The sequence below is a fragment of the Borostomias antarcticus genome, assembly GCF_949987555.1.
Source record: "Borostomias antarcticus genome assembly, contig: scaffold_69, whole genome shotgun sequence".
NCBI classification, from domain to species: domain Eukaryota; kingdom Metazoa; phylum Chordata; class Actinopteri; order Stomiiformes; family Stomiidae; genus Borostomias; species Borostomias antarcticus.
The window spans coordinates 1,011,735-1,153,985 of record NW_028176120.1 but is presented as its reverse complement, the minus strand read 5'-3'; positions in this window follow the sequence as shown (position 1 = coordinate 1,153,985).

Genomic DNA, 142,251 nt, shown 5'->3' with positions numbered 1-142,251 from the left:
ATATGGAGTCAGATGTTGTTGTTGGTATTCTAGTGTACCAGTAGATATGGAGTCAGATGTTATTGTTGGTATTCTAGTGTACCAGTAGATATGGAGTCAGATGTTGTTGTTGGTATTCTAGTGTACCAGTAGATATGGAGTCAGATGTTGTTGTTGGTATTCTAGTGTACCAGTAGAGATGGAGTCAGATGTTGTTGTTGGTGTTCTAGTGTACCAGTAGAGATGGAGTCAGATGTTGTTGTTGGTGGTGTTCTAGTGTACCCGTAGAGATGGAGGCAGATGTTGTTGTTGTTGGTGTTCTAGTGTACCAGTAGAGATGGAGTCAGATGTTGTTGTTGGTGGTGTTCTAGTGTACCAGTAGAGATGGAGTCAGATGGTGTTGTTGTTGGTATTCTAGTGTACCAGTAGAGATGGATTCAGATGTTGTTGTTGTTGTTGGTATTCTAGTGTACCAGTAGAGATGGAGAGTCGGATGTTGTTGTTGGTATTCTAGTGTACCAGTAGAGATAGAGTCAGATGTTGTTGTTGTTGGTGTTCTAGTGTACCAGTAGAGATGGAGTCAGATGTTGTTGTTGTTGGTGTTCTAGTGTACCAGTAGAGATGGAGAGTCAGATGTTGTTGTTGTTGTTGTTGTTCTAGTGTACCAGTAGATATGGAGTCAGATGTTGTTGTTGTTGTTGGTGTTCTAGTGTACCAGTAGAGATGGAGTCAGATGTTGTTGTTGTTGGTGGTGTTCAAGTGTACCAGTAGAGATGGAGAGTCAGATGTTGTTGTTATTGTTGGTGTTCTAGTGTACCAGTAGAGATGGAGTCAGATGTTGTTGTTGGTATTCTAGTGTACCAGTAGAGATGGAGTCAGATGTTGTTGTTGGTATTCTAGTGTACCAGTAGAGATGGAGAGTCAGATGTTGGTGTTGGTGTTCTAGTGTACCAGTAGAGATGGAGTCAGATGTTGTTGTTGCTGTTGGTATTCTAGTGTACCAGTAGAGATGGAGTCAGATGTTGTTGTTGTTGGTATTCTAGTGTACCAGTAGAGATGGAGTCAGATGTTGTTGTTGTTGGTGTTCTAGTGTACCAGTAGAGATGGGGTCAGATGTTGTTATTGTTGGTATTCTAGTGTACCAGTAGATATGGAGTCAGATGTTGTTGTTGGTATTCTAGTGTACCAGTAGATATGGAGTCAGATGTTGTTGTTGGTATTCTAGTGTACCAGTAGAGATGGAGTCAGATGTTGTTGTTGTTGGTGTTCTAGTGTACCAGTATAGATTGAGTCAGATGTTGTTGTTGTTGGTGTTCTAGTGTACCAGTAGAGATGGAGTCAGATGTTGTTGTTGTTGGTGTTCTAGTGTACCAGTAGAGATGGAGTCAGATGTTGTTGTTGGTGGTGGTCTAGTGTACCAGTAGAGATGGAGTCAGATGTTGTTGTTGTTGTTGGTATTCTAGTGTACCAGTAGAGATGGAGAGTCAGATGTTGTTGTTGGTATTCTATTGTACGAGTAGAGATGGGGTCAGATGTTGTTACTGTTGGTATTCTAGTGTACCAGTAGATATGGAGTCAGATGTTATTGTTGGTATTCTAGTGTACCAGTAGATATGGAGTCAGATGTTGTTGTTGGTATTCTAGTGTACCAGTAGATATGGAGTCAGATGTTGTTGTTGGTATTCTAGTGTACCAGTAGAGATGGAGTCAGATGTTGTTGTTGGTGTTCTAGTGTACCAGTAGAGATGGAGTCAGATGTTGTTGTTGGTGGTGTTCTAGTGTACCCGTAGAGATGGAGGCAGATGTTGTTGTTGTTGGTGTTCTAGTGTACCAGTAGAGATGGAGTCAGATGTTGTTGTTGGTGGTGTTCTAGTGTACCAGTAGAGATGGAGTCAGATGTTGTTGTTGTTGGTATTCTAGTGTACCAGTAGAGATGGATTCAGATGTTGTTGTTGTTGTTGGTATTCTAGTGTACCAGTAGAGATGGAGAGTCGGATGTTGTTGTTGGTATTCTAGTGTACCAGTAGAGATAGAGTCAGATGTTGTTGTTGTTGGTGTTCTAGTGTACCAGTAGAGATGGAGTCAGATGTTGTTGTTGTTGGTGTTCTAGTGTACCAGTAGAGATGGAGAGTCAGATGTTGTTGTTGTTGTTGTTGTTCTAGTGTACCAGTAGATATGGAGTCAGATGTTGTTGTTGTTGTTGGTGTTCTAGTGTACCAGTAGAGATGGAGTCAGATGTTGTTGTTGTTGGTGGTGTTCAAGTGTACCAGTAGAGATGGAGAGTCAGATGTTGTTGTTATTGTTGGTGTTCTAGTGTACCAGTAGAGATGGAGTCAGATGTTGTTGTTGGTATTCTAGTGTACCAGTAGAGATGGAGTCAGATGTTGTTGTTGGTATTCTAGTGTACCAGTAGAGATGGAGAGTCAGATGTTGGTGTTGGTGTTCTAGTGTACCAGTAGAGATGGAGTCAGATGTTGTTGTTGCTGTTGGTATTCTAGTGTACCAGTAGAGATGGAGTCAGATGTTGTTGTTGTTGGTATTCTAGTGTACCAGTAGAGATGGAGTCAGATGTTGTTGTTGTTGGTGTTCTAGTGTACCAGTAGAGATGGGGTCAGATGTTGTTATTGTTGGTATTCTAGTGTACCAGTAGATATGGAGTCAGATGTTGTTGTTGGTATTCTAGTGTACCAGTAGATATGGAGTCAGATGTTGTTGTTGGTATTCTAGTGTACCAGTAGAGATGGAGTCAGATGTTGTTGTTGTTGGTGTTCTAGTGTACCAGTATAGATTGAGTCAGATGTTGTTGTTGTTGGTGTTCTAGTGTACCAGTAGAGATGGAGTCAGATGTTGTTGTTGTTGGTGTTCTAGTGTACCAGTAGAGATGGAGTCAGATGTTGTTGTTGGTGGTGGTCTAGTGTACCAGTAGAGATGGAGTCAGATGTTGTTGTTGTTGTTGGTATTCTAGTGTACCAGTAGAGATGGAGAGTCAGATGTTGTTGTTGGTATTCTATTGTACGAGTAGAGATGGGGTCAGATGTTGTTACTGTTGGTATTCTAGTGTACCAGTAGATATGGAGTCAGATGTTGTTGTTGGTATTCTAGTGTACCAGTAGATATGGAGTCAGATGTTGTTGTTGGTATTCTAGTGTACCAGTAGATATGGAGTCAGATGTTGTTGTTGGTATTCTAGTGTACCAGTAGATATGGAGTCAGATGTTGTTGTTGGTATTCTAGTGTACCAGTAGATATGGAGTCAGATGTTATTGTTGGTATTCTAGTGTACCAGTAGAGATGGAGTCAGATGTTGTTGTTGGTGTTCTAGTGTACCAGTAGAGATGGAGTCAGATGTTGTTGTTGTTGGTGTTCTAGTGTACCAGTAGAGATGGAGTCAGATGTTGTTGTTGTTGGTGTTCTAGTGTACCAGTAGAGATGGACACAGATGTTGTTGTTGTTGGTGTTCTAGTGTACCAGTAGAGATGGAGTCAGATGTTGTTGTTGGTGGTGTTCTAGTGTACCAGTAGAGATGGAGTCAGATGTTGTTGTTGTTGGTATTCTAGTGTACCAGTAGAGATGGATTCAGATGTTGTTGTTGTTGTTGGTATTCTAGTGTACCAGTAGAGATGGAGAGTCAGATGTTGTTGTTGGTATTCTAGTGTACCAGTAGAGATGGAGAGTCAGATGTTGTTGTTGGTATTCTAGTGTACCAGTAGATATGGAGTCAGATGTTGTTGTTGGTATTCTAGTGTACCAGTAGATATGGAGTCAGATGTTGTTTTTTGGTATTCTAGTGTACCAGTAGATATGGAGTCAGATGTTGTTGTTGGTATTCTAGTGTACCAGTAGAGATGGAGTCAGATGTTGTTGTTGGTGTTCTAGTGTACCAGTAGAGATGGAGTCAGATGTTGTTGTTGTTGGTGTTTTAGTGTACCAGTAGAGATGGAGTCAGATGTTGTTGTTGTTGGTGTTCTAGTGTACCAGTAGAGATGGAGTCAGATGTTGTTGTTGTTGGTGTTCTAGTGTACCAGTAGAGATGGAGTCAGATGTTGTTGTTGTTGGTATTCTAGTGTACCAGTAGAGATGGATTCAGATGTTGTTGTTGTTGTTGGTATTCTAGTGTACCAGTAGAGATGGAGAGTCAGATGTTGTTGTTGGTATTCTAGTGTACCAGTAGAGATGGAGAGTCAGATGTTGTTGTTGGTGTTCTAGTGTACCAGTAGAGATGGAGTCAGATGTTGTTGTTGGTATTCTAGTGTACCAGTAGAGATGGGGTCAGATGTTGTTACTGTTGGTATTCTAGTGTACCAGTAGATATGGAGTCAGATGTTGTTGTTGGTATTCTAGTGTACCAGTAGATATGGAGTCAGATGTTGTTGTTGGTATTCTAGTGTACCAGTAGAGATGGAGTCAGATGTTATTGTTGGTATTCTAGTGTACCAGTAGATATGGAGTCAGATGTTGTTGTTGGTATTCTAGTGTACCAGTAGAGATGGAGTCAGATGTTGTTGTTGGTGTTCTAGTGTACCAGTAGAGATGGAGTCAGATGTTGTTGTTGGTGGTGTTCTAGTGTACCAGTAGAGATGGAGGCAGATGTTGTTGTTGTTGGTGTTCTAGTGTACCAGTAGAGATGGAGTCAGATGTTGTTGTTGGTGGTGTTCTAGTGTACCAGTAGAGATGGAGTCAGATGTTGTTGTTGTTGGTATTCTAGTGTACCAGTAGAGATGGATTCAGATGTTGTTGTTGTTGTTGGTATTCTAGTGTACCAGTAGAGATGGAGAGTCAGATGTTGTTGTTGGTATTCTAGTGTACCAGTAGAGATAGAGTCAGATGTTGTTGTTGTTGGTGTTCTAGTGTACCAGTAGAGATGGAGTCAGATGTTGTTGTTGTTGGTGTTCTAGTGTACCAGTAGAGATGGAGAGTCAGATGTTGTTGTTGTTGTTGTTCTAGTGTACCAGTAGATATGGAGTCAGATGTTGTTGTTGTTGTTGGTGTTCTAGTGTACCAGTAGAGATGGAGTCAGATGTTGTTGTTGTTGGTGGTGTTCAAGTGTACCAGTAGAGATGGAGAGTCAGATGTTGGTGTTATTGTTGGTGTTCTAGTGTACCAGTAGAGATGGAGTCAGATGTTGTTGTTGGTATTCTAGTGTACCAGTAGAGATGGAGTCAGATGTTGTTGTTGGTATTCTAGTGTACCAGTAGATATGGAGTCAGATGTTATTGTTGGTATTCTAGTGTACCAGTAGATATGGAGTCAGATGTTATTGTTGGTATTCTAGTGTACCAGTAGATATGGAGTCAGATGTTGTTGTTGGTATTCTAGTGTACCAGTAGAGATGGAGTCAGATGTCGTTTTTGGTGTTCTAGTGTACCAGTAGAGATGGAGTCAGATGTTGTTGTTGGTGTTCTAGTGTACCAGTAGAGATGGAGTCAGATGTTGTTGTTGTTGGTGTTCTAGTGTACCAGTAGAGATGGGGTCAGATGTTGTTGTTGTTGGTATTCTAGTGTACCAGTAGAGATGGAGTCAGATGTTGTTGTTGTTGGTGTTCTAGTGTACCAGTAGAGATGGGGTCAGATGTTGTTACTGTTGGTATTCTAGTGTACCAGTAGATATGGAGTCAGATGTTGTTGTTGGTATTCTAGTTTACCAGTAGATATGGAGTCAGATGTTGTTGTTGGTATTCTAGTGTACCAGTAGATATGGAGTCAGATGTTATTGTTGGTATTCTAGTGTACCAGTAGATATGGAGTCAGATGTTGTTGTTGGTATTCTAGTGTACCAGTAGAGATGGAGTCAGATGTTGTTGTTGGTGTTCTAGTGTACCAGTAGAGATGGAGTCAGATGTTGTTGTTGTTGGTGTTCTAGTGTACCAGTAGAGATGGAGTCAGATGTTGTTGTTGTTGGTGTTCTAGTGTACCAGTAGAGATGGAGTCAGATGTTGTTGTTGTTGGTGTTCTAGTGTACCAGTAGAGATGGAGTCAGATGTTGTTGTTGGTGGTGTTCTAGTGTACCAGTAGAGATGGAGTCAGATGTTGTTGTTGTTGGTATTCTAGTGTACCAGTAGAGATGGATTCAGATGTTGTTGTTGTTGTTGGTATTCTAGTGTACCAGTAGAGATGGAGAGTCAGATGTTGTTGTTGGTATTCTAGTGTACCAGTAGAGATGGAGAGTCAGATGTTGTTGTTGGTGTTCTAGTGTACCAGTAGATATGGAGTCAGATGTTGTTGTTGGTATTCTAGTGTACCAGTAGATATGGAGTCAGATGTTGTTGTTGGTATTCTAGTGTACCAGTAGAGATGGAGAGTCAGATGTTGTTGTTGGTGTTCTAGTGTACCAGTAGAGATGGAGTCAGATGTTGTTGTTGGTATTCTAGTGTACCAGTAGAGATGGGGTCAGATGTTGTTACTGTTGGTATTCTAGTGTACCAGTAGATATGGAGTCAGATGTTGTTGTTGGTATTCTAGTGTACCAGTAGATATGGAGTCAGATGTTGTTGTTGGTATTCTAGTGTACCAGTAGAGATGGAGTCAGATGTTATTGTTGGTATTCTAGTGTACCAGTAGATATGGAGTCAGATGTTGTTGTTGGTATTCTAGTGTACCAGTAGAGATGGAGTCAGATGTTGTTGTTGGTGTTCTAGTGTACCAGTAGAGATGGAGTCAGATGTTGTTGTTGGTGGTGTTCTAGTGTACCAGTAGAGATGGAGGCAGATATTGTTGTTGTTGGTGTTCTAGTGTACCAGTAGAGATGGAGTCAGATGTTGTTGTTGGTGGTGTTCTAGTGTACCAGTAGAGATGGAGTCAGATGTTGTTGTTGTTGGTATTCTAGTGTACCAGTAGAGATGGATTCAGATGTTGTTGTTGTTGTTGGTATTCTAGTGTACCAGTAGAGATGGAGAGTCGGATGTTGTTGTTGGTATTCTAGTGTACCAGTAGAGATAGAGTCAGATGTTGTTGTTGTTGGTGTTCTAGTGTACCAGTAGAGATGGAGTCAGATGTTGTTGTTGTTGGTGTTCTAGTGTACCAGTAGAGATGGAGAGTCAGATGTTGTTGTTGTTGTTGTTCTAGTGTACCAGTAGATATGGAGTCAGATGTTGTTGTTGTTGTTAGTGTTCTAGTGTACCAGTAGAGATGGAGTCAGATGTTGTTGTTGTTGGTGGTGTTCAAGTGTACCAGTAGAGATGGAGAGTCAGATGTTGTTGTTATTGTTGGTGTTCTAGTGTACCAGTAGAGATGGAGTCAGATGTTGTTGTTGGTATTCTAGTGTACCAGTAGAGATGGAGTCAGATGTTGTTGTTGGTATTCTAGTGTACCAGTAGATATGGAGTCAGATGTTATTGTTGGTATTCTAGTGTACCAGTAGATATGGAGTCAGATGTTATTGTTGGTATTCTAGTGTACCAGTAGATATGGAGTCAGATGTTGTTGTTGGTATTCTAGTGTACCAGTAGAGATGGAGTCAGATGTCGTTGTTGGTGTTCTAGTGTACCAGTAGAGATGGAGTCAGATGTTGTTGTTGGTGTTCTAGTGTACCAGTAGAGATGGGGTCAGATGTTGTTGTTGTTGGTGTTCTAGTGTACCAGTAGAGATGGGGTCAGATGTTGTTGTTGTTGGTATTCTAGTGTACCAGTAGAGATGGAGTCAGATGTTGTTGTTGTTGGTGTTCTAGTGTACCAGTAGAGATGGGGTCAGATGTTGTTACTGTTGGTATTCTAGTGTACCAGTAGATATGGAGTCAGATGTTGTTGTTGGTATTCTAGTTTACCAGTAGATATGGAGTCAGATGTTGTTGTTGGTATTCTAGTGTACCAGTAGATATGGAGTCAGATGTTATTGTTGGTATTCTAGTGTACCAGTAGATATGGAGTCAGATGTTGTTGTTGGTATTCTAGTGTACCAGTAGAGATGGAGTCAGATGTTGTTGTTGGTGTTCTAGTGTACCAGTAGAGATGGAGTCAGATGTTGTTGTTGTTGGTGTTCTAGTGTACCAGTAGAGATGGAGTCAGATGTTGTTGTTGTTGGTGTTCTAGTGTACCAGTAGAGATGGAGTCAGATGTTGTTGTTGTTGGTGTTCTAGTGTACCAGTAGAGATGGAGTCAGATGTTGTTGTTGGTGGTGTTCTAGTGTACCAGTAGAGATGGAGTCAGATGTTGTTGTTGTTGGTATTCTAGTGTACCAGTAGAGATGGATTCAGATGTTGTTGTTGTTGTTGGTATTCTAGTGTACCAGTAGAGATGGAGAGTCAGATGTTGTTGTTGGTATTCTAGTGTACCAGTAGAGATGGAGAGTCAGATGTTGTTGTTGGTGTTCTAGTGTACCAGTAGATATGGAGTCAGATGTTGTTGTTGGTATTCTAGTGTACCAGTAGATATGGAGTCAGATGTTGTTGTTGGTATTCTAGTGTACCAGTAGATATGGAGTCAGATGTTGTTGTTGGTATTCTAGTGTACCAGTAGATATGGAGTCAGATGTTGTTGTTGGTATTCTAGTGTACCAGTAGAGATGGAGTCAGATGTTGTTGTTGGTGTTCTAGTGTACCAGTAGAGATGGAGTCAGATGTTGTTGTTGTTGGTGTTCTAGTGTACCAGTAGATATGGAGTCAGATGTTATTGTTGGTATTCTAGTGTACCAGTAGATATGGAGTCAGATGTTGTTGTTGGTATTCTAGTGTACCAGTAGAGATGGAGTCAGATGTTGTTGTTGTTGGTGTTCTAGTGTACCAGTAGAGATGGAGTCAGATGTTGTTGTTGTTGGTATTCTAGTGTACCAGTAGAGATGGATTCAGATGTTGTTGTTGTTGTTGGTATTCTAGTGTACCAGTAGAGATGGAGAGTCAGATGTTGTTGTTGGTATTCTAGTGTACCAGTAGAGATGGAGAGTCAGATGTTGTTGTTGGTTTTCTAGTGTACCAGTAGATATGGAGTCAGATGTTGTTGTTGGTATTCTAGTGTACCAGTAGAGATGGAGTCAGATGTTGTTGTTGGTGTTCTAGTGTACCAGTAGAGATGGAGTCAGATGTTGTTGTTGTTGGTGTTCTAGTGTACCAGTAGAGATGGAGTCAGATGTTGTTGTTGTTGGGGTTCTAGTGTACCAGTAGAGATGGAGTCAGATGTTGTTGTTGTTGGTGTTCTAGTGTACCAGTAGAGATGGAGTCAGATGTTGTTGTTGTTGGTATTCTAGTGTACCAGTAGAGATGGATTCAGATGTTGTTGTTGTTGTTGGTATTCTAGTGTACCAGTAGAGATGGAGAGTCAGATGTTGTTGTTGGTATTCTAGTGTACCAGTAGAGATGGAGAGTCAGATGTTGTTGTTGGTGTTCTAGTGTACCAGTAGAGATGGAGTCAGATGTTGTTGTTGGTATTCTAGTGTACCAATAGAGATGGGGTCAGATGTTGTTACTGTTGGTATTCTAGTGTACCAGTAGATATGGAGTCAGATGTTGTTGTTGGTATTCTAGTGTACCAGTAGATATGGAGTCAGATGTTGTTGTTGGTATTCTAGTGTACCAGTAGAGATGGAGTCAGATGTTATTGTTGGTATTCTAGTGTACCAGTAGATATGGAGTCAGATGTTGTTGTTGGTATTCTAGTGTACCAGTAGAGATGGAGTCAGATGTTGTTGTTGGTGTTCTAGTGTACCAGTAGAGATGGAGTCAGATGTTGTTGTTGGTGGTGTTCTAGTGTACCAGTAGAGATGGAGGCAGATGTTGTTGTTGTTGGTGTTCTAGTGTACCAGTAGAGATGGAGTCAGATGTTGTTGTTGGTGGTGTTCTAGTGTACCAGTAGAGATGGAGTCAGATGTTGTTGTTGTTGGTATTCTAGTGTACCAGTAGAGATGGATTCAGATGTTGTTGTTGTTGTTGGTATTCTAGTGTACCAGTAGAGATGGAGAGTCGGATGTTGTTGTTGGTATTCTAGTGTACCAGTAGAGATAGAGTCAGATGTTGTTGTTGTTGGTGTTCTAGTGTACCAGTAGAGATGGAGTCAGATGTTGTTGTTGTTGGTGTTCTAGTGTACCAGTAGAGATGGAGAGTCAGATGTTGTTGTTGTTGTTGTTCTAGTGTACCAGTAGATATGGAGTCAGATGTTGTTGTTGTTGTTGGTGTTCTAGTGTACCAGTAGAGATGGAGTCAGATGTTGTTGTTGTTGGTGGTGTTCAAGTGTACCAGTAGAGATGGAGAGTCAGATGTTGTTGTTATTGTTGGTGTTCTAGTGTACCAGTAGAGATGGAGTCAGATGTTGTTGTTGGTATTCTAGTGTACCAGTAGAGATGGAGTCAGATGTTGTTGTTGGTATTCTAGTGTACCAGTAGATATGGAGTCAGATGTTGTTGTTGGTATTCTAGTGTACCAGTAGAGATGGATTCAGATGTTGTTGTTGTTGTTGGTATTCTAGTGTACCAGTAGAGATGGAGAGTCAGATGTTGTTGTTGGTATTCTAGTGTACCAGTAGAGATGGAGAGTCAGATGTTGTTGTTGGTGTTCTAGTGTACCAGTAGATATGGAGTCAGATGTTGTTGTTGGTATTCTAGTGTACCAGTAGATATGGAGTCAGATGTTGTTGTTGGTATTCTAGTGTACCAGTAGATATGGAGTCAGATGTTGTTGTTGGTATTCTAGTGTACCAGTAGAGATGGAGTCAGATGTTGTTGTTGGTGTTGTAGTGTACCAGTAGAGATGGAGTCAGATGTTGTTGTTGTTGGTGTTCTAGTGTACCAGTAGAGATGGAGTCAGATGTTGTTGTTGTTGGTGTTCTAGTGTACCAGTAGAGATGGAGTCAGATGTTGTTGTTGTTGGTGTTCTAGTGTACCAGTAGAGATGGAGTCAGATGTTGTTGTTGTTGGTATTCTAGTGTACCAGTAGAGATGGATTCAGATGTTGTTGTTGTTGTTGGTATTCTAGTGTACCAGTAGAGATGGAGAGTCAGATGTTGTTGTTGGTATTCTAGTGTACCAGTAGAGATGGAGAGTCAGATGTTGTTGTTGGTGTTCTAGTGTACCAGTAGAGATGGAGTCAGATGTTGTTGTTGGTATTCTAGTGTACCAGTAGAGATGGGGTCAGATGTTGTTACTGTTGGTATTCTAGTGTACCAGTAGATATGGACTCAGATGTTGTTGTTGGTATTCTAGTGTACCAGTAGATATGGAGTCAGATGTTGTTGTTGGTATTCTAGTGTATCAGTAGATATGGAGTCAGATGTTATTGTTGGTATTCTAGTGTACCAGTAGATATGGAGTCAGATGTTGTTGTTGGTATTCTAGTGTACCAGTAGAGATGGAGTCAGATGTTGTTGTTGGTGTTCTAGTGTACCAGTAGAGATGGAGTCAGATGTTGTTGTTGGTGGTGTTCTAGTGTACCAGTAGAGATGGAGGCAGATGTTGTTGTTGTTGGTGTACTAGTGTACCAGTAGAGATGGAGTCAGATGTTGTTGTTGGTGGTGTTCTAGTGTACCAGTAGAGATGGAGTCAGATGTTGTTGTTGTTGGTATTCTAGTGTACCAGTAGAGATGGATTCAGATGTTGTTGTTGTTGTTGGTATTCTAGTGTACCAGTAGAGATGGAGAGTCGGATGTTGTTGTTGGTATTCTAGTGTACCAGTAGAGATAGAGTCAGATGTTGTTGTTGTTGGTGTTCTAGTGTACCAGTAGAGATGGAGTCAGATGTTGTTGTTGTTGGTGTTCTAGTGTACCAGTAGAGATGGAGAGTCAGATGTTGTTGTTGTTGTTGTTGTTCTAGTGTACCAGTAGATATGGAGTCAGATGTTGTTGTTGTTGTTGGTGTTCTAGTGTACCAGTAGAGATGGAGTCAGATGTTGTTGTTGTTGGTGGTGTTCAAGTGTACCAGTAGAGATGGAGAGTCTGATGTTGTTGTTATTGTTGGTGTTCTAGTGTACCAGTAGAGATGGAGTCAGATGTTGTTGTTGGTATTCTAGTGTACCAGTAGAGATGGAGTCAGATGTTGTTGTTGGTATTCTAGTGTACCAGTAGAGATGGAGAGTCAGATGTTGGTGTTGGTGTTCTAGTGTACCAGTAGAGATGGAGTCAGATGTTGTTGTTGCTGTTGGTATTCTAGTGTACCAGTAGAGATGGAGTCAGATGTTGTTGTTGTTGGTATTCTAGTGTACCAGTAGAGATGGAGTCAGATGTTGTTGTTGTTGGTGTTCTAGTGTACCAGTAGATATGGGGTCAGATGTTGTTATTGTTGGTATTCTAGTGTACCAGTAGATATGGAGTCAGATGTTGTTGTTGGTATTCTAGTGTACCAGTAGAGATGGAGAGTCAGATGTTGTTGTTGGTATTCTAGTGTACCAGTAGAGATGGAGAGTCAGATGTTGTTGTTGGTGTTCTAGTGTACCAGTAGATATGGAGTCAGATGTTGTTGTTGGTATTCTAGTGTACCAGTAGATATGGAGTCAGATGTTGTTGTTGGTATTCTAGTGTACCAGTAGATATGGAGTCAGATGTTGTTGTTGGTATTCTAGTGTACCAGTAGAGATGGAGTCAGATGTTGTTGTTGGTGTTGTAGTGTACCAGTAGAGATGGAGTCAGATGTTGTTGTTGTTGGTGTTCTAGTGTACCAGTAGAGATGGAGTCAGATGTTGTTGTTGTTGGTGTTCTAGTGTACCAGTAGAGATGGAGTCAGATGTTGTTGTTGGTATTCTAGTGTACCAGTAGAGATGGAGTCAGATGTTGTTGTTGGTATTCTAGTGTACCAGTAGAGATGGAGAGTCAGATGTTGGTGTTGGTGTTCTAGTGTACCAGTAGAGATGGAGTCAGATGTTGTTGTTGCTGTTGGTATTCTAGTGTACCAGTAGAGATGGAGTCAGATGTTGTTGTTGTTGGTATTCTAGTGTACCAGTAGAGATGGAGTCAGATGTTGTTGTTGTTGGTGTTCTAGTGTACCAGTAGAGATGGGGTCAGATGTTGTTATTGTTGGTATTCTAGTGTACCAGTAGATATGGAGTCAGATGTTGTTGTTGGTATTCTAGTGTACCAGTAGATATGGAGTCAGATGTTGTTGTTGGTATTCTAGTGTACCAGTAGATATGGAGTCAGATGTTGTTGTTGGTATTCTAGTGTACCAGTAGATATGGAGTCAGATGTTGTTGTTGGTATTCTAGTGTACCAGTAGAGATGGAGTCAGATGTTGTTGTTGGTGTTCTAGTGTACCAGTAGAGATGGAGTCAGATGTTGTTGTTGTTGGTGTTCTAGTGTACCAGTAGAGATGGAGTCAGATGTTGTTGTTGTTGGTGTTCTAGTGTACCAGTAGAGATGGAGTCAGATGTTGTTGTTGTTGGTGTTCTAGTGTACCAGTAGAGATGGAGTCAGATGTTGTTGTTGTTGGTATTCTAGTGTACCAGTAGAGATGGATTCAGATGTTGTTGTTGTTGTTGGTATTCTAGTGTACCAGTAGAGATGGAGAGTCAGATGTTGTTGTTGGTATTCTAGTGTACCAGTAGAGATGGAGAGTCAGATGTTGTTGTTGGTGTTCTAGTGTACCAGTAGAGATGGGGTCAGATGTTGTTACTGTTGGTATTCTAGTGTACCAGTAGATATGGAGTCAGATGTTGTTGTTGGTATTCTAGTGTACCAGTAGATATGGAGTCAGATGTTGTTGTTGGTATTCTAGTGTACCAGTAGATATGGAGTCAGATGTTATTGTTGGTATTCTAGTGTACCAGTAGATATGGAGTCAGATGTTGTTGTTGGTATTCTAGTGTACCAGTAGAGATGGAGTCAGATGTTGTTGTTGGTGTTCTAGTGTACCAGTAGAGATGGAGTCAGATGTTGTTGTTGGTGGTGTTCTAGTGTACCAGTAGAGATGGAGGCAGATGTTGTTGTTGTTGGTGTACTAGTGTACCAGTAGAGATGGAGTCAGATGTTGTTGTTGGTGGTGTTCTAGTGTACCAGTAGAGATGGAGTCAGATGTTGTTGTTGTTGGTATTGTAGCGACCTAGAGGATGGGAGTAGTTAATGTGTGAGTTGATGGACGTTTGTGGTTCTCACGTTTGGGTTTGTGATTGGTGGACTGGGGGGGAGGCGGGACCTGGGGGTTTTGGCTTGCTTGTCTCTTCCCTGGTGTTCGCAGTTCGTGGGTATGCGCGCTAACCAGCCTGTTACTGTTCTCCTGTCTAGTTTGATTGCCAGTTGCTATACAGTGGAATAAACATTCGAGTATTGAACTGTCTCCTCCTTATTCAAGACATTACACTGGTGTCAGAAGTAAAAAAAAATAATAAAAAAAAAAGAGGAAAAGAAGAAGGAAAAGTTGGGTTAGAAGTTGTCGTTAGCCAGCCTAGCGCTGGGACAGTGAGATAGCTAGCAAGCTAGTCAACGTTAACGTGCGTGCGGCGCCATGGATGGGAACGGAGCGAGGAGAAAAGTAAAGAAGGAGGAGATGAGCGACGATGAGCTGCAGGGAGCCCACGGGTCAGTGGACTTGGATAAAAAAACAAAGAAGTTGAGGGAGAGGAGCAACGTTAACTTGAGAGAGTTTGTGTCTGGGCTAGCAGCTGACGCAGGGTTCGCGCCTTCAGCAGCCCGTATGGCTTCCTCTCCCGCGCACGGTATAACTCAGAGCGCTCTTGATGTAAACAACAATGGCGCCGCCTGTCGCCCAGCTGCTGCAAGAGTGAAGACACCCAAATTCTCTGGTAAGACAGACTGGGAGGCTTTTCATGCACAGTTTGAGCTGTTGGCCAAAGCAGAGGGGTGGTCGACAGATGAAAAAGCTCTACAGCTAGCCTTGTGCCTCACAGAGGATGCTCTCCCCTGCCTGCTGCTCCTGTGCCCAGAGGACAGGGGCAGTTATGGGGCATTAGTTGGGGCTCTGCAGAGGAGGTTTGGACATTGTCTGGAGTCCGGGGTGTTGCGCAACGAACTGAGCAATCGCTCCCGTATGCCTGGGGAGTCCCTGCGAGTGCTGGCCAATGACATCGAGAGCCTGACACGCCGGGCGTACGGCCACATGCCCCCTGAAGTGCAGAGCGAGCTGGCACGGGACCAATTCATCAGAGCCCTTCTACCCGCTGACCTCCGGGCTCAGGTACAGTTGCAGCATCCACGCACCCTGCAGTCAGCCTTTGAGATGGCTGTGGAGAGAGAGATGGTGTGGGCGTCGACCAGCACTGTGAGGAGCTGTCAGCCGGAGAGCTCACCAGCTGTGAGGGCCGCAGTCGGCGGCCTACAAGGAGAAGAGAAGCCGGCATGGGTGGGTGAAATGACTGAACTGTTGAGGGCTGCGTCGCTGCAGACTGCACGCATGCCTCGCCCGGGACCCAGGGTCTGCTGGGGGTGTGGCGAGGAGGGGCATGTGCTCAGAAAATGCCCCAAAATAGCTCGGGGAAACGGATCGGGTCTCGCTTAGAGGGGGCTGAGCGGACCCAAACCCCATCACCCCCACCATCCCTCTTCCCATCCCAATCTCCACCGCCATCCGCGACCTTTCCCTCACAGACACCGCTGCCGACAGGAGGAGCCCAACAGCACAGCCGGGGGGGCCTGGCTCCACCTCCCCCAGAGGCAGATGACATCACAGACTCCAAGCCCACTGTGGTGGTGGGGCGTGCAGGTGAGGGGGACTCGTGTTATGTCCCTGTCACGGTAGAAGGAGTACCCTGCTCAGCCTTAGTGGACACGGGGTCAACGGTGACTTTGGTACGGCCAGATGTGGTGCCTGGCTGGACTCGGGTTGAGCCCACCACTGTGCAGTTGCGCACGGTCACGGGTGAGCTCGCACCTCTGGTAGGCAAGGGCATGATGACTGTGACTGTGGGGGGGAGGGCTGTGCGTCATCCAGTGTGGATAGCTGCTGTCCAGGAGCCGTGTATCCTGGGTTTGGACTTCCTGAAGGCTACAGGCTGTCAGCTGGACCTGGAGAGGGGCACAGTGAGGTTACTGGAGGGGCCTGCTGTCAAGATGACTCCAGTCGTGACCTCCACCGCGCCTCCTGCCAGGCTCGTCTCCCCAGCAGTAAGTACAGCCGTAACTGTCCTCAACGACCCTCCCCCTTCCTCCCACGTGACTCTCCCCACCCCCTTCCTGTTGTCCACCCCTCATCCGGAGGCGACCCCCCCTTCTGGTACCTCTCAGGCGTGTTCCCATACCGGCGAGAGCCAGTCAGCGCCAGCCCAGCTTCCCCAGGCGGTGCCGGAGGGGACGCTGTCTGCAGTGAGAGAGGTATGGAGGAAGAACTGCGACGGACTAGACCCTCAGCAGCAGGGGCAATTGTGGCAGTTGTTGCTGGACTTCCAAGACAGTTTTGCCATGAGTGAGGAGGAGGTGGGGAGAACGGATCTTGTGCAGCACGACATCAACACGGGGAATGCCCCGCCCATCAGGTGCCGTCCTCGCCGCCTCCCTCTGGCTCGTCAGGAGGCGTGTGACAGAGCTGTGTGGAGCATGCAGCAGGCAGGTATCATCGAGCCCTCCGACAGCCCCTGGGCGGCAGCCGTCGTCATGGTTCCCAAGAAGAACGGGGACTGGCGGCTCTGCGCTGACTACAGGCCGCTGAATAACGTCACCAGGAAGGACTCATACCCCCTGCCGCGCATCGATGAGTCCCTGGACCTAGTCTCCGGGTCCTTTTGGTTCTCATCCCTGGACCTTCGCAGCGGGTACTACCAGGTGCCTCTCGCCCCAGCGGCCAGGCCCAAGACCGCGTTCTGCACGGGGCGGGGGCTGTGGCAGTTCCGAGTTCTCAGCTTCGGGCTCTGTAATGCCCCGGCCACCTTCGAGAGGCTGATGGACAGGGTGCTGGCTGGTGTCCCCCGTGAGCAGTGCCTGATCTACTTGGACGATATCCTGGTCCACGGCAGCTCTTTCGAGGCAGCCCTGGGGTCTCTGCGTCAGGTCCTGGAGAGGATTAGAGCAGCGGGCCTGAAGCTGCACCCGGACAAGTGCCGTTTTATGCAGAGGGAGGTGAATTTCTTGGGACACCGGGTGGGGGGTGAGGGCATAGGCACCTTGGAGGAGAAGGTGCAGGCAATCACCAGCTGGCCCACCCCCACCAGCCAGGCGCAGCTGAAGAGCTTTGTCGGTCTGGCCAGCTACTACAGGAGGTTTGTGCGAGGGTTCTCCAGCGTGGCTGCACCCCTGTATCAGCTGTTCCAGAAGGACAGGGACTTTGTGTGGACCAAGGAGTGTCAAGAGGCGTTCAGCAGCCTGCAGCGTGCCTTGAGTGAGGCCCCGGTGCTCTCCCCGCCTGACCCCACCCTGCCCTTCATCCTGGACACAGACGCGAGCGGTGTGGGTGCGGGCGGAGTCCTGTCTCAGGTGGGTCCAAGCGGAGAGAGGGTGGTGGCGTACTTCAGCAGGAGATTCAACAAAGCTGAACGGCGCTACTGTGTCACCCGAAGAGAGCTCCTGGCGGTTGTGCTGTCCATCAAGCACTTCAGGTACTACCTGTGCGGCCTGCCCTTCACTGTGAGGACTGACCACTCTGCTCTCCAGTGGCTCCTGACGTTCAGGGAGCCAGAGGGGCAGATGGCCAGGTGGCTGGAGGAGCTCCAGGCGTACAACTTTACAGTGATGCACAGGGCCGAAGCACGCCACACCAATGCAGATGCTCTCTCCCGCCGCCCATGTGCTGAAGATGGGTGCCGCTACTGTGTGCGGAGGGACACACGAGAGAGAGAGCTGCGTGCCGAGGAGGAGTGCTGTGCTGCAGTACGTCAGGGGCAGGTGATCGTCTGCCGAGAGCTGCAGACAGTGGAAGCAGCTGAGTGGAGGAGGCAGCAAGAGCAGGACACAGACCTACAGCCCGTGCTGCAGTGGGTGGAGGTGCAGCGGCGACCCCTAGTGGATGAAGTGGCTGCGCTCTCCAAGGCGACCAAGGGGCTGTGGGCTGCATTTGAGTCCCTGCGGCTGTGTGACGGTGTGCTGCAGCGGGCGTGGAAAGAGCCGGCGACAGGGGAAGAGAGGTGGCAGGTGGTGGTCCCCAAGGGCCTGCAGGAGACTGTACTCAAGGCAATGCATGGAGCAGTGGGGAGTGGGCACTTCGGGGTCAGTAAGACACTCTGCCGTCTCCGCCAGAGTTTCTACTGGGGGCAAGCCAGGAGAGATGTGGAGGACTTTTGCCGCCGCTGTGACCCCTGTACGGCTCGCAAAGGTCCCACTGGACGCTCCCACGCCCCACTGCAGCAGTTTCCAGCTGGGGCACCAATGGAGAGAGTGGCGGTGGACGTAGTGGGCCCGTTTCCCCGCTCAGACAGGGGGAATCGCTATGTCCTCACCGTTATGGACTATTTCACTAAGTGGCCCGAGGCCTACGCCCTCCCGGACCAGGAGGCAGAGACCATAGCGGACGCACTGGTGGAGGGCATGTTCTGCCGCCTGGGGGTGCCCGAGTGTATCCACAGCGACCAGGGGAGGAACTTTGAATCCCGGGTTTTCGCCTGCATGTGTGACCGACTGGGGATGCACAAGACCCGCACCACCCCCTTGCACCCCCAGAGCGACGGTTTGGTGGAGAGGTTTCACCGGACCCTGGGCCAGCAGCTGGCCATCCTCACGTCGAGGCATCAGCGAGACTGGGACACGCACCTGCCCCTGGTGCTTATGGCGTGTCGCTCAGCAGTCCAAGCGTCTACCTCCTGCACCCCAGCCCTTCTCATGCTGGGGAGAGAGCTCCGCACCCCGGCAGAGCTGGCGTTTGGGCGTCCTCCTGACTCCCTAGCCATTTCCCCGGGCCCAGAGTATGCCAGGAGGCTTCAGGACCGCCTGGAGTCAGCCCATAGTTTTGCCCGCGAACAGCAGCAGCGCGCTGGCATCAGACAGAAACGGAACTATGATGTGGGGACCCGGGGAAGGCACTTTCTGCCAGGAGAGCTGGTCTGGGTCTACAGCCCCCAACGGAAGAAGGGCCGGTGTCCCAAGCTGGACAGCCAGTGGTCGGGGCCCTGCAGAGTGCTGGAGAGGGTGGGGGCGGTTGTCTACAGGGTGCAGCTGCCCCCCCGCGGGAGGAAGGTGGTGCTCCACAGAGACAGACTAGCTCCCTACAGGGGGGGCTCCCTCCCTCAGGGCTCAGGGAGGGCGTCGACCCCTCCTCCTCCAGCGTCCCCCCCGGCTGCCCCCTCCTCGCCCACTCCGGGTTCCTCAGTGATGGTCCCCCCAGCCCTTTCCCCGTCACCCCAGTCTCCTTTCCCTGTCCCTCGGAACAGCAGCCCCCTGCCGGGGACTGGTCTCCCCGGGCACTCGTTCCCTGCTTCCCCGGCTGCATTCCCTGTCCCCCTTCCCCCAGCAGCACGCCAGCCCTCGCAGAGGCAGAGGAGACCTCCAGGTCGCTTTGGAGACTTTGTTTGTTCCCTCGGGGGCGAGGAACGTATTGGTGGGGGGGCAATGTAGCGACCTAGGATGGGAGTAGTTAATGTGTGAGTTGATGGACGTTTGTGGTTCTCACGTTTGGGTTTGTGATTGGTGGACTGGGGGGGAGGCGGGACCTGGGGGTTTTGGCTTGCTTGTCTCTTCCCTGGTGTTCGCAGTTCGGGGGTATGCGCGCTAACCAGCCTGTTACTGTTCTCCTGTCTAGTTTGATTGCCAGTTGCTATACAGTGGAATAAACATTCGAGTATTGAACTGTCTCCTCCTTATTCAAGACATTACAGTATTCTAGTGTACCAGTAGAGATGGATTCAGATGTTGTTGTTGTTGTTGGTATTCTAGTGTACCAGTAGAGATGGATTCAGATGTTGTTGTTGTTGTTGGTATTCTAGTGTACCAGTAGAGATGGAGAGTCGGATGTTGTTGTTGGTATTCTAGTGTACCAGTAGAGATAGAGTCAGATGTTGTTGTTGTTGGTGTTCTAGTGTACCAGTAGAGATGGAGTCAGATGTTGTTGTTGTTGGTGTTCTAGTGTACCAGTAGAGATGGAGAGTCAGATGTTGTTGTTGTTGTTGTTGTTCTAGTGTACCAGTAGATATGGAGTCAGATGTTGTTGTTGTTGTTGGTGTTCTAGTGTACCAGTAGAGATGGAGTCAGATGTTGTTGTTGTTGGTGGTGTTCAAGTGTACCAGTAGAGATGGAGAGTCAGATCTTGTTTTTATTGTTGGTGTTCTAGTGTACCAGTAGAGATGGAGTCAGATGTTGTTGTTGGTATTCTAGTGTACCAGTAGAGATGGAGTCAGATGTTGTTGTTGGTATTCTAGTGTACCAGTAGAGATGGAGAGTCAGATGTTGGTGTTGGTGTTCTAGTGTACCAGTAGAGATGGAGTCAGATGTTGTTGTTGCTGTTGGTATTCTAGTGTACCAGTAGAGATGGAGTCAGATGTTGTTGTTGTTGGTGTTCTAGTGTACCAGTAGAGATGGGGTCAGATGTTGTTATTGTTGGTATTCTAGTGTACCAGTAGATATGGAGTCAGATGTTGTTGTTGGTATTCTAGTGTACCAGTAGATATGGAGTCAGATGTTGTTGTTGGCATTCTAGTGTACCAGTAGAGATGGAGTCAGATTTTGTTGTTGTTGGTGTTCTAGTGTACCAGTATAGATTGAGTCAGATGTTGTTGTTGTTGGTGTTCTAGTGTACCAGTAGAGATGGAGTCAGATGTTGTTGTTGTTGGTGTTCTAGTGTACCAGTAGAGATGGAGTCAGATGTTGTTGTTGGTGGTGTTCTAGTGTACCAGTAGAGATGGAGTCAGATGTTGTTGTTGTTGGTATTCTAGTGTCCAGTAGAGATGGATTCAGATGTTGTTGTTGTTGTTGGTATTCTAGTGTACCAGTAGAGATGGAGAGTCAGATGTTGTTGTTGGTATTCTAGTGTACCAGTAGAGATGGAGAGTCAGATGTTGTTGTTGGTGTTCTAGTGTACCAGTAGAGATGGAGTCAGATGTTGTTGTTGGTATTCTAGTGTACCAGTAGAGATGGGGTCAGATGTTGTTACTGTTGGTATTCTAGTGTACCAGTAGATATGGAGTCAGATGTTGTTGTTGGTATTCTAGTGTACCAGTAGATATGGAGTCAGATGTTGTTGTTGGTATTCTAGTGTACCAGTAGATATGGAGTCAGATGTTATTGTTGGTATTCTAGTGTACCAGTAGATATGGAGTCAGATGTTGCTGTTGGTATTCTAGTGTACCAGTAGAGATGGAGTCAGATGTCGTTGTTGGTGTTCTAGTGTACCAGTAGAGATGGAGTCAGATGTTGTTGTTGGTGTTCTAGTGTACCAGTAGAGATGGAGTCAGATGTTGTTGTTGTTGGTGTTCTAGTGTACCAGTAGAGATGGGGTCAGATGTTGTTGTTGTTGGTATTCTAGTGTACCAGTAGAGATGGGGTCAGATGTTGTTACTGTTGGTATTCTAGTGTACCAGTAGATATGGAGTCAGATGTTGTTGTTGGTATTCTAGTGTACCAGTAGATATGGAGTCAGATGTTGTTGTTGGTATTCTAGTGTACCAGTAGATATGGAGTCAGATGTTATTGTTGGTATTCTAGTGTACCAGTAGATATGGAGTCAGATGTTGTTGTTGGTATTCTAGTGTACCAGTAGAGATGGAGTCAGATGTTGTTGTTGGTGTTCTAGTGTACCAGTAGAGATGGAGTCAGATGTTGTTGTTGTTGGTGTTCTAGTGTACCAGTAGAGATGGAGTCAGATGTTGTTGTTGTTGGTGTTCTAGTGTACCAGTAGAGATGGAGTCAGATGTTGTTGTTGTTGGTGTTCTAGTGTACCAGTAGAGATGGAGTCAGATGTTGTTGTTGGTGTTCTAGTGTACCAGTAGAGATGGAGTCAGATGTTGTTGTTGTTGGTATTCTAGTGTACCAGTAGAGATGGATTCAGATGTTGTTGTTGTTGTTGGTATTCTAGTGTACCAGTAGATATGGAGTCAGATGTTGTTGTTGGTATTCTAGTGTACCAGTAGAGATGGAGTCAGATGTTGTTGTTGGTGTTGTAGTGTACCAGTAGAGATGGAGTCAGATGTTGTTGTTGTTGGTGTTCTAGTGTACCAGTAGAGATGGAGTCAGATGTTGTTGTTGTTGGTGTTCTAGTGTACCAGTAGAGATGGAGTCAGATGTTGTTGTTGGTATTCTAGTGTACCAGTAGAGATGGAGTCAGATGTTGTTGTTGGTATTCTAGTGTACCAGTAGAGATGGAGAGTCAGATGTTGGTGTTGGTGTTCTAGTGTACCAGTAGAGATGGAGTCAGATGTTGTTGTTGCTGTTGGTATTCTAGTGTACCAGTAGAGATGGAGTCAGATGTTGTTGTTGTTGGTATTCTAGTGTACCAGTAGAGATGGAGTCAGATGTTGTTGTTGTTGGTGTTCTAGTGTACCAGTAGAGATGGGGTCAGATGTTGTTATTGTTGGTATTCTAGTGTACCAGTAGATATGGAGTCAGATGTTGTTGTTGGTATTCTAGTGTACCAGTAGATATGGAGTCAGATGTTGTTGTTGGTATTCTAGTGTACCAGTAGATATGGAGTCAGATGTTGTTGTTGGTATTCTAGTGTACCAGTAGATATGGAGTCAGATGTTGTTGTTGGTATTCTAGTGTACCAGTAGAGATGGAGTCAGATGTTGTTGTTGGTGTTCTAGTGTACCAGTAGAGATGGAGTCAGATGTTGTTGTTGTTGGTGTTCTAGTGTACCAGTAGAGATGGAGTCAGATGTTGTTGTTGTTGGTGTTCTAGTGTACCAGTAGAGATGGAGTCAGATGTTGTTGTTGTTGGTATTCTAGTGTACCAGTAGAGATGGATTCAGATGTTGTTGTTGTTGTTGGTATTCTAGTGTACCAGTAGAGATGGAGTCAGATGTTGTTGTTGTTGGTATTCTAGTGTACCAGTAGAGATGGATTCAGATGTTGTTGTTGTTGTTGGTATTCTAGTGTACCAGTAGAGATGGAGAGTCAGATGTTGTTGTTGGTATTCTAGTGTACCAGTAGAGATGGAGAGTCAGATGTTGTTGTTGGTGTTCTAGTGTACCAGTAGAGATGGGGTCAGATGTTGTTACTGTTGGTATTCTAGTGTACCAGTAGATATGGAGTCAGATGTTGTTGTTGGTATTCTAGTGTACCAGTAGATATGGAGTCAGATGTTGTTGTTGGTATTCTAGTGTACCAGTAGATATGGAGTCAGATGTTATTGTTGGTATTCTAGTGTACCAGTAGATATGGAGTCAGATGTTGTTGTTGGTATTCTAGTGTACCAGTAGAGATGGAGTCAGATGTTGTTGTTGGTGTTCTAGTGTACCAGTAGAGATGGAGTCAGATGTTGTTGTTGGTGGTGTTCTAGTGTACCAGTAGAGATGGAGGCAGATGTTGTTGTTGTTGGTGTACTAGTGTACCAGTAGAGATGGAGTCAGATGTTGTTGTTGGTGGTGTTCTAGTGTACCAGTAGAGATGGAGTCAGATGTTGTTGTTGTTGGTATTCTAGTGTACCAGTAGAGATGGATTCAGATGTTGTTGTTGTTGTTGGTATTCTAGTGTACCAGTAGAGATGGAGAGTCGGATGTTGTTGTTGGTATTCTAGTGTACCAGTAGAGATAGAGTCAGATGTTGTTGTTGTTGGTGTTCTAGTGTACCAGTAGAGATGGAGTCAGATGTTGTTGTTGTTGGTGTTCTAGTGTACCAGTAGAGATGGAGAGTCAGATGTTGTTGTTGTTGTTGTTGTTCTAGTGTACCAGTAGATATGGAGTCAGATGTTGTTGTTGTTGTTGTTGGTGTTCTAGTGTACCAGTAGAGATGGAGTCAGATGTTGTTGTTGTTGGTGGTGTTCAAGTGTACCAGTAGAGATGGAGAGTCAGATCTTGTTTTTATTGTTGGTGTTCTAGTGTACCAGTAGAGATGGAGTCAGATGTTGTTGTTGGTATTCTAGTGTACCAGTAGAGATGGAGTCAGATGTTGTTGTTGGTATTCTAGTGTACCAGTAGAGATGGAGAGTCAGATGTTGGTGTTGGTGTTCTAGTGTACCAGTAGAGATGGAGTCAGATGTTGTTGTTGCTGTTGGTATTCTAGTGTACCAGTAGAGATGGAGTCAGATGTTGTTGTTGTTGGTGTTCTAGTGTACCAGTAGAGATGGGGTCAGATGTTGTTATTGTTGGTATTCTAGTGTACCAGTAGATATGGAGTCAGATGTTGTTGTTGGTATTCTAGTGTACCAGTAGATATGGAGTCAGATGTTGTTGTTGGCATTCTAGTGTACCAGTAGAGATGGAGTCAGATGTTGTTGTTGTTGGTGTTCTAGTGTACCAGTATAGATTGAGTCAGATGTTGTTGTTGTTGGTGTTCTAGTGTACCAGTAGAGATGGAGTCAGATGTTGTTGTTGTTGGTGTTCTAGTGTACCAGTAGAGATGGAGTCAGATGTTGTTGTTGGTGGTGTTCTAGTGTACCAGTAGAGATGGAGTCAGATGTTGTTGTTGTTGGTATTCTAGTGTCCAGTAGAGATGGATTCAGATGTTGTTGTTGTTGTTGGTATTCTAGTGTACCAGTAGAGATGGAGAGTCAGATGTTGTTGTTGGTATTCTAGTGTACCAGTAGAGATGGAGAGTCAGATGTTGTTGTTGGTGTTCTAGTGTACCAGTAGAGATGGAGTCAGATGTTGTTGTTGGTATTCTAGTGTACCAGTAGAGATGGGGTCAGATGTTGTTACTGTTGGTATTCTAGTGTACCAGTAGATATGGAGTCAGATGTTGTTGTTGGTATTCTAGTGTACCAGTAGATATGGAGTCAGATGTTGTTGTTGGTATTCTAGTGTACCAGTAGATATGGAGTCAGATGTTATTGTTGGTATTCTAGTGTACCAGTAGATATGGAGTCAGATGTTGCTGTTGGTATTCTAGTGTACCAGTAGAGATGGAGTCAGATGTCGTTGTTGGTGTTCTAGTGTACCAGTAGATATGGAGTCAGATGTTATTGTTGGTATTCTAGTGTACCAGTAGATATGGAGTCAGATGTTGTTGTTGGTATTCTAGTGTACCAGTAGAGATGGAGTCAGATGTTGTTGTTGGTGTTCTAGTGTACCAGTAGAGATGGAGTCAGATGTTGTTGTTGTTGGTGTTCTAGTGTACCAGTAGAGATGGAGTCAGATGTTGTTGTTGTTGGTGTTCTAGTGTACCAGTAGAGATGGAGTCAGATGTTGTTGTTGTTGGTGTTCTAGTGTACCAGTAGAGATGGAGTCAGATGTTGTTGTTGGTGTTCTAGTGTACCAGTAGAGATGGAGTCAGATGTTGTTGTTGTTGGTATTCTAGTGTACCAGTAGAGATGGATTCAGATGTTGTTGTTGTTGTTGGTATTCTAGTGTACCAGTAGATATGGAGTCAGATGTTGTTGTTGGTATTCTAGTGTACCAGTAGAGATGGAGTCAGATGTTGTTGTTGGTGTTGTAGTGTACCAGTAGAGATGGAGTCAGATGTTGTTGTTGTTGGTGTTCTAGTGTACCAGTAGAGATGGAGTCAGATGTTGTTGTTGTTGGTGTTCTAGTGTACCAGTAGAGATGGAGTCAGATGTTGTTGTTGGTATTCTAGTGTACCAGTAGAGATGGAGTCAGATGTTGTTGTTGGTATTCTAGTGTACCAGTAGAGATGGAGAGTCAGATGTTGGTGTTGGTGTTCTAGTGTACCAGTAGAGATGGAGTCAGATGTTGTTGTTGCTGTTGGTATTCTAGTGTACCAGTAGAGATGGAGTCAGATGTTGTTGTTGTTGGTATTCTAGTGTACCAGTAGAGATGGAGTCAGATGTTGTTGTTGTTGGTGTTCTAGTGTACCAGTAGAGATGGGGTCAGATGTTGTTATTGTTGGTATTCTAGTGTACCAGTAGATATGGAGTCAGATGTTGTTGTTGGTATTCTAGTGTACCAGTAGATATGGAGTCAGATGTTGTTGTTGGTATTCTAGTGTACCAGTAGATATGGAGTCAGATGTTGTTGTTGGTATTCTAGTGTACCAGTAGATATGGAGTCAGATGTTGTTGTTGGTATTCTAGTGTACCAGTAGAGATGGAGTCAGATGTTGTTGTTGGTGTTCTAGTGTACCAGTAGAGATGGAGTCAGATGTTGTTGTTGTTGGTGTTCTAGTGTACCAGTAGAGATGGAGTCAGATGTTGTTGTTGTTGGTGTTCTAGTGTACCAGTAGAGATGGAGTCAGATGTTGTTGTTGTTGGTGTTCTAGTGTACCAGTAGAGATGGAGTCAGATGTTGTTGTTGGTATTCTAGTGTACCAGTAGAGATGGAGTCAGATGTTGTTGTTGGTATTCTAGTGTACCAGTAGAGATGGAGAGTCAGATGTTGGTGTTGGTGTTCTAGTGTACCAGTAGAGATGGAGTCAGATGTTGTTGTTGCTGTTGGTATTCTAGTGTACCAGTAGAGATGGAGTCAGATGTTGTTATTGTTGGTGTTCTAGTGTACCAGTAGAGATGGGGTCAGATGTTGTTATTGTTGGTATTCTAGTGTACCAGTAGATATGGAGTCAGATGTTGTTGTTGGTATTCTAGTGTACCAGTAGATATGGAGTCAGATGTTGTTGTTGGCATTCTAGTGTACCAGTAGAGATGGAGTCAGATGTTGTTGTTGTTGGTGTTCTAGTGTACCAGTATAGATTGAGTCAGATGTTGTTGTTGTTGGTGTTCTAGTGTACCAGTAGAGATGGAGTCAGATGTTGTTGTTGGTGTTCTAGTGTACCAGTAGAGATGGAGTCAGATGTTGTTGTTGGTGGTGTTCTAGTGTACCAGTAGAGATGGAGTCAGATGTTGTTGTTGTTGGTATTCTAGTGTCCAGTAGAGATGGATTCAGATGTTGTTGTTGTTGTTGGTATTCTAGTGTACCAGTAGAGATGGAGAGTCAGATGTTGTTGTTGGTATTCTAGTGTACCAGTAGAGATGGAGAGTCAGATGTTGTTGTTGGTGTTCTAGTGTACCAGTAGAGATGGAGTCAGATGTTGTTGTTGGTATTCTAGTGTACCAGTAGAGATGGGGTCAGATGTTGTTACTGTTGGTATTCTAGTGTACCAGTAGATATGGAGTCAGATGTTGTTGTTGGTATTCTAGTGTACCAGTAGATATGGAGTCAGATGTTGTTGTTGGTATTCTAGTGTACCAGTAGATATGGAGTCAGATGTTATTGTTGGTATTCTAGTGTACCAGTAGATATGGAGTCAGATGTTGCTGTTGGTATTCTAGTGTACCAGTAGAGATGGAGTCAGATGTCGTTGTTGGTGTTCTAGTGTACCAGTAGATATGGAGTCAGATGTTATTGTTGGTATTCTAGTGTACCAGTAGATATGGAGTCAGATGTTGTTGTTGGTATTCTAGTGTACCAGTAGAGATGGAGTCAGATGTTGTTGTTGGTGTTCTAGTGTACCAGTAGAGATGGAGTCAGATGTTGTTGTTGTTGGTGTTCTAGTGTACCAGTAGAGATGGAGTCAGATGTTGTTGTTGTTGGTGTTCTAGTGTACCAGTAGAGATGGAGTCAGATGTTGTTGTTGTTGGTGTTCTAGTGTACCAGTAGAGATGGAGTCAGATGTTGTTGTTGGTGTTCTAGTGTACCAGTAGAGATGGAGTCAGATGTTGTTGTTGTTGGTATTCTAGTGTACCAGTAGAGATGGATTCAGATGTTGTTGTTGTTGTTGGTATTCTAGTGTACCAGTAGATATGGAGTCAGATGTTGTTGTTGGTATTCTAGTGTACCAGTAGAGATGGAGTCAGATGTTGTTGTTGGTGTTGTAGTGTACCAGTAGAGATGGAGTCAGATGTTGTTGTTGTTGGTGTTCTAGTGTACCAGTAGAGATGGAGTCAGATGTTGTTGTTGTTGGTGTTCTAGTGTACCAGTAGAGATGGAGTCAGATGTTGTTGTTGGTATTCTAGTGTACCAGTAGAGATGGAGTCAGATGTTGTTGTTGGTATTCTAGTGTACCAGTAGAGATGGAGAGTCAGATGTTGGTGTTGGTGTTCTAGTGTACCAGTAGAGATGGAGTCAGATGTTGTTGTTGCTGTTGGTATTCTAGTGTACCAGTAGAGATGGAGTCAGATGTTGTTGTTGTTGGTATTCTAGTGTACCAGTAGAGATGGAGTCAGATGTTGTTGTTGTTGGTGTTCTAGTGTACCAGTAGAGATGGGGTCAGATGTTGTTATTGTTGGTATTCTAGTGTACCAGTAGATATGGAGTCAGATGTTGTTGTTGGTATTCTAGTGTACCAGTAGATATGGAGTCAGATGTTGTTGTTGGTATTCTAGTGTACCAGTAGATATGGAGTCAGATGTTGTTGTTGGTATTCTAGTGTACCAGTAGAGATGGCGTCAGATGTTGTTGTTGGTATTCTAGTGTACCAGTAGAGATGGAGTCAGATGTTGTTGTTGGTGTTCTAGTGTACCAGTAGAGATGGAGTCAGATGTTGTTGTTGTTGGTGTTCTAGTGTACCAGTAGAGATGGAGTCAGATGTTGTTGTTGTTGGTGTTCTAGTGTACCAGTAGAGATGGAGTCAGATGTTGTTGTTGTTGGTGTTCTAGTGTACCAGTAGAGATGGAGTCAGATGTTGTTGTTGTTGGTATTCTAGTGTACCAGTAGAGATGGATTCAGATGTTGTTGTTGTTGTTGGTATTCTAGTGTACCAGTAGAGATGGAGAGTCAGATGTTGTTGTTGGTATTCTAGTGTACCAGTAGAGATGGAGAGTCAGATGTTGTTGTTGGTGTTCTAGTGTACCAGTAGAGATGGGGTCAGATGTTGTTACTGTTGGTATTCTAGTGTACCAGTAGATATGGAGTCAGATGTTGTTGTTGGTATTCTAGTGTACCAGTAGATATGGAGTCAGATGTTGTTGTTGGTATTCTAGTGTACCAGTAGATATGGAGTCAGATGTTATTGTTGGTATTCTAGTGTACCAGTAGATATGGAGTCAGATGTTGTTGTTGGTATTCTAGTGTACCAGTAGAGATGGAGTCAGATGTTGTTGTTGGTGTTCTAGTGTACCAGTAGAGATGGAGTCAGATGTTGTTGTTGGTGGTGTTCTAGTGTACCAGTAGAGATGGAGGCAGATGTTGTTGTTGTTGGTGTACTAGTGTACCAGTAGAGATGGAGTCAGATGTTGTTGTTGGTGGTGTTCTAGTGTACCAGTAGAGATGGAGTCAGATGTTGTTGTTGTTGGTATTCTAGTGTACCAGTAGAGATGGATTCAGATGTTGTTGTTGTTGTTGGTATTCTAGTGTACCAGTAGAGATGGAGAGTCGGATGTTGTTGTTGGTATTCTAGTGTACCAGTAGAGATAGAGTCAGATGTTGTTGTTGTTGGTGTTCTAGTGTACCAGTAGAGATGGAGTCAGATGTTGTTGTTGTTGGTGTTCTAGTGTACCAGTAGAGATGGAGAGTCAGATGTTGTTGTTGTTGTTGTTGTTCTAGTGTACCAGTAGATATGGAGTCAGATGTTGTTGTTGTTGTTGGTGTTCTAGTGTACCAGTAGAGATGGAGTCAGATGTTGTTGTTGTTGGTGGTGTTCAAGTGTACCAGTAGAGATGGAGAGTCAGATCTTGTTTTTATTGTTGGTGTTCTAGTGTACCAGTAGAGATGGAGTCAGATGTTGTTGTTGGTATTCTAGTGTACCAGTAGAGATGGAGTCAGATGTTGTTGTTGGTATTCTAGTGTACCAGTAGAGATGGAGAGTCAGATGTTGGTGTTGGTGTTCTAGTGTACCAGTAGAGATGGAGTCAGATGTTGTTGTTGCTGTTGGTATTCTAGTGTACCAGTAGAGATGGAGTCAGATGTTGTTGTTGTTGGTGTTCTAGTGTACCAGTAGAGATGGGGTCAGATGTTGTTATTGTTGGTATTCTAGTGTACCAGTAGATATGGAGTCAGATGTTGTTGTTGGTATTCTAGTGTACCAGTAGATATGGAGTCAGATGTTGTTGTTGGCATTCTAGTGTACCAGTAGAGATGGAGTCAGATGTTGTTGTTGTTGGTGTTCTAGTGTACCAGTATAGATTGAGTCAGATGTTGTTGTTGTTGGTGTTCTAGTGTACCAGTAGAGATGGAGTCAGATGTTGTTGTTGTTGGTGTTCTAGTGTACCAGTAGAGATGGAGTCAGATGTTGTTGTTGGTGGTGTTCTAGTGTACCAGTAGAGATGGAGTCAGATGTTGTTGTTGTTGGTATTCTAGTGTCCAGTAGAGATGGATTCAGATGTTGTTGTTGTTGTTGGTATTCTAGTGTACCAGTAGAGATGGAGAGTCAGATGTTGTTGTTGGTATTCTAGTGTACCAGTAGAGATGGAGAGGCAGATGTTGTTGTTGGTGTTCTAGTGTACCAGTAGAGATGGAGTCAGATGTTGTTGTTGGTATTCTAGTGTACCAGTAGAGATGGGGTCAGATGTTGTTACTGTTGGTATTCTAGTGTACCAGTAGATATGGAGTCAGATGTTGTTGTTGGTATTCTAGTGTACCAGTAGATATGGAGTCAGATGTTGTTGTTGGTATTCTAGTGTACCAGTAGATATGGAGTCAGATGTTATTGTTGGTATTCTAGTGTACCAGTAGATATGGAGTCAGATGTTGCTGTTGGTATTCTAGTGTACCAGTAGAGATGGAGTCAGATGTCGTTGTTGGTGTTCTAGTGTACCAGTAGAGATGGAGTCAGATGTTGTTGTTGGTGTTCTAGTGTACCAGTAGAGATGGAGTCAGATGTTGTTGTTGTTGGTGTTCTAGTGTACCAGTAGAGATGGGGTCAGATGTTGTTGTTGTTGGTATTCTAGTGTACCAGTAGAGATGGGGTCAGATGTTGTTACTGTTGGTATTCTAGTGTACCAGTAGATATGGAGTCAGATGTTGTTGTTGGTATTCTAGTGTACCAGTAGATATGGAGTCAGATGTTGTTGTTGGTATTCTAGTGTACCAGTAGATATGGAGTCAGATGTTATTGTTGGTATTCTAGTGTACCAGTAGATATGGAGTCAGATGTTGTTGTTGGTATTCTAGTGTACCAGTAGAGATGGAGTCAGATGTTGTTGTTGGTGTTCTAGTGTACCAGTAGAGATGGAGTCAGATGTTGTTGTTGTTGGTGTTCTAGTGTACCAGTAGAGATGGAGTCAGATGTTGTTGTTGTTGGTGTTCTAGTGTACCAGTAGAGATGGAGTCAGATGTTGTTGTTGTTGGTATTCTAGTGTACCAGTAGAGATGGAGAGTCAGATGTTGTTGTTGGTGTTCTAGTGTACCAGTAGAGATGGAGTCAGATGTTGTTGTTGTTGGTGTTCTAGTGTACCAGTAGAGATGGAGTCAGATGTTGTTGTTGTTGGTGTTCTAGTGTACCAGTAGAGATGGAGTCAGATGTTGTTGTTGGTGGTGTTCTAGTGTACCAGTAGAGATGGAGTCAGATGTTGTTGTTGTTGGTATTCTAGTGTACCAGTAGAGATGGATTCAGATGTTGTTGTTGTTGTTGGTATTCTAGTGTACCAGTAGAGATGGAGAGTCAGATGTTGTTGTTGGTATTCTAGTGTACCAGTAGAGATGGAGTCAGATGTTGTTGTTGGTGTTCTAGTGTACCAGTAGAGATGGAGTCAGATGTTGTTGTTGTTGGTGTTCTAGTGTACCAGTAGAGATGGGGTCAGATGTTGTTGTTGTTGGTATTCTAGTGTACCAGTAGAGATGGAGTCAGATGTTGTTGTTGTTGGTGTTCTAGTGTACCAGTAGATATGGAGTCAGATGTTGTTGGTGGTATTCTAGTGTACCAGTAGATATGGAGTCAGATGTTGTTGTTGGTATTCTAGTGTACCAGTAGATATGGAGTCAGATGTTATTGTTGGTATTCTAGTGTACCAGTAGATATGGAGTCAGATGTTGTTGTTGGTATTCTAGTGTACCAGTAGATATGGAGTCAGATGTTGTTGTTGGTATTCTAGTGTACCAGTAGAGATGGAGTCAGATGTTGTTGTTGGTGTTCTAGTGTACCAGTAGAGATGGAGTCAGATGTTGTTGTTGGTGGTGTTCTAGTGTACCCGTAGAGATGGAGGCAGATGTTGTTGTTGTTGGTGTTCTAGTGTACCAGTAGAGATGGAGTCAGATGTTGTTGTTGGTGGTGTTCTAGTGTACCAGTAGAGATGGAGTCAGATGTTGTTGTTGTTGGTATTCTAGTGTACCAGTAGAGATGGATTCAGATGTTGTTGTTGTTGTTGGTATTCTAGTGTACCAGTAGAGATGGAGAGTCGGATGTTGTTGTTGGTATTCTAGTGTACCAGTAGAGATAGAGTCAGATGTTGTTGTTGTTGGTGTTCTAGTGTACCAGTAGAGATGGAGTCAGATGTTGTTGTTGTTGGTGTTCTAGTGTACCAGTAGAGATGGAGAGTCAGATGTTGTTGTTGTTGTTGTTGTTCTAGTGTACCAGTAGATATGGAGTCAGATGTTGTTGTTGTTGTTGGTGTTCTAGTGTACCAGTAGAGATGGAGTCAGATGTTGTTGTTGTTGGTGGTGTTCAAGTGTACCAGTAGAGATGGAGAGTCAGATGTTGTTGTTATTGTTGGTGTTCTAGTGTACCAGTAGAGATGGAGTCAGATGTTGTTGTTGGTATTCTAGTGTACCAGTAGAGATGGAGTCAGATGTTGTTGTTGGTATTCTAGTGTACCAGTAGAGATGGAGAGTCAGATGTTGGTGTTGGTGTTCTAGTGTACCAGTAGAGATGGAGTCAGATGTTGTTGTTGCTGTTGGTATTCTAGTGTACCAGTAGAGATGGAGTCAGATGTTGTTGGTGTTGGTATTCTAGTGTACCAGTAGAGATGGAGTCAGATGTTGTTGTTGTTGGTGTTCTAGTGTACCAGTAGAGATGGGGTCAGATGTTGTTATTGTTGGTATTCTAGTGTACCAGTAGATATGGAGTCAGATGTTGTTGTTGGTATTCTAGTGTACCAGTAGATATGGAGTCAGATGTTGTTGTTTGTATTCTAGTGTACCAGTAGAGATGGAGTCAGATGTTGTTGTTGTTGGTGTTCTAGTGTACCAGTATAGATTGAGTCAGATGTTGTTGTTGTTGGTGTTCTAGTGTACCAGTAGAGATGGAGTCAGATGTTGTTGTTGTTGGTGTTCTAGTGTACCAGTAGAGATGGAGTCAGATGTTGTTGTTGGTGGTTGTCTAGTGTACCAGTAGAGATGGAGTCAGATGTTGTTGTTGTTGGTATTCTAGTGTACCAGTAGAGATGGATTCAGATGTTGTTGTTGTTGTTGGTATTCTAGTGTACCAGTAGATATGGAGTCAGATGTTGTTGTTGGTATTCTAGTGTACCAGTAGATATGGAGTCAGATGTTGTTGTTGGTATTCTAGTGTACCAGTAGATATGGAGTCAGATGTTATTGTTGGTATTCTAGTGTACCAGTAGATATGGAGTCAGATGTTGTTGTTGGTATTCTAGTGTACCAGTAGAGATGGAGTCAGATGTCGTTGTTGGTGTTCTAGTGTACCAGTAGAGATGGAGTCAGATGTTGTTGTTGGTGTTCTAGTGTACCAGTAGAGATGGAGTCAGATGTTGTTGTTGTTGGTGTTCTAGTGTACCAGTAGAGATGGGGTCAGATGTTGTTGTTGTTGGTATTCTAGTGTACCAGTAGAGATGGAGTCAGATGTTGTTGTTGTTGGTGTTCTAGTGTACCAGTAGAGATGGGGTCAGATGTTGTTACTGTTGGTATTCTAGTGTACCAGTAGATATGGAGTCAGATGTTGTTGTTGGTATTCTAGTGTACCAGTAGATATGGAGTCAGATGTTGTTGTTGGTATTCTAGTGTACCAGTAGATATGGAGTCAGATGTTATTGTTGGTATTCTAGTGTACCAGTAGAGATGGATGCAGATGTTGTTGTTGTTGTTGGTATTCTAGTGTACCAGTAGAGATGGAGAGTCAGATGTTGTTGTTGGTATTCTAGTGTACCAGTAGAGATGGAGAGTCAGATGTTGTTGTTGGTGTTCTAGTGTACCAGTAGATATGGAGTCAGATGTTGTTGTTGGTATTCTAGTGTACCAGTAGATATGGAGTCAGATGTTGTTTTTTGGTATTCTAGTGTACCAGTAGATATGGAGTCAGATGTTGTTGTTGGTATTCTAGTGTACCAGTAGAGATGGAGTCAGATGTTGTTGTTGGTGTTCTAGTGTACCAGTAGAGATGGAGTCAGATGTTGTTGTTGTTGGTGTTCTAGTGTACCAGTAGAGATGGAGTCAGATGTTGTTGTTGTTGGTGTTCTAGTGTACCAGTAGAGATGGAGTCAGATGTTGTTGTTGTTGGTGTTCTAGTGTACCAGTAGAGATGGAGTCAGATGTTGTTGTTGTTGGTATTCTAGTGTACCAGTAGAGATGGATTCAGATGTTGTTGTTGTTGTTGGTATTCTAGTGTACCAGTAGAGATGGAGAGTCAGATGTTGTTGTTGGTATTCTAGTGTACCAGAAGAGATGGAGAGTCAGATGTTGTTGTTGGTGTTCTAGTGTACCAGTAGAGATGGAGTCAGATGTTGTTGTTGGTATTCTAGTGTACCAGTAGAGATGGGGTCAGATGTTGTCACTGTTGGTATTCTAGTGTACCAGTAGATATGGAGTCAGATGTTGTTGTTGGTATTCTAGTGTACCAGTAGATATGGAGTCAGATGTTGTTGTTGGTATTCTAGTGTACCAGTAGATATGGAGTCAGATGTTGTTGTTGGTATTCTAGTGTACCAGTAGAGATGGAGTCAGATGTTATTGTTGGTATTCTAGTGTACCAGTAGATATGGAGTCAGATGTTGTTGTTGGTATTCTAGTGTACCAGTAGAGATGGAGTCAGATGTTGTTGTTGGTGTTCTAGTGTACCAGTAGAGATGGAGTCAGATGTTGTTGTTGGTGGTGTTCTAGTGTACCAGTAGAGATGGAGGCAGATGTTGTTGTTGTTGGTGTTCTAGTGTACCAGTAGAGATGGAGTCAGATGTTGTTGTTGGTGGTGTTCTAGTGTACCAGTAGAGATGGAGTCAGATGTTGTTGTTGTTGGTATTCTAGTGTACCAGTAGAGATGGATTCAGATGTTGTTGTTGTTGTTGGTATTCTAGTGTACCAGTAGAGATGGAGAGTCGGATGTTGTTGTTGGTATTCTAGTGTACCAGTAGAGATAGAGTCAGATGTTGTTGTTGTTGGTGTTCTAGTGTACCAGTAGAGATGGAGTCAGATGTTGTTGTTGTTGGTGTTCTAGTGTACCAGTAGAGATGGAGAGTCAGATGTTGTTGTTGTTGTTGTTCTAGTGTACCCGTAGATATGGAGTCAGATGTTGTTGTTGTTGTTGGTGTTCTAGTGTACCAGTAGAGATGGAGTCAGATGTTGTTGTTGTTGGTGGTGTTCAAGTGTACCAGTAGAGATGGAGAGTCAGATGTTGTTGTTATTGTTGGTGTTCTAGTGTACCAGTAGAGATGGAGTCAGATGTTGTTGTTGGTATTCTAGTGTACCAGTAGAGATGGAGTCAGATGTTGTTGTTGGTATTCTAGTGTACCAGTAGATATGGAGTCAGATGTTGTTGTTGGTATTCTAGTGTACCAGTAGATATGGAGTCAGATGTTATTGTTGGTATTCTAGTGTACCAGTAGATATGGAGTCAGATGTTGTTGTTGGTATTCTAGTGTACCAGTAGAGATGGAGTCAGATGTCGTTGCTGGTGTTCTAGTGTACCAGTAGAGATGGAGTCAGATGTTGTTGTTGGTGTTCTAGTGTACCAGTAGAGATGGAGTCAGATGTTGTTGTTGTTGGTGTTCTAGTGTACCAGTAGAGATGGGGTCAGATGTTGTTGTTGTTGGTATTCTAGTGTACCAGTAGAGATGGAGTCAGATGTTGTTGTTGTTGGTGTTCTAGTGTACCAGTAGAGATGGGGTCAGATGTTGTTACTGTTGGTATTCTAGTGTACCAGTAGATATGGAGTCAGATGTTGTTGTTGGTATTCTAGTGTACCAGTAGATATGGAGTCAGATGTTGTTGTTGGTATTCTAGTGTACCAGTAGATATGGAGTCAGATGTTATTGTTGGTATTCTAGTGTACCAGTAGATATGGAGTCAGATGTTGTTGTTGGTATTCTAGTGTACCAGTAGAGATGGAGTCAGCTGTTGTTGTTGGTGTTCTAGTGTACCAGTAGAGATGGAGTCAGATGTTGTTGTTGTTGGTGTTCTAGTGTACCAGTAGAGATGGAGTCAGATGTTGTTGTTGTTGGTGTTCTAGTGTACCAGTAGAGATGGAGTCAGATGTTGTTGTTGTTGGTGTTCTAGTGTACCAGTAGAGATGGAGTCAGATGTTGTTGTTGGTGGTGTTCTAGTGTACCAGTAGAGATGGAGTCAGATGTTGTTGTTGTTGGTATTCTAGTGTACCAGTAGAGATGGATTCAGATGTTGTTGTTGTTGTTGGTATTCTAGTGTACCAGTAGAGATGGAGAGTCAGATGTTGTTGTTGGTATTCTAGTGTACCAGTAGAGATGGAGAGTCAGATGTTGTTGTTGGTGTTCTAGTGTACCAGTAGATATGGAGTCAGATGTTGTTGTTGGTATTCTAGTGTACCAGTAGATATGGAGTCAGATGTTGTTGTTGGTATTCTAGTGTACCAGTAGATATGGAGTCAGATGTTGTTGTTGGTATTCTAGTGTACCAGTAGATATGGAGTCAGATGTTGTTGTTGGTATTCTAGTGTACCAGTAGAGATGGAGTCAGATGTTGTTGTTGGTGTTCTAGTGTACCAGTAGAGATGGAGTCAGATGTTGTTGTTGTTGGTGTTCTAGTGTACCAGTAGATATGGAGTCAGATGTTATTGTTGGTATTCTAGTGTACCAGTAGATATGGAGTCAGATGTTGTTGTTGGTATTCTAGTGTACCAGTAGAGATGGAGTCAGATGTTGTTGTTGTTGGTGTTCTAGTGTACCAGTAGAGATGGAGTCAGATGTTGTTGTTGTTGGTATTCTAGTGTACCAGTAGAGATGGATTCAGATGTTGTTGTTGTTGTTGGTATTCTAGTGTACCAGTAGAGATGGAGAGTCAGATGTTGTTGTTGGTATTCTAGTGTACCAGTAGAGATGGAGAGTCAGATGTTGTTGTTGGTGTTCTAGTGTACCAGTAGATATGGAGTCAGATGTTGTTGTTGGTATTCTAGTGTACCAGTAGATATGGAGTCAGATGTTGTTGTTGGTATTCTAGTGTACCAGTAGAGATGGAGTCAGATGTTGTTGTTGGTGTTCTAGTGTACCAGTAGAGATGGAGTCAGATGTTGTTGTTGTTGGTGTTCTAGTGTACCAGTAGAGATGGAGTCAGATGTTGTTGTTGTTGGTGTTCTAGTGTACCAGTAGAGATGGAGTCAGATGTTGTTGTTGTTGGTGTTCTAGTGTACCAGTAGAGATGGAGTCAGATGTTGTTGTTGTTGGTATTCTAGTGTACCAGTAGAGATGGATTCAGATGTTGTTGTTGTTGTTGGTATTCTAGTGTACCAGTAGAGATGGAGAGTCAGATGTTGTTGTTGGTATTCTAGTGTACCAGTAGAGATGGAGAGTCAGATGTTGTTTTTGGTGTTCTAGTGTACCAGTAGAGATGGAGTCAGATGTTGTTGTTGGTATTCTAGTGTACCAATAGAGATGGGGTCAGATGTTGTTACTGTTGGTATTCTAGTGTACCAGTAGATATGGAGTCAGATGTTGTTGTTGGTATTCTAGTGTACCAGTAGATATGGAGTCAGATGTTGTTGTTGGTATTCTAGTGTACCAGTAGAGATGGAGTCAGATGTTATTGTTGGTATTCTAGTGTACCAGTAGATATGGAGTCAGATGTTGTTGTTGGTATTCTAGTGTACTAGTAGAGATGGAGTCAGATGTTGTTGTTGGTGTTCTAGTGTACCAGTAGAGATGGAGTCAGATGTTGTTGTTGGTGGTGTTCTAGTGTACCAGTAGAGATGGAGGCAGATGTTGTTGTTGTTGGTGTTCTAGTGTACCAGTAGAGATGGAGTCAGATGTTGTTGTTGGTGGTGTTCTAGTGTACCAGTAGAGATGGAGTCAGATGTTGTTGTTGTTGGTATTCTAGTGTACCAGTAGAGATGGATTCAGATGTTGTTGTTGTTGTTGGTATTCTAGTGTACCAGTAGAGATGGAGAGTCGGATGTTGTTGTTGGTATTCTAGTGTACCAGTAGAGATAGAGTCAGATGTTGTTGTTGGTGGTGTTCTAGTGTACCAGTAGAGATGGAGTCAGATGTTGTTGTTGTTGGTGTTCTAGTGTACCAGTAGAGATGGAGAGTCAGATGTTGTTGTTGTTGTTGTTCTAGTGTACCAGTAGATATGGAGTCAGATGTTTTTGTTGTTGTTGGTGTTCTAGTGTACCAGTAGAGATGGAGTCAGATGTTGTTGTTGTTGGTGGTGTTCAAGTGTACCAGTAGAGATGGAGAGTCAGATGTTGTTGTTATTGTTGGTGTTCTAGTGTACCAGTAGAGATGGAGTCAGATGTTGTTGTTGGTATTCTAGTGTACCAGTAGAGATGGAGTCAGATGTTGTTGTTGGTATTCTAGTGTACCAGTAGATATGGAGTCAGATGTTGTTGTTGGTATTCTAGTGTACCAGTAGAGATGGATTCAGATGTTGTTGTTGTTGTTGGTATTCTAGTGTACCAGTAGAGATGGAGAGTCAGATGTTGTTGTTGGTATTCTAGTGTACCAGTAGAGATGGAGAGTCAGATGTTGTTGTTGGTGTTCTAGTGTACCAGTAGATATGGAGTCAGATGTTGTTGTTGGTATTCTAGTGTACCAGTAGATATGGAGTCAGATGTTGTTGTTGGTATTCTAGTGTACCAGTAGAGATGGAGTCAGATGTTGTTGTTGGTGTTGTAGTGTACCAGTAGAGATGGAGTCAGATGTTGTTGTTGGTGTTCTAGTGTACCAGTAGAGATGGAGTCAGATGTTGTTGTTGTTGGTGTTCTAGTGTACCAGTAGAGATGGAGTCAGATGTTGTTGTTGTTGGTGTTCTAGTGTACCAGTAGAGATGGAGTCAGATGTTGTTGTTGTTGGTATTCTAGTGTACCAGTAGAGATGGATTCAGATGTTGTTGTTGTTGTTGGTATTCTAGTGTACCAGTAGAGATGGAGAGTCAGATGTTGTTGTTGGTATTCTAGTGTACCAGTAGAGATGGAGAGTCAGATGTTTTTGTTGGTGTTCTAGTGTACCAGTAGAGATGGAGTCAGATGTTGTTGTTGGTATTCTAGTGTACCATTAGAGATGGGGTCAGATGTTGTTACTGTTGGTATTCTAGTGTACCAGTAGATATGGACTCAGATGTTGTTGTTGGTATTCTAGTGTACCAGTAGATATGGAGTCAGATGTTGTTGTTGGTATTCTAGTGTACCAGTAGATATGGAGTCAGATGTTATTGTTGGTATTCTAGTGTACCAGTAGATATGGAGTCAGATGTTGTTGTTGGTATTCTAGTGTACCAGTAGAGATGGAGTCAGCTGTTGTTGTTGGTGTTCTAGTGTACCAGTAGAGATGGAGTCAGATGTTGTTGTTGTTGTTGGTGTTCTAGTGTACCAGTAGAGATGGAGTCAGATGTTGTTGTTGTTGGTGTTCTAGTGTACCAGTAGAGATGGAGTCAGATGTTGTTGTTGTTGGTGTTCTAGTGTACCAGTAGAGATGGAGTCAGATGTTGTTGTTGGTGGTGTTCTAGTGTACCAGTAGAGATGGAGTCAGATGTTGTTGTTGTTGGTATTCTAGTGTACCAGTAGAGATGGATTCAGATGTTGTTGTTGTTGTTGGTATTCTAGTGTACCAGTAGAGATGGAGAGTCAGATGTTGTTGTTGGTATTCTAGTGTACCAGTAGAGATGGAGAGTCAGATGTTGTTGTTGGTGTTCTAGTGTACCAGTAGATATGGAGTCAGATGTTGTTGTTGGTATTCTAGTGTACCAGTAGATATGGAGTCAGATGTTGTTGTTGGTATTCTAGTGTACCAGTAGATATGGAGTCAGATGTTGTTGTTGGTATTCTAGTGTACCAGTAGATATGGAGTCAGATGTTGTTGTTGGTATTCTAGTGTACCAGTAGAGATGGAGTCAGATGTTGTTGTTGGTATTCTAGTGTACCAGTAGAGATGGAGAGTCAGATGTTGTTGTTGTTGGTGTTCTAGTGTACCAGTAGAGATGGAGTCAGATGTTGTTGTTGGTATTCTAGTGTACCAGTAGAGATGGGGTCAGATGTTGTTACTGTTGGTATTCTAGTGTACCAGTAGATATGGAGTCAGATGTTGTTGTTGGTATTCTAGTGTACCAGTAGATATGGAGTCAGATGTTGTTGTTGGTATTCTAGTGTACCAGTAGATATGGAGTCAGATGTTATTGTTGGTATTCTAGTGTACCAGTAGATATGGAGTCAGATGTTGCTGTTGGTATTCTAGTGTACCAGTAGAGATGGAGTCAGATGTCGTTGTTGGTGTTCTTGTGTACCAGTAGAGATGGAGTCAGATGTTGTTGTTGGTGTTCTAGTGTACCAGTAGAGATGGAGTCAGATGTTGTTGTTGTTGGTGTTCTAGTGTACCAGTAGAGATGGGGTCAGATGTTGTTGTTGTTGGTATTCTAGTGTACCAGTAGAGATGGGGTCAGATGTTGTTACTGTTGGTATTCTAGTGTACCAGTAGATATGGAGTCAGATGTTGTTGTTGGTATTCTAGTGTACCAGTAGATATGGAGTCAGATGTTGTTGTTGGTATTCTAGTGTACCAGTAGATATGGAGTCAGATGTTATTGTTGGTATTCTAGTGTACCAGTAGATATGGAGTCAGATGTTGTTGTTGTTGGTATTCTAGTGTACCAGTAGATATGGAGTCAGATGTTGTTGTTGGTATTCTAGTGTACCAGTAGAGATGGAGTCAGATGTTGTTGTTGGTATTCTAGTGTACCAGTAGAGATGGAGTCAGATGTTGTTGTTGGTATTCTAGTGTACCAGTAGAGATGGAGTCAGATGTTGTTGTTGTTGGTGTTCTAGTGTACCAGTAGAGATGGAGTCAGATGTTGTTGTTGTTGGTGTTCTAGTGTACCAGTAGAGATGGAGTCAGATGTTGTTGTTGGTGGTGTTCTAGTGTACCAGTAGAGATGGAGTCAGATGTTGTTGTTGTTGGTATTCTAGTGTACCAGTAGAGATGGATTCAGATGTTGTTGTTGTTGGTATTCTAGTGTACCAGTAGAGATGGAGAGTCAGATGTTGTTGTTGGTATTCTAGTGTACCAGTAGAGATGGAGAGTCAGATGTTGTTGTTGGTGTTCTAGTGTACCAGTAGATATGGAGTCAGATGTTGTTGTTGGTATTCTAGTGTACCAGTAGATATGGAGTCAGATGTTGTTGTTGGTATTCTAGTGTACCAGTAGATATGGAGTCAGATGTTGTTGTTGGTATTCTAGTGTACCAGTAGAGATGGAGTCAGATGTTGTTGTTGGTGATCTAATGTACCAGTAGAGATGGAGTCAGATGTTGTTGTTGTTGGTGTTCTAGTGTACCAGTAGAGATGGAGTCAGATGTTGTTGTTGTTGGTGTTCTAGTGTACCAGTAGAGATGGAGTCAGATGTTGTTGTTGTTGGTGTTCTAGTGTACCAGTAGAGATGGAGTCAGATGTTGTTGTTGTTGGTATTCTAGTGTACCAGTAGAGATGGATTCAGATGTTGTTGTTGTTGTTGGTATTCTAGTGTACCAGTAGAGATGGAGAGTCAGATGTTGTTGTTGGTATTCTAGTGTACCAGTAGAGATGGAGAGTCAGATGTTGTTGTTGGTGTTCTAGTGTACCAGTAGAGATGGAGTCAGATGTTGTTGTTGGTATTCTAGTGTACCAGTAGAGATGGGGTCAGATGTTGTTACTGTTGGTATTCTAGTGTACCAGTAGATATGGAGTCAGATGTTGTTGTTGGTGTTCTAGTGTACCAGTAGATATGGAGTCAGATGTTGTTGTTGGTATTCTAGTGTACCAGTAGAGATGGAGTCAGATGTTATTGTTGGTATTCTAGTGTACCAGTAGATATGGAGTCAGATGTTGTTGTTGGTATTCTAGGGTACCAGTAGAGATGGAGTCAGATGTTGTTGTTGGTGTTCTAGTGTACCAGTAGAGATGGAGTCAGATGTTGTTGTTGGTATTCTAGTGTACCAGTAGATATGGAGTCAGATGTTGTTGTTGGTATTCTAGTGTACCAGTAGAGATGGAGTCAGATGTTGTTGTTGGTGTTCTAGTGTACCAGTAGAGATGGAGTCAGATGTTGTTGTTGTTGGTGTTCTAGTGTACCAGTAGAGATGGAGTCAGATGTTGTTGTTGTTGTTGGTGTTCTAGTGTACCAGTAGAGATGGAGTCAGATGGTGTTGTTGTTGGTGTTCTAGTGTACCAGTAGAGATGGAGTCAGATGTTGTTGTTGTTGGTATTCTAGTGTACCAGTAGAGATGGATTCAGATGTTGTTGTTGTTGTTGGTATTCTAGTGTACCAGTAGAGATGGAGAGTCAGATGTTGTTGTTGGTATTCTAGTGTACCAGTAGAGATGGAGAGTCAGATGTTGTTGTTGGTGTTCTAGTGTACCAGTAGAGATGGAGTCAGATGTTGTTGTTGGTATTCTAGTGTACCAGTAGAGATGGGGTCAGATGTTGTTACTGTTGGTATTCTAGTGTACCAGTAGATATGGAGTCAGATGTTGTTTTTGGTATTCTAGTGTACCAGTAGATATGGATTCAGATGTTGTTGTTGGTATTCTAGTGTACCAGTAGATATGGAGTCAGATGTTGTTGTTGGTATTCTAGTGTACCAGTAGAGATGGAGAGTCAGATGTTGGTGTTGGTGTTCTAGTGTACCAGTAGAGATGGAGTCAGATGTTGTTGTTGCTGTTGGTATTCTAGTGTACCAGTAGAGATGGAGTCAGATGTTGTTGTTGTTGGTGTTCTAGTGTACCAGTAGAGATGGGGTCAGATGTTGTTATTGTTGGTATTCTAGTGTACCAGTAGATATGGAGTCAGATGTTGTTGTTGGTATTCTAGTGTACCAGTAGATATGGAGTCAGATGTTGTTGTTGGTATTCTAGTGTACCAGTAGAGATGGAGTCAGATGTTGTTGTTGTTGGTGTTCTAGTGTACCAGTATAGATTGAGTCAGATGTTGTTGTTGTTGGTGTTCTAGTGTACCAGTAGAGATGGAGTCAGATGTTGTTGTTGTTGGTGTTCTAGTGTACCAGTATAGATTGAGTCAGATGTTGTTGTTGTTGGTGTTCTTGTGTACCAGTAGAGATGGAGTCAGATGTTGTTGTTGTTGGTGTTCTAGTGTACCAGTAGAGATGGAGTCAGATGTTGTTGTTGGTGGTGTTCTAGTGTACCAGTAGAGATGGAGAGTCAGATGTTGTTGTTGTTGTTGTTGTTCTAGTGTACCAGTAGATATGGAGTCAGATGTTGTTGTTGTTGTTGGTGTTCTAGTGTACCAGTAGAGATGGGGTCAGATGTTGTTGTTGTTGGTATTCTAGTGTACCAGTAGAGATGGGGTCAGATGTTGTCACTGTTGGTATTCTAGTGTACCAGTAGATATGGAGTCAGATGTTGTTGTTGGTATTCTAGTGTACCAGTAGATATGGAGTCAGATGTTGTTGTTGGTATTCTAGTGTACCAGTAGATATGGAGTCAGATGTTATTGTTGGTATTCTAGTGTACCAGTAGATATGGAGTCAGATGTTGTTGTTGGTATTCTAGTGTACCAGTAGAGATGGAGTCAGATGTTGTTGTTGTTGGTGTTCTAGTGTACCAGTAGAGATGGAGTCAGATGTTGTTGTTGTTGGTGTTCTAGTGTACCAGTAGAGATGGAGTCAGATGTTGTTGTTGTTGGTGTTCTAGTGTACCAGTAGAGATGGAGTCAGATGTTGTTGTTGGTGGTGTTCTACTGTACCAGTAGAGATGGATTCAGATGTTGTTGTTGTTGTTGGTATTCTAGTGTACCAGTAGAGATGGAGAGTCAGATGTTGTTGTTGGTATTCTAGTGTACCAGTAGAGATGGAGAGTCAGATGTTGTTGTTGGTGTTCTAGTGTACCAGTAGATATGGAGTCAGATGTTGTTGTTGGTATTCTAGTGTACCAGTAGATATGGAGTCAGATGTTGTTGTTGGTATTCTAGTGTACCAGTAGATATGGAGTCAGATGTTGTTGTTGGTATTCTAGTGTACCAGTAGAGATGGAGTCAGATGTTGTTGTTGGTGTTCTAGTGTACCAGTAGAGATGGAGTCAGATGTTGTTGTTGTTGGTGTTCTAGTGTACCAGTAGAGATGGAGTCAGATGTTGTTGTTGTTGGTGTTCTAGTGTACCAGTAGAGATGGAGTCAGATGTTGTTGTTGTTGGTGTTCTAGTGTACCAGTAGAGATGGAGTCAGATGTTGTTGTTGTTGGTATTCTAGTGTACCAGTAGAGATGGATTCAGATGTTGTTGTTGTTGTTGGTATTCTAGTGTACCAGTAGAGATGGAGAGTCAGATGTTGTTGTTGGTATTCTAGTGTACCAGTAGAGATGGAGAGTCAGATGTTGTTGTTGGTGTTCTAGTGTACCAGTAGAGATGGAGTCAGATGTTGTTGTTGGTATTCTAGTGTACCAGTAGAGATGGGGTCAGATGTTGTTACTGTTGGTATTCTAGTGTACCAGTAGATATGGAGTCAGATGTTGTTGTTGGTATTCTAGTGTACCAGTAGATATGGAGTCAGATGTTGTTGTTGGTATTCTAGTGTACCAGTAGAGATGGAGTCAGATGTTATTGTTGGTATTCTAGTGTACCAGTAGATATGGAGTCAGATGTTGTTGTTGGTATTCTAGGGTACCAGTAGAGATGGAGTCAGATGTTGTTGTTGGTGTTCTAGTGTACCAGTAGAGATGGAGTCAGATGTTGTTGTTGGTATTCTAGTGTACCAGTAGATATGGAGTCAGATGTTGTTGTTGGTATTCTAGTGTACCAGTAGAGATGGAGTCAGATGTTGTTGTTGGTGTTCTAGTGTACCAGTAGAGATGGAGTCAGATGTTGTTGTTGTTGGTGTTCTAGTGTACCAGTAGAGATGGAGTCAGATGTTGTTGTTGTTGTTGGTGTTCTAGTGTACCAGTAGAGATGGAGTCAGATGTTGTTGTTGTTGGTGTTCTAGTGTACCAGTAGAGATGGAGTCAGATGTTGTTGTTGTTGGTATTCTAGTGTACCAGTAGAGATGGATTCAGATGTTGTTGTTGTTGTTGGTATTCTAGTGTACCAGTAGAGATGGAGAGTCAGATGTTGTTGTTGGTATTCTAGTGTACCAGTAGAGATGGAGAGTCAGATGTTGTTGTTGGTGTTCTAGTGTACCAGTAGAGATGGAGTCAGATGTTGTTGTTGGTATTCTAGTGTACCAGTAGAGATGGGGTCAGATGTTGTTACTGTTGGTATTCTAGTGTACCAGTAGATATGGAGTCAGATGTTGTTTTTGGTATTCTAGTGTACCAGTAGATATGGATTCAGATGTTGTTGTTGGTATTCTAGTGTACCAGTAGATATGGAGTCAGATGTTATTGTTGGTATTCTAGTGTACCAGTAGATATGGAGTCAGATGTTGTTGTTGGTATTCTAGTGTACCAGTAGAGATGGAGTCAGATGTTGTTGTTGGTGTTCTAGTGTACCAGTAGAGATGGAGTCAGATGTTGTTGTTGGTGGTGTTCTAGTGTACCAGTAGAGATGGAGGCAGATGTTGTTGTTGTTGGTGTTCTAGTGTACCAGTAGAGATGGAGTCAGATGTTGTTGTTGGTGGTGTTCTAGTGTACCAGTAGAGATGGAGTCAGATGTTGTTGTTGTTGGTATTCTAGTGTACCAGTAGAGATGGATTCAGATGTTGTTGTTGTTGTTGGTATTCTAGTGTACCAGTAGAGATGGAGAGTCGGATGTTGTTGTTGGTATTCTAGTGTACCAGTAGAGATAGATTCAGATGTTGTTGTTGTTGGTGTTCTAGTGTACCAGTAGAGATGGAGTCAGATGTTGTTGTTGTTGGTGTTCTAGTGTACCAGTAGAGATGGAGAGTCAGATGTTGTTGTTGTTGTTGTTGTTGTTCTAGTGTACCAGTAGATATGGAGTCAGATGTTGTTGTTGTTGTTGGTGTTCTAGTGTACCAGTAGAGATGGAGTCAGATTTTGTTGTTGGTATTCTAGTGTACGAGTAGAGATTGAGTCAGATGTTGTTGTTGGTATTCTAGTGTACCAGTAGAGATGGAGAGTCAGATGTTGGTGTTGGTGTTCTAGTGTACCAGTAGAGATGGAGTCAGATGTTGTTGTTGCTGTTGGTATTCTAGTGTACCAGTAGAGATGGAGTCAGATGTTGTTGTTGTTGGTATTCTAGTGTACCAGTAGAGATGGAGTCAGATGTTGTTGTTGGTGTTCTAGTGTATCAGTAGAGATGGGGTCAGATGTTGTTATTGTTGGTATTCTAGTGTACCAGTAGATATGGAGTCAGATGTTGTTGTTGGTATTCTAGTGTACCAGTAGATATGGAGTCAGATGTTGCTGTTGGTATTCTAGTGTACCAGTAGAGATGGAGTCAGATGTTGTTGTTGTTGGTGTTCTAGTGTACCAGTATAGATTGAGTCAGATGTTGTTGTTGTTGGTGTTCTAGTGTACCAGTAGAGATGGAGTCAGATGTTGTTGTTGTTGGTGTTCTAGTGTACCAGTAGAGATGGAGTCAGATGTTGTTGTTGGTGGTGTTCTAGTGTACCAGTAGAGATGGAGTCAGATGTTGTTGTTGTTGGTATTCTAGTGTACCAGTAGAGATGGATTCAGATGTTGTTGTTGTTGTTGGTATTCTAGTGTACCAGTAGAGATGGAGAGTCAGATGTTGTTGTTGGTATTCTAGTGTACCAGTAGAGATGGAGAGTCAGATGTTGTTGTTGGTGTTCTAGTGTACCAGTAGAGATGGAGTCAGGTGTTGTTGTTGGTATTCTAGTGTACCAGTAGAGATGGGGTCAGATGTTGTTACTGTTGGTATTCTAGTGTACCAGTAGATATGGAGTCAGATGTTGTTGTTGGTATTCTAGTGTACCAGTAGATATGGAGTCAGATGTTGTTGTTGGTATTCTAATGTACCAGTAGATATGGAGTCATATGTTATTGTTGGTATTCTAGTGTACCAGTAGATATGGAGTCAGATGTTGTTGTTGGTATTCTAGTGTACCAGTAGAGATGGAGTCAGATGTCGTTGTTGGTGTTGGTATTCTAGTGTACCAGTAGAGATGGAGTCAGATGTTGTTGTTGGTATTCTAGTGTACCAGTAGAGATGGGGTCAGATGTTGTTATTGTTGGTATTCTAGTGTAACAGTAGATATGGAGTCAGATGTTGTTGTTGGTATTCTAGTGTACCAGTAGATATGGAGTCAGATGTTGTTGTTGGTATTCTAGTGTACCAGTAGAGATGGAGTCAGATGTTGTTGTTGGTGTTCTAGTGTACCAGTAGAGATGGAGTCAGATGTTGTTGTTGTTGGTGTTCTAGTGTACCAGTAGAGATGGAGTCAGATGTTGTTGTTGTTGGTGTTCTAGTGTACCAGTAGAGATGGAGTCAGATGTTGTTGTTGTTGGTGTTCTAGTGTACCAGTAGAGATGGAGTCAGATGTTGTTGTTGTTGGTATTCTAGTGTACCAGTAGAGATGGATTCAGATGTTGTTGTTGTTGTTGGTATTCTAGTGTACCAGTAGAGATGGAGAGTCAGATGTTGTTGTTGGTATTCTAGTGTACCAGTAGAGATGGAGAGTCAGATGTTGTTGTTGGTGTTCTAGTGTACCAGTAGAGATGTAGTCAGATGTTGTTGTTGGTATTCTAGTGTACCAGTAGAGATGGGGTCAGATGTTGTTACTGTTGGTATTCTAGTGTACCAGTAGATATGGAGTCAGATGTTGTTGTTGGTATTCTAGTGTACCAGTAGATATGGAGTCAGATGTTGTTGTTGGTATTCTAGTGTACCAGTAGAGATGGAGTCAGATGTTATTGTTGGTATTCTAGTGTACCAGTAGATATGGAGTCAGATGTTGTTGTTGGTATTCTAGGGTACCAGTAGAGATGGAGTCAGATGTTGTTGTTGGTGTTCTAGTGTACCAGTAGAGATGGAGTCAGATGTTGTTGTTGGTATTCTAGTGTACCAGTAGATATGGAGTCAGATGTTGTTGTTGGTATTCTAGTGTACCAGTAGAGATGGAGTCAGATGTTGTTGTTGGTGTTCTAGTGTACCAGTAGAGATGGAGTCAGATGTTGTTGTTGTTGGTGTTCTAGTGTACCAGTAGAGATGGAGTCAGATGTTGTTGTTGTTGTTGGTGTTCTAGTGTACCACTAGAGATGGAGTCAGATGGTGTTGTTGTTGGTGTTCTAGTGTACCAGTAGAGATGGAGTCAGATGTTGTTGTTGTTGGTATTCTAGTGTACCAGTAGAGATGGATTCAGATGTTGTTGTTGTTGTTGGTATTCTAGTGTACCAGTAGAGATGGAGAGTCAGATGTTGTTGTTGGTATTCTAGTGTACCAGTAGAGATGGAGAGTCAGATGTTGTTGTTGGTGTTCTAGTGTACCAGTAGAGATGGAGTCAGATGTTGTTGTTGGTATTCTAGTGTACCAGTAGAGATGGGGTCAGATGTTGTTACTGTTGGTATTCTAGTGTACCAGTAGATATGGAGTCAGATGTTGTTTTTGGTATTCTAGTGTACCAGTAGATATGGATTCAGATGTTGTTGTTGGTATTCTAGTGTACCAGTAGATATGGAGTCAGATGTTGTTGTTGGTATTCTAGTGTACCAGTAGAGATGGAGTCAGATGTTGTTGTTGGTATTCTAGTGTACCAGTAGAGATGGAGAGTCAGATGTTGGTGTTGGTGTTCTAGTGTACCAGTAGAGATGGAGTCAGATGTTGTTGTTGCTGTTGGTATTCTAGTGTACCAGTAGAGATGGAGTCAGATGTTGTTGTTGTTGGTGTTCTAGTGTACCAGTAGAGATGGGGTCAGATGTTGTTATTGTTGGTATTCTAGTGTACCAGTAGATATGGAGTCAGATGTTGTTGTTGGTATTCTAGTGTACCAGTAGATATGGAGTCAGATGTTGTTGTTGGTATTCTAGTGTACCAGTAGAGATGGAGTCAGATGTTGTTGTTGTTGGTGTTCTAGTGTACCAGTATAGATTGAGTCAGATGTTGTTGTTGTTGGTGTTCTAGTGTACCAGTAGAGATGGAGTCAGATGTTGTTGTTGTTGGTGTTCTAGTGTACCAGTATAGATTGAGTCAGATGTTGTTGTTGTTGGTGTTCTTGTGTACCAGTAGAGATGGAGTCAGATGTTGTTGTTGTTGGTGTTCTAGTGTACCAGTAGAGATGGAGTCAGATGTTGTTGTTGGTGGTGTTCTAGTGTACCAGTAGAGATGGAGTCAGATGTTGTTGTTGTTGGTATTCTAGTGTACCAGTAGAGATGGATTCAGATGTTGTTGTTGTTGTTGGTATTCTAGTGTACCAGTAGAGATGGAGAGTCAGATGTTGTTGTTGGTATTCTAGTGTACCAGTAGAGATGGAGAGTCAGATGTTGTTGTTGGTGTTCTAGTGTACCAGTAGAGATGGAGTCAGATGTTGTTGTTGGTATTCTAGTGTACCAGTAGAGATGGGGTCAGATGTTGTTACTGTTGGTATTCTAGTGTACCAGTAGATATGGAGTCAGATGTTGTTGTTGGTATTCTAGTGTACCAGTAGATATGGAGTCAGATGTTGTTGTTGGTATTCTAGTGTACCAGTAGATATGGAGTCAGATGTTATTGTTGGTATTCTAGTGTACCAGTAGATATGGAGTCAGATGTTGCTGTTGGTATTCTAGTGTACCAGTAGAGATGGAGTCAGATGTCGTTGTTGGTGTTCTTGTGTACCAGTAGAGATGGAGTCAGATGTTGTTGTTGGTGTTCTAGTGTACCAGTAGAGATGGAGTCAGATGTTGTTGTTGTTGGTGTTCTAGTGTACCAGTAGAGATGGGGTCAGATGTTGTTGTTGTTGGTATTCTAGTGTACCAGTAGAGATGGGGTCAGATGTTGTCACTGTTGGTATTCTAGTGTACCAGTAGATATGGAGTCAGATGTTGTTGTTGGTATTCTAGTGTACCAGTAGATATGGAGTCAGATGTTGTTGTTGGTATTCTAGTGTACCAGTAGATATGGAGTCAGATGTTATTGTTGGTATTCTAGTGTACCAGTAGATATGGAGTCAGATGTTGTTGTTGGTATTCTAGTGTACCAGTAGAGATGGAGTCAGATGTTGTTGTTGTTGGTGTTCTAGTGTACCAGTAGAGATGGAGTCAGATGTTGTTGTTGTTGGTGTTCTAGTGTACCAGTAGAGATGGAGTCAGATGTTGTTGTTGTTGGTGTTCTAGTGTACCAGTAGAGATGGAGTCAGATGTTGTTGTTGGTGGTGTTCTAGTGTACCAGTAGAGATGGAGTCAGATGTTGTTGTTGTTGGTATTCTAGTGTACCAGTAGAGATGGATTCAGATGTTGTTGTTGTTGTTGGTATTCTAGTGTACCAGTAGAGATGGAGAGTCAGATGTTGTTGTTGGTATTCTAGTGTACCAGTAGAGATGGAGAGTCAGATGTTGTTGTTGGTGTTCTAGTGTACCAGTAGATATGGAGTCAGATGTTGTTGTTGGTATTCTAGTGTACCAGTAGATATGGAGTCAGATGTTGTTGTTGGTATTCTAGTGTACCAGTAGATATGGAGTCAGATGTTGTTGTTGGTATTCTAGTGTACCAGTAGAGATGGAGTCAGATGTTGTTGTTGGTGTTCTAGTGTACCAGTAGAGATGGAGTCAGATGTTGTTGTTGTTGGTGTTCTAGTGTACCAGTAGAGATGGAGTCAGATGTTGTTGTTGTTGGTGTTCTAGTGTACCAGTAGAGATGGAGTCAGATGTTGTTGTTGTTGGTGTTCTAGTGTACCAGTAGAGATGGAGTCAGATGTTGTTGTTGTTGGTATTCTAGTGTACCAGTAGAGATGGATTCAGATGTTGTTGTTGTTGTTGGTATTCTAGTGTACCAGTAGAGATGGAGAGTCAGATGTTGTTGTTGGTATTCTAGTGTACCAGTAGAGATGGAGAGTCAGATGTTGTTGTTGGTGTTCTAGTGTACCAGTAGAGATGGAGTCAGATGTTGTTGTTGGTATTCTAGTGTACCAGTAGAGATGGGGTCAGATGTTGTTACTGTTGGTATTCTAGTGTACCAGTAGATATGGAGTCAGATGTTGTTGTTGGTATTCTAGTGTACCAGTAGATATGGAGTCAGATGTTGTTGTTGGTATTCTAGTGTACCAGTAGAGATGGGGTCAGATGTTGTTGTTGTTGGTATTCTAGTGTACCAGTAGAGATAGAGTCAGATGTTATTGTTGGTATTCTAGTGTACCAGTAGATATGGAGTCAGATGTTGTTGTTGGTATTCTAGGGTACCAGTAGAGATGGAGTCAGATGTTGTTGTTGGTGTTCTAGTGTACCAGTAGAGATGGAGTCAGATGTTGTTGTTGGTATTCTAGTGTACCAGTAGATATGGAGTCAGATGTTGTTGTTGGTATTCTAGTGTACCAGTAGAGATGGAGTCAGATGTTGTTGTTGGTGTTCTAGTGTACCAGTAGAGATGGAGTCAGATGTTGTTGTTGTTGGTGTTCTAGTGTACCAGTAGAGATGGAGTCAGATGTTGTTGTTGTTGTTGGTGTTCTAGTGTACCAGTAGAGATGGAGTCAGATGTTGTTGTTGTTGGTGTTCTAGTGTACCAGTAGAGATGGAGTCAGATGTTGTTGGTGGTGTTCTAGTGTACCAGTAGAGATGGAGTCAGATGTTGTTGTTGTTGGTATTCTAGTGTACCAGTAGAGATGGATTCAGATGTTGTTGTTGTTGTTGGTATTCTAGTGTACCAGTAGAGATGGAGAGTCAGATGTTGTTGTTGGTATTCTAGTGTACCAGTAGAGATGGAGAGTCAGATGTTGTTGTTGGTGTTCTAGTGTACCAGTAGAGATGGAGTCAGATGTTGTTGTTGGTATTCTAGTGTACCAGTAGAGATGGGGTCAGATGTTGTTACTGTTGGTATTCTAGTGTACCAGTAGATATGGAGTCAGATGTTGTTTTTGGTATTCTAGTGTACCAGTAGATATGGATTCAGATGTTGTTGTTGGTATTCTAGTGTACCAGTAGATATGGAGTCAGATGTTATTGTTGGTATTCTAGTGTACCAGTAGATATGGAGTCAGATGTTGTTGTTGGTATTCTAGTGTACCAGTAGAGATGGAGTCAGATGTTGTTGTTGGTGTTCTAGTGTACCAGTAGAGATGGAGTCAGATGTTGTTGTTGGTGGTGTTCTAGTGTACCAGTAGAGATGGAGTCAGATGTTGTTGTTGGTGGTGTTCTAGTGTACCAGTAGAGATGGAGTCAGATGTTGTTGTTGTTGGTATTCTAGTGTACCAGTAGAGATGGATTCAGATGTTGTTGTTGTTGTTGGTATTCTAGTGTACCAGTAGAGATGGAGAGTCGGATGTTGTTGTTGGTATTCTAGTGTACCAGTAGAGATAGATTCAGATGTTGTTGTTGTTGGTGTTCTAGTGTACCAGTAGAGATGGAGTCAGATGTTGTTGTTGTTGGTGTTCTAGTGTACCAGTAGAGATGGAGAGTCAGATGTTGTTGTTGTTGTTGTTGTTGTTCTAGTGTACCAGTAGATATGGAGTCAGATGTTGTTGTTGTTGTTGGTGTTCTAGTGTACCAGTAGAGATGGAGTCAGATTTTGTTGTTGGTATTCTAGTGTACGAGTAGAGATTGAGTCAGATGTTGTTGTTGGTATTCTAGTGTACCAGTAGAGATGGAGAGTCAGATGTTGGTGTTGGTGTTCTAGTGTACCAGTAGAGATGGAGTCAGATGTTGTTGTTGCTGTTGGTATTCTAGTGTACCAGTAGAGATGGAGTCAGATGTTGTTGTTGTTGGTATTCTAGTGTACCAGTAGAGATGGAGTCAGATGTTGTTGTTGGTGTTCTAGTGTATCAGTAGAGATGGGGTCAGATGTTGTTATTGTTGGTATTCTAGTGTACCAGTAGATATGGAGTCAGATGTTGTTGTTGGTATTCTAGTGTACCAGTAGATATGGAGTCAGATGTTGCTGTTGGTATTCTAGTGTACCAGTAGAGATGGAGTCAGATGTTGTTGTTGTTGGTGTTCTAGTGTACCAGTATAGATTGAGTCAGATGTTGTTGTTGTTGGTGTTCTAGTGTACCAGTAGAGATGGAGTCAGATGTTGTTGTTGTTGGTGTTCTAGTGTACCAGTAGAGATGGAGTCAGATGTTGTTGTTGGTGGTGTTCTAGTGTACCAGTAGAGATGGAGTCAGATGTTGTTGTTGTTGGTATTCTAGAGTACCAGTAGAGATGGATTCAGATGTTGTTGTTGTTGTTGGTATTCTAGTGTACCAGTAGAGATGGAGAGTCAGATGTTGTTGTTGGTATTCTAGTGTACCAGTAGAGATGGAGAGTCAGATGTTGTTGTTGGTGTTCTAGTGTACCAGTAGAGATGGAGTCAGGTGTTGTTGTTGGTATTCTAGTGTACCAGTAGAGATGGGGTCAGATGTTGTTACTGTTGGTATTCTAGTGTACCAGTAGATATGGAGTCAGATGTTGTTGTTGGTATTCTAGTGTACCAGTAGATATGGAGTCAGATGTTGTTGTTGGTATTCTAATGTACCAGTAGATATGGAGTCAGATGTTATTGTTGGTATTCTAGTGTACCAGTAGATATGGAGTCAGATGTTGTTGTTGGTATTCTAGTGTACCAGTAGAGATGGAGTCAGATGTCGTTGTTGGTGTTCTAGTGTACCAGTAGAGATGGAGTCAGATGTTGTTGTTGGTGTTCTAGTGTACCAGTAGAGATGGAGTCAGATGTTGTTGTTGTTGGTGTTCTAGTGTACCAGTAGAGATGGGGTCAGATGTTGTTGTTGTTGGTATTCTAGTGTACCAGTAGAGATGGGGTCAGATGTTGTTACTGTTGGTATTCTAGTGTACCAGTAGATATGGAGTCAGATGTTGTTGTTGGTATTCTAGTGTACCAGTAGATATGGAGTCAGATGTTGTTGTTGGTATTCTTGTGTACCAGTAGATATGGAGTCAGATGTTATTGTTGGTATTCTAGTGTACCAGTAGATATGGAGTCAGATGTTGTTGTTGGTATTCTAGTGTACCAGTAGAGATGGAGTCAGATGTTGTTGTTGGTGTTCTAGTGTACCAGTAGAGATGGAGTCAGATGTTGTTGTTGTTGGTGTTCTAGTGTACCAGTAGAGATGGAGTCAGATGTTGTTGTTGTTGGTGTTCTAGTGTACCAGTAGAGATGGAGTCAGATGTTGTTGTTGGTGGTGTTCTAGTGTACCAGTAGAGATGGAGTCAGATGTTGTTGTTGTTGGTATTCTAGTGTACCAGTAGAGATGGATTCAGATGTTGTTGTTGTTGTTGGTATTCTAGTGTACCAGTAGAGATGGAGAGTCAGATGTTGTTGTTGGTATTCTAGTGTACCAGTAGAGATGGAGAGTCAGATGTTGTTGTTGGTGTTCTAGTGTACCAGTAGATATGGTGTCAGATGTTGTTGTTGGTATTCTAGTGTACCAGTAGAGATGGAGTCAGATGTTGTTGTTGTTGGTGTTCTAGTGTACCAGTAGAGATGGAGTCAGATGTTGTTGTTGGTATTCTAGTGTACCAGTAGAGATGGGGTCAGATGTTGTTACTGTTGGTATTCTAGTGTACCAGTAGATATGGAGTCAGATGTTGTTGTTGGTATTCTAGTTTACCAGTAGATATGGAGTCAGATGTTGTTGTTGGTATTCTAGTGTACTAGTAGATATGGAGTCAGATGTTGTTGTTGGTATTCTAGTGTACCAGTAGAGATGGAGTCAGATGTTGTTGTTGGTATTCTAGTGTACCAGTAGAGATGTAGTCAGATCTTGTTGTTGTTGGTGTTCTAGTGTACCAGTAGAGATGGAGTCAGATGTTGTTGTTGTTGGTATTCTAGTGTACCAGTAGAGATGGATTCAGATGTTGTTGTTGTTGTTGGTATTCTAGTGTACCAGTAGAGATGGAGAGTCAGATGTTGTTGTTGGTATTCTAGTGTACCAGTAGAGATGGAGTCAGATGTTGTTGTTGTTGGTGTTCTAGTGTACCAGTAGAGATGGAGTCAGATGTTGTTGTTGGTATTCTAGTGTACCAGTAGAGATGGAGTCAGATGTTGTTGTTGTTGGTGTTCTAGTGTACCAGTAGAGATGGAGAGTCAGATGTTGTTGTTGTTGTTGGTGTTCTAGTGTACCAGTAGAGATGGAGTCAGATGTTGTTGTTGTTGTTGGTGTTCTAGTGTACCAGTAGAGATGGAGTCAGATGTTGTTGTTGGTGTTCTAGTGTACCAGTAGAGATGGAGTCAGATGTTGTTGTTGGTATTCTAGTGTACCAGTAGAGATGGAGTCAGATGTTGTTGTTGTTGGTATTCTAGTGTACCAGTAGAGATGGAGTCAGATGTTGTTGTTGTTGGTGTTCTAGTGTACCAGTAGAGATGGAGTCAGATGTTGTTGTTGTTGGTATTCTAGTGTACCAGTAGAGATGGATTCAGATGTTGTTGTTGTTGTTGGTATTCTAGTGTACCAGTAGAGATGGAGAGTCAGATGTTGTTGTTGGTATTCTAGTGTACCAGTAGAGATGGAGAGTCAGATGTTGTTGTTGGTATTCTAGTGTACCAGTAGAGATGGAGAGTCAGATGTTGTTGTTGGTGTTCTAGTGTACCAGTAGATATGGAGTCAGATGTTGTTGTTGGTATTCTAGTGTACCAGTAGAGATGGAGTCAGATGTTGTTGTTGTTGGTGTTCTAGTGTACCAGTAGAGATGGAGTCAGATGTTGTTGTTGGTATTCTAGTGTACCAGTAGAGATGGGGTCAGATGTTGTTACTGTTGGTATTCTAGTGTACCAGTAGATATGGAGTCAGATGTTGTTGTTGGTATTCTAGTTTACCAGTAGATATGGAGTCAGATGTTGTTGTTGGTATTCTAGTGTACCAGTAGATATGGAGTCAGATGTTGTTGTTGGTATTCTAGTGTACCAGTAGATATGGAGTCAGATGTTGTTGTTGGTATTCTAGTTTACCAGTAGATATGGAGTCAGATGTTGTTGTTGGTATTCTAGTGTACCAGTAGATATGGAGTCAGATGTTGTTGTTGGTATTCTAGTGTACCAGTAGAGATGGAGTCAGATGTTGGTGTTGGTGTTCTAGTGTACCAGTAGAGATGGAGTCAGATGTTGTTGTTGGTGGTGTTCTAGTGTACCAGTAGAGATGGAGGCAGATGTTGTTGTTGTTGGTGTTCTAGTGTACCAGTAGAGATGGAGTCAGATGTTGTTGTTGGTGGTGTTCTAGTGTACCAGTAGAGATGGAGAGTCAGATGTTGTTGTTGTTGTTGTTGTTCTAGTGTACCAGTAGATATGGAGTCAGATGTTGTTGTTGTTGTTGGTGTTCTAGTGTACCAGTAGAGATGGAGTCAGATGTTGTTGTTGTTGGTGGTGTTCAAGTGTACCAGTAGAGATGGAGAGTCAGATGTTGTTGTTATTGTTGGTGTTCTAGTGTACCAGTAGAGATGGAGTCAGATGTTGTTGTTGGTATTCTAGTGTACCAGTAGAGATGGAGTCAGATGTTGTTGTTGGTATTCTAGTGTACCAGTAGAGATGGAGAGTCAGATGTTGGTGTTGGTGTTCTAGTGTACCAGTAGAGATGGAGTCAGATGTTGTTGTTGCTGTTGGTATTCTAGTGTACCAGTAGAGATGGAGAGTCAGATGTTGTTGTTGTTGGTATTCTAGTGTACCAGTAGAGATGGAGTCAGATGTTGTTGTTGTTGGTGTTCTAGTGTACCAGTAGAGATGGGGTCAGATGTTGTTGTTGGTATTCTAGTGTACCAGTAGATATGGAGTCAGATGTTGTTGTTGGTATTCTAGTGTACCAGTAGAGATGGAGTCAGATGTTGTTGTTGGTGTTCTAGTGTACCAGTATAGATTGAGTCAGATGTTGTTGTTGTTGGTATCCTAGTGTACCAGTAGAGATGGAGTCAGATGTTGTTGTTGGTATTCTAGTGTACCAGTAGAGATGTAGTCAGATCTTGTTGTTGTTGGTGTTCTAGTGTACCAGTAGAGATGGAGTCAGATGTTGTTGTTGTTGGTATTCTAGTGTACCAGTAGAGATGGATTCAGATGTTGTTGTTGTTGTTGGTATTCTAGTGTACCAGTAGAGATGGAGAGTCAGATGTTGTTGTTGGTATTCTAGTGTACCAGTAGAGATGGAGTCAGATGTTGTTGTTGTTGGTGTTCTAGTGTACCAGTAGAGATGGAGTCAGATGTTGTTGTTGGTATTCTAGTGTACCAGTAGAGATGGAGTCAGATGTTGTTGTTGTTGGTGTTCTAGTGTACCAGTAGAGATGGAGAGTCAGATGTTGTTGTTGTTGTTGGTGTTCTAGTGTACCAGTAGAGATGGAGTCAGATGTTGTTGTTGTTGTTGGTGTTCTAGTGTACCAGTAGAGATGGAGTCAGATGTTGTTGTTGGTGTTCTAGTGTACCAGTAGAGATGGAGTCAGATGTTGTTGTTGGTATTCTAGTGTACCAGTAGAGATGGAGTCAGATGTTGTTGTTGTTGGTATTCTAGTGTACCAGTAGAGATGGAGTCAGATGTTGTTGTTGTTGGTGTTCTAGTGTACCAGTAGAGATGGAGTCAGATGTTGTTGTTGTTGGTATTCTAGTGTACCAGTAGAGATGGATTCAGATGTTGTTGTTGTTGTTGGTATTCTAGTGTACCAGTAGAGATGGAGCGTCAGATGTTGTTGTTGGTATTCTAGTGTACCAGTAGAGATGGAGAGTCAGATGTTGTTGTTGGTGTTCTAGTGTACCAGTAGAGATGGAGTCAGATGTTGTTGTTGGTATTCTAGTGTACCAGTAGAGATGGAGTCAGATGTTGTTGTTGGTATTCTAGTGTACCAGTAGAGATGGAGTCAGATGTTGTTGTTGTTGGTATTCTAGTGTACCAGTAGAGATGGATTCAGATGTTGTTGTTGTTGTTGGTATTCTAGTGTACCAGTAGAGATGATGAGTCAGATGTTGTTGTTGGTATTCTAGTGTACCAGTAGAGATGGAGAGTCAGATGTTGTTGTTGGTGTTCTAGTGTACCAGTAGAGATGGAGAGTCAGATGTTGTTGTTGTTGTTGGTGTTCTAGTGTACCAGTAGAGATGGAGTCAGATGTTGTTGTTGTTGGTGTTCTAGTGTACCAGTAGAGATGGAGTCAGATGTTGTTGTTGGTGGTGTTCTAGTGTACCAGTAGAGATGGAGTCAGATGTTGTTGTTGTTGGTATTCTAGTGTACCAGTAGAGATGGATTCAGATGTTGTTGTTGTTGTTGGTATTCTAGTGTACCAGTAGAGATGGATTCAGATGTTGTTGTTGTTGTTGGTATTCTAGTGTACCAGTAGAGATGGAGTCAGATGTTGTTGTTGGTATTCTAGTGTACCAGTAGAGATGGGGTCAGATGTTGTTATTGTTGGTATTCTAGTGTAACAGTAGATATGGAGTCAGATGTTGTTGTTGGTATTCTAGTGTACCAGTAGATATGGAGTCAGATGTTGTTGTTGGTATTCTAGTGTACCAGTAGAGATGGAGAGTCAGATGTTGCTGTTGGTGTTCTAGTGTACCAGTAGAGATGGAGAGTCAGATGTTGTTGTTGTTGTTGGTGTTCTAGTGTACCAGTAGAGATGGAGTCAGATGTTGTTGTTGTTGGTGTTCTAGTGTACCAGTAGAGATGGAGTCAGATGTTGTTGTTGGTGGTGTTCTAGTGTACCAGTAGAGATGGAGTCAGATGTTGTTGTTGTTGGTATTCTAGTGTACCAGTAGAGATGGATTCAGATGTTGTTGTTGTTGTTGGTATTCTAGTGTACCAGTAGAGATGGATTCAGATGTTGTTGTTGTTGTTGGTATTCTAGTGTACCAGTAGAGATGGGGTCAGATGTTGTTGTTGTTGGTATTCTAGTGTACCAGTAGAGATGGAGTCAGATGTTGTTGTTGGTGGTGTTCTAGTGTACCAGTAGAGATGGGGTCAGATGTTGTTACTGTTGGTATTCTAGTGTACCAGTAGATATGGAGTCAGATGTTGTTGTTGGTATTCTAGTGTACCAGTAGATATGGAGTCAGATGTTGTTGTTGGTATTCTAGTGTACCAGTAGATATGGAGTCAGATGGTATTGTTGGTATTCTAGTGTACCAGTAGATATGGAGTCAGATGTTGTTGTTGGTATTCTAGTGTACCAGTAGAGATGGAGTCAGATGTTGTTGTTGGTGGTGTTCTAGTGTACCAGTAGAGATGGAGTCAGATGTTGTTGTTGTTGGTGTTCTAGTGTACCAGTAGAGATGGAGTCAGATGTTGTTGTTGGTGGTGTTCTAGTGTACCAGTAGAGATGGAGTCAGATGTTGTTGTTGTTGGTATTCTAGTGTACCAGTAGAGATGGAGTCAGATGTTGTTGTTGTTGTTGGTATTCTAGTGTACCAGTAGAGATGGAGAGTCGGATGTTGTTGTTGGTATTCTAGTGTACCAGTAGAGATAGAGTCAGATGTTGTTGTTGTTGGTGTTCTAGTGTACCAGTAGAGATGGAGTCAGATGTTGTTGTTGTTGGTGTTCTAGTGTACCAGTAGAGATGGAGAGTCAGATGTTGTTGTTGTTGTTGTTGTTGTTCTAGTGTACCAGTAGATATGGAGTCAGATGTTGTTGTTGTTGTTGGTGTTCTAGTGTACCAGTAGAGATGGAGTCAGATGTTGTTGTTGTTGGTGTTCAAGTGTACCAGTAGAGATGAAGAGTCAGATGTTGTTGTTATTGTTGGTGTTCTAGTGTACCAGTAGAGATGGAGTCAGATGTTGTTGTTGGTATTCTAGTGTACCAGTAGAGATGGAGTCAGATGTTGTTGTTGGTATTCTAGTGTACCAGTAGAGATGGAGAGTCAGATGTTGTTGTTGGTATTCTAGTGTACCAGTAGAGATGGAGAGTCAGATGTTGTTGTTGGTGTTCTAGTGTACCAGTAGAGATGGAGTCAGATGTTGTTGTTGGTATTCTAGTGTACCAGTAGAGATGGAGTCAGATGTTGTTGTTGGTATTCTAGTGTACCAGTAGAGATGGAGTCAGATGTTGTTGTTGTTGGTATTCTAGTGTACCAGTAGAGATGGATTCAGATGTTGTTGTTGTTGTTGGTATTCTAGTGTACCAGTAGAGATGATGAGTCAGATGTTGTTGTTGGTATTCTAGTGTACCAGTAGAGATGGAGAGTCAGATGTTGTTGTTGGTGTTCTAGTGTACCAGTAGAGATGGAGAGTCAGATGTTGTTGTTGTTGTTGGTGTTCTAGTGTACCAGTAGAGATGGAGTCAGATGTTGTTGTTGTTGGTGTTCTAGTGTACCAGTAGAGATGGAGTCAGATGTTGTTGTTGGTGGTGTTCTAGTGTACCAGTAGAGATGGAGTCAGATGTTGTTGTTGTTGGTATTCTAGTGTACCAGTAGAGATGGATTCAGATGTTGTTGTTGTTGTTGGTATTCTAGTGTACCAGTAGAGATGGATTCAGATGTTGTTGTTGTTGTTGGTATTCTAGTGTACCAGTAGAGATGGAGTCAGATGTTGTTGTTGGTATTCTAGTGTACCAGTAGAGATGGGGTCAGATGTTGTTATTGTTGGTATTCTAGTGTAACAGTAGATATGGAGTCAGATGTTGTTGTTGGTATTCTAGTGTACCAGTAGATATGGAGTCAGATGTTGTTGTTGGTATTCTAGTGTACCAGTAGAGATGGAGAGTCAGATGTTGTTGTTGGTGTTCTAGTGTACCAGTAGAGATGTAGAGTCAGATGTTGTTGTTGTTGTTGGTGTTCTAGTGTACCAGTAGAGATGGAGTCAGATGTTGTTGTTGTTGGTGTTCTAGTGTACCAGTAGAGATGGAGTCAGATGTTGTTGTTGGTGGTGTTCTAGTGTACCAGTAGAGATGGAGTCAGATGTTGTTGTTGTTGGTATTCTAGTGTACCAGTAGAGATGGATTCAGATGTTGTTGTTGTTGTTGGTATTCTAGTGTACCAGTAGAGATGGATTCAGATGTTGTTGTTGTTGTTGGTATTCTAGTGTACCAGTAGAGATGGAGTCAGATGTTGTTGTTGTTGGTGTTCTAGTGTACCAGTAGAGATGGGGTCAGATGTTGTTACTGTTGGTATTCTAGTGTACCAGTAGATATGGAGTCAGATGTTGTTGTTGGTATTCTAGTGTACCAGTAGATATGGAGTCAGATGTTGTTGTTGGTATTCTAGTGTACCAGTAGATATGGAGTCAGATGGTATTGTTGGTATTCTAGTGTACCAGTAGATATGGAGTCAGATGTTGTTGTTGGTATTCTAGTGTACCAGTAGAGATGGAGTCAGATGTTGTTGTTGGTGGTGTTCTAGTGTACCAGTAGAGATGGAGTCAGATGTTGTTGTTGTTGGTGTTCTAGTGTACCAGTAGAGATGGAGTCAGATGTTGTTGTTGGTGGTGTTCTAGTGTACCAGTAGAGATGGAGTCAGATGTTGTTGTTGTTGGTATTCTAGTGTACCAGTAGAGATGGAGTCAGATGTTGTTGTTGTTGTTGGTATTCTAGTGTACCAGTAGAGATGGAGAGTCGGATGTTGTTGTTGGTATTCTAGTGTACCAGTAGAGATAGAGTCAGATGTTGTTGTTGTTGGTGTTCTAGTGTACCAGTAGAGATGGAGTCAGATGTTGTTGTTGTTGGTGTTCTAGTGTACCAGTAGAGATGGAGAGTCAGATGTTGTTGTTGTTGTTGTTGTTGTTGTTCTAGTGTACCAGTAGATATGGAGTCAGATGTTGTTGTTGTTGTTGGTGTTCTAGTGTACCAGTAGAGATGGAGTCAGATGTTGTTGTTGTTGGTGTTCAAGTGTACCAGTAGAGATGAAGAGTCAGATGTTGTTGTTATTGTTGGTGTTCTAGTGTACCAGTAGAGATGGAGTCAGATGTTGTTGTTGGTATTCTAGTGTACCAGTAGAGATGGAGTCAGATGTTGTTGTTGGTATTCTAGTGTACCAGTAGAGATGGAGAGTCAGATGTTGTTGTTGGTGTTCTAGTGTACCAGTAGAGATGGAGTCAGATGTTGTTGTTGGTATTCTAGTGTACCAGTAGAGATGGAGTCAGATGTTGTTGTTGGTATTCTAGTGTACCAGTAGAGATGGAGTCAGATGTTGTTGTTGTTGGTATTCTAGTGTACCAGTAGAGATGGATTCAGATGTTGTTGTTGTTGTTGGTATTCTAGTGTACCAGTAGAGATGGAGAGTCAGATGTTGTTGTTGGTATTCTAGTGTACCAGTAGAGATGGAGAGTCAGATGTTGTTGTTGGTGTTCTAGTGTACCAGTAGAGATGGAGAGTCAGATGTTGTTGTTGTTGTTGGTGTTCTAGTGTACCAGTAGAGATGGAGTCAGATGTTGTTGTTGTTGGTGTTCTAGTGTACCAGTAGAGATGGAGTCAGATGTTGTTGTTGGTGGTGTTCTAGTGTACCAGTAGAGATGGAGTCAGATGTTGTTGTTGTTGGTATTCTAGTGTACCAGTAGAGATGGATTCAGATGTTGTTGTTGTTGTTGGTATTCTAGTGTACCAGTAGAGATGGATTCAGATGTTGTTGTTGTTGTTGGTATTCTAGTGTACCAGTAGAGATGGAGTCAGATGTTGTTGTTGGTATTCTAGTGTACCAGTAGAGATGGGGTCAGATGTTGTTATTGTTGGTATGCTAGTGTAACAGTAGATATGGAGTCAGATGTTGTTGTTGGTATTCTAGTGTACCAGTAGATATGGAGTCAGATGTTGTTGTTGGTATTCTAGTGTACCAGTAGAGATGGAGAGTCAGATGTTGTTGTTGGTGTTCTAGTGTACCAGTAGAGATGGAGAGTCAGATGTTGTTGTTGTTGTTGGTGTTCTAGTGTACCAGTAGAGATGGAGTCAGATGTTGTTGTTGTTGGTGTTCTAGTGTACCAGTAGAGATGGAGTCAGATGTTGTTGTTGGTGGTGTTCTAGTGTACCAGTAGAGATGGAGTCAGATGTTGTTGTTGTTGGTATTCTAGTGTACCAGTAGAGATGGATTCAGATGTTGTTGTTGTTGTTGGTATTCTAGTGTACCAGTAGAGATGGATTCAGATGTTGTTGTTGTTGTTGGTATTCTAGTGTACCAGTAGAGATGGGGTCAGATGTTGTTGTTGTTGGTATTCTAGTGTACCAGTAGAGATGGAGTCAGATGTTGTTGTTGTTGGTGTTCTAGTGTACCAGTAGAGATGGGGTCAGATATTGTTACTGTTGGTATTCTAGTGTACCAGTAGATATGGAGTCAGATGTTGTTGTTGGTATTCTAGTGTACCAGTAGATATGGAGTCAGATGTTGTTGTTGGTATTCTAGTGTACCAGTAGATATGGAGTCAGATGGTATTGTTGGTATTCTAGTGTACCAGTAGATATGGAGTCAGATGTTGTTGTTGTTGTTGGTATTCTAGTGTACCAGTAGAGATGGATTCAGATGTTGTTGTTGTTGTTGGTATTCTAGTGTACCAGTAGAGATGGAGTCAGATGTTGTTGTTGGTATTCTAGTGTACCAGTAGAGATGGGGTCAGATGTTGTTATTGTTGGTATTCTAGTGTAACAGTAGATATGGAGTCAGATGTTGTTGTTGGTATTCTAGTGTACCAGTAGATATGGAGTCAGATGTTGTTGTTGGTATTCTAGTGTACCAGTAGAGATGGAGAGTCAGATGTTGTTGTTGGTGTTCTAGTGTACCAGTAGAGATGGAGAGTCAGATGTTGTTGTTGTTGTTGGTGTTCTAGTGTACCAGTAGAGATGGAGTCAGATGTTGTTGTTGTTGGTGTTCTAGTGTACCAGTAGAGATGGAGTCAGATGTTGTTGTTGGTGGTGTTCTAGTGTACCAGTAGAGATGGAGTCAGATGTTGTTGTTGTTGGTATTCTAGTGTACCAGTAGAGATGGATTCAGATGTTGTTGTTGTTGTTGGTATTCTAGTGTACCAGTAGAGATGGATTCAGATGTTGTTGTTGTTGTTGGTATTCTAGTGTACCAGTAGAGATGGGGTCAGATGTTGTTGTTGTTGGTATTCTAGTGTACCAGTAGAGATGGAGTCAGATGTTGTTGTTGTTGGTGTTCTAGTGTACCAGTAGAGATGGGGTCAGATGTTGTTACTGTTGGTATTCTAGTGTACCAGTAGATATGGAGTCAGATGTTGTTGTTGGTATTCTAGTGTACCAGTAGATATGGAGTCAGATGTTGTTGTTGGTATTCTAGTGTACCAGTAGATATGGAGTCAGATGGTATTGTTGGTATTCTAGTGTACCAGTAGATATGGAGTCAGATGTTGTTGTTGGTATTCTAGTGTACCAGTAGAGATGGAGTCAGATGTTGTTGTTGGTGGTGTTCTAGTGTACCAGTAGAGATGGAGTCAGATGTTGTTGTTGTTGGTGTTCTAGTGTACCAGTAGAGATGGAGTCAGATGTTGTTGTTGGTGGTGTTCTAGTGTACCAGTAGAGATGGAGTCAGATGTTGTTGTTGTTGGTATTCTAGTGTACCAGTAGAGATGGAGTCAGATGTTGTTGTTGTTGTTGGTATTCTAGTGTACCAGTAGAGATGGAGAGTCGGATGTTGTTGTTGGTATTCTAGTGTACCAGTAGAGATAGAGTCAGATGTTGTTGTTGTTGGTGTTCTAGTGTACCAGTAGAGATGGAGTCAGATGTTGTTGTTGTTGGTGTTCTAGTGTACCAGTAGAGATGGAGAGTCAGATGTTGTTGTTGTTGTTGTTGTTGTTCTAGTGTACCAGTAGATATGGAGTCAGATGTTGTTGTTGTTGTTGGTGTTCTAGTGTACCAGTAGAGATGGAGTCAGATGTTGTTGTTGTTGGTGGTGTTCAAGTGTACCAGTAGAGATGAAGAGTCAGATGTTGTTGTTATTGTTGGTGTTCTAGTGTACCAGTAGAGATGGAGTCAGATGTTGTTGTTGGTATTCTAGTGTACCAGTAGAGATGGAGTCAGATGTTGTTGTTGGTATTCTAGTGTACCAGTAGAGATGGAGAGTCAGATGTTGTTGTTGGTGTTGGTGTTCTAGTGTACCAGTAGATATGGAGTCAGATGTTGTTGTTGCTGTTGGTATTCTAGTGTACCAGTAGAGATGGAGTCAGATGTTGTTGTTGTTGGTATTCTAGTGTACCAGTAGAGATGGAGTCAGATGTTGTTGTTGTTGGTGTTCTAGTGTACCAGTAGAGATGGGGTCAGATGTTGTTATTGTTGGTATTCTAGTGTACCAGTAGATATGGAGTCAGATGTTGTTGTTGGTATTCTAGTGTACCAGTAGATATGGAGTCAGATGTTGTTGTTGGTATTCTAGTGTACCAGTAGAGATGGAGTCAGATGTTGTTGTTGGTGTTCTAGTGTACTAGTAGAGATTGAGTCAGATGTTGTTGTTGTTGGTATCCTAGTGTACCAGTAGAGATGGAGTCAGATGTTGTTGTTGTTGGTATTCTAGTGTACCAGTAGAGATGTAGTCAGATGTTGTTGTTGTTGGTGTTCTAGTGTACCAGTAGAGATGGAGTCAGATGTTGTTGTTGTTGGTATTCTAGTGTACCAGTAGAGATGGATTCAGATGTTGTTGTTGTTGTTGGTATTCTAGTGTACCAGTAGAGATGGAGAGTCAGATAGTGTTGTTGGTATTCTAGTGTACCAGTAGAGATGGAGTCAGATGTTGTTGTTGTTGGTGTTCTAGTGTACCAGTAGAGATGGAGTCAGATGTTGTTGTTGGTATTCTAGTGTACCAGTAGAGATGGAGTCAGATGTTGTTGTTGTTGGTGTTCTAGTGTACCAGTAGAGATGGAGAGTCAGATGTTGTTGTTGTTGTTGGTGTTCTAGTGTACCAGTAGAGATGGAGTCAGATGTTGTTGTTGTTGTTGGTGTTCTAGTGTACCAGTAGAGATGGAGTCAGATGTTGTTGTTGGTGTTCTAGTGTACCAGTAGAGATGGAGTCAGATGTTGTTGTTGGTATTCTAGTGTACCAGTAGAGATGGAGTCAGATGTTGTTGTTGGTATTCTAGTGTACCAGTAGAGATGGAGTCAGATGTTGTTGTTGTTGGTATTCTAGTGTACCAGTAGAGATGGATTCAGATGTTGTTGTTGTTGTTGGTATTCTAGTGTACCAGTAGAGATGGAGAGTCAGATGTTGTTGTTGGTATTCTAGTGTGCCAGTAGAGATGGAGAGTCAGATGTTGTTGTTGGTGTTCTAGTGTACCAGTAGAGATGGAGTCAGATGTTGTTGTTGGTATTCTAGTGTACCAGTAGAGATGGGGTCAGATGTTGTTATTGTTGGTATTCTAGTGTACCAGTAGATATGGAGTCAGATGTTGTTGTTGGTATTCTAGTGTACCAGTAGAGATGGAGTCAGATGTTGTTGTTGGTGTTCTAGTGTACCAGTAGAGATGGAGTCAGATGTTGTTGTTGTTAGTGTTCTAGTGTACCAGTAGAGATGGAGTCAGATGTTGTTGTTGTTGGTGTTCTAGTGTACCAGTAGAGATGGAGTCAGATGTTGTTGTTGTTGGTATTCTAGTGTACCAGTAGAGATGGATTCAGATGTTGTTGTTGTTGTTGGTATTCTAGTGTACCAGTAGAGATGGAGTCAGATGTTGCTGTTGGTATTCTAGTGTACCAGTAGAGATGGGGTCAGATGTTGTTGTTGGTGTTCTAGTGTACTAGTAGAGATTGAGTCAGATGTTGTTGTTGTTGGTATCCTAGTGTACCAGTAGAGATGGAGTCAGATGTTGTTGTTGTTGGTATTCTAGTGTACCAGTAGAGATGTAGTCAGATGTTGTTGTTGTTGGTGTTCTAGTGTACCAGTAGAGATGGAGTCAGATGTTGTTGTTGTTGGTATTCTAGTGTACCAGTAGAGATGGATTCAGATGTTGTTGTTGTTGTTGGTATTCTAGTGTACCAGTAGAGATGGAGAGTCAGATAGTGTTGTTGGTATTCTAGTGTACCAGTAGAGATGGAGTCAGATGTTGTTGTTGTTGGTGTTCTAGTGTACCAGTAGAGATGGAGTCAGATGTTGTTGTTGGTATTCTAGTGTACCAGTAGAGATGGAGTCAGATGTTGTTGTTGTTGGTGTTCTAGTGTACCAGTAGAGATGGAGAGTCAGATGTTGTTGTTGTTGTTGGTGTTCTAGTGTACCAGTAGAGATGGAGTCAGATGTTGTTGTTGTTGTTGGTGTTCTAGTGTACCAGTAGAGATGGAGTCAGATGTTGTTGTTGGTGTTCTAGTGTACCAGTAGAGATGGAGTCAGATGTTGTTGTTGGTATTCTAGTGTACCAGTAGAGATGGAGTCAGATGTTGTTGTTGGTATTCTAGTGTACCAGTAGAGATGGAGTCAGATGTTGTTGTTGTTGGTATTCTAGTGTACCAGTAGAGATGGATTCAGATGTTGTTGTTGTTGTTGGTATTCTAGTGTACCAGTAGAGATGGAGAGTCAGATGTTGTTGTTGGTATTCTAGTGTGCCAGTAGAGATGGAGAGTCAGATGTTGTTGTTGGTGTTCTAGTGTACCAGTAGAGATGGAGTCAGATGTTGTTGTTGGTATTCTAGTGTACCAGTAGAGATGGGGTCAGATGTTGTTATTGTTGGTATTCTAGTGTACCAGTAGATATGGAGTCAGATGTTGTTGTTGGTATTCTAGTGTACCAGTAGATATGGAGTCAGATGTTGTTGTTGGTGTTCTAGTGTACCAGTAGAGATGGAGTCAGATGTTGTTGTTGTTGGTGTTCTAGTGTACCAGTAGAGATGGAGTCAGATGTTGTTGTTGTTGGTGTTCTAGTGTACCAGTAGAGATGGAGTCAGATGTTGTTGTTGTTGGTGTTCTAGTGTACCAGTAGAGATGGATTCAGATGTTGTTGTTGTTGTTGGTGTTCTAGTGTACCAGTAGAGATGGAGTCAGATGTTGTTGTTGGTATTCTAGTGTACCAGTAGAGATGGGGTCAGATGTTGTTATAGTTGGTATTCTAGTGTACCAGTAGATATGGAGTCAGATGTTGTTGTTGGTATTCTAGTGTACCAGTAGATATGGAGTCAGATGTTGTTGTTGGTATTCTAGTGTACCAGTAGAGATGGAGTCAGATGTTGTTGTTGGTATTCTAGTGTACCAGTAGAGATGGGGTCAGATGTTGTTATTGTTGGTATTCTAGTGTACCAGTAGATATGGAGTCAGATGTTGTTGTTGGTATTCTAGTGTACCAGTAGATATGGAGTCAGATGTTGTTGTTGGTATTCTAGTGTACTAGTAGAGATTGAGTCAGATGTTGTTGTTGTTGGTATCCTAGTGTACCAGTAGAGATGGAGTCAGATGTTGTTGTTGTTGGTATTCTAGTGTACCAGTAGAGATGTAGTCAGATGTTGTTGTTGTTGGTGTTCTAGTGTACCAGTAGAGATGGAGTCAGATGTTGGTGTTGTTGGTATTCTAGTGTACCAGTAGAGATGGATTCAGATGTTGTTGTTGTTGTTGGTATTCTAGTGTACCAGTAGAGATGGAGAGTCAGATGTTGTTGTTGGTATTCTAGTGTACCAGTAGAGATGGAGTCAGATGTTGTTGTTGTTGGTGTTCTAGTGTACCAGTAGAGATGGAGTCAGATGTTGTTGTTGGTATTCTAGTGTACCAGTAGAGATGGAGTCAGATGTTGTTGTTGTTGGTGTTCTAGTGTACCAGTAGAGATGGAGAGTCAGATGTTGTTGTTGTTGTTGGTGTTCTAGTGTACCAGTAGAGATGGAGTCAGATGTTGTTGTTGTTGTTGTTGGTGTTCTAGTGTACCAGTAGAGATGGAGTCAGATGTTGTTGTTGGTGTTCTAGTGTACCAGTAGAGATGGAGTCAGATGCTGTTGTTGGTATTCTAGTGTACCAGTAGAGATGGAGTCAGATGTTGCTGTTGGTATTCTAGTGTACCAGTAGAGATGGAGTCAGATGTTGTTGTTGTTGGTATTCTAGTGTACCAGTAGAGATGGATTCAGATGTTGTTGTTGTTGTTGGTATTCTAGTGTACCAGTAGAGATGGAGAGTCAGATGTTGTTGTTGGTATTCTAGTGTGCCAGTAGAGATGGAGAGTCAGATGTTGTTGTTGGTGTTCTAGTGTACCAGTAGAGATGGAGTCAGATGTTGTTGTTGGTATTCTAGTGTACCAGTAGAGATGGGGTCAGATGTTGTTATTGTTGGTATTCTAGTGTACCAGTAGATATGGAGTCAGATGTTGTTGTTGGTATTCTAGTGTACCAGTAGAGATGGAGTCAGATGTTGTTGTTGGTGTTCTAGTGTACCAGTAGAGATGGAGTCAGATGTTGTTGTTGTTGGTGTTCTAGTGTACCAGTAGAGATGGAGTCAGATGTTGTTGTTGTTGGTGTTCTAGTGTACCAGTAGAGATGGAGTCAGATGTTGTTGTTGTTGGTATTCTAGTGTACCAGTAGAGATGGATTCAGATGTTGTTGTTGTTGTTGGTATTCTAGTGTACCAGTAGAGATGGAGTCAGATGTTGTTGTTGGTATTCTAGTGTACCAGTAGAGATGGAGTCAGATGTTGTTGTTGGTATTCTAGTGTACCAGTAGAGATGGAGTCAGATGTTGTTGTTGGTGGTGTTCTAGTGTACCAGTAGAGATGGAGTCAGATGTTGTTGTTGTTGGTGTTCTAGTGTACCAGTAGAGATGGAGTCAGATGTTGTTGTTGGTGGTGTTCTAGTGTACCAGTAGAGATGGAGTCAGATGTTGTTGTTGTTGGTATTCTAGTGTACCAGTAGAGATGGATTCAGATGTTGTTGTTGTTGTTGTTGGTATTCTAGTGTACCAGTAGAGATGGAGAGTCAGATGTTGTTGTTGGTATTCTAGTGTACCAGTAGAGATGGAGAGTCAGATGTTGTTGTTGGTGTTCTAGTGTACCAGTAGAGATGGAGTCAGATGTTGTTGTTGGTATTCTAGTGTACCAGTAGAGATGGGGTCAGATGTTGTTACTGTTGGTATTCTAGTGTACCAGTAGATATGGAGTCAGATGTTGTTGTTGGTATTCTAGTGTACCAGTAGATATGGAGTCAGATGTTGTTGTTGGTATTCTAGTGTACCAGTAGATATGGAGTCAGATGTTATTGTTGGTATTCTAGTGTACCAGTAGATATGGAGTCAGATGTTGTTGTTGGTATTCTAGTGTACCAGTAGAGATGGAGTCAGATGTTGTTGTTGGTGTTCTAGTGTACCAGTAGAGATGGAGTCAGATGTTGTTGTTGGTGGTGTTCTAGTGTACCAGTAGAGATGGAGGCAGATGCTGTTGTTGTTGGTGTTCTAGTGTACCAGTAGAGATGGAGTCAGATGTTGTTGTTGGTGGTGTTCTAGTGTACCAGTAGAGATGGAGTCAGATGTTGTTGTTGTTGGTATTCTAGTGTACCAGTAGAGATGGAGTCAGATGTTGTTGTTGTTGTTGGTATTCTAGTGTACCAGTAGAGATGGAGAGTCGGATGTTGTTGTTGGTATTCTAGTGTACCAGTAGAGATAGAGTCAGATGTTGTTGTTGTTGGTGTTCTAGTGTACCAGTAGAGATGGAGTCAGATGTTGTTGGTGTTCTAGTGTACCAGTAGAGATGGAGAGTCAGATGTTGTTGTTGTTGTTGTTGTTCTAGTGTACCAGTAGATATGGAGTCAGATGTTGTTGTTGCTGTTGGTATTCTAGTGTACCAGTAGAGATGGAGTCAGATGTTGTTGTTGTTGGTATTCTAGTGTACCAGTAGATATGGAGTCAGATGTTGTTGTTGGTATTCTAGTGTACCAGTAGAGATGGAGTCAGATGTTGTTGTTGGTGTTCTAGTGTACCAGTATAGATTGAGTCAGATGTTGTTGTTGTTGGTATCCTAGTGTACCAGTAGAGATGGAGTCAGATGTTGTTGTTGTTGGTATTCTAGTGTACCAGTAGAGATGGAGAGTCAGATGTTGTTGTTGTTGTTGTTGTTCTAGTGTACCAGTAGATATGGAGTCAGATGTTGTTGTTGCTGTTGGTATTCTAGTGTACCAGTAGAGATGGAGAGTCAGATGTTGTTGTTGTTGTTGTTGTTCTAGTGTACCAGTAGATATGGAGTCAGATGTTGTTGTTGCTGTTGGTATTCTAGTGTACCAGTAGATATGGAGTCAGATGTTGTTGTTGGTATTCTAGTGTACCAGTAGATATGGAGTCAGATGTTGTTGTTGGTATTCTAGTGTACCAGTAGAGATGGAGTCAGATGTTGTTGTTGGTGTTCTAGTGTACCAGTATAGATTGAGTCAGATGTTGTTGTTGTTGGTATCCTAGTGTACCAGTAGAGATGGAGTCAGATGTTGTTGTTGTTGGTATTCTAGTGTACCAGTAGAGATGTAGTCAGATCTTGTTGTTGTTGGTGTTCTAGTGTACCAGTAGAGATGGGGTCAGATGTTGTTATTGTTGGTATTCTAGTGTACCAGTAGATATGGAGTCAGATGTTGTTGTTGTTGTTGGTATTCTAGTGTACCAGTAGATATGGAGTCAGATGTTGTTGTTGGTATTCTAGTGTACCAGTAGAGATGGAGTCAGATGTTGTTGTTGTTGGTGTTCTAGTGTACCAGTATAGATTGAGTCAGATGTTGTTGTTGTTGGTATCCTAGTGTACCAGTAGAGATGGAGTCAGATGTTGTTGTTGTTGGTATTCTAGTGTACCAGTAGAGATGGAGTCAGATGTTGTTGTTGTTGGTGTTCTAGTGTACCAGTAGAGATGGGGTCAGATGTTGTTATTGTTGGTATTCTAGTGTACCAGTAGATATGGAGTATGATGTTGTTGTTGGTATTCTAGTGTACCAGTAGATATGGAGTCAGATGTTGTTGTTGGTATTCTAGTGTACCAGTAGAGATGGAGTCAGATGTTGTTGTTGGTGTTCTAGTGTACCAGTATAGATTGAGTCAGATGTTGTTGTTGTTGGTATCCTAGTGTACCAGTAGAGATGGAGTCAGATGTTGTTGTTGTTGGTATTCTAGTGTACCAGTAGAGATGTAGTCAGATCTTGTTGTTGTTGGTGTTCTAGTGTACCAGTAGAGATGGAGTCAGATGTTGTTGTTGTTGTTGGTATTCTAGTGTACCAGTAGAGATGGAGAGTCAGATGTTGTTGTTGGTATTCTAGTGTACCAGTAGAGATGGAGTCAGATGTTGTTGTTGTTGGTGTTCTAGTGTACCAGTAGAGATGGAGTCAGATGTTTTTGTTGGTATTCTAGTGTACCAGTAGAGATGGAGTCAGATGTTGTTGTTGTTGGTGTTCTAGTGTACCAGTAGAGATGGAGAGTCAGATGTTGTTGTTGTTGTTGGTGTTCTAGTGTACCAGTAGAGATGGAGTCAGATGTTGTTGTTGTTGTTGGTGTTCTAGTGTACCAGTAGAGATGGAGTCAGATGTTGTTGTTGGTGTTCTAGTGTACCAGTAGAGATGGAGTCAGATGTTGTTGTTGGTATTCTAGTGTACCAGTAGAGATGGAGTCAGATGTTGTTGTTGTTGGTATTCTAGTGTACCAGTAGAGATGGAGTCAGATGTTGTTGTTGTTGGTATTCTAGTGTACCAGTAGATATGGAGTCAGATGTTGTTGTTGGTATTCTAGTGTACCAGTAGAGATGGAGTCAGATGTTGTTGTTGGTGTTCTAGTGTACCAGTAAAGATGGAGTCAGATGTTGTTGTTGTTGGTATTCTAGTGTACCAGTAGAGATGGAGTCAGATGTTGTTGTTGTTGGTGTTCTAGTGTACCAGTAGAGATGGAGTCAGATGTTGTTGTTGTTGGTGTTCTAGTGTACCAGTAGAGATGGAGTCAGATGTTGTTGTTGGTGGTGTTCTAGTGTACCAGTAGAGATGGAGACAGATGTTGTTGTTATTGGTATTCTAGTGTACCAGTAGAGATGGATTCAGATGTTGTTGTTGTTGTTGTTGGTATTCTAGTGTACCAGTAGAGATGGAGAGTCAGATGTTGTTGTTGGTATTCTAGTGTACCAGTAGAGATGGAGAGTCAGATGTTGTTGTTGGTGTTCTAGTGTACCAGTAGAGATGGAGTCAGATGTTGTTGTTGGTATTCTAGTGTACCAGTAGAGATGGGGTCAGATGTTGTTATTGTTGGTATTCTAGTGTAACAGTAGATATGGAGTCAGATGTTGTTGTTGGTATTCTAGTGTACCAGTAGATATGGAGTCAGATGTTCTTGTTGGTATTCTAGTGTACCGGTAGAGATGGAGCCAGATGTTGTTGTTGGTGTTCTAGTGTACCAGTAGAGATGGAGTCAGTTGTTGTTGTTGGTGTTCTAGTGTACCAGTAGAGATGGAGTCAGATGTTGTTGTTGTTGGTGTTCTAGTGTACCAGTAGAGATGGGGTCAGATGTTGTTGTTGTTGGTATTCTAGTGTACCAGTAGAGATGGAGTCAGATGTTGTTGTTGTTGGTGTTCTAGTGTACCAGTAGAGATGGAGTCAGATGTTGTTGTTGTTGGTGTTCTAGTGTACCAGTAGAGATGGAGTCAGATGTTGTTGTTGTTGGTGTTCTAGTGTACCAGTAGAGATGGAGTCAGATGTTGTTGTTGTTGGTGTTCTAGTGTACCAGTAGAGATGGAGTCAGATGTTGTTGTTGTTGGTATTCTAGTGTACCAGTAGAGATGGATTCAGATGTTGTTGTTGTTGTTGTTGGTATTCTAGTGTACCAGTAGAGATGGATTCAGATGTTGTTGTTGGTGTTGGTATTCTAGTGTACCAGTAGAGATGGAGTCAGATGTTGTTGTTGGTATTCTAGTGTACCAGTAGAGATGGGGTCAGATGTTGTTATTGTTGGTATTCTAGTGTAACAGTAGAGATGGATTCAGATGTTGTTGTTGTTGTTGTTGGTATTCTAGTGTACCAGTAGAGATGGATTCAGATGTTGTTGTTGTTGTTAGTGTTCTAGTGTACCAGTAGATATGGAGTCAGATGTTGTTGTTGGTATTCTAGTGTACCAGTAGATATGGAGTCAGATGTTGTTGTTGGTATTCTAGTGTACCAGTAGAGATGGAGTCAGATGTTGTTGTTGGTGTTCTAGTGTACCAGTAGAGATGGAGTCAGATGTTGTTGTTGTTGGTATTCTAGTGTACCAGTAGAGATGGATTCAGATGTTGTTGTTGTTGTTGTTGGTATTCTAGTGTACCAGTAGAGATGGATTCAGATGTTGTTGTTGTTGTTAGTGTTCTAGTGTACCAGTAGATATGGAGTCAGATGTTGTTGTTGGTATTCTAGTGTACCAGTAGATATGGAGTCAGATGTTGTTGTTGGTATTCTAGTGTACCAGTAGAGATGGAGTCAGATGTTGTTGTTGGTGTTCTAGTGTACCAGTAGAGATGGAGTCAGATGTTGTTGTTGGTGTTCTAGTGTACCAGTAGAGATGGAGTCAGATGTTGTTGTTGTTGGTGTTCTAGTGTACCAGTAGAGATGGGATCAGATGTTGTTGTTGTTGGTATTCTAGTGTACCAGTAGAGATGGAGTCAGATGTTGTTGTTGTTGGTGTTCTAGTGTACCAGTAGAGATGGGGTCAGATGTTGTTACTGTTGGTATTCTAGTGTACCAGTAGATATGGAGTCAGATGTTGTTGTTGGTATTCTAGTGTACCAGTAGATATGTTGTCAGATGTTGTTGTTGGTATTCTAGTGTACCAGTAGATATGGAGTCAGATATTATTGTTGGTATTCTAGTGTACCAGTAGATATGGAGTCAGATGTTGTTGTTGGTATTCTAGTGTACCAGTAGATATGGAGTCAGATGTTGTTGTTGGTATTCTAGTGTACCAGTAGAGATGGAGTCAGATGTTGTTGTTGGTATTCTAGTGTACCAGTAGAGATGGGGTCAGATGTTGTTATTGTTGGTATTCTAGTGTAACAGTAGATATGGAGTCAGATGTTGTTGTTGGTATTCTAGTGTACCAGTAGATATGGAGTCAGATGTTGTTGTTGGTATTCTAGTGTACCAGTAGAGATGGAGTCAGATGTTGTTGTTGGTGTTCTAGTGTACCAGTAGAGATGGAGTCAGATGTTGTTGTTGGTGTTCTAGTGTACCAGTAGAGATGGAGTCAGATGTTGTTGTTGTTGGTGTTCTAGTGTACCAGTAGAGATGGGATCAGATGTTGTTGTTGTTGGTATTCTAGTGTACCAGTAGAGATGGAGTCAGATGTTGTTGTTGTTGGTGTTCTAGTGTACCAGTAGAGATGGGGTCAGATGTTGTTACTGTTGGTATTCTAGTGTACCAGTAGATATGGAGTCAGATGTTGTTGTTGGTATTCTAGTGTACCAGTAGATATGTTGTCAGATGTTGTTGTTGGTATTCTAGTGTACCAGTAGATATGGAGTCAGATATTATTGTTGGTATTCTAGTGTACCAGTAGAGATGGAGTCAGATGTTGTTGTTGGTATTCTAGTGTACCAGTAGATATGGAGTCAGATGTTGTTGTTGGTATTCTAGTGTACCAGTAGATATGGAGTCAGATGTTGTTGTTGGTATTCTAGTGTACCAGTAGAGATGGAGTCAGATGTTGTTGTTGGTGTTCTAGTGTACCAGTAGAGATGGAGTCAGATGTTGTTGTTGTTGGTGTTCTAGTGTACCAGTAGAGATGGAGTCAGATGTTGTTGTTGTTGGTGTTCTAGTGTACCAGTAGAGATGGAGTCAGATGTTGTTGTTGTTCGTGTTCTAGTGTACCAGTAGAGATGGAGTCAGATGTTGTTGTTGGTGGTGTTCTAGTGTACCAGTAGAGATGGAGTCAGATGTTGTTGTTGTTGGTATTCTAGTGTACCAGTAGAGATGGATTCAGATGTTGTTGTTGTTGTTGGTATTCTAGTGGGGCCTCATTTATCATTGAGGTACGCCTTCTTTTACACGGTCTTTTTCGCGATTTCAGGCGTACGCCATTTTCCCCCCCCACATTGCGATTTATCAAGCCGAAAGGGCGGAAATTTAGTCGCCTTTCTCCGCGCTTTTGTAGGACACCTCTCAAGTTGTCCTACCGATTTACACGGTGTTCTACGCCCTTTTTGAACACAGGGGGAACTGGCGACGCAGGTGGTGCGTCGGTAATTTACTATGTTTGACGGAGAGAATAAGAGCGACAGTTCATGAACGCACAATCATGTAGGCTAATAGCCCAATTCAGCACAAACATATATTGCAATGCAAGATTAGACGTGTCCTCTAACCGGCTCATTAATGGTCCGATATGGATTTGTTCCCCAAACTGAACCTATGCGCTGTGCCAAACCTTTCCGCGCTATATGTCACACACTTATGCAGGCACTCCATCAAACGGCAATAATTGACCAATTAGATTGTCATTAAATCAATCATAGCCTACCACAGAATGTTTGCTTTCCTCACAGCCACATAATACAGCATGTCCGTGTAGCCTACGCCAAATACAGGATGCACGAAACGTACAGTAGGCTACCTAAACTGTAGGAGCAATCAGACAAAGGTAGGCTAGTACAAATACCTTCTGAAGATTTTTTTTTTTCCTTGCGTGAACCTCACCAACAAGCACATGCACCTCCGTCTCCGAAAAGTTTCTCTTCTTTCCGCGTTTTTCCATAAACGTAATTGTCTTGCCTTTGCTCCACGCTATATTATGTTGGTTCCTTCCGGGTAACCACGTTGTTCACTGTCATAGTTTTGACCATATATGGTTGAATTTGGGCGTGGAGAGGGCGGAACACGGGGCGCGTGCACGTCCGCTGTCTTCTACGACACCGTCGGATTTTTCATTGAGGAATCGGCGCAGCAGCGTGTACGCCAAGTTTGATAGATCCGAAAAGCGTGTAAATATTCTCATCGTACGCGGCAGTCCGCCCTTTTCTCATTTTCGTCGTACGCCCTCTTTTACACCTGAATTTACAAGCTCTTTGATAAATGAGGCCCCAGGACTCCTGATTATAAGAACAATCTTCATCAGGATTAGAACCCAGGACTCCTGATTATAAGAACAATCTTCATCAGGATTAGAACCCAGGACTCCTGATTATAAGAACAATCTTCATCAGGATTAGAACCCAGGACTCCTGATTATAAGAACAATCTTCATCAGGATTAGAACCCAGGACTCCTGATTATAAGAACAATCTTCATCAGGATTAGAACCCAGGACTCCTTGAGTCTGCGTATAAACGTATATTTCCCCCTCTCCGTTTTAAAAAATAAAATCGTGCACACGAACCCGCATAAATACGCCACTAAGAGCACTCTACGCCTGTAGGGGGCAGTGTAACGAGAAGCACGAAGACACGTTATCATAATAAAGCAGTTGTATTTGCAAATGCAAATGTTCTATTAATACATCCATGATGCAAACACACCAACAGACTTTGCACTAACATAAAACAAACATGGCTTTAGCATCCATGATTATTAGAGCACGTCAGAGGAGCGAACACACTGTAAACAAAGGTTGCACACCTGACGCAATGCAAATCTTCGTCTTCCTCTGTTTACATGCAAACGAAAAAACAGAGTTTTCCTAAATCTCCACTTTGGCCAGAGTTTTTAAAAGATTCATTTTCAGTGGGTTAGAACTTACGTTTGCGTGTAAACAACAGGTACAAACGCAGATAAATAGCACAGTTTTCCCAGATCCCCGGCTACGTGTAAACAAGGTCTCAGACTGATCTGCTCAGAGCACAAGTGAGCAGTTTTGAACTATGATCTGTTTGAGCCAAACACCACGTCATCATCATCACCTGAGCAAAAAAAACCAAGGGGCACATTTTGGCTTGGGAATCGTTGGGACGCTGCTCGCTGTTGTTGTTGTTGGTATTCTAGTGTACCAGTAGAGATGGAGTCAGATGTTGTTGTTGTTGGTATTCTAGTGTACCAGTAGAGATGGAGTCAGATGTTGTTGTTTGCTATTCTAGTGTACCAGTAGATATGGAGTCAGATGTTGTTGTTAGTATTCTAGTGTACCAGTAGATATGGAGTCAGATGTTGTTGTTCTTGGTATTCTAGTGTACCAGTAGAGATGGAGTCAGATGTTGTTGTTTGCTATTCTAGTGTACCAGTAGAGATGGGGTCAGATGTTGTTGTTGGTATTCTAGTGTACCAGTAGAGATGGGGTCAGATGTTGTTGTTCTTGGTATTCTAGTGTACCAGTAGAGATGGAGTCAGATGTTGTTGTTGGTATTCTAGTGTACCAGTAGAGATGGGGTCAGATGTTGTTGTTGTTGTTGGTATTCTAGTGTACCAGTAGAGATGGGGTCAGATGTTGTTGTTGTTGTTGGTATTATAGTGTACCAGTAGAGATGGAGTCAGATGTTGTTGTTGGTGTTCTAGTGTACCAGTAGAGATGGAGTCAGATGTTGTTGTTGTTGGTATTCTAGTGTACCAGTAGAGATGGAGTCAGATGTTGTTGTTGGTATTCTAGTGTACCAGTAGAGATGGGGTCAGATGTTGTTGTTGTTGGTATTCTAGTGTACCAGTAGAGATGGAGTCAGATGTTGTTGTTGTTGGTATTCTAGTGTACCAGTAGAGATGGAGTCAGATGCTGTTGTTGTTGGTATTCTAGTGTACCAGTAGAGATGGAGTCAGATGTTGTTGTTGGTATTCTAGTGTACCAGTAGAGATGGAGTCAGATGATGTTGTTGTTGGTATTCTAGTGTACCAGTAGAGATGGAGTCAGATGTTGTTTTTGGTATTCTAGTGTACCAGTAGAGATGGAGTCAGATGTTGTTGTTGTTGGTGTTCTAGTGTACCAGTAGAGATGGAGTCAGATGTTGTTGTTGTTGGTGTTCTAGTGTACCAGTAGATATGGAGTCAGATGTTGTTGTTGTTTGTATTCTAGTGTACCAGTAGAGATGGGGTCAGATGTTGTTGTTGGTATTCTAGTGTACCAGTAGAGATGGAGTCAGATGTTGTTGTTGTTGGTATTCTAGTGTACCAGTAGATATGGAGTCAGATGTTGTTGTTGTTGGTATTCTAGTGTACCAGTAGATATGGAGTCAGATGTTGTTGTTCTTGGTATTCTAGTGTACCAGTAGAGATGGAGTCAGATGTTGTTGTTGTTGGTGTTCTAGTGTACCAGTAGAGATGGGGTCAGATGTTGTTGTTGTTGGTATTCTAGTGTACCAGTAGAGATGGAGTCAGATGTTGTTGTTGTTGTTATTCTAGTGTACCAGTAGAGATGGAGAGTCAGATGTTGTTGTTGTTGGTATTCTAGTGTACCAGTAGAGATGGAGTCAGATGTTGTTGTTGGTATTCTAGTGTACCAGTAGAGATTGAGTCAGATGATGTTGTTGTTGGTATTCTAGTGTACCAGTAGATATGGAGTCAGATGTTGTTGTTGTTGGTATTCTAGTGTACCAGTAGAGATGGAGTCAGATGTTGTTGTTGTTGGTGTTCTAGTGTACCAGTAGAGATGGAGTCAGATGTTGTTGTTGTTGGTGTTCTAGTGTACCAGTAGATATGGAGTCAGATGTTGTTGTTGTTTGTATTCTAGTGTACCAGTAGAGATGGGGTCAGATGTTGTTGTTGGTATTCTAGTGTACCAGTAGAGATGGAGTCAGATGTTGTTGTTGGTATTCTAGTGTACCAGTAGATATGGAGTCAGATGTTGTTGTTGTTGGTATTCTAGTGTACCAGTAGATATGGAGTCAGATGTTGTTGTTGTTGGTATTCTAGTGTACCAGTAGAGATGGAGTCAGATGTTGTTGTTGGTATTCTAGTGTACCAGTAGAGATGGGGTCAGATGTTGTTGTTGTTGTTGGTATTCTAGTGTACCAGTAGAGATGGAGTCAGATGTTGTAGTTTGTGTTCTAGTGTACCAGTAGAGATGGAGTCAGATGTTGTTGTTGTTGGTATTCTAGTGTACCAGTAGAGATGGAGTCAGATGTTGTTGTTGGTATTCTAGTGTACCAGTAGAGATGGGGTCAGATGTTGTTGTTGTTGGTATTCTAGTGTACCAGTAGAGATGGAGTCAGATGTTGTTGTTGTTGGTATTCTAGTGTACCAGTAGAGATGGGTACAGATGTTGTTGTTGTTGGTATTCTAATGTACCAGTAGAGATGGAGTCAGATGTTGTTGTTGTTGTTATTCTAGTGTACCAGTAGAGATGGAGAGTCAGATGTTGTTGTTGTTGGTATTCTAGTGTACCAGTAGAGATGGAGTCAGATGTTGTTGTTGGTATCCTAGTGTACCAGTAGAGATGGAGTCAGATGTTGTTGTTGTTGGTATTCTAGTGTACCAGTAGAGATGGAGAGTCAGATGTTGTTGTTGTTGGTATTCTAGTGTACTGTGAATGAATTTCAAGTCTCAACAGTGTGTTCTGTTTTCCCCCTAGACTGTAATTCTAAACCTTGTAGTTCGTTCTCATAGATCAGTCTGTCAGAACTACAGATCCCTCCCTGTGTGACATCACTTCCCTGTCTTTCCCCTGAAACTGTCACTTCCTCTTCTCCTGTATAAACCAACGAACCCTATTCACGTTCGGCACTCTTGCCTGGAATCACTTCCGGTGCGAGGGTCCGCTTCTGCAGAATCGTAACATAGAATAAACTATTGTACTTTGTTTAAAACCAGCTTGATCGACCACTCAGCGTGTTCATTGACAATCTAACTAAAATAAGGATAAAAATCCTTTACAATATGGCGACGGTAATGCTCTAAAAGGGAACGACTGCTGGACTTCGGTGTGTTGTTGGGCTGCATTCACGGACGCGTGTCGTCCTTTTCTCAAAGGACGGGGCGAATTCAATCTCGGGGACGCGTCTAGTTGGTGCGGTTTTCCCCCGAGACCCGAGGCAGCCTGGAATTTGCTGGAGTCTGGTACGTTGTTTTGAACCTAGTTAAGAGTGGTCCTTTTGTTTGTTCAGCTGTGTGAAAACTTAGACAATAGTGTTTATTCGAGCCGGTGTCGCGCACACGTGTCCTGGTTGTTGTACATGCATTTCTGTACATGCATTTCTGTTTCTTAAAGCCGGTTGTTGACCGCGTGCCCGCTTAAAATGCCTAATGTTCTCCCTGCCCTATATATCTAACCAGGGTTAGGTTTTTGTTTGCGACGCATTTTACAGCGTTATCAGTACTGAATAGTGGAGTACTACACAGCGTTATTACTCTCGAAAAGCCTTACACGGAGGTGGCTGTTACACTTCGAGAACTTTTAAACCCCGGGTGATTTGCTTTTGTTAAGTGAGTCGAGTAGGCCTTGTTTTGTTTCATTTTGTTTGTGCTGCGTTTTGTGTTTCATGTGAAGCTGAGGCTTCTTCAATGTTTGGTCCATTGTATGTTTGAGTCTACGCCAAGGTAGATCTGTTTTTGTTTTGGGATTTGAGGTCCTGTTTAACTGTTGAAACCCATAGTTATGTTGGGTGTTTTGGGGTTATGCTGGGTTTTTGTTTGTGTACGTTTGTGATTGATTTTCGTGCTAGCTGCGTTCTAGCTAGGCTACTGTTTTTGTTCTGCTCAAACTAGCTACAAACTAGCTATCTTCTCTGTTCTATTGTATTCAATGTGCTAGCTGCCTCATCCACATGTTGATTAGCCCACGTGATTAGCTAACTCTGTGCACACGTGGTTAAACTTCCTGCGTGGCTGCTTGTGTGAAAAAAAAAAAAGAGAGACTTCCTGTTCCCTCTTCTCTTCTCGAGGGTCGACCATTTTGGCTTCTGTTGACTGCCATCTTGGGAAAAAAATATATAACAGGATAAAAAAACAAACAAGTATCTCTCAGCACAGCAGTAATTTGGTTGACTAAACGTGTTTAGTTTTTTTCTGTAACTTTTTAATTACATTGTTTGTTCTCATATTTTCTTTTAAAATGGGAGTTATTTTTAGTGCACTGAAGCATGTGTGTGTGAAGTGAAGGGACAGATAGACCCTCTTCCTGTTCTGACCTCTTATCCAAACAAGAGTTTTGTTGTTTCAGGCCATGTCCCTTGTTAAGCAGATTTCAACCAACCCCCAATACTGGCCCCTCCTTGTTGTGACACCTATCCAAACAGTTTTGTTGGTTCAGGCCACGTCCGTTGTTCCTGTCCAAACGTCCCTTCCTGTTCGACCAACTGTCATCTCTACGGCTGCTACATACCCTTACCCTTAAACAGGGATGTCTGAAATAACGCCCCCCCTAGGGTATTACTCTTCTGGGACACCTCCCTCTGGTTCCTCTCCCATTCTAGGGAGAGTGAGAGTGTACGTGACATGGGGGGGGGGGGGGGGGAGGGTAGAGGTAAGAGAAAAAAGAAAAATCATTCATATTTGCCAATATCTTAGTCTAATACATTTGTCTGACAACCCAATTTTGAGAATTTTGTTTTGTTTAAGATTTCATGTTTTACTGATTTCAGATGCACATTCATTGGTTTTGAGTTTTACAGAGAATTGACGTTCCTGGACTACCGGATAAATGCCAAACCGGTTGGAACTGCAAGTATTTTAATAATTTGAAATGACTGCCACTTAAAGTTGTGTTAGATGATGCTAACTTCAACCTCAATTCACTGTATTTGTCATGTTAACTTAATATGCTCAGATACATATTCTTGAAAAAAAAAAGAAAAGACATCACTCCAATTTATCAAAACTGCGGTCTATGATTTATTTTGTTATGTTTATGTGCCTCCGGCGCATAATTTCTAAGAATTGGTGTTACCCACAAGAGTGGTGAGAAATTGAAATGTTTTTTATTTTGTCTGTCTTTTATTGTATGTAAACTGCCCATGCAGCTTTGTCTGTGCGTCTGACGGCCCACGGAGACAGCTGCATGGTAAAACAAATGTGTCACGAATTATATCTGCAGTTTGTTTACAGAGTAGACACAGGCACGGGACGAGAGATGGTGGCTGCCCCAAGAATTGGATACAACCGGGGTAACTGACTTCCCATTTTAAGATGGCCTGACACCTTGGTTCGTGGGGACGCTGGTCAACCGCCTCACCCCCACGTTGCCCAACTGACTGTGGGTAAGAGATAGATATGATCTGGGCTAAATTTAAGAATAGTAACCAAGTGGTTGTCAGACCCAAGGAACCATCACGTCCTAAGAGTGCTCATAACCCTCTGTCCTCAAAATGCAGAAATGTGGTTATTGAACTTGAGCTCAACTTATAACACCCATAGTGTTCTTTTGAGAGCGGTTTAGATAAATGATATTTGTTCATGATTTGAGAACCCCATATGAAGCTATTCATTTATTGTTTTGGTTTGAGTAATGCATTTTTTCCATTTGTTCACCCTGATTTAAGGGAATTTTTGTTTTCACCATTAGAGGGCGCTGTTTTACATAATGTGTTGGCGCTCCCCTTTTTAAATGATTATTTTGAATAACAATTTCTTGTTAGAAACAAGGACTCATGGTTTGATGATACGAATATGTTGTTTTATTTTAGGAAATGGCCATAGAATTTCTAAGACCTAAATCTAATTGGTGCGTGAGCAGGTTAATTACCTTGGTCACTTAATAATGATAAATAAACAAAGGCTGCTTGGTAATAGACTACTGCAGAGTCTATCCCTGATTTAGCAGACATAACCCTCATTAGACAAAAGCTAGCTCCACTTGACAAGATTACATGGACTGACGAGCCCGACTGGTTTTGACGATGACTAATGCACTCTGTTTAAGTATTTCTGACTAAAAAGACTTGACTCTGTTAAAAGGACTTGGGTCCTACTTGAAACCAGTGGCAACTACCACTGACGCTGTTTTAGACCTAGTAGCATTGCGCAAGCGATTTTATCCATGTCCTGCATGTTGTGACTATTCATAATTTACATCGCACCTACACACAGCGTGGCTGCTGCTTTAATAAGACTGAACTGTTGACCGTGCATTTCAAAGATGCACTGTTCTTAACTCTGCTTCCTCCTCCAGAAGGCAGAGAGACATGACTCAACATATTGAACGAGATCAATTAAGCCACGCTCAAACCTCTCAGATATTCTCCTCTCACTCTGATTTTGAATGAATGCTCATTTCATAGTTAGCATAACCTATACTGCATATTCCATGCTTTCATTATGTTTTCAAATTAGCACACTGACCAGATCATGTTTCAAAAAAGAGGGGGAGTAAAGGATGTTATCAAGTTAACTGGTTGTTGCTAATGAAACAGACTAGTAGTAGTGAAGAAGGTAGTGAGGAAGTTGAATTGAAGGTAGTGAGGAGGTTGTAGTTGAAGGAAATTAGAAAGTAGTTGAAAGAACGAGATGCAGAGCTGAAGAAGAAATGGTGGCAAAGGCCAAGCTCCTATTGAAACCTCTGATCCTGTGTCCAGTATCCTGTGTCCAGTATGGCTGCTAACTCCGCTGCTAAAAGCTGCGGTCCGGTCCTGTTTTGTCTATGGTGTGTGTCTCATCTGTGAATTCACAGGTCTGCTGACCTGAGAGAGCCGACCTGCATCATTTCCAACCAGGCCAATGGGTTGTGAGCAGAGACCTGAAACCAGAGTGCCCGTTGGCTGGGCCCGTACCAGTTCCTGCTGCTAACTCAGACGTAGCAGAGAGGACTTTGCGGGTACACGCCAGCCACTGCAGGCTGGTTCCAAACCAGGACGAGGCCACCCGGCCTGGGAATTCCAACAACCAGGATGCAATATCCTGTGTCACCACCAGGGCGAAAGCTCACTCTCTGGTCTCAGATGAGGAATCAGACAAAGAGTAATGCCTCATTGCTGTCAGGATGACAACTCTGAGCGCCACTTCAGAAAAAAAAACAATCATGGGCCACCACACTGTGGCTTCCTCTGAGGAGGAGCTATTGAAAGAAATGACCTTGCCTGTCACCTCCTTCTCAGGATCGTTATGGCAACGTGGACAAGCGTTTGTCCTATTTGAATGTTGCACTCCACTTGACTGTTGAGTCTATACGGTAGACGAAGATGAATGGAAAATACTACATTCTATATATATAAGATTTGAAAGCAACAGAGATTTCCAGGTTATACTGTTGAAACTGTGACTGGAGTTTAGTTTAGAGTGAGTATAGAAGTATTGAAAATTCATAATTATAAAGTTGATTTTGTAGAGCTGTTCCAGACTATTCTCAGGGGACTGTGTTTAACTGTGTTTAACTGCTATGCACCTAACTACATCAACCAAGTATCAAAATGAAGCCTAACAGAATTGCATCCACAGGGCTGAACTTGAAAAGCGATTTAAACAATTGGAAGTGACCTCTTCAATATATCACAGCATGTATTAATATTTTCAGATACAACACATAGATTAGGACAAATTAATGTTTTAAGCAGATTTATGAGATGTGGAATTAAGGTTCAGAGAGCCATTCCAAATGGCGTATTTTTGAGCTATAGGGAAATAGCGTATTCAACTTTAAATTGCAACAGTGTCACATGAATGTTATCTTGCTCATGTAATGTCCAGGATTAAGAAGATTGATCACACTCAAATGCAGGGAATTCATCAGCAATCAAACTAGACACCATAGAGCTGTCTCGAATTTTCTATTTAGTTTCAGTATATTATTTCTCTCATGAACGCATGACACATTATCGCACAATACCAAGTAATTTCAGCCTTAGCTACAGAAGTAAATTACATGGAAAAGATTGTGCTACAAAATAGACTTCCCTTAGAGATAATACTGGCTATATCTGCTGTTCGGTTAGTTCAGATCCCAATGCTACATTGAGTTCCATGAAGCAAACGATAAAGGTATTCAGATCTTAGATAATGTTCCTAAATGGAATGCTTTTGCAAGTCCTGGATATTCTCAAATATGTGTGTTTTCAATTGTATGCATGTTCTTCATCGTTATTATTTTTTAAATATTCTTAAGTGTATGTTTAAATGCTGTTCCAGATATGCCTATGCTGCCTAAATAATGATAGAAAAAGTTAAATTTACTATTAATTCAATTCAAAATCTTGATGATGTCTGTGCCATTGACATTGACTATTTGGAATAGTTTGATACATAATCTGTTGGTTCTAATTTGAATTTAAGGGTTTTCTTCTAAAACAAATAGGGTTTTTCCCACGCAGTCATGAATATATGATGTCTTAGATTAATAATCATGGTATCTTTTTACCTTGCTTATGCCAAATTAAGGTGAGGAGTTTTGGTAAGTGATTGCATATGAGAAGAAAATGATCTTGGTGTGTTAAATAACTTGAGTTTGTTAAATCTTTATTATGCTCCACCTGGTGGAGAAATAGATTACTTCCTTTCCATGTGTGTAGAATAGGGTTTTTTTCCAAAGATGTTGGATTATTTTTATGATAGGCCTATTTTATAATTTGATTTCACATTGTTGATTCTTTAATTTCTATTATAGTTGTGGATATTTAATCCACAAAGTGGGGAATTGTGAATGAATTTCAAGTCTCAACAGTGTGTTCTGTTTTCCCCCTAGACTGTAATTCTAAACCTTGTAGTTCGTTCTCATAGATCAGTCTGTCAGAACTACAGATCCCTCCCTGTGTGACATCACTTCCCTGTCTTTCCCCTGAAACTGTCACTTCCTCTTCTCCTGTATAAACCAACGAACCCTATTCACGTTCGGCACTCTTGCCTGGAATCACTTCCGGTGCGAGGGTCCGCTTCTGCAGAATCGTAACATAGAATAAACTATTGTACTTTGTTTAAAACCAGCTTGATCGACCACTCAGCGTGTTCATTGACAATCTAACTAAAATAAGGATAAAAATCCTTTACAGTACCAGTAGAGATGGAGTCAGATGATGTTGTTGTTGGTATTCTAGTGTACCAGTAGATATGGAGTCAGATGTTGTTGTTGTTGGTATTCTAGTGTACCAGTAGAGATGGAGTCAGATGTTGTTGTTGTTGGTGTTCTAGTGTACCAGTAGAGATGGAGTCAGATGTTGTTGTTGTTGGTGTTCTAGTGTACCAGTAGATATGGAGTCAGATGTTGTTGTTGTTTGTGTTCTAGTTTACCAGTAGAGATGGGGTCAGATGTTGTTGTTGGTATTCTAGTGTACCAGTAGAGATGGAGTCAGATGTTGTTGTTGTTGGTATTCTAGTGTACCAGTAGATATGGAGTCAGATGTTGTTGTTGTTGGTATTATAGTGTACCAGTAGATATGGAGTCAGATGTTGTTGTTGTTGGTATTCTAGTGTACCAGTAGAGATGGGGTCAGATGTTGTTGTTGGTATTCTAGTGTACCAGTAGAGATGGAGTCAGATGTTGTTGTTGTTGGTGTTCTAGTGTACCAGTAGAGATGGGGTCAGATGTTGTTGTTGGTATTCTAGTGTACCAGTAGAGATGGAGTCAGATGTTGTTGTTGTTGGTATTCTAGTGTACCAGTAGATATGGAGTCAGATGTTGTTGTTGTTGGTATTCTAGTGTACCAGTAGAGATGGAGTCAGATGTTGTTGTTGTTGATGTTCTAGTGTACCAGTAGATATGGAGTCAGATGTTGTTGTTGTTGGTGGTGTTTTAGTGTACCAGTAGAGATGGGGTCAGATGTTGTTGTTGGTATTCTAGTGTACCAGTAGAGATGGAGTCAGATGTTGTTGTTGGTGTTCTAGTGTACCAGTAGAGATGGGGTCAGATGTTGTTGTTGTTGGTGTTCTAGTGTACCAGTAGATATGGAGTCAGATGTTGTTGTTGTTGGTATTCTAGTGTACCAGTAGAGATGGAGAGTCAGATGTTATTGTTGGTATTCTAGTGTACCAGTAGAGATGGAGTCAGATGTTGTTGTTGGTATTCTAGTGTACCAGTAGATATGGAGTCAGATGTTGTTGTTGGTATTCTAGTGTACCAGTAGAGATGGAGTCAGATGTTGTTGTTGTTGGTGTTCTAGTGTACCAGTAGAGATGGGGTCAGATGTTGTTGTTGTTGGTATTCTAGTGTACCAGTAGAGATGGAGTCAGATGTTGTTGTTGGTATTCTAGTGTACCAGTAGAGATGGGGTCAGATGTTGTTGTTGGTGTTCTAGTGTACCAGTAGAGATGGAGAGTCAGATGTTGTTGTTGTTGTTGGTGTTCTAGTGTACCAGTAGAGATGGAGTCAGATGTTGTTGTTGTTAGTGTTCTAGTGTACCAGCAGAGATGGAGTCAGATGTTGTTGGTGGTGTTCTAGTGTACTAGTAGAGATGGAGTCAGATGTTGTTGTTGGTATTCTAGTGTACCAGTAGAGATGGGGTCAGATGTTGTTGTTGGTGTTCTAGTGTACCAGTAGAGATGGAGTCAGATGTTGTTGTTGTTGGTGTTCTAGTGTACCAGTAGAGATGGAGAGTCAGATGTTGTTGTTGTTGTTGGTGTTCTAGTGTACCAGTAGAGATGGAGTCAGATGTTGTTGTTGTTAGTGTTCTAGTGTACCAGTAGAGATGGAGTCAGATGTTGTTGGTGGTGTTCTAGTGTACCAGTAGAGATGGAGTCAGATGTTGTTGTTGGTATTCTAGTGTACCAGTAGAGATGGAGTCAGATGTTGTTTTTGTTATTCTAGTGTACCAGTAGAGATGGAGAGTCAGATGTTGTTGTTGTTTGTATTCTAGTGTACCAGTAGAGATGGAGTCAGATGTTGTTGGTGGTGTTCTAGTGTACCAGTAGAGATGGAGTCAGATGTTGTTGTTGTTGGTGTTCTAGTGTACCAGTAGATATGGAGTCAGATGTTGTTGTTGTTGGTATTCTAGTGTACCAGTAGAGATGGGGTCAGATGTTGTTGTTGGTATTCTAGTGTACCAGTAGATATGGAGTCAGATGTTGTTGTTGGTATTCTAGTGTACTAATAGATATGGAGTCAGATGTTGTTGTTGGTATTCTAGTGTACCAGTAGATATGGAGTCAGATGTTGTTGTTGTTGGTATTCTAGTGTACCAGTAGATATGGAGTCAGATGTTGTTGTTGGTATTCTAGTGTACCAGTAGAGATGGTGTCAGATGTTGTTGTTGGTGTTCTAGTGTACCAGTAGAGATGGAGAGTCAGATGTTGTTGTTGTTGTTGTTGTTGGTGTTCTAGTGTACCAGTAGAGATGGAGAGTCAGATGTTGTTGTTGTTGGTGGTGTTCTAGTGTACCAGTAGAGATGGGGTCAGATGTTGTTGTTGTTGGTATTCTAGTGTACCAGTAGATATGGAGTCAGATGTTGTTGTTCTTGGTATTCTAGTGTACCAGTAGAGATGGGGTCAGATGTTGTTGTTCTTGGTATTCTAGTGTACCACTAGAGATGGAGTCAGATGTTGTTGTTGTTGGTATTCTAGTGTACCAGTAGAGATGGAGTCAGATGTTGTTGTTGGTATTCTAGTGTACCAGTAGATATGGAGTCAGATGTTGTTCTTGGTATTCTAGTGTACCAGTAGATATGGAGTCAGATGTTGTTGTTCTTGGTATTCTAGTGTACCACTAGAGATGGAGTCAGATGTTGTTGTTGTTGGTATTCTAGTGTACCAGTAGAGATGGGGTCAGATGTTGTTGTTGGTATTCTAGTGTACCAGTAGAGATGGAGTCAGATGTTGTTGCTGGTATTCTAGTGTACCAGTAGATATGGAGTCAGATGTTGTTGTTGTTGTTGGTATTCTAGTGTACCAGTAGATATGGAGTCAGATGTTGTTGTTGGTATTCTAGTGTACCAGTAGATATGGAGTCAGATGTTGTTGTTGTTGGTATTCTAGTGTACCAGTAGAGATGGAGTCAGATGTTGTTGTTGTTGGTGGTGTTCTAGTGTACCAGTAGAGATGGAGTCAGATGTTGGTGGTGGTGTTCTAGTGTACCAGTAGAGATGGAGAGTCAGATGTTGTTGTTGTTGGTATTCTAGTGTACCAGTAGAGATGGGGTCAGATGTTGTTGTTGTTGGTATTCTAGTGTACCAGTAGAGATGGGGTCAGATGTTGTTGTTGTTGGTGGTGTTCTAGTGTACCAGTAGAGATGGAGTCAGATGTTGTTGTTGTTGGTGGTGTTCTAGTGTACCAGTAGAGATGGAGAGTCAGATGTTGTTGTTGTTCGTATTCTAATGGGATATTTATTTTATTTTTTTGGAGGGGGGGTGGGGGGTTATACATTTATTACATTGAACTGCATTCAGTCTGTTGGTCATTTTTTCACCAGTAACCGCTATCTGTGAAGCCCACAACAATTTACAGATTTTTAATAAAGGAGGACTTCCGAGTTGATCTTGAGCTAGCCACGTGAACTGTGTCTGTGTGTTGCCTGTCTTGGCACTCTTAGCTTGCTAGCATGGAAAAGAAACTGGATGGAAACAAGTCTTGGACTTTTCGAACTATCCCTGACAATGCACATTCTGTTGATAATCTGACAATTTTGTTATATGTTTTTTGTCAATAAATCAAATCAATTCAAAATGTTTTATATCAGTGTGTTGTTAGGCCTACTTAAACGTATTATTAGGCCTATAATAATAATAATAATAATAATAGGCTAATATGTGTTGACACCAAAATAATATGCATGTAATGTGTTTAAATCAGTGTGCTGTTGTTAGGCCTACTTAAACTTCTGAAAAAGCGACTACACTACAACATTATAGGTTCAGAAAAAGAAAAAAAAGAACGTGATAGGCTACCCACCAGGCCTCGGAAAATCTGCCTGTATGAAACCGCTCCTCAGTGCAAAAAAGGTTGGGGACCCCTGTTCTAGTGTACCAGTAGAGATGGAGTCAGATGTTGTTGGTGGTGTTCTAGTGTACCAGTAGAGATGGAGTCAGATGTTGTTGTTGGTATTCTAGTGTACCAGTAGAGATGGAGTCAGATGTTGTTGGTGGTGTTCTAGTGTACCAGTAGAGATGGAGTCAGATGTTGTTGTTGGTATTCTAGTGTACCAGTAGAGATGGAGTCAGATGTTGTTGTTGGTATTCTAGTGTACCAGTAGAGATGGAGTCAGATGTTGTTGTTGTTGGTGGTGTTCTAGTGTACCAGTAGAGATGGAGTCAGATGTTGTTGTTGGTATTCTAGTGTACCAGTAGAGATGGAGTCAGATGTTGTTGTTGGTATCCTAGTGTACCAGTAGAGATGGAGTCAGATGTTGTTGTTGTTGGTATTCTAGTGTACCAGTAGATATGGAGTCAGATGTTGTTGTTGTTGGTATTATAGTGTACCAGTAGATATGGAGTCAGATGTTGTTGTTGTTGGTATTCTAGTGTACCAGTAGAGATGGGGTCAGATGTTGTTGTTGGTATTCTAGTGTACCAGTAGAGATGGAGTCAGATGTTGTTGTTGTTGGTGTTCTAGTGTACCAGTAGAGATGGGGTCAGATGTTGTTGTTGGTATTCTAGTGTACCAGTAGAGATGGAGTCAGATGTTGTTGTTGTTGGTATTCTAGTGTACCAGTAGATATGGAGTCAGATGTTGTTGTTGTTGGTATTCTAGTGTACCAGTAGATATGGAGACAGATGTTGTTGTTGTTGGTGTTCTAGTGTACCAGTAGAGATGGGGTCAGATGTTGTTGTTGTTGGTATTCTAGTGAACCAGTAGATATGGAGTCAGATGTTGTTGTTGGTATTCTAGTGTACCAGTAGAGATGAAGTCAGATGTTGTTGTTGGTGTTCTAGTGTACCAGTAGAGATGGAGTCAGATGTTGTTGGTGGTGTTCTAGTGTACCAGTAGAGATGGAGTCAGATGTTGTTGTTGGTATCCTAGTGTACCAGTAGAGATGGAGTCAGATGTTGTTGTTGGTATTCTAGTGTACCAGTAGAGATGGAGTCAGATGTTGTTGTTGTTGGTGGTGTTCTAGTGTACCAGTAGAGATGGAGTCAGATGTTGTTGTTGGTATTCTAGTGTACCAGTAGAGATGGAGTCAGATGTTGTTGTTGGTATCCTAGTGTACCAGTAGAGATGGAGTCAGATGTTGTTGTTGTTGGTATTCTAGTGTACCAGTAGATATGGAGTCAGATGTTGTTGTTGTTGGTATTATAGTGTACCAGTAGATATGGAGTCAGATGTTGTTGTTGTTGGTATTCTAGTGTACCAGTAGAGATGGAGTCAGATGTTGTTGTTGTTGGTGTTCTAGTGTACCAGTAGATATGGAGTCAGATGTTGTTGTTGTTGGTATTCTAGTGTACCAGTAGAGATGGGGTCAGATGTTGTTGTTGGTATTCTAGTGTACCAGTAGATATGGAGTCAGATGTTGTTGTTGGTATTCTAGTGTACTAATAGATATGGAGTCAGATGTTGTTGTTGGTATTCTAGTGTACCAGTAGATATGGAGTCAGATGTTGTTGTTGTTGGTATTCTAGTGTACCAGTAGATATGGAGTCAGATGTTGTTGTTGGTATTCTAGTGTACCAGTAGAGATGGTGTCAGATGTTGTTGTTGGTGTTCTAGTGTACCAGTAGAGATGGAGAGTCAGATGTTGTTGTTGTTGTTGTTGTTGGTGTTCTAGTGTACCAGTAGAGATGGAGAGTCAGATGTTGTTGTTGTTGGTGGTGTTCTAGTGTACCAGTAGAGATGGGGTCAGATGTTGTTGTTGTTGGTATTCTAGTGTACCAGTAGATATGGAGTCAGATGTTGTTGTTCTTGGTATTCTAGTGTACCAGTAGAGATGGGGTCAGATGTTGTTGTTCTTGGTATTCTAGTGTACCACTAGAGATGGAGTCAGATGTTGTTGTTGTTGGTATTCTAGTGTACCAGTAGAGATGGAGTCAGATGTTGTTGTTGGTATTCTAGTGTACCAGTAGATATGGAGTCAGATGTTGTTCTTGGTATTCTAGTGTACCAGTAGATATGGAGTCAGATGTTGTTGTTCTTGGTATTCTAGTGTACCACTAGAGATGGAGTCAGATGTTGTTGTTGTTGGTATTCTAGTGTACCAGTAGAGATGGGGTCAGATGTTGTTGTTGGTATTCTAGTGTACCAGTAGAGATGGAGTCAGATGTTGTTGCTGGTATTCTAGTGTACCAGTAGATATGGAGTCAGATGTTGTTGTTGTTGTTGGTATTCTAGTGTACCAGTAGATATGGAGTCAGATGTTGTTGTTGGTATTCTAGTGTACCAGTAGATATGGAGTCAGATGTTGTTGTTGTTGGTATTCTAGTGTACCAGTAGAGATGGAGTCAGATGTTGTTGTTGTTGGTGGTGTTCTAGTGTACCAGTAGAGATGGAGTCAGATGTTGGTGGTGGTGTTCTAGTGTACCAGTAGAGATGGAGAGTCAGATGTTGTTGTTGTTGGTATTCTAGTGTACCAGTAGAGATGGGGTCAGATGTTGTTGTTGTTGGTATTCTAGTGTACCAGTAGAGATGGGGTCAGATGTTGTTGTTGTTGGTGGTGTTCTAGTGTACCAGTAGAGATGGAGTCAGATGTTGTTGTTGTTGGTGGTGTTCTAGTGTACCAGTAGAGATGGAGAGTCAGATGTTGTTGTTGTTCGTATTCTAATGGGATATTTATTTTATTTTTTTGGAGGGGGGGTGGGGGGTTATACATTTATTACATTGAACTGCATTCAGTCTGTTGGTCATTTTTTCACCAGTAACCGCTATCTGTGAAGCCCACAACAATTTACAGATTTTTAATAAAGGAGGACTTCCGAGTTGATCTTGAGCTAGCCACGTGAACTGTGTCTGTGTGTTGCCTGTCTTGGCACTCTTAGCTTGCTAGCATGGAAAAGAAACTGGATGGAAACAAGTCTTGGACTTTTCGAACTATCCCTGACAATGCACATTCTGTTGATAATCTGACAATTTTGTTATATGTTTTTTGTCAATAAATCAAATCAATTCAAAATGTTTTATATCAGTGTGTTGTTAGGCCTACTTAAACGTATTATTAGGCCTATAATAATAATAATAATAATAATAGGCTAATATGTGTTGACACCAAAATAATATGCATGTAATGTGTTTAAATCAGTGTGCTGTTGTTAGGCCTACTTAAACTTCTGAAAAAGCGACTACACTACAACATTATAGGTTCAGAAAAAGAAAAAAAAGAACGTGATAGGCTACCCACCAGGCCTCGGAAAATCTGCCTGTATGAAACCGCTCCTCAGTGCAAAAAAGGTTGGGGACCCCTGTTCTAGTGTACCAGTAGAGATGGAGTCAGATGTTGTTGGTGGTGTTCTAGTGTACCAGTAGAGATGGAGTCAGATGTTGTTGTTGGTATTCTAGTGTACCAGTAGAGATGGAGTCAGATGTTGTTGGTGGTGTTCTAGTGTACCAGTAGAGATGGAGTCAGATGTTGTTGTTGGTATTCTAGTGTACCAGTAGAGATGGAGTCAGATGTTGTTGTTGGTATTCTAGTGTACCAGTAGAGATGGAGTCAGATGTTGTTGTTGTTGGTGGTGTTCTAGTGTACCAGTAGAGATGGAGTCAGATGTTGTTGTTGGTATTCTAGTGTACCAGTAGAGATGGAGTCAGATGTTGTTGTTGGTATCCTAGTGTACCAGTAGAGATGGAGTCAGATGTTGTTGTTGTTGGTATTCTAGTGTACCAGTAGATATGGAGTCAGATGTTGTTGTTGTTGGTATTATAGTGTACCAGTAGATATGGAGTCAGATGTTGTTGTTGTTGGTATTCTAGTGTACCAGTAGAGATGGGGTCAGATGTTGTTGTTGGTATTCTAGTGTACCAGTAGAGATGGAGTCAGATGTTGTTGTTGTTGGTGTTCTAGTGTACCAGTAGAGATGGGGTCAGATGTTGTTGTTGGTATTCTAGTGTACCAGTAGAGATGGAGTCAGATGTTGTTGTTGTTGGTATTCTAGTGTACCAGTAGATATGGAGTCAGATGTTGTTGTTGTTGGTATTCTAGTGTACCAGTAGATATGGAGACAGATGTTGTTGTTGTTGGTGTTCTAGTGTACCAGTAGAGATGGGGTCAGATGTTGTTGTTGTTGGTATTCTAGTGAACCAGTAGATATGGAGTCAGATGTTGTTGTTGGTATTCTAGTGTACCAGTAGAGATGAAGTCAGATGTTGTTGTTGGTGTTCTAGTGTACCAGTAGAGATGGAGTCAGATGTTGTTGGTGGTGTTCTAGTGTACCAGTAGAGATGGAGTCAGATGTTGTTGTTGGTATCCTAGTGTACCAGTAGAGATGGAGTCAGATGTTGTTGTTGGTATTCTAGTGTACCAGTAGAGATGGAGTCAGATGTTGTTGTTGTTGGTGGTGTTCTAGTGTACCAGTAGAGATGGAGTCAGATGTTGTTGTTGGTATTCTAGTGTACCAGTAGAGATGGAGTCAGATGTTGTTGTTGGTATCCTAGTGTACCAGTAGAGATGGAGTCAGATGTTGTTGTTGTTGGTATTCTAGTGTACCAGTAGATATGGAGTCAGATGTTGTTGTTGTTGGTATTATAGTGTACCAGTAGATATGGAGTCAGATGTTGTTGTTGTTGGTATTCTAGTGTACCAGTAGAGATGGGGTCAGATGTTGTTGTTGGTATTCTAGTGTACCAGTAGAGATGGAGTCAGATGTTGTTGTTGTTGGTGTTCTAGTGTACCAGTAGAGATGGGGTCAGATGTTGTTGTTGGTATTCTAGTGTACCAGTAGAGATGGAGTCAGATGTTGTTGTTGTTGGTATTCTAGTGTACCAGTAGATATGGAGTCAGATGTTGTTGTTGTTGGTATTCTAGTGTACCAGTAGATATGGAGACAGATGTTGTTGTTGTTGGTGTTCTAGTGTACCAGTAGAGATGGGGTCAGATGTTGTTGTTGTTGGTATTCTAGTGAACCAGTAGATATGGAGTCAGATGTTGTTGTTGGTATTCTAGTGTACCAGTAGAGATGGAGTCAGATGTTGTTGTTGGTGTTCTAGTGTACCAGTAGAGATGGGGTCAGATGTTGTTGTTGGTGTTCTAGTGTACCAGTAGAGATGGAGTCAGATGTTGTTGTTGGTATTCTAGTGTACCAGTAGAGATGGGGTCAGATGTTGTTGTTGTTGGTATTCTAGTGTACCAGTAGAGATGGAGTCAGATGTTGTTGTTGTTGTTGTTGGTATTCTAGTGTACCAGTAGAGATGGGGTCAGATGTTGTTGTTGTTGGTGTTCTAGTGTACCAGTAGAGATGGAGTCAGATGTTGTTGTTGGTATTCTAGTGTACCAGTAGAGATGGAGAGTCAGATGTTATTGTTGGTATTCTAGTGTACCAGTAGAGATGGAGTCAGATGTTGTTGTTGGTATTCTAGTGTACCAGTAGATATGGAGTCAGATGTTGTTGTTGGTATTCTAGTGTACCAGTAGAGATGGGGTCAGATGTTGTTGTTGTTGGTATTCTAGTGTACCAGTAGAGATGGAGTCAGATGTTGTTGTTGGTATTCTAGTGTACCAGTAGAGATGGAGTCAGATGTTGTTGTTGTTGGTATTCTAGTGTACCAGTAGATATGGAGTCAGATGTTGTTGTTGGTATTCTAGTGTACCAGTAGATATGGAGTCAGATGTTGTTGTTGTTGTTGGTATTCTAGTGTACCAGTAGAGATGGAGTCAGATGTTGTTGTTGTTGGTATTCTAGTGTACCAGTAGAGATGGAGTCAGATGTTGTTGTTGGTATTCTAGTGTACCAGTAGAGATGGGGTCAAATGTTGTTGTTGGTGGTATTCTAGTGTACCAGTAGAGATGGAGTCAGATGTTGTTGTTGTTCTAGTGTACCAGTAGAGATGGGGTCAGATGTTGTTGTTGTTGGTATTCTAGTGTACCAGTAGAGATGGGGTCAGATGTTGTTGTTGTTGGTATTCTAGTGTACCAGTAGAGATGGAGTCAGATGTTGTTGTTGTTGTTGGTATTCTAGTGTACCAGTAGAGATGGGGTCAGATGTTGTTGTTGTTGGTGTTCTAGTGTACCAGTAGAGATGGAGTCAGATGTTGTTGTTGTTCTAGTGTACCAGTAGAGATGGGGTCAGATGTTGTTGTTGTTGGTATTCTAGTGTACCAGTAGAGATGGAGTCAGATGTTGTTGTTGGTATTCTAGTGTACCAGTAGATATGGAGTCAGATGTTGTTGTTGGTATTCTAGTGTACCAGTAGAGATGGGGTCAGATGTTGTTGTTGTTGGTATTCTAGTGTACCAGTAGAGATGGAGTCAGATGTTGTTGTTGGTATTCTAGTGTACCAGTAGAGATGGAGTCAGATGTTGTTGTTGTTGGTATTCTAGTGTACCAGTAGAGATGGAGTCAGATGTTGTTGTTGTTGGTATTCTAGTGTACCAGTAGATATGGAGTCAGATGTTGTTGTTGGTATTCTAGTGTACCAGTAGATATGGAGTCAGATGTTGTTGTTGTTGTTGGTATTCTAGTGTACCAGTAGAGATGGAGTCAGATGTTGTTGTTGGTATTCTAGTGTACCAGTAGAGATGGGGTCAAATGTTGTTGTTGGTGGTATTCTAGTGTACCAGTAGAGATGGAGTCAGATGTTGTTGTTGTTGGTGTTCTAGTGTACCAGTAGAGATGGGGTCAGATGTTGTTGTTGTTGGTATTCTAGTGTACCAGTAGAGATGGAGTCAGATGTTGTTGTTGTTGGTATTCTAGTGTACCAGTAGAGATGGGGTCAGATGTTGTTGTTGGTATTCTAGTGTACCAGTAGAGATGGAGTCAGATGTTGTTGCTGTTGGTGTTCTAGTGTACCAGTAGATATGGAGTCAGATGTTGTTGTTGTTGGTGGTGTTTTAGTGTACCAGTAGAGATGGGGTCAGATGTTGTTGTTGGTATTCTAGTGTACCAGTAGAGATGGAGTAAGATGTTGTTGTTGGTGTTCTAGTGTACCAGTAGAGATGGGGTCAGATGTTGTTGTTGTTGGTATTCTAGTGTACCAGTAGATATGGAGTCAGATGTTGTTGTTGGTATTCTAGTGAACCAGTAGATATGGAGTCAGATGTTGTTGTTGGTATTCTAGTGTACCAGTAGAGATGGGGTCAGATGTTGTTGTTGTTGGTATTCTAGTGTACCAGTAGAGATAGAGTCAGATGTTGTTGTTGTTGTTGTTGGTATTCTAGTGTACCAGTAGAGATGGGGTCAGATGTTGTTGTTGTTGGTGTTCTAGTGTACCAGTAGAGATGGAGTCAGATGTTGTTGTTGGTATTCTAGTGTACCAGTAGAGATGGAGTCAGATGTTGTTGTTGTTGGTATTCTAGTGTACCAGTAGATATGGAGTCAGATGTTGTTGTTGGTATTCTAGTGTACCAGTAGATATGGAGTCAGATGTTGTTGTTGTTGTTGGTATTCTAGTGTACCAGTAGAGATGGAGTCAGATGTTGTTGTTGTTGGTATTCTAGTGTACCAGTAGAGATGGAGTCAGATGTTGTTGTTGGTATTCTAGTGTACCAGTAGAGATGGGGTCAAATGTTGTTGTTGGTGGTATTCTAGTGTACCAGTAGAGATGGAGTCAGATGTTGTTGTTGTTGGTGTTCTAGTGTACCAGTAGAGATGGGGTCAGATGTTGTTGTTGTTGGTATTCTAGTGTACCAGTAGAGATGGGGTCAGATGTTGTTGTTGTTGGTATTCTAGTGTACCAGTAGAGATGGAGTCAGATGTTGTTGTTGTTGTTGGTATTCTAGTGTACCAGTAGAGATGGGGTCAGATGTTGTTGTTGTTGGTGTTCTAGTGTACCAGTAGAGATGGAGTCAGATGTTGTTGTTGGTATTCTAGTGTACCAGTAGAGATGGAGAGTCAGATGTTATTGTTGGTATTCTAGTGTACCAGTAGAGATGGGGTCAAATGTTGTTGTTGGTGGTATTCTAGTGTACCAGTAGAGATGGAGTCAGATGTTGTTGTTGTTGGTGTTCTAGTGTACCAGTAGAGATGGGGTCAGATGTTGTTGTTGTTGGTATTCTAGTGTACCAGTAGAGATGGGGTCAGATGTTGTTGTTGTTGGTATTCTAGTGTACCAGTAGAGATGGAGTCAGATGTTGTTGTTGTTGTTGGTATTCTAGTGTACCAGTAGAGATGGGGTCAGATGTTGTTGTTGTTGGTGTTCTAGTGTACCAGTAGAGATGGAGTCAGATGTTGTTGTTGGTATTCTAGTGTACCAGTAGAGATGGAGAGTCAGATGTTATTGTTGGTATTCTAGTGTACCAGTAGAGATGGAGTCAGATGTTGTTGTTGGTATTCTAGTGTACCAGTAGATATGGAGTCAGATGTTGTTGTTGTTGGTATTCTAGTGTACCAGTAGAGATGGAGTCAGATGTTGTTGTTGGTATTCTAGTGTACCAGTAGAGATGGAGTCAGATGTTGTTGTTGTTGGTATTCTAGTGTACCAGTAGAGATGGAGTCAGATATTGTTGTTGGTATTCTAGTGTACCAGTAGAGATGGAGTCAGATGTTGTTGTTGTTGGTATTCTAGTGTACCAGTAGATATGGAGTCAGATGTTGTTGTTGGTATTCTAGTGTACCAGTAGATATGGAGTCAGATGTTGTTGTTGGTATCCTAGTGTACCAGTAGAGATGGAGTCAGATGTTGTTGTTGTTGGTATTCTAGTGTACCAGTAGATATGGAGTCAGATGTTGTTGTTGTTGGTATTATAGTGTACCAGTAGATATGGAGTCAGATGTTGTTGTTGTTGGTATTCTAGTGTACCAGTAGAGATGGGGTCAGATGTTGTTGTTGGTATTCTAGTGTACCAGTAGAGATGGAGTCAGATGTTGTTGTTGTTGGTGTTCTAGTGTACCAGTAGAGATGGGGTCAGATGTTGTTGTTGGTATTCTAGTGTACCAGTAGAGATGGAGTCAGATGTTGTTGTTGTTGGTATTCTAGTGTACCAGTAGATATGGAGTCAGATGTTGTTGTTGTTGGTATTCTAGTGTACCAGTAGATATGGAGACAGATGTTGTTGTTGTTGGTGGTGTTTTAGTGTACCAGTAGAGATGGGGTCAGATGTTGTTGTTGGTATTCTAGTGTACCAGTAGAGATGGAGTCAGATGTTGTTGTTGGTGTTCTAGTGTACCAGTAGAGATGGGGTCAGATGCTGTTGTTGTTGGTATTCTAGTGAACCAGTAGATATGGAGTCAGATGTTGTTGTTGGTATTCTAGTGTACCAGTAGAGATGGAGTCAGATGTTGTTGTTGGTGTTCTAGTGTACCAGTAGAGATGGGGTCAGATGTTGTTGTTGGTGTTCTAGTGTACCAGTAGAGATGGAGTCAGATGTTGTTGTTGGTATTCTAGTGTACCAGTAGAGATGGGGTCAGATGTTGTTGTTGTTGGTATTCTAGTGTACCAGTAGAGATGGAGTCAGATGTTGTTGTTGTTGTTGGTATTCTAGTGTACCAGTAGAGATGGGGTCAGATGTTGTTGTTGTTGGTGTTCTAGTGTACCAGTAGAGATGGAGTCAGATGTTGTTGTTGGTATTCTAGTGTACCAGTAGAGATGGAGAGTCAGATGTTATTGTTGGTATTCTAGTGTACCAGTAGAGATGGAGTCAGATGTTGTTGTTGGTATTCTAGTGTACCAGTAGAGATGGAGAGTCAGATGTTATTGTTGGTATTCTAGTGTACCAGTAGAGATGGAGTCAGATGTTGTTGTTGGTATTCTAGTGTACCAGTAGATATGGAGTCAGATGTTGTTGTTGGTATTCTAGTGTACCAGTAGAGATGGGGTCAGATGTTGTTGTTGTTGGTATTCTAGTGTACCAGTAGAGATGGAGTCAGATGTTGTTGTTGGTATTCTAGTGTACCAGTAGAGATGGAGTCAGATGTTGTTGTTGTTGGTATTCTAGTGTACCAGTAGATATGGAGTCAGATGTTGTTGTTGGTATTCTAGTGTACCAGTAGATATGGAGTCAGATGTTGTTGTTGTTGTTGGTATTCTAGTGTACCAGTAGAGATGGAGTCAGATGTTGTTGTTGTTGGTATTCTAGTGTACCAGTAGAGATGGAGTCAGATGTTGTTGTTGGTATTCTAGTGTACCAGTAGAGATGGGGTCAAATGTTGTTGTTGGTGGTATTCTAGTGTACCAGTAGAGATGGAGTCAGATGTTGTTGTTGTTGGTGTTCTAGTGTACCAGTAGAGATGGGGTCAGATGTTGTTGTTGTTGGTATTCTAGTGTACCAGTAGAGATGGGGTCAGATGTTGTTGTTGTTGGTATTCTAGTGTACCAGTAGAGATGGAGTCAGATGTTGTTGTTGTTGTTGGTATTCTAGTGTACCAGTAGAGATGGGGTCAGATGTTGTTGTTGTTGGTGTTCTAGTGTACCAGTAGAGATGGAGTCAGATGTTGTTGTTGGTATTCTAGTGTACCAGTAGAGATGGAGAGTCAGATGTTATTGTTGGTATTCTAGTGTACCAGTAGAGATGGAGTCAGATGTTGTTGTTGGTATTCTAGTGTACCAGTAGATATGGAGTCAGATGTTGTTGTTGTTGGTATTCTAGTGTACCAGTAGAGATGGAGTCAGATGTTGTCTTTGGTATTCTAGTGTACCAGTAGAGATGGAGTCAGATGTTGTTGTTGTTGGTATTCTAGTGTACCAGTAGAGATGGAGTCAGATATTGTTGTTGGTATTCTAGTGTACCAGTAGAGATGGAGTCAGATGTTGTTGTTGTTGGTATTCTAGTGTACCAGTAGATATGGAGTCAGATGTTGTTGTTGGTATTCTAGTGTACCAGTAGATATGGAGTCAGATGTTGTTGTTGGTATCCTAGTGTACCAGTAGAGATGGAGTCAGATGTTGTTGTTGTTGGTATTCTAGTGTACCAGTAGATATGGAGTCAGATGTTGTTGTTGTTGGTATTATAGTGTACCAGTAGATATGGAGTCAGATGTTGTTGTTGTTGGTATTCTAGTGTACCAGTAGAGATGGGGTCAGATGTTGTTGTTGGTATTCTAGTGTACCAGTAGAGATGGAGTCAGATGTTGTTGTTGTTGGTGTTCTAGTGTACCAGTAGAGATGGGGTCAGATGTTGTTGTTGGTATTCTAGTGTACCAGTAGAGATGGAGTCAGATGTTGTTGTTGTTGGTATTCTAGTGTACCAGTAGATATGGAGTCAGATGTTGTTGTTGTTGGTATTCTAGTGTACCAGTAGATATGGAGACAGATGTTGTTGTTGTTGGTGGTGTTTTAGTGTACCAGTAGAGATGGGGTCAGATGTTGTTGTTGGTATTCTAGTGTACCAGTAGAGATGGAGTCAGATGTTGTTGTTGGTGTTCTAGTGTACCAGTAGAGATGGGGTCAGATGTTGTTGTTGTTGGTATTCTAGTGAACCAGTAGATATGGAGTCAGATGTTGTTGTTGGTATTCTAGTGTACCAGTAGAGATGGAGTCAGATGTTGTTGTTGGTGTTCTAGTGTACCAGTAGAGATGGGGTCAGATGTTGTTGTTGGTGTTCTAGTGTACCAGTAGAGATGGAGTCAGATGTTGTTGTTGGTATTCTAGTGTACCAGTAGAGATGGGGTCAGATGTTGTTGTTGTTGGTATTCTAGTGTACCAGTAGAGATGGAGTCAGATGTTGTTGTTGTTGTTGGTATTCTAGTGTACCAGTAGAGATGGGGTCAGATGTTGTTGTTGTTGGTGTTCTAGTGTACCAGTAGAGATGGAGTCAGATGTTGTTGTTGGTATTCTAGTGTACCAGTAGAGATGGAGAGTCAGATGTTATTGTTGGTATTCTAGTGTACCAGTAGAGATGGAGTCAGATGTTGTTGTTGGTATTCTAGTGTACCAGTAGATATGGAGTCAGATGTTGTTGTTGGTATTCTAGTGTACCAGTAGAGATGGGGTCAGATGTTGTTGTTGTTGGTATTCTAGTGTACCAGTAGAGATGGAGTCAGATGTTGTTGTTGGTATTCTAGTGTACCAGTAGAGATGGAGTCAGATGTTGTTGTTGTTGGTATTCTAGTGTACCAGTAGATATGGAGTCAGATGTTGTTGTTGGTATTCTAGTGTACCAGTAGATATGGAGTCAGATGTTGTTGTTGTTGTTGGTATTCTAGTGTACCAGTAGAGATGGAGTCAGATGTTGTTGTTGTTGGTATTCTAGTGTACCAGTAGAGATGGAGTCAGATGTTGTTGTTGGTATTCTAGTGGACCAGTAGAGATGGGGTCAAATGTTGTTGTTGGTGGTATTCTAGTGTACCAGTAGAGATGGAGTCAGATGTTGTTGTTGTTCTAGTGTACCAGTAGAGATGGGGTCAGATGTTGTTGTTGTTGGTATTCTAGTGTACCAGTAGAGATGGGGTCAGATGTTGTTGTTGTTGGTATTCTAGTGTACCAGTAGAGATGGAGTCAGATGTTGTTGTTGTTGTTGGTATTCTAGTGTACCAGTAGAGATGGGGTCAGATGTTGTTGTTGTTGGTGTTCTAGTGTACCAGTAGAGATGGAGTCAGATGTTGTTGTTGGTATTCTAGTGTACCAGTAGAGATGGAGAGTCAGATGTTATTGTTGGTATTCTAGTGTACCAGTAGAGATGGAGTCAGATGTTGTTGTTGGTATTCTAGTGTACCAGTAGATATGGAGTCAGATGTTGTTGTTGGTATTCTAGTGTACCAGTAGAGATGGGGTCAGATGTTGTTGTTGTTGGTATTCTAGTGTACCAGTAGAGATGGAGTCAGATGTTGTTGTTGGTATTCTAGTGTACCAGTAGAGATGGAGTCAGATGTTGTTGTTGTTGGTATTCTAGTGTACCAGTAGATATGGAGTCAGATGTTGTTGTTGGTGTTCTAGTGTACCAGTAGAGATGGAGTCAGATGTTGTTGTTGTTGGTATTCTAGTGTACCAGTAGAGATGGATTCAGATGTTGTTGTTGTTGTTGGTATTCTAGTGTACCAGTAGAGATGGAGAGTCAGATAGTGTTGTTGGTATTCTAGTGTACCAGTAGAGATGGAGTCAGATGTTGTTGTTGTTGGTGTTCTAGTGTACCAGTAGAGATGGAGTCAGATGTTGTTGTTGGTATTCTAGTGTACCAGTAGAGATGGAGTCAGATGTTGTTGTTGTTGGTGTTCTAGTGTACCAGTAGAGATGGAGAGTCAGATGTTGTTGTTGTTGTTGGTGTTCTAGTGTACCAGTAGAGATGGAGTCAGATGTTGTTGTTGTTGTTGGTGTTCTAGTGTACCAGTAGAGATGGAGTCAGATGTTGTTGTTGGTGTTCTAGTGTACCAGTAGAGATGGAGTCAGATGTTGTTGTTGGTATTCTAGTGTACCAGTAGAGATGGAGTCAGATGTTGTTGTTGGTATTCTAGTGTACCAGTAGAGATGGAGTCAGATGTTGTTGTTGTTGGTATTCTAGTGTACCAGTAGAGATGGATTCAGATGTTGTTGTTGTTGTTGGTATTCTAGTGTACCAGTAGAGATGGAGAGTCAGATGTTGTTGTTGGTATTCTAGTGTGCCAGTAGAGATGGAGAGTCAGATGTTGTTGTTGGTGTTCTAGTGTACCAGTAGAGATGGAGTCAGATGTTGTTGTTGGTATTCTAGTGTACCAGTAGAGATGGGGTCAGATGTTGTTATTGTTGGTATTCTAGTGTACCAGTAGATATGGAGTCAGATGTTGTTGTTGGTATTCTAGTGTACCAGTAGAGATGGAGTCAGATGTTGTTGTTGGTGTTCTAGTGTACCAGTAGAGATGGAGTCAGATGTTGTTGTTGTTGGTGTTCTAGTGTACCAGTAGAGATGGAGTCAGATGTTGTTGTTGTTGGTGTTCTAGTGTACCAGTAGAGATGGAGTCAGATGTTGTTGTTGGTATTCTAGTGTACCAGTAGAGATGGAGAGTCAGATGTTATTGTTGGTATTCTAGTGTACCAGTAGAGATGGAGTCAGATGTTGTTGTTGGTATTCTAGTGTACCAGTAGATATGGAGTCAGATGTTGTTGTTGGTATTCTAGTGTACCAGTAGAGATGGGGTCAGATGTTGTTGTTGTTGGTATTCTAGTGTACCAGTAGAGATGGAGTCAGATGTTGTTGTTGGTATTCTAGTGTACCAGTAGAGATGGAGTCAGATGTTGTTGTTGTTGGTATTCTAGTGTACCAGTAGATATGGAGTCAGATGTTGTTGTTGGTATTCTAGTGTACCAGTAGATATGGAGTCAGATGTTGTTGTTGTTGTTGGTATTCTAGTGTACCAGTAGAGATGGAGTCAGATGTTGTTGTTGTTGGTATTCTAGTGTACCAGTAGAGATGGAGTCAGATGTTGTTGTTGGTATTCTAGTGGACCAGTAGAGATGGGGTCAAATGTTGTTGTTGGTGGTATTCTAGTGTACCAGTAGAGATGGAGTCAGATGTTGTTGTTGTTCTAGTGTACCAGTAGAGATGGGGTCAGATGTTGTTGTTGTTGGTATTCTAGTGTACCAGTAGAGATGGGGTCAGATGTTGTTGTTGTTGGTATTCTAGTGTACCAGTAGAGATGGAGTCAGATGTTGTTGTTGTTGTTGGTATTCTAGTGTACCAGTAGAGATGGGGTCAGATGTTGTTGTTGTTGGTGTTCTAGTGTACCAGTAGAGATGGAGTCAGATGTTGTTGTTGGTATTCTAGTGTACCAGTAGAGATGGAGAGTCAGATGTTATTGTTGGTATTCTAGTGTACCAGTAGAGATGGAGTCAGATGTTGTTGTTGGTATTCTAGTGTACCAGTAGATATGGAGTCAGATGTTGTTGTTGGTATTCTAGTGTACCAGTAGAGATGGGGTCAGATGTTGTTGTTGTTGGTATTCTAGTGTACCAGTAGAGATGGAGTCAGATGTTGTTGTTGGTATTCTAGTGTACCAGTAGAGATGGAGTCAGATGTTGTTGTTGTTGGTATTCTAGTGTACCAGTAGATATGGAGTCAGATGTTGTTGTTGGTGTTCTAGTGTACCAGTAGAGATGGAGTCAGATGTTGTTGTTGTTGGTATTCTAGTGTACCAGTAGAGATGGATTCAGATGTTGTTGTTGTTGTTGGTATTCTAGTGTACCAGTAGAGATGGAGAGTCAGATAGTGTTGTTGGTATTCTAGTGTACCAGTAGAGATGGAGTCAGATGTTGTTGTTGTTGGTGTTCTAGTGTACCAGTAGAGATGGAGTCAGATGTTGTTGTTGGTATTCTAGTGTACCAGTAGAGATGGAGTCAGATGTTGTTGTTGTTGGTGTTCTAGTGTACCAGTAGAGATGGAGAGTCAGATGTCGTTGTTGTTGTTGGTGTTCTAGTGTACCAGTAGAGATGGAGTCAGATGTTGTTGTTGTTGTTGGTGTTCTAGTGTACCAGTAGAGATGGAGTCAGATGTTGTTGTTGGTGTTCTAGTGTACCAGTAGAGATGGAGTCAGATGTTGTTGTTGGTATTCTAGTGTACCAGTAGAGATGGAGTCAGATGTTGTTGTTGGTATTCTAGTGTACCAGTAGAGATGGAGTCAGATGTTGTTGTTGTTGGTATTCTAGTGTACCAGTAGAGATGGATTCAGATGTTGTTGTTGTTGTTGGTATTCTAGTGTACCAGTAGAGATGGAGAGTCAGATGTTGTTGTTGGTATTCTAGTGTGCCAGTAGAGATGGAGAGTCAGATGTTGTTGTTGGTGTTCTAGTGTACCAGTAGAGATGGAGTCAGATGTTGTTGTTGGTATTCTAGTGTACCAGTAGAGATGGGGTCAGATGTTGTTATTGTTGGTATTCTAGTGTACCAGTAGATATGGAGTCAGATGTTGTTGTTGGAATTCTAGTGTACCAGTAGAGATGGAGTCAGATGTTGTTGTTGGTGTTCTAGTGTACCAGTAGAGATGGAGTCAGATGTTGTTGTTGTTGGTGTTCTAGTGTACCAGTAGAGATGGAGTCAGATGTTGTTGTTGTTGGTGTTCTAGTGTACCAGTAGAGATGGAGTCAGATGTTGTTGTTGTTGGTGTTCTAGTGTACCAGTAGAGATGGATTCAGATGTTGTTGTTGTTGTTGGTATTCTAGTGTACCAGTAGAGATGGAGTCAGATGTTGTTGTTGGTATTCTAGTGTACCAGTAGAGATGGGGTCAGATGTTGTTATTGTTGGTATTCTAGTGTACCAGTAGATATGGAGTCAGATGTTGTTGTTGGTATTCTAGTGTACCAGTAGATATGGAGTCAGATGTTGTTGTTGGTATTCTAGTGTACCAGTAGAGATGGAGTCAGATGTTGTTGTTGGTGTTCTAGTGTACTAGTAGAGATTGAGTCAGATGTTGTTGTTGTTGGTATCCTAGTGTACCAGTAGAGATGGAGTCAGATGTTGTTGTTGTTGGTATTCTAGTGTACCAGTAGAGATGTAGTCAGATGTTGGTGTTGTTGGTATTCTAGTGTACCAGTAGAGATGGATTCAGATGTTGTTGTTGTTGTTGGTATTCTAGTGTACCAGTAGAGATGGAGAGTCAGATGTTGTTGTTGGTATTCTAGTGTACCAGTAGAGATGGAGTCAGATGTTGTTGTTGTTGGTGTTCTAGTGTACCAGTAGAGATGGAGTCAGATGTTGTTGTTGGTATTCTAGTGTACCAGTAGAGATGGAGTCAGATGTTGTTGTTGTTGGTGTTCTAGTGTACCAGTAGAGATGGAGAGTCAGATGTTGTTGTTGTTGTTGGTGTTCTAGTGTACCAGTAGAGATGGAGTCAGATGTTGTTGTTGTTGTTGTTGGTGTTCTAGTGTACCAGTAGAGATGGAGTCAGATGTTGTTGTTGGTGTTCTAGTGTACCAGTAGAGATGGAGTCAGATGTTGTTGTTGGTATTCTAGTGTACCAGTAGAGATGGAGTCAGATGTTGCTGTTGGTATTCTAGTGTACCAGTAGAGATGGAGTCAGATGTTGTTGTTGTTGGTATTCTAGTGTACCAGTAGAGATGGATTCAGATGTTGTTGTTGTTGTTGGTATTCTAGTGTACCAGTAGAGATGGAGAGTCAGATGTTGTTGTTGGTATTCTAGTGTGCCAGTAGAGATGGAGAGTCAGATGTTGTTGTTGGTGTTCTAGTGTACCAGTAGAGATGGAGTCAGATGTTGTTGTTGGTATTCTAGTGTACCAGTAGAGATGGGGTCAGATGTTGTTATTGTTGGTATTCTAGTGTACCAGTAGATATGGAGTCAGATGTTGTTGTTGTTGGTGTTCTAGTGTACCAGTAGAGATGGAGTCAGATGTTGTTGTTGTTGGTGTTCTAGTGTACCAGTAGAGATGGAGTCAGATGTTGTTGTTGTTGGTATTCTAGTGTACCAGTAGAGATGGATTCAGATGTTGTTGTTGTTGTTGGTATTCTAGTGTACCAGTAGAGATGGAGTCAGATGTTGTTGTTGGTATTCTAGTGTACCAGTAGAGATGGAGTCAGATGTTGTTGTTGGTATTCTAGTGTACCAGTAGAGATGGAGTCAGATGTTGTTGTTGGTGGTGTTCTAGTGTACCAGTAGAGATGGAGTCAGATGTTGTTGTTGTTGGTGTTCTAGTGTACCAGTAGAGATGGAGTCAGATGTTGTTGTTGGTGGTGTTCTAGTGTACCAGTAGAGATGGAGTCAGATGTTGTTGTTGTTGGTATTCTAGTGTACCAGTAGAGATGGAGTCAGATGTTGTTGTTGGTATTCTAGTGTACCAGTAGAGATGGAGTCAGATGTTGTTGTTGGTATTCTAGTGTACCAGTAGAGATGGAGTCAGATGTTGTTGTTGGTGGTGTTCTAGTGTACCAGTAGAGATGGATTCAGATGTTGTTGTTGTTGTTGGTATTCTAGTGTACCAGTAGAGATGGAGAGTCAGATGTTGTTGTTGGTATTCTAGTGTACCAGTAGAGATGGAGAGTCAGATGTTGTTGTTGGTGTTCTAGTGTACCAGTAGAGATGGAGTCAGATGTTGTTGTTGGTATTCTAGTGTACCAGTAGAGATGGGGTCAGATGTTGTTACTGTAACCAGGGAGTAGCTAAAGGACTGTATGACTTTAGGAAGGGCTGGCTATCTAACTAATTCTGAGCTAGATGGGCAGTGTAGGAGGATAGAGGCAGGGGGCGACAGCAACCCTTTAAACTAGCATATAATATTGAATAAACATATATATCATAATATATAATAATACAAGCTATAACTCAGCTAATCACACTATAATACTCAAACCCAATACTAGATTAGCGGTTAAACTAAACAATACAGACAACTAAACACACAGCAATGTATCAAATATAAACAAACACATTTATTCATACAAATTATATATACATCCCAATATACTCCCTCCCGCCGGCCACACACACACACTCACTCACACACACGGTACCTGGCCTGAAAAGGCTTCGAGTCCCGGACTGAAAAAGAGCGCGTTGAGGCCTGGTTGGAGCTCGTAGGTGATTTGAGAGGAAGGCAGCAGATTGGGGGGGGGTGACGTAGCAACTGGAAGGGAATGGGGCGTCTTCGTAGTAAACGAAGAGGTGTGAAGAGGCGTGAAGAGGTGTGAAGAGGTTCAGCTCCGGTGATCCGGTCCGCTCCGGTGGTGTTGGCGATCGGTCGCAATTCACCTCGGAGGCGACGGCTTCGTTTGGCTTTAGTCTTCTTTCTCGGCTAGTTATGCGCCAACGTTAGTAGCCGGCGGCTAGCAAGGCTGGCTAACGGGAACACACAGCTAAACCGGCTAGCGCTGTTAGCTCACTACAAACGCTGAACTCCCGCGGTGATGCGGGTAGCTAGAGATCTACTACTAACAGTCAGGCAGGTCTCCTAGACAGCATCACACAGTAGGCTACACAGTAACGAGTCCACCTTGAAGAGGCTAATCTTTCTATACTTCGCCGACTTTCTGGCTGATCGGGACGTGACCGCTCTTCCTCACCTAACACACAGACTACCTCAGGGCTCGTGCCATAAAACAGAAAACATGCGTCAAGTCACGTACGCCAATCAAAACCACGCCCACTAACCTGGCGCTTGCTAAATACTTAACATATCTTATATAAATCTTAACTGAACTTATATATACTAACAATAACAATGTACACCTTCATAAGTGTATATGAAATGTATGGCAATAATAAGGAAAATAACAGGGGAAAATAGAGCTGATTTGGGGAAACTAAGACTAAGATTGTGGGCCTTCATAACAGCCGCCCCATGAAACCCTCGGTTTCATTTAACTATGGAAGGCACACTGGCTAGGCTGCTCTAGCAGCGTGAGGTATGAGGTGACAGTGTCCTTTGTGATTTGAGGGAGCTCGATCAGGCGTGCCACAGGTCGGGTGTAAGTGCGACCACCAACGTCCACGACGGCCGTCCGCACCCTTCCATCCTGACCCGGCAGGACCTTGGTCACTCTGCCCGTCTGCCAGGCGGCGCGTGGAAGGGACTGGTCGATCACCAGTACCACGGCACCTTCGGACAAGTTGTCCCTCTCCCTCGTCCACTTCTGCCTGACTTGCAGGGTCGGCAGGTAGTGCAGTATGAACTGCCTCCAAAACTGGTCCGCGAGCACCTGGCTGTGCCTCCACCATCTTCTTCCGGTGAGCTCTGCAGGGTCGTAGACTACCTGAGGCAGTGCAGAGTCTCGCCGCCCCATCAGCAAGAAGTTGGGCGTAATGGGATCCAGATCTGCTACATCACTGGAGGTATAGCCTAGGGGCCGGGAGTTCAAGATGCCCTCAATCTCTGCTAGTACAGTCTCCAGCACCTCATCTGTAGGCACCTTCTGTCCGAGAATCGTACGCAGGACGTTCTTTACTGAGCGAATCTCCCGCTCCCAGGCTCCCCCGAAGTGTGGAGCATTTGGGGGGTTGAACTCAAACTTCACTTGCTGGGAGGCGAGTCTGTCACGGGCCTCCTCAGTCATCGCGGCGTAGCTTGCCCTCAGCTCGGCCTCACCACCGACGAAGTTGGTGCCTCTGTCCGACCGGAGGGTCTTAGGGGTCCCTCGCCTGGAGGTGAACCTCTTGAAGGACATGAGGAAGCTGTCGCTTGTGAGCTGGTGCAGAACTTCCAGGTGCATTGCTCTCGTCGTCAGGCAGGTGTAGATGATGCCCCACCGCTTTTCTGAGGCTCGCCGGTTCCGGACTAGGAGTGGCCCGAAACAGTCGACCCCAGTGGAGTGGAATGGAGCCTGTCTCAGTCGCAGCCGGTCCTCGGGCAGGTCGGACATCATGGGCTGCGGCGGGGTGGCTCGCCACCTCTGGCAGTCCGAGCAGGACCGTTGATATCTCCGTACCGCCTCCCGTCCATGGAGGATCCAGAATCTCCGTCGTACCTCCGCGAAGACACGTTCTCCACCCGCGTGCTGCACTTTGTCATCATGGTGCTTGATGACCAACCTGGTGACCTGATGCTTAGTGGGAAGCACGATGGGATGCTTTGTGTCTAGGTCTAGATCTTGAGCGCGGCGCAGTCTGCCACCCACGCGAATGAGACCACCGTCGAGCTCTGGAGCTAGGCCGCGGAGTCTACTGTCCGAGGGGATCGGCTTCCCTTTCTCGAGACACTCCAGCTCTCGGGAGAAGGCATCCTGTTGGGCACTCTGCAGCACCAGGAGCTCCGCAGCGGTGTAATCTTCGGCACTGAGCGGATTAACTAGGGGTAGACCGGCCTTGGAGCAGAACATCCTCTTCTGCAGCTCTTCGAGCGTCTCACACTCCTCTCCCGGAGTAGTCGCAGGGTCTACGACCTGGGTGGCTCCGCAGAACAACGTCTTCCGCAGCTCTTTGTCCTCTCTGTCTTCTGCTAACGCAGGCGTGGCTGGCCACTCTGACTCCCGCTCCTTTAGGAAGTCTGGTCCCGTGTGATACAGGTGGGGCTCAGCCAGATCCTGGAGAGTTGCCCCTCTCGTGATGACGTCAGCAGGGTTCCTCTTGGTGTCTACATAACGCCAGCAGTTCACCTCAGTCAACTCCAGAATCTCTGCGACTCGGGTGCCCACGAACACCTTATACCGACATGAGCTTGACTTCAACCACTGGAGGACGGTAGTTGAGTCTGACCACATGGTGACGCTCGTCAGAGGTAGCTGGAGCTCGTCGAGCAGGAACCTTCCCAGTTGCGCACCGTTCAGGGCAGCACACAGCTCCAGTCTTGGGATGGACTGTTGCTTTTTCGGCGCCACTCGGGAACGTGCCAGGACAAACGAGACGTGGACTTCACCTCCAAGCTCTGCCGCTCTGACGTACGCCACGGACCCGTACGCCATCTCCGAGGCGTCGCAGAACACATGTAGCGTGATGACACTCCTCTCTAGGTCCGTGGAGGGAGGGAAGTAGCTCCGCTGCAGCTGGATGTGCTGGAGAGTGGGAAGTTCCTGCTCCCAGGCCTTCCACTTCTCTTCTAGGTGACGAGGCAGAGGATCGTCCCATCCTCGTTCCTGGGCCCACAGCTCCCGGACAAGCACCTTGGCCATCGTCGTGAAGGGAGCGATATATCCCAGTGGGTCGTACTGACTCGCTAGAGTGCTGTATATCGTTCTCATCGTGACACGTTGGGGCTTGGCAGGCTTGTTGCGGTAGCGTAGAGTGTCGGTCTGGAACTGCCAGATAAGTCCGAGCGTCATCTCCTGAGCGTCATCTGGTGAGTGAGAGACCCAAGCCTCGCTGCTGGTCGACTTGGCCTCCTCCGGGAGGTCTCTGATGACTTGCGGGTCGTTGCTGGCCCACTGGCAGATCTCAAATCCACCCTCCTGGAGATGAGCACGCAGGTCCTGGACTAGCTGGCGGGCTTCCGTGGCTGTCTTCGAGCTGTGGAGGCAGTTGTCCACGTAAAAACTCTTATGGACGGCGTCGAACACTCCAGGAGGTGCCGTCTCCTGTGCGGCATGAGTCTGTAGCGCATAGGTGGCGCAACAGGGGCTGCAGGTCGTCCCGAAGGGTAGCACCTCCCACTGGTAGATAGAGGGGTCGGGGTCGCTCGGGTCCTCTCTCCAGAGAAACCTCATGAGTGGCTTGTCTTCCTCCAACATCCTGACCTGGTGAAACATTCGCTTAATATCACCACTGACTGCGATCGGCTGCTGACGGAATCTCACCAGGACTCCCAAGAGGGCTGGGGTCAAGGTTGGACCAGGGAGAAGATAGTGGTTGAGGTTGAGCTTCCCCACCTGGTAGCTACAGTTGAAGACCACTCGGTTCTTCCCGTTGTGGTGCACATTGTGGTGCGGGAGGTACCAAGACTCGGCACTCTGATTCGCCTCGGCTGGCTCGAGCTTCTTCACCAGACCGGACTCCGTCAGCTTCTTCATCTCCGTTCTGTAAGAAGCAGCAAGGACCTCGTCTTTCCTCATACGCTTCTCAGTGCTGGTCAGACACTGCAGGACGGTTCGAGGGGACACTCGAAACTCTGGCATGGGTTCTCTTCGGAGTAGTGGTGTGACGTATCTCTTCACGCCCTGGACTTCAATACGCACTGTCTTTGCTTTAAGGAGGTCTATGGCGTAGGCGTCCTCCTTTGACCGTACGTAGAGCTTCTCGTTCTTGTAGGGCGTAACGTCTAGTGTCCACAGCTTCTGGACGTTGTCTAGTAGCGCCGCATTCGTGGAGTCCACACTGGTGTGAAGGCAGTTGATGGTCTGCAATTCTTCGGTTCGGACATGGAGGGATGACGTAGCTCTCCCGTCTCTATCTCTCCACTCAGTAGCGCCTTGGAGGGCCCACCCAAGCACAGTCTTAACAGCCAGCGGGCAGCCTCGTGGTCCTCTCAGCGGAGGACGGAGCGACACGATCAGTGCAGCGTTGTCCGAGCCGATGAGAAGGGTGGGCTCCGCTCCTTCTATCGGATGCAGGTCTACTCGCCGTAGGTGGGGATATCTTGCGCGTAATCTCTCCAGGGGGTAGTCGTAGCGGGAGAGCGCTAGCTGGTCTCCGGTGAAGACATTCTGAAGCTGATATCTGTCCGACGGCCGCCCCGCCGGGGAGATAGAGAAGTTGATCCTCGCCCCGGTGACCTCTTTAAGGTCGCGACGTATCGTGCGCAGAGTCAGCTTCTCCTCAGTCCCTTGGAGCCCCAACTGGCGCACTGCCTCCTGGAGAAGGATGGTCCGTTCCGACCCATCGTCTAGAACGGCGTATGTGTCGTACACAGCGTTGTTGTGGTGGAGTCGGACCTTCACCACCTTCAGTAGGACCTTGGAGCCGCTGCTCTGGGTTGGGTCTAGGTAGTAGACAGGTGTTTCCTCTTCCGGTGCGCTACTGGACCTAGGGCTTCTGGTGCCCTCCGTGGACCTGGCGAGGGAGACCTCGTGTAGGATGTTGAGGTGGACCTCCTCGCAGCGGTTGCACTTTCGCCTCAAGGTGCAGTTCTTAGCCAGATGGTCGCGCCCACAATTCCAGCACCTCTTGTTCTCTTCGAGCCACCTCTGCTTGGCCTCGGTACTCAGGCTGTTGAAGTCACTGCACTCATTGAACCAGTGCTCGCTGGTGCAGTACGGACATGGCGGTGGACCTCTCCGTCCCTTTTGAGGGGGTTGAGAGGAATCCTTTCCCTCAGGTCGGGCTTTCCTCTCTCTCCGAGGCTCCTCCTCCGTGTGCAGCACTCCTACTGGGCGTCCTCTGTTCGAGCTCGGCCTGTCCCAGCGGTCTCCCTTCTCCCTCTCCTTCTTCGGCTCAGCGTAACTCATGGCGTCTACGTTGGTGTCATGCACTTCCTCCAGTAGGAACTCCGCGAAGGCCGCCATGCTCAGACCCAACTTCCCGGGGTTACGAATGCGCTGCTGTCGCCGGAACCTCTCCTGTCGGAAGCGTGGGATCTTGCGGAGCAGCCGCTCTACGTTGGAGGTGCTGTTGATCTCGCTGGCGCCAGCTGGGCCCTGCGTCTTCAGCATTCCTACCAAGGTGTGCACGCGGAGCGCGAAGTCATCCAGCGCCCGTTCATCCTTGATGGGGGCCTGCTGTTCGAGGGATTGCAGTTCAGCAAGGGCGTGGTTCCAAGGACGACCGTAGCGGGCATCCAAGTCGGCGAGCGCTCTGGTGTAAGGCGTCGGTGAGGAGGCATGGGCCAGAACCATGTTGTGGGCTCTGGGGTTCCTCACATGCTGAAGGAGAATTGCATATTTGTAGGACTCTGAGCAGGAGTCGTCCAGGAGCGTGTCTAGGCAGATGCGTAGTTCCACATACTGGCTCCTGTCCTCGTCCTTGAAGAAGGGGAACTTGGGTCCCTCCACCTGGGGAAACATCCTGTAGTGGATGGTCGGAGGGGCTGGAGTGACTGTCTGGGTCTCCGGCTTGCATGCCCTTTGGTTCGCTGGAGGACCTGGGGGTGTGCTACGCTCTTGTGGAATGGCTCCCCTCCCGGGCAGCGACGGGGGCTCACTCTGGGCCGCGTAGCGGTCGGGTCCCTGGTCCTCTTCCTTCAATGTGGTCAGCTGGGCCTGTAGTTGTACAGTCATGGCGGGGTTCATGGAGCCGTCGGTGGGGCGTTCAGGAGATGGCACTCGCGATGGGCGTGCGGATGATGCTCTGGAACTACGGGCCGACGGAGCTCTGCTGATGCACATGTCACGCATGGTCTGCATCGCTTCCTCCATCTTCTCCGCGTGCAGTTGCTCTCTCTCCATCTGGAGGCGGTCGCGCTCCATCTGGAGGCGTTCACGTTCTAGCGCCTCCTGGCGCTGCCTCTCCGCCGTACGTTCCGCCTCCTGGCGCTGCCTCTCCGCCGTACGTTCCGCCTCCTGGCGCTGCCTCTCCGCTGCACGTTCCGCCCCCTCCATCTGGAGGCGCTCGCGCTCGAACTGGATGCGTTCCCTCTCTAACGCCTCCTGACGCTGTCTCTCCGCCGCACGTTCCGCTCCTTCCATCTGGAGGCGTTCGCGCTCGAACTGGAGGCGTTCACGCTCTAACGCCATCTCGGCCTGTTGGCGCATACATTCTGACAGCGCGGCACTACTCCCTCTGGAGTGCATGCTATCCGCCCCAGAGGCAGAACTGCCCACGGAAACCCTGGACCGGGAGGAAGCCACTGAACGGCGGGAGCTAGGTCTCGAGCGCGCCGTGCTGGGAGGCAGATCGTTAAGGCTGAGGCCCTCCCTCCTCCGCGCGCAGGCGCTGTCAGACCGGGCCTCGGGCCTGTACCTCTCTTCTGAGCGGACAGAGCACCGCTCTCCTTCCTGCTCTTCCGTTTCTACGGCAAAACCCTGCTGTTCTGCCATCTCATCCTCAGGCTGGTGCTCTTTGATGGCTGTCTCGGTGCTAGCCACCCGCGCGCCGGCGGACACCTCGGCCTCTCCGACCACTGTGTCCGGTGGAGTGCGCTCCTCACTACCACTCAGTGAGCTTTCGAGCTCAAGCTCATACTCTTGTAACCTCTGAGGCAACCGGGGGACTCTCTGTGGTCGTGGCTCTGGCTCAGGGGGCGGAGAAGGGGGGCTAACTGTCTTGTCTGGTTGGCTGCGCTCAGCCATGCTATCACTACACAAACCTATCCGGCTCGAAGGACCAAATGTAACCAGGGAGTAGCTAAAGGACTGTATGACTTTAGGAAGGGCTGGCTATCTAACTAATTCTGAGCTAGATGGGCAGTGTAGGAGGATAGAGGCAGGGGGCGACAGCAACCCTTTAAACTAGCATATAATATTGAATAAACATATATATCATAATATATAATAATACAAGCTATAACTCAGCTAATCACACAATACTCAAACCCAATACTAGATTAGCGGTTAAACTAAACAATACAGACAACTAAACACACAGCAATGTATCAAATATAAACAAACACATTTATTCATACAAATTATATATACATCCCAATATACTCCCTCCCGCCGGCCACACACACACACTCACTCACACACACGGTACCTGGCCTGAAAAGGCTTCGAGTCCCGGACTGAAAAAGAGCGCGTTGAGGCCTGGTTGGAGCTCGTAGGTGATTTGAGAGGAAGGCAGCAGATTGGGGGGGGGTGACGTAGCAACTGGAAGGGAATGGGGCGTCTTCGTAGTAAACGAAGAGGTGTGAAGAGGCGTGAAGAGGTGTGAAGAGGTTCAGCTCCGGTGATCCGGTCCGCTCCGGTGGTGTTGGCGATCGGTCGCAATTCACCTCGGAGGCGACGGCTTCGTTTGGCTTTAGTCTTCTTTCTCGGCTAGTTATGCGCCAACGTTAGTAGCCGGCGGCTAGCAAGGCTGGCTAACGGGAACACACAGCTAAACCGGCTAGCGCTGTTAGCTCACTACAAACGCTGAACTCCCGCGGTGATGCGGGTAGCTAGAGATCTACTACTAACAGTCAGGCAGGTCTCCTAGACAGCATCACACAGTAGGCTACACAGTAACGAGTCCACCTTGAAGAGGCTAATCTTTCTATACTTCGCCGACTTTCTGGCTGATCGGGACGTGACCGCTCTTCCTCACCTAACACACAGACTACCTCAGGGCTCGTGCCATAAAACAGAAAACATGCGTCAAGTCACGTACGCCAATCAAAACCACGCCCACTAACCTGGCGCTTGCTAAATACTTAACATATCTTATATAAATCTTAACTGAACTTATATATACTAACAATAACAATGTACACCTTCATAAGTGTATATGAAATGTATGGCAATAATAAGGAAAATAACAGGGGAAAATAGAGCTGATTTGGGGAAACTAAGACTAAGATTGTGGGCCTTCATAACAGTTACTGTTGGTATTCTAGTGTACCAGTAGATATGGAGTCAGATGTTGTTGTTGGTATTCTAGTGTACCAGTAGATATGGAGTCAGATGTTGTTGTTGGTATTCTAGTGTACCAGTAGATATGGAGTCAGATGTTATTGTTGGTATTCTAGTGTACCAGTAGATATGGAGTCAGATGTTGTTGTTGGTATTCTAGTGTACCAGTAGAGATGGAGTCAGATGTTGTTGTTGGTGTTCTAGTGTACCAGTAGAGATGGAGTCAGATGTTGTTGTTGGTGGTGTTCTAGTGTACCAGTAGAGATGGAGGCAGATGCTGTTGTTGTTGGTGTTCTAGTGTACCAGTAGAGATGGAGTCAGATGTTGTTGTTGGTGGTGTTCTAGTGTACCAGTAGAGATGGAGTCAGATGTTGTTGTTGTTGGTATTCTAGTGTACCAGTAGAGATGGAGTCAGATGTTGTTGTTGTTGTTGGTATTCTAGTGTACCAGTAGAGATGGAGAGTCGGATGTTGTTGTTGGTATTCTAGTGTACCAGTAGAGATAGAGTCAGATGTTGTTGTTGTTGGTGTTCTAGTGTACCAGTAGAGATGGAGTCAGATGTTGTTGGTGTTCTAGTGTACCAGTAGAGATGGAGAGTCAGATGTTGTTGTTGTTGTTGTTGTTCTAGTGTACCAGTAGATATGGAGTCAGATGTTGTTGTTGCTGTTGGTATTCTAGTGTACCAGTAGAGATGGAGTCAGATGTTGTTGTTGTTGGTATTCTAGTGTACCAGTAGAGATGGAGTCAGATGTTGTTGTTGTTGGTGTTCTAGTGTACCAGTAGAGATGGGGTCAGATGTTGTTATTGTTGGTATTCTAGTGTACCAGTAGATATGGAGTCAGATGTTGTTGTTGGTATTCTAGTGTACCAGTAGATATGGAGTCAGATGTTGTTGTTGGTATTCTAGTGTACCAGTAGAGATGGAGTCAGATGTTGTTGTTGGTGTTCTAGTGTACCAGTATAGATTGAGTCAGATGTTGTTGTTGTTGGTATCCTAGTGTACCAGTAGAGATGGAGTCAGATGTTGTTGTTGTTGGTATTCTAGTGTACCAGTAGAGATGTAGTCAGATCTTGTTGTTGTTGGTGTTCTAGTGTACCAGTAGAGATGGGGTCAGATGTTGTTATTGTTGGTATTCTAGTGTACCAGTAGATATGGAGTCAGATGTTGTTGTTGTTGTTGGTATTCTAGTGTACCAGTAGATATGGAGTCAGATGTTGTTGTTGGTATTCTAGTGTACCAGTAGAGATGGAGTCAGATGTTGTTGTTGTTGGTGTTCTAGTGTACCAGTATAGATTGAGTCAGATGTTGTTGTTGTTGGTATCCTAGTGTACCAGTAGAGATGGAGTCAGATGTTGTTGTTGTTGGTATTCTAGTGTACCAGTAGAGATGGAGTCAGATGTTGTTGTTGTTGGTGTTCTAGTGTACCAGTAGAGATGGGGTCAGATGTTGTTATTGTTGGTATTCTAGTGTACCAGTAGATATGGAGTCAGATGTTGTTGTTGGTATTCTAGTGTACCAGTAGATATGGAGTCAGATGTTGTTGTTGGTATTCTAGTGTACCAGTAGAGATGGAGTCAGATGTTGTTGTTGGTGTTCTAGTGTACCAGTATAGATTGAGTCAGATGTTGTTGTTGTTGGTATCCTAGTGTACCAGTAGAGATGGAGTCAGATGTTGTTGTTGTTGGTATTCTAGTGTACCAGTAGAGATGGAGTCAGATCTTGTTGTTGTTGGTGTTCTAGTGTACCAGTAGAGATGGAGTCAGATGTTGTTGTTGTTGTTGGTATTCTAGTGTACCAGTAGAGATGGAGAGTCAGATGTTGTTGTTGGTATTCTAGTGTACCAGTAGAGATGGAGTCAGATGTTGTTGTTGTTGGTGTTCTAGTGTACCAGTAGAGATGGAGTCAGATGTTGTTGTTGGTATTCTAGTGTACCAGTAGAGATGGAGTCAGATGTTGTTGTTGTTGGTGTTCTAGTGTACCAGTAGAGATGGAGAGTCAGATGTTGTTGTTGTTGTTGGTGTTCTAGTGTACCAGTAGAGATGGAGTCAGATGTTGTTGTTGTTGTTGGTGTTCTAGTGTACCAGTAGAGATGGAGTCAGATGTTGTTGTTGGTGTTCTAGTGTACCAGTAGAGATGGAGTCAGATGTTGTTGTTGGTATTCTAGTGTACCAGTAGAGATGGAGTCAGATGTTGTTGTTGTTGGTATTCTAGTGTACCAGTAGAGATGGAGTCAGATGTTGTTGTTGTTGGTATTCTAGTGTACCAGTAGATATGGAGTCAGATGTTGTTGTTGGTATTCTAGTGTACCAGTAGAGATGGAGTCAGATGTTGTTGTTGGTGTTCTAGTGTACCAGTAAAGATGGAGTCAGATGTTGTTGTTGTTGGTATTCTAGTGTACCAGTAGAGATGGAGTCAGATGTTGTTGTTGTTGGTGTTCTAGTGTACCAGTAGAGATGGAGTCAGATGTTGTTGTTGTTGGTGTTCTAGTGTACCAGTAGAGATGGAGTCAGATGTTGTTGTTGGTGGTGTTCTAGTGTACCAGTAGAGATGGAGACAGATGTTGTTGTTATTGGTATTCTAGTGTACCAGTAGAGATGGATTCAGATGTTGTTGTTGTTGTTGTTGGTATTCTAGTGTACCAGTAGAGATGGAGAGTCAGATGTTGTTGTTGGTATTCTAGTGTACCAGTAGAGATGGAGAGTCAGATGTTGTTGTTGGTGTTCTAGTGTACCAGTAGAGATGGAGTCAGATGTTGTTGTTGGTATTCTAGTGTACCAGTAGAGATGGGGTCAGATGTTGTTATTGTTGGTATTCTAGTGTAACAGTAGATATGGAGTCAGATGTTGTTGTTGGTATTCTAGTGTACCAGTAGATATGGAGTCAGATGTTCTTGTTGGTATTCTAGTGTACCGGTAGAGATGGAGTCAGATGTTGTTGTTGGTGTTCTAGTGTACCAGTAGAGATGGAGTCAGTTGTTGTTGTTGGTGTTCTAGTGTACCAGTAGAGATGGAGTCAGATGTTGTTGTTGTTGGTGTTCTAGTGTACCAGTAGAGATGGGGTCAGATGTTGTTGTTGTTGGTATTCTAGTGTACCAGTAGAGATGGAGTCAGATGTTGTTGTTGTTGGTGTTCTAGTGTACCAGTAGAGATGGAGTCAGATGTTGTTGTTGTTGGTGTTCTAGTGTACCAGTAGAGATGGAGTCAGATGTTGTTGTTGTTGGTGTTCTAGTGTACCAGTAGAGATGGAGTCAGATGTTGTTGTTGTTGGTGTTCTAGTGTACCAGTAGAGATGGAGTCAGATGTTGTTGTTGTTGGTGTTCTAGTGTACCAGTAGAGATGGAGTCAGATGTTGTTGTTGTTGGTATTCTAGTGTACCAGTAGAGATGGATTCAGATGTTGTTGTTGTTGTTGTTGGTATTCTAGTGTACCAGTAGAGATGGATTCAGATGTTGTTGTTGGTGTTGGTATTCTAGTGTACCAGTAGAGATGGAGTCAGATGTTGTTGTTGGTATTCTAGTGTACCAGTAGAGATGGGGTCAGATGTTGTTATTGTTGGTATTCTAGTGTAACAGTAGATATGGAGTCAGATGTTGTTGTTGGTATTCTAGTGTACCAGTAGATATGGAGTCAGATGTTGTTGTTGGTATTCTAGTGTACCAGTAGAGATGGAGTCAGATGTTGTTGTTGGTGTTCTAGTGTACCAGTAGAGATGGAGTCAGATGTTGTTGTTGGTGTTCTAGTGTACCAGTAGAGATGGAGTCAGATGTTGTTGTTGTTGGTGTTCTAGTGTACCAGTAGAGATGGGATCAGATGTTGTTGTTGTTGGTATTCTAGTGTACCAGTAGAGATGGAGTCAGATGTTGTTGTTGTTGGTGTTCTAGTGTACCAGTAGAGATGGGGTCAGATGTTGTTACTGTTGGTATTCTAGTGTACCAGTAGATATGGAGTCAGATGTTGTTGTTGGTATTCTAGTGTACCAGTAGATATGTTGTCAGATGTTGTTGTTGGTATTCTAGTGTACCAGTAGATATGGAGTCAGATATTATTGTTGGTATTCTAGTGTACCAGTAGATATGGAGTCAGATGTTGTTGTTGGTATTCTAGTGTACCAGTAGATATGGAGTCAGATGTTGTTGTTGGTATTCTAGTGTACCAGTAGAGATGGAGTCAGATGTTGTTGTTGGTATTCTAGTGTACCAGTAGAGATGGGGTCAGATGTTGTTATTGTTGGTATTCTAGTGTAACAGTAGATATGGAGTCAGATGTTGTTGTTGGTATTCTAGTGTACCAGTAGATATGGAGTCAGATGTTGTTGTTGGTATTCTAGTGTACCAGTAGAGATGGAGTCAGATGTTGTTGTTGGTGTTCTAGTGTACCAGTAGAGATGGAGTCAGATGTTGTTGTTGGTGTTCTAGTGTACCAGTAGAGATGGAGTCAGATGTTGTTGTTGTTGGTGTTCTAGTGTACCAGTAGAGATGGGATCAGATGTTGTTGTTGTTGGTATTCTAGTGTACCAGTAGAGATGGAGTCAGATGTTGTTGTTGTTGGTGTTCTAGTGTACCAGTAGAGATGGGGTCAGATGTTGTTACTGTTGGTATTCTAGTGTACCAGTAGATATGGAGTCAGATGTTGTTGTTGGTATTCTAGTGTACCAGTAGATATGTTGTCAGATGTTGTTGTTGGTATTCTAGTGTACCAGTAGATATGGAGTCAGATATTATTGTTGGTATTCTAGTGTACCAGTAGAGATGGAGTCAGATGTTGTTGTTGGTATTCTAGTGTACCAGTAGATATGGAGTCAGATGTTGTTGTTGGTATTCTAGTGTACCAGTAGATATAGAGTCAGATGTTGTTGTTGGTATTCTAGTGTACCAGTAGAGATGGAGTCAGATGTTGTTGTTGGTGTTCTAGTGTACCAGTAGAGATGGAGTCAGATGTTGTTGTTGTTGGTGTTCTAGTGTACCAGTAGAGATGGAGTCAGATGTTGTTGTTGTTGGTGTTCTAGTGTACCAGTAGAGATGGAGTCAGATGTTGTTGTTGTTCGTGTTCTAGTGTACCAGTAGAGATGGAGTCAGATGTTGTTGTTGGTGGTGTTCTAGTGTACCAGTAGAGATGGAGTCAGATGTTGTTGTTGTTGGTATTCTAGTGTACCAGTAGAGATGGATTCAGATGTTGTTGTTGTTGTTGGTATTCTAGTGGGGCCTCATTTATCATTGAGGTACGCCTTCTTTTACACGGTCTTTTTCGCGATTTCAGGCGTACGCCATTTGCCCCCCCCACATTGCGATTTATCAAGCCGAAAGGGCGGAAATTTAGTCGCCTTTCTCCGCGCTTTTGTAGGACACCTCTCAAGTTGTCCTACCGATTTACACAGTGTTCTACGCCCTTTTTGAACACAGGGGGAACTGGCGACGCAGGTGGTGCGTCGGTAATTTACTATGTTTGACGGAGAGAATAAGAGCGACAGTTCATGAACGCACAATCATGTAGGCTAATAGCCCAATTCAGCACAAACATATATTGCAATGCAAGATTAGACGTGTCCTCTAACCGGCTCATTAATGGTCCGATATGGATTTGTTCCCCAAACTGAACCTATGCGCTGTGCCAAACCTTTCCGCGCTATATGTCACACACTTATGCAGGCACTCCATCAAACGGCAATAATTGACCAATTAGATTGTCATTAAATCAATCATAGCCTACCACAGAATGTTTGCTTTCCTCACAGCCACATAATACAGCATGTCCGTGTAGCCTACGCCAAATACAGGATGCACGAAACGTACAGTAGGCTACCTAAACTGTAGGAGCAATCAGACAAAGGTAGGCTAGTACAAATACCTTCTGAAGATTTTTTTTTTTCCTTGCGTGAACCTCACCAACAAGCACATGCACCTCCGTCTCCGAAAAGTTTCTCTTCTTTCCGCGTTTTTCCATAAACGTAATTGTCTTGCCTTTGCTCCACGCTATATTATGTTGGTTCCTTCCGGGTAACCACGTTGTTCACTGTCATAGTTTTGACCATATATGGTTGAATTTGGGCGTGGAGAGGGCGGAACACGGGGCGCGTGCACGTCCGCTGTCTTCTACGACACCGTCGGATTTTTCATTGAGGAATCGGCGCAGCAGCGTGTACGCCAAGTTTGATAGATCCGAAAAGCGTGTAAATATTCTCATCGTACGCGGCAGTCCGCCCTTTTCTCATTTTCGTCGTACGCCCTCTTTTACACCTGAATTTACAAGCTCTTTGATAAATGAGGCCCCAGGACTCCTGATTATAAGAACAATCTTCATCAGGATTAGAACCCAGGACTCCTGATTATAAGAACAATCTTCATCAGGATTAGAACCCAGGACTCCTGATTATAAGAACAATCTTCATCAGGATTAGAACCCAGGACTCCTTGAGTCTGCGTATAAACGTATATTTCCCCCTCTCCGTTTTAAAAAATAAAATCGTGCACACGAACCCGCATAAATACGCCACTAAGAGCACTCTACGCCTGTAGGGGGCAGTGTAACGAGAAGCACGAAGACACGTTATCATAATAAAGCAGTTGTATTTGCAAATGCAAATGTTCTATTAATACATCCATGATGCAAACACACCAACAGACTTTGCACTAACATAAAACAAACATGGCTTTAGCATCCATGATTATTAGAGCACGTCAGAGGAGCGAACACACTGTAAACAAAGGTTGCACACCTGACGCAATGCAAATCTTCGTCTTCCTCTGTTTACATGCAAACGAAAAAACAGAGTTTTCCTAAATCTCCACTTTGGCCAGAGTTTTTAAAAGATTCATTTTCAGTGGGTTAGAACTTACGTTTGCGTGTAAACAACAGGTACAAACGCAGATAAATAGCACAGTTTTCCCAGATCCCCGGCTACGTGTAAACAAGGTCTCAGACTGATCTGCTCAGAGCACAAGTGAGCAGTTTTGAACTATGATCTGTTTGAGCCAAACACCACGTCATCATCATCACCTGAGCAAAAAAAACCAAGGGGCACATTTTGGCTTGGGAATCGTTGGGACGCTGCTCGCTGTTGTTGTTGTTGGTATTCTAGTGTACCAGTAGAGATGGAGTCAGATGTTGTTGTTGTTGGTATTCTAGTGTACCAGTAGAGATGGAGTCAGATGTTGTTGTTGTTGGTATTCTAGTGTACCAGTAGATATGGAGTCAGATGTTGTTGTTAGTATTCTAGTGTACCAGTAGAGATGGAGTCAGATGTTGTTGTTCTTGGTATTCTAGTGTACCAGTAGAGATGGAGTCAGATGTTGTTGTTTGCTATTCTAGTGTACCAGTAGAGATGGGGTCAGATGTTGTTGTTGGTATTCTAGTGTACCAGTAGAGATGGGGTCAGATGTTGTTGTTCTTGGTATTCTAGTGTACCAGTAGAGATGGAGTCAGATGTTGTTGTTGGTATTCTAGTGTACCAGTAGAGATGGGGTCAGATGTTGTTGTTGTTGTTGTTGGTATTCTAGTGTACCAGTAGAGATGGGGTCAGATGTTGTTGTTGTTGTTGGTATTATAGTGTACCAGTAGAGATGGAGTCAGATGTTGTTGTTGGTGTTCTAGTGTACCAGTAGAGATGGAGTCAGATGTTGTTGTTGTTGGTATTCTAGTGTACCAGTAGAGATGGAGTCAGATGTTGTTGTTGGTATTCTAGTGTACCAGTAGAGATGGGGTCAGATGTTGTTGTTGTTGGTATTCTAGTGTACCAGTAGAGATGGAGTCAGATGTTGTTGTTGTTGGTATTCTAGTGTACCAGTAGAGATGGAGTCAGATGCTGTTGTTGTTGGTATTCTAGTGTACCAGTAGAGATGGAGTCAGATGTTGTTGTTGGTATTCTAGTGTACCAGTAGAGATGGAGTCAGATGATGTTGTTGTTGGTATTCTAGTGTACCAGTAGAGATGGAGTCAGATGTTGTTGTTGGTATTCTAGTGTACCAGTAGAGATGGAGTCAGATGTTGTGGTTGTTGGTGTTCTAGTGTACCAGTAGAGATGGAGTCAGATGTTGTTGTTGTTGGTGTTCTAGTGTACCAGTAGATATGGAGTCAGATGTTGTTGTTGTTTGTATTCTAGTGTACCAGTAGAGATGGGGTCAGATGTTGTTGTTGGTATTCTAGTGTACCAGTAGAGATGGAGTCAGATGTTGTTGTTGTTGGTATTCTAGTGTACCAGTAGATATGGAGTCAGATGTTGTTGTTGTTGGTATTCTAGTGTACCAGTAGATATGGAGTCAGATGTTGTTGTTCTTGGTATTCTAGTGTACCAGTAGAGATGGAGTCAGATGTTGTTGTTGTTGGTGTTCTAGTGTACCAGTAGAGATGGGGTCAGATGTTGTTGTTGTTGGTATTCTAGTGTACCAGTAGAGATGGAGTCAGATGTTGTTGTTGTTGTTATTCTAGTGTACCAGTAGAGATGGAGAGTCAGATGTTGTTGTTGTTGGTATTCTAGTGTACCAGTAGAGATGGAGTCAGATGTTGTTGTTGGTATTCTAGTGTACCAGTAGAGATTGAGTCAGATGATGTTGTTGTTGGTATTCTAGTGTACCAGTAGATATGGAGTCAGATGTTGTTGTTGTTGGTATTCTAGTGTACCAGTAGAGATGGAGTCAGATGTTGTTGTTGTTGGTGTTCTAGTGTACCAGTAGAGATGGAGTCAGATGTTGTTGTTGTTGGTGTTCTAGTGTACCAGTAGATATGGAGTCAGATGTTGTTGTTGTTTGTATTCTAGTGTACCAGTAGAGATGGGGTCAGATGTTGTTGTTGGTATTCTAGTGTACCAGTAGAGATGGAGTCAGATGTTGTTGTTGGTATTCTAGTGTACCAGTAGATATGGAGTCAGATGTTGTTGTTGTTGGTATTCTAGTGTACCAGTAGATATGGAGTCAGATGTTGTTGTTGTTGGTATTCTAGTGTACCAGTAGAGATGGAGTCAGATGTTGTTGTTGGTATTCTAGTGTACCAGTAGAGATGGGGTCAGATGTTGTTGTTGTTGTTGGTATTCTAGTGTACCAGTAGAGATGGAGTCAGATGTTGTAGTTTGTGTTCTAGTGTACCAGTAGAGATGGAGTCAGATGTTGTTGTTGTTGGTATTCTAGTGTACCAGTAGAGATGGAGTCAGATGTTGTTGTTGGTATTCTAGTGTACCAGTAGAGATGGGGTCAGATGTTGTTGTTGTTGGTATTCTAGTGTACCAGTAGAGATGGAGTCAGATGTTGTTGTTGTTGGTATTCTAGTGTACCAGTAGAGATGGGTACAGATGTTGTTGTTGTTGGTATTCTAATGTACCAGTAGAGATGGAGTCAGATGTTGTTGTTGTTGTTATTCTAGTGTACCAGTAGAGATGGAGTCAGATGTTGTTGTTGTTGGTATTCTAGTGTACCAGTAGAGATGGAGTCAGATGTTGTTGTTGGTATCCTAGTGTACCAGTAGAGATGGAGTCAGATGTTGTTGTTGTTGGTATTCTAGTGTACCAGTAGAGATGGAGAGTCAGATGTTGTTGTTGTTGGTATTCTAGTGTACCAGTAGAGATGGAGTCAGATGATGTTGTTGTTGGTATTCTAGTGTACCAGTAGATATGGAGTCAGATGTTGTTGTTGTTGGTATTCTAGTGTACCAGTAGAGATGGAGTCAGATGTTGTTGTTGTTGGTGTTCTAGTGTACCAGTAGAGATGGAGTCAGATGTTGTTGTTGTTGGTGTTCTAGTGTACCAGTAGATATGGAGTCAGATGTTGTTGTTGTTTGTGTTCTAGTGTACCAGTAGAGATGGGGTCAGATGTTGTTGTTGGTATTCTAGTGTACCAGTAGAGATGGAGTCAGATGTTGTTGTTGTTGGTATTCTAGTGTACCAGTAGATATGGAGTCAGATGTTGTTGTTGTTGGTATTATAGTGTACCAGTAGATATGGAGTCAGATGTTGTTGTTGTTGGTATTCTAGTGTACCAGTAGAGATGGGGTCAGATGTTGTTGTTGGTATTCTAGTGTACCAGTAGAGATGGAGTCAGATGTTGTTGTTGTTGGTGTTCTAGTGTACCAGTAGAGATGGGGTCAGATGTTGTTGTTGGTATTCTAGTGTACCAGTAGAGATGGAGTCAGATGTTGTTGGTGTTGGTATTCTAGTGTACCAGTAGATATGGAGTCAGATGTTGTTGTTGTTGGTATTCTAGTGTACCAGTAGAGATGGAGTCAGATGTTGTTGTTGTTGATGTTCTAGTGTACCAGTAGATATGGAGTCAGATGTTGTTGTTGTTGGTGGTGTTTTAGTGTACCAGTAGAGATGGGGTCAGATGTTGTTGTTGGTATTCTAGTGTACCAGTAGAGATGGAGTCAGATGTTGTTGTTGGTGTTCTAGTGTACCAGTAGAGATGGGGTCAGATGTTGTTGTTGTTGGTGTTCTAGTGTACCAGTAGATATGGAGTCAGATGTTGTTGTTGTTGGTATTCTAGTGTACCAGTAGAGATGGAGAGTCAGATGTTATTGTTGGTATTCTAGTGTACCAGTAGAGATGGAGTCAGATGTTGTTGTTGGTATTCTAGTGTACCAGTAGATATGGAGTCAGATGTTGTTGTTGGTATTCTAGTGTACCAGTAGAGATGGAGTCAGATGTTGTTGTTGTTGGTGTTCTAGTGTACCAGTAGAGATGGGGTCAGATGTTGTTGTTGTTGGTATTCTAGTGTACCAGTAGAGATGGAGTCAGATGTTGTTGTTGGTATTCTAGTGTACCAGTAGAGATGGGGTCAGATGTTGTTGTTGGTGTTCTAGTGTACCAGTAGAGATGGAGAGTCAGATGTTGTTGTTGTTGTTGGTGTTCTAGTGTACCAGTAGAGATGGAGTCAGATGTTGTTGTTGTTAGTGTTCTAGTGTACCAGCAGAGATGGAGTCAGATGTTGTTGGTGGTGTTCTAGTGTACTAGTAGAGATGGAGTCAGATGTTGTTGTTGGTATTCTAGTGTACCAGTAGAGATGGAGTCAGATGTTGTGGTTGTTGGTGTTCTAGTGTACCAGTAGAGATGGAGTCAGATGTTGTTGTTGTTGGTGTTCTAGTGTACCAGTAGATATGGAGTCAGATGTTGTTGTTGTTTGTATTCTAGTGTACCAGTAGAGATGGGGTCAGATGTTGTTGTTGGTATTCTAGTGTACCAGTAGAGATGGAGTCAGATGTTGTTGTTGTTGGTATTCTAGTGTACCAGTAGATATGGAGTCAGATGTTGTTGTTGTTGGTATTCTAGTGTACCAGTAGATATGGAGTCAGATGTTGTTGTTCTTGGTATTCTAGTGTACCAGTAGAGATGGAGTCAGATGTTGTTGTTGTTGGTGTTCTAGTGTACCAGTAGAGATGGGGTCAGATGTTGTTGTTGTTGGTATTCTAGTGTACCAGTAGAGATGGAGTCAGATGTTGTTGTTGTTGTTATTCTAGTGTACCAGTAGAGATGGAGAGTCAGATGTTGTTGTTGTTGGTATTCTAGTGTACCAGTAGAGATGGAGTCAGATGTTGTTGTTGGTATTCTAGTGTACCAGTAGAGATTGAGTCAGATGATGTTGTTGTTGGTATTCTAGTGTACCAGTAGATATGGAGTCAGATGTTGTTGTTGTTGGTATTCTAGTGTACCAGTAGAGATGGAGTCAGATGTTGTTGTTGTTGGTGTTCTAGTGTACCAGTAGAGATGGAGTCAGATGTTGTTGTTGTTGGTGTTCTAGTGTACCAGTAGATATGGAGTCAGATGTTGTTGTTGTTTGTATTCTAGTGTACCAGTAGAGATGGGGTCAGATGTTGTTGTTGGTATTCTAGTGTACCAGTAGAGATGGAGTCAGATGTTGTTGTTGGTATTCTAGTGTACCAGTAGATATGGAGTCAGATGTTGTTGTTGTTGGTATTCTAGTGTACCAGTAGATATGGAGTCAGATGTTGTTGTTGTTGGTATTCTAGTGTACCAGTAGAGATGGAGTCAGATGTTGTTGTTGGTATTCTAGTGTACCAGTAGAGATGGGGTCAGATGTTGTTGTTGTTGTTGGTATTCTAGTGTACCAGTAGAGATGGAGTCAGATGTTGTAGTTTGTGTTCTAGTGTACCAGTAGAGATGGAGTCAGATGTTGTTGTTGTTGGTATTCTAGTGTACCAGTAGAGATGGAGTCAGATGTTGTTGTTGGTATTCTAGTGTACCAGTAGAGATGGGGTCAGATGTTGTTGTTGTTGGTATTCTAGTGTACCAGTAGAGATGGAGTCAGATGTTGTTGTTGTTGGTATTCTAGTGTACCAGTAGAGATGGGTACAGATGTTGTTGTTGTTGGTATTCTAATGTACCAGTAGAGATGGAGTCAGATGTTGTTGTTATTGTTATTCTAGTGTACCAGTAGAGATGGAGTCAGATGTTGTTGTTGTTGGTATTCTAGTGTACCAGTAGAGATGGAGTCAGATGTTGTTGTTGGTATCCTAGTGTACCAGTAGAGATGGAGTCAGATGTTGTTGTTGTTGGTATTCTAGTGTACCAGTAGAGATGGAGAGTCAGATGTTGTTGTTGTTGGTATTCTAGTGTACCAGTAGAGATGGAGTCAGATGATGTTGTTGTTGGTATTCTAGTGTACCAGTAGATATGGAGTCAGATGTTGTTGTTGTTGGTATTCTAGTGTACCAGTAGAGATGGAGTCAGATGTTGTTGTTGTTGGTGTTCTAGTGTACCAGTAGAGATGGAGTCAGATGTTGTTGTTGTTGGTGTTCTAGTGTACCAGTAGATATGGAGTCAGATGTTGTTGTTGTTTGTGTTCTAGTGTACCAGTAGAGATGGGGTCAGATGTTGTTGTTGGTATTCTAGTGTACCAGTAGAGATGGAGTCAGATGTTGTTGTTGTTGGTATTCTAGTGTACCAGTAGATATGGAGTCAGATGTTGTTGTTGTTGGTATTATAGTGTACCAGTAGATATGGAGTCAGATGTTGTTGTTGTTGGTATTCTAGTGTACCAGTAGAGATGGGGTCAGATGTTGTTGTTGGTATTCTAGTGTACCAGTAGAGATGGAGTCAGATGTTGTTGTTGTTGGTGTTCTAGTGTACCAGTAGAGATGGGGTCAGATGTTGTTGTTGGTATTCTAGTGTACCAGTAGAGATGGAGTCAGATGTTGTTGTTGTTGGTATTCTAGTGTACCAGTAGATATGGAGTCAGATGTTGTTGTTGTTGGTATTCTAGTGTACCAGTAGAGATGGAGTCAGATGTTGTTGTTGTTGATGTTCTAGTGTACCAGTAGATATGGAGTCAGATGTTGTTGTTGTTGGTGGTGTTTTAGTGTACCAGTAGAGATGGGGTCAGATGTTGTTGTTGGTATTCTAGTGTACCAGTAGAGATGGAGTCAGATGTTGTTGTTGGTGTTCTAGTGTACCAGTAGAGATGGGGTCAGATGTTGTTGTTGTTGGTGTTCTAGTGTACCAGTAGATATGGAGTCAGATGTTGTTGTTGTTGGTATTCTAGTGTACCAGTAGAGATGGAGAGTCAGATGTTATTGTTGGTATTCTAGTGTACCAGTAGAGATGGAGTCAGATGTTGTTGTTGGTATTCTAGTGTACCAGTAGATATGGAGTCAGATGTTGTTGTTGGTATTCTAGTGTACCAGTAGAGATGGAGTCAGATGTTGTTGTTGTTGGTGTTCTAGTGTACCAGTAGAGATGGGGTCAGATGTTGTTGTTGTTGGTATTCTAGTGTACCAGTAGAGATGGAGTCAGATGTTGTTGTTGGTATTCTAGTGTACCAGTAGAGATGGGGTCAGATGTTGTTGTTGGTGTTCTAGTGTACCAGTAGATATGGAGAGTCAGATGTTGTTGTTGTTGTTGGTGTTCTAGTGTACCAGTAGAGATGGAGTCAGATGTTGTTGTTGTTAGTGTTCTAGTGTACCAGCAGAGATGGAGTCAGATGTTGTTGGTGGTGTTCTAGTGTACTAGTAGAGATGGAGTCAGATGTTGTTGTTGGTATTCTAGTGTACCAGTAGAGATGGGGTCAGATGTTGTTGTTGGTGTTCTAGTGTACCAGTAGAGATGGAGTCAGATGTTGTTGTTGGTGTTCTAGTGTACCAGTAGAGATGGAGAGTCAGATGTTGTTGTTGTTGTTGGTGTTCTAGTGTACCAGTAGAGATGGAGTCAGATGTTGTTGTTGTTAGTGTTCTAGTGTACCAGTAGAGATGGAGTCAGATGTTGTTGGTGGTGTTCTAGTGTACCAGTAGAGATGGAGTCAGATGTTGTTGTTGGTATTCTAGTGTACCAGTAGAGATGGAGTCAGATGTTGTTTTTGTTATTCTAGTGTACCAGTAGAGATGGAGAGTCAGATGTTGTTGTTGTTTGTATTCTAGTGTACCAGTAGAGATGGAGTCAGATGTTGTTGGTGGTGTTCTAGTGTACCAGTAGAGATGGAGTCAGATGTTGTTGTTGTTGGTGTTCTAGTGTACCAGTAGATATGGAGTCAGATGTTGTTGTTGTTGGTATTCTAGTGTACCAGTAGAGATGGGGTCAGATGTTGTTGTTGGTATTCTAGTGTACCAGTAGATATGGAGTCAGATGTTGTTGTTGGTATTCTAGTGTACTAATAGATATGGAGTCAGATGTTGTTGTTGGTATTCTAGTGTACCAGTAGATATGGAGTCAGATGTTGTTGTTGTTGGTATTCTAGTGTACCAGTAGATATGGAGTCAGATGTTGTTGTTGGTATTCTAGTGTACCAGTAGAGATGGTGTCAGATGTTGTTGTTGTTTGTATTCTAGTGTACCAGTAGAGATGGGGTCAGATGTTGTTGTTTGTATTCTAGTGTACCAGTAGATATGGAGTCAGATGTTGTTGTTGGTGTTCTAGTGTACCAGTAGAGATGGGGTCAGATGTTGTTGTTGTTGGTGTTCTAGTGTACCAGTAGATATGGAGTCAGATGTTGTTGTTCTTGGTATTCTAGTGTACCAGTAGATATGGAGTCAGATGTTGTTGTTCTTGGTATTCTAGTGTACCACTAGAGATGGAGTCAGATGTTGTTGTTGTTGGTATTCTAGTGTACCAGTAGAGATGGGGTCAGATGTTGTTGTTGGTATTCTAGTGTACCAGTAGAGATGGAGTCAGATGTTGTTGCTGGTATTCTAGTGTACCAGTAGATATGGAGTCAGATGTTGTTGTTGTTGTTGGTATTCTAGTGTACCAGTAGATATGGAGTCAGATGTTGTTGTTGGTATTCTAGTGTACCAGTAGATATGGAGTCAGATGTTGTTGTTGTTGGTATTCTAGTGTACCAGTAGAGATGGAGTCAGATGTTGTTGTTGTTGGTGGTGTTCTAGTGTACCAGTAGAGATGGAGTCAGATGTTGGTGGTGGTGTTCTAGTGTACCAGTAGAGATGGAGAGTCAGATGTTGTTGTTGTTGGTATTCTAGTGTACCAGTAGAGATGGGGTCAGATGTTTTTGTAGTTGGTATTCTAGTGTACCAGTAGAGATGGGGTCAGATGTTGTTGTTGTTGGTGGTGTTCTAGTGTACCAGTAGAGATGGAGTCAGATGTTGTTGTTGTTGGTGGTGTTCTAGTGTACCAGTAGAGATGGAGAGTCAGATGTTGTTGTTGTTCGTATTCTAATGGGATATTTATTTTATTTTTTTGGAGGGGGGGTGGGGGGTTATACATTTATTACATTGAACTGCATTCAGTCTGTTGGTCATTTTTTCACCAGTAACCGCTATCTGTGAAGCCCACAACAATTTACAGATTTTTAATAAAGGAGGACTTCCGAGTTGATCTTGAGCTAGCCACGTGAACTGTGTCTGTGTGTTGCCTGTCTTGGCACTCTTAGCTTGCTAGCATGGAAAAGAAACTGGATGGAAACAAGTCTTGGACTTTTCGAACTATCCCTGACAATGCACATTCTGTTGATAATCTGACAATTTTGTTATATGTTTTTTGTCAATAAATCAAATCAATTCAAAATGTTTTATATCAGTGTGTTGTTAGGCCTACTTAAACGTATTATTAGGCCTATAATAATAATAATAATAATAATAGGCTAATATGTGTTGACACCAAAATAATATGCATGTAATGTGTTTAAATCAGTGTGCTGTTGTTAGGCCTACTTAAACTTCTGAAAAAGCGACTACACTACAACATTATAGGTTCAGAAAAAGAAAAAAAAGAACGTGATAGGCTACCCACCAGGCCTCGGAAAATCTGCCTGTATGAAACCGCTCCTCAGTGCAAAAAAGGTTGGGGACCCCTGTTCTAGTGTACCAGTAGAGATGGAGTCAGATGTTGTTGGTGGTGTTCTAGTGTACCAGTAGAGATGGAGTCAGATGTTGTTGGTGGTGTTCTAGTGTACCAGTAGAGATGGGGTCAGATGTTGTTGTTGGTATTCTAGTGTACCAGTAGAGATGGAGTCAGATGTTGTTGTTGTTGGTATTCTAGTGTACCAGTAGATATGGAGTCAGATGTTGTTGTTGTTGGTATTATAGTGTACCAGTAGATATGGAGTCAGATGTTGTTGTTGTTGGTATTCTAGTGTACCAGTAGAGATGGGGTCAGATGTTGTTGTTGGTATTCTAGTGTACCAGTAGAGATGGAGTCAGATGTTGTTGTTGTTGGTGTTCTAGTGTACCAGTAGAGATGGGGTCAGATGTTGTTGTTGGTATTCTAGTGTACCAGTAGAGATGGAGTCAGATGTTGTTGTTGTTGGTATTCTAGTGTACCAGTAGATATGGAGTCAGATGTTGTTGTTGTTGGTATTCTAGTGTACCAGTAGAGATGGAGTCAGATGTTGTTGTTGTTGATGTTCTAGTGTACCAGTAGATATGGAGTCAGATGTTGTTGTTGTTGGTGGTGTTTTAGTGTACCAGTAGAGATGGGGTCAGATGTTGTTGTTGGTATTCTAGTGTACCAGTAGAGATGGAGTCAGATGTTGTTGTTGGTGTTCTAGTGTACCAGTAGAGATGGGGTCAGATGTTGTTGTTGTTGGTGTTCTAGTGTACCAGTAGATATGGAGTCAGATGTTGTTGTTGTTGGTATTCTAGTGTACCAGTAGAGATGGAGAGTCAGATGTTATTGTTGGTATTCTAGTGTACCAGTAGAGATGGAGTCAGATGTTGTTGTTGGTATTCTAGTGTACCAGTAGATATGGAGTCAGATGTTGTTGTTGGTATTCTAGTGTACCAGTAGAGATGGAGTCAGATGTTGTTGTTGTTGGTGTTCTAGTGTACCAGTAGAGATGGGGTCAGATGTTGTTGTTGTTGGTATTCTAGTGTACCAGTAGAGATGGAGTCAGATGTTGTTGTTGGTATTCTAGTGTACCAGTAGAGATGGGGTCAGATGTTGTTGTTGGTGTTCTAGTGTACCAGTAGAGATGGAGAGTCAGATGTTGTTGTTGTTGTTGGTGTTCTAGTGTACCAGTAGAGATGGAGTCAGATGTTGTTGTTGTTAGTGTTCTAGTGTACCAGCAGAGATGGAGTCAGATGTTGTTGGTGGTGTTCTAGTGTACTAGTAGAGATGGAGTCAGATGTTGTTGTTGGTATTCTAGTGTACCAGTAGAGATGGGGTCAGATGTTGTTGTTGGTGTTCTAGTGTACCAGTAGAGATGGAGTCAGATGTTGTTGTTGGTGTTCTAGTGTACCAGTAGAGATGGAGAGTCAGATGTTGTTGTTGTTGTTGGTGTTCTAGTGTACCAGTAGAGATGGAGTCAGATGTTGTTGTTGTTAGTGTTCTAGTGTACCAGTAGAGATGGAGTCAGATGTTGTTGGTGGTGTTCTAGTGTACCAGTAGAGATGGAGTCAGATGTTGTTGTTGGTATTCTAGTGTACCAGTAGAGATGGAGTCAGATGTTGTTTTTGTTATTCTAGTGTACCAGTAGAGATGGAGAGTCAGATGTTGTTGTTGTTTGTATTCTAGTGTACCAGTAGAGATGGAGTCAGATGTTGTTGGTGGTGTTCTAGTGTACCAGTAGAGATGGAGTCAGATGTTGTTGTTGTTGGTGTTCTAGTGTACCAGTAGATATGGAGTCAGATGTTGTTGTTGTTGGTATTCTAGTGTACCAGTAGAGATGGGGTCAGATGTTGTTGTTGGTATTCTAGTGTACCAGTAGATATGGAGTCAGATGTTGTTGTTGGTATTCTAGTGTACTAATAGATATGGAGTCAGATGTTGTTGTTGGTATTCTAGTGTACCAGTAGATATGGAGTCAGATGTTGTTGTTGTTGGTATTCTAGTGTACCAGTAGATATGGAGTCAGATGTTGTTGTTGGTATTCTAGTGTACCAGTAGAGATGGTGTCAGATGTTGTTGTTGTTTGTATTCTAGTGTACCAGTAGAGATGGGGTCAGATGTTGTTGTTTGTATTCTAGTGTACCAGTAGATATGGAGTCAGATGTTGTTGTTGGTGTTCTAGTGTACCAGTAGAGATGGGGTCAGATGTTGTTGTTGTTGGTGTTCTAGTGTACCAGTAGATATGGAGTCAGATGTTGTTGTTCTTGGTATTCTAGTGTACCAGTAGATATGGAGTCAGATGTTGTTGTTCTTGGTATTCTAGTGTACCACTAGAGATGGAGTCAGATGTTGTTGTTGTTGGTATTCTAGTGTACCAGTAGAGATGGGGTCAGATGTTGTTGTTGGTATTCTAGTGTACCAGTAGAGATGGAGTCAGATGTTGTTGCTGGTATTCTAGTGTACCAGTAGATATGGAGTCAGATGTTGTTGTTGTTGTTGGTATTCTAGTGTACCAGTAGATATGGAGTCAGATGTTGTTGTTGGTATTCTAGTGTACCAGTAGATATGGAGTCAGATGTTGTTGTTGTTGGTATTCTAGTGTACCAGTAGAGATGGAGTCAGATGTTGTTGTTGTTGGTGGTGTTCTAGTGTACCAGTAGAGATGGAGTCAGATGTTGGTGGTGGTGTTCTAGTGTACCAGTAGAGATGGAGAGTCAGATGTTGTTGTTGTTGGTATTCTAGTGTACCAGTAGAGATGGGGTCAGATGTTTTTGTAGTTGGTATTCTAGTGTACCAGTAGAGATGGGGTCAGATGTTGTTGTTGTTGGTGGTGTTCTAGTGTACCAGTAGAGATGGAGTCAGATGTTGTTGTTGTTGGTGGTGTTCTAGTGTACCAGTAGAGATGGAGAGTCAGATGTTGTTGTTGTTCGTATTCTAATGGGATATTTATTTTATTTTTTTGGAGGGGGGGTGGGGGGTTATACATTTATTACATTGAACTGCATTCAGTCTGTTGGTCATTTTTTCACCAGTAACCGCTATCTGTGAAGCCCACAACAATTTACAGATTTTTAATAAAGGAGGACTTCCGAGTTGATCTTGAGCTAGCCACGTGAACTGTGTCTGTGTGTTGCCTGTCTTGGCACTCTTAGCTTGCTAGCATGGAAAAGAAACTGGATGGAAACAAGTCTTGGACTTTTCGAACTATCCCTGACAATGCACATTCTGTTGATAATCTGACAATTTTGTTATATGTTTTTTGTCAATAAATCAAATCAATTCAAAATGTTTTATATCAGTGTGTTGTTAGGCCTACTTAAACGTATTATTAGGCCTATAATAATAATAATAATAATAATAGGCTAATATGTGTTGACACCAAAATAATATGCATGTAATGTGTTTAAATCAGTGTGCTGTTGTTAGGCCTACTTAAACTTCTGAAAAAGCGACTACACTACAACATTATAGGTTCAGAAAAAGAAAAAAAAGAACGTGATAGGCTACCCACCAGGCCTCGGAAAATCTGCCTGTATGAAACCGCTCCTCAGTGCAAAAAAGGTTGGGGACCCCTGTTCTAGTGTACCAGTAGAGATGGAGTCAGATGTTGTTGGTGGTGTTCTAGTGTACCAGTAGAGATGGAGTCAGATGTTGTTGGTGGTGTTCTAGTGTACCAGTAGAGATGGAGTCAGATGTTGTTGTTGGTATTCTAGTGTACCAGTAGAGATGGAGTCAGATGTTGTTGTTGTTGGTGGTGTTCTAGTGTACCAGTAGAGATGGAGTCAGATGTTGTTGTTGGTATTCTAGTGTACCAGTAGAGATGGAGTCAGATGTTGTTGTTGGTATTCTAGTGTACCAGTAGAGATGGAGTCAGATGTTGTTGTTGTTGGTATTATAGTGTACCAGTAGATATGGAGTCAGATGTTGTTGTTGTTGGTATTATAGTGTACCAGTAGATATGGAGTCAGATGTTGTTGTTGTTGGTATTCTAGTGTACCAGTAGAGATGGGGTCAGATGTTGTTGTTGGTATTCTAGTGTACCAGTAGAGATGGAGTCAGATGTTGTTGTTGTTGGTGTTCTAGTGTACCAGTAGAGATGGGGTCAGATGTTGTTGTTGGTATTCTAGTGTACCAGTAGAGATGGAGTCAGATGTTGTTGTTGTTGGTATTCTAGTGTACCAGTAGATATGGAGTCAGATGTTGTTGTTGTTGGTATTCTAGTGTACCAGTAGATATGGAGACAGATGTTGTTGTTGTTGGTGTTCTAGTGTACCAGTAGAGATGGGGTCAGATGTTGTTGTTGTTGGTATTCTAGTGAACCAGTAGATATGGAGTCAGATGTTGTTGTTGGTATTCTAGTGTACCAGTAGAGATGGAGTCAGATGTTGTTGTTGGTGTTCTAGTGTACCAGTAGAGATGGAGTCAGATGTTGTTGGTGGTGTTCTAGTGTACCAGTAGAGATGGAGTCAGATGTTGTTGTTGGTATCCTAGTGTACCAGTAGAGATGGAGTCAGATGTTGTTGTTGGTATTCTAGTGTACCAGTAGAGATGGAGTCAGATGTTGTTGTTGTTGGTGGTGTTCTAGTGTACCAGTAGAGATGGAGTCAGATGTTGTTGTTGGTATTCTAGTGTACCAGTAGAGATGGAGTCAGATGTTGTTGTTGGTATCCTAGTGTACCAGTAGAGATGGAGTCAGATGTTGTTGTTGTTGGTATTCTAGTGTACCAGTAGATATGGAGTCAGATGTTGTTGTTGTTGGTATTATAGTGTACCAGTAGATATGGAGTCAGATGTTGTTGTTGTTGGTATTCTAGTGTACCAGTAGAGATGGGGTCAGATGTTGTTGTTGGTATTCTAGTGTACCAGTAGAGATGGAGTCAGATGTTGTTGTTGTTGGTGTTCTAGTGTACCAGTAGAGATGGGGTCAGATGTTGTTGTTGGTATTCTAGTGTACCAGTAGAGATGGAGTCAGATGTTGTTGTTGTTGGTATTCTAGTGTACCAGTAGATATGGAGTCAGATGTTGTTGTTGTTGGTATTCTAGTGTACCAGTAGATATGGAGACAGATGTTGTTGTTGTTGGTGTTCTAGTGTACCAGTAGAGATGGGGTCAGATGTTGTTGTTGTTGGTATTCTAGTGAACCAGTAGATATGGAGTCAGATGTTGTTGTTGGTATTCTAGTGTACCAGTAGAGATGGAGTCAGATGTTGTTGTTGGTGTTCTAGTGTACCAGTAGAGATGGGGTCAGATGTTGTTGTTGGTGTTCTAGTGTACCAGTAGAGATGGAGTCAGATGTTGTTGTTGGTATTCTAGTGTACCAGTAGAGATGGGGTCAGATGTTGTTGTTGTTGGTATTCTAGTGTACCAGTAGAGATGGAGTCAGATGTTGTTGTTGTTGTTGGTATTCTAGTGTACCAGTAGAGATGGGGTCAGATGTTGTTGTTGTTGGTGTTCTAGTGTACCAGTAGAGATGGAGTCAGATGTTGTTGTTGGTATTCTAGTGTACCAGTAGAGATGGAGAGTCAGATGTTATTGTTGGTATTCTAGTGTACCAGTAGAGATGGAGTCAGATGTTGTTGTTGGTATTCTAGTGTACCAGTAGATATGGAGTCAGATGTTGTTGTTGGTATTCTAGTGTACCAGTAGAGATGGGGTCAGATGTTGTTGTTGTTGGTATTCTAGTGTACCAGTAGAGATGGAGTCAGATGTTGTTGTTGGTATTCTAGTGTACCAGTAGAGATGGAGTCAGATGTTGTTGTTGTTGGTATTCTAGTGTACCAGTAGATATGGAGTCAGATGTTGTTGTTGGTATTCTAGTGTACCAGTAGATATGGAGTCAGATGTTGTTGTTGTTGTTGGTATTCTAGTGTACCAGTAGAGATGGAGTCAGATGTTGTTGTTGTTGGTATTCTAGTGTACCAGTAGAGATGGAGTCAGATGTTGTTGTTGGTATTCTAGTGTACCAGTAGAGATGGGGTCAAATGTTGTTGTTGGTGGTATTCTAGTGTACCAGTAGAGATGGAGTCAGATGTTGTTGTTGTTCTAGTGTACCAGTAGAGATGGGGTCAGATGTTGTTGTTGTTGGTATTCTAGTGTACCAGTAGAGATGGGGTCAGATGTTGTTGTTGTTGGTATTCTAGTGTACCAGTAGAGATGGAGTCAGATGTTGTTGTTGTTGTTGGTATTCTAGTGTACCAGTAGAGATGGGGTCAGATGTTGTTGTTGTTGGTGTTCTAGTGTACCAGTAGAGATGGAGTCAGATGTTGTTGTTGTTCTAGTGTACCAGTAGAGATGGGGTCAGATGTTGTTGTTGTTGGTATTCTAGTGTACCAGTAGAGATGGAGTCAGATGTTGTTGTTGGTATTCTAGTGTACCAGTAGATATGGAGTCAGATGTTGTTGTTGGTATTCTAGTGCACCAGTAGAGATGGGGTCAGATGTTGTTGTTGTTGGTATTCTAGTGTACCAGTAGAGATGGAGTCAGATGTTGTTGTTGGTATTCTAGTGTACCAGTAGAGATGGAGTCAGATGTTGTTGTTGTTGGTATTCTAGTGTACCAGTAGAGATGGAGTCAGATGTTGTTGTTGTTGGTATTCTAGTGTACCAGTAGATATGGAGTCAGATGTTGTTGTTGGTATTCTAGTGTACCAGTAGATATGGAGTCAGATGTTGTTGTTGTTGTTGGTATTCTAGTGTACCAGTAGAGATGGAGTCAGATGTTGTTGTTGGTATTCTAGTGTACCAGTAGAGATGGGGTCAAATGTTGTTGTTGGTGGTATTCTAGTGTACCAGTAGAGATGGAGTCAGATGTTGTTGTTGTTGGTGTTCTAGTGTACCAGTAGAGATGGGGTCAGATGTTGTTGTTGTTGGTATTCTAGTGTACCAGTAGAGATGGAGTCAGATGTTGTTGTTGTTGGTATTCTAGTGTACCAGTAGAGATGGGGTCAGATGTTGTTGTTGGTATTCTAGTGTACCAGTAGAGATGGAGTCAGATGTTGTTGCTGTTGGTGTTCTAGTGTACCAGTAGATATGGAGTCAGATGTTGTTGTTGTTGGTGGTGTTTTAGTGTACCAGTAGAGATGGGGTCAGATGTTGTTGTTGGTATTCTAGTGTACCAGTAGAGATGGAGTAAGATGTTGTTGTTGGTGTTCTAGTGTACCAGTAGAGATGGGGTCAGATGTTGTTGTTGTTGGTATTCTAGTGTACCAGTAGATATGGAGTCAGATGTTGTTGTTGGTATTCTAGTGAACCAGTAGATATGGAGTCAGATGTTGTTGTTGGTATTCTAGTGTACCAGTAGAGATGGGGTCAGATGTTGTTGTTGTTGGTATTCTAGTGTACCAGTAGAGATAGAGTCAGATGTTGTTGTTGTTGTTGTTGGTATTCTAGTGTACCAGTAGAGATGGGGTCAGATGTTGTTGTTGTTGGTGTTCTAGTGTACCAGTAGAGATGGAGTCAGATGTTGTTGTTGGTATTCTAGTGTACCAGTAGAGATGGAGAGTCAGATGTTATTGTTGGTATTCTAGTGTACCAGTAGAGATGGAGTCAGATGTTGTTGTTGGTATTCTAGTGTACCAGTAGAGATGGAGTCAGATGTTATTGTTGGTATTCTAGTGTACCAGTAGAGATGGAGTCAGATGTTGTTGTTGTTGGTGTTCTAGTGTACCAGTAGATATGGAGTCAGATGTTGTTGTTGGTATTCTAGTGTACCAGTAGAGATGGGGTCAGATGTTGTTGTTGTTGGTATTCTAGTGTACCAGTAGAGATGGAGTCAGATGTTGTTGTTGGTATTCTAGTGTACCAGTAGAGATGGAGTCAGATGTTGTTGTTGTTGGTATTCTAGTGTACCAGTAGATATGGAGTCAGATGTTGTTGTTGGTATTCTAGTGTACCAGTAGATATGGAGTCAGATGTTGTTGTTGTTGTTGGTATTCTAGTGTACCAGTAGAGATGGAGTCAGATGTTGTTGTTGTTGGTATTCTAGTGTACCAGTAGAGATGGAGTCAGATGTTGTTGTTGGTATTCTAGTGTACCAGTAGAGATGGGGTCAAATGTTGTTGTTGGTGGTATTCTAGTGTACCAGTAGAGATGGAGTCAGATGTTGTTGTTGTTGGTGTTCTAGTGTACCAGTAGAGATGGGGTCAGATGTTGTTGTTGTTGGTATTCTAGTGTACCAGTAGAGATGGGGTCAGATGTTGTTGTTGTTGGTATTCTAGTGTACCAGTAGAGATGGAGTCAGATGTTGTTGTTGTTGTTGGTATTCTAGTGTACCAGTAGAGATGGGGTCAGATGTTGTTGTTGTTGGTGTTCTAGTGTACCAGTAGAGATGGAGTCAGATGTTGTTGTTGGTATTCTAGTGTACCAGTAGAGATGGAGAGTCAGATGTTATTGTTGGTATTCTAGTGTACCAGTAGAGATGGAGTCAGATGTTGTTGTTGGTATTCTAGTGTACCAGTAGATATGGAGTCAGATGTTGTTGTTGTTGGTATTCTAGTGTACCAGTAGAGATGGAGTCAGATGTTGTTGTTGGTATTCTAGTGTACCAGTAGAGATGGAGTCAGATGTTGTTGTTGTTGGTATTCTAGTGTACCAGTAGAGATGGAGTCAGATATTGTTGTTGGTATTCTAGTGTACCAGTAGAGATGGAGTCAGATGTTGTTGTTGTTGGTATTCTAGTGTACCAGTAGATATGGAGTCAGATGTTGTTGTTGGTATTCTAGTGTACCAGTAGATATGGAGTCAGATGTTGTTGTTGGTATCCTAGTGTACCAGTAGAGATGGAGTCAGATGTTG